Here is a 143145-nt window from a genome sequence, read left to right as displayed (position 1 = left end):
TTGTAACCGTGAGTCCCCTAATTGTAGCACCTTTTCCATTCTGGAGAGGTAAGAATACCTCCAATTTTGTACTTTACCACTAGGCCTGTTGATTCATTTTGAGTTAATTTTTTGTCACTGTAGTACTTCTTTCTCAGTCATAACAAATACAAAAAACATAAGGTCATTCTCTATAAAATTCACAAATGAAACTATTGAACATCCAATCATATAAAATTCAAAACTATAAACTCAATAAATTACAAATGTCAACCAATGATCATGGATGATTTGTTTAACACAACTACGAATTTCTGCCTTAGCCAACAAATTACAGCAATCTCAGTATTTATCTGTAACTGTGTCTCATTCTATAGAAATGGTCAGAGTTAGACTATATTTTTTGTGATTTGGTAGGCCTTAAATCTTGTTGAATAACTTTTCAAGTTGAGAACAAATTCTCCACCAGCAACCAGTATTGACAGAGTTATATATAAACTGAGAGTCAGATAAGGATTTGGAACTGTGTGCAGTATATTAAGTTGCATGATGATGTCCCATCTGTTATTTTTTACTAGGTTCATTAGTCAGTTTCAATTGTAAATTTTTATTTGGTTGTAGTAATTCATTTCTACAGTTTTTCAAAGTATACATGTTATCTGAAACAGAGGATAGCAAACAATGGCTTACAAGCTGAATCTGACCCATCATCTATTTGTGTACAGCACACAAGCTAAAAATGGCTTTTCTATTTTTAAATGATTGGAAAATGTTAAAAGAACAGTATGGATGACATGTAAAAATTTTTCTAAAATTCAAGCTTCAACAGTAATAAATACAATTTTATTGGAACACAGCCATGCTCATTTGATGACACCCTGTCATTGGGGTTATTTTGCACCTGGTTGTTTATACACTACAATGGTAGAGTTTGCCTAAGTTCACTTGCCTTATCAGTCTTACAGTTGAAACTGACCCACTGAAAAATAGACACGTGAGGCAGAAAAATCATCACCCTTCTAAGGATCAGACATCTGATTTCATAAGAGCTCACTAACAGTGTCAGACTTTATTTTCTGGGGGCTCCAAAATCACTGCAGATGTTGATTGCAGCCATGAAATTAAAAGACGCTTACTCCTTGGAAGGAAAGTTATGACCAACCTAGATAGCATATTAAAAAGCAGAGACATTACTTTGCCAACAAAGGTCCGTCTAGTCAAGGCTATGGTTTTTCCAGTGGTCATGTATGGATGTGAGAGTTGGACTATGAGGAAAGCTGAGCGCCGAAGAATTGATGCTTTTGAACTGTGGTGTTGGAGAAGACTCTTGAGAGTCTTGGACTCTCCTTGGACTGCAAGGAGATCCAACCAGTCCATCCTAAAGGAGATCAGTCCTGGGTGTTCATTGGAAGGACTGATGCTGAAGCTGAAACTCCAATACTTTGGCCACCTCATGCGAAGAGTTGACTCATTGGAGAAGACCCTGATGCTGGGAGGGATTGGGGTAGGAGGAGAAGGGGATGACAGAGGATGAGATGGCTGGATGGCATCCCCGACTCGATGGACTCGATGAATTTGGGTAAACTCTGGGAGTTGTTGATGGACAGGGAGGCCTGGCGTGCTGCGATTCATGGGGTCGCAAAGAGTCAGACATGACTGAGCAACTGAACTGAACTGAACAACTGAAAACTTCATTTAAACTCACACACCTATGGTCAATTTATCTACCACAAAGGAGGCAAAAATATACAACGTAGAAAAGACAGTGTCTTCAATATGTGCTTCCAGGGAAAACTGCACAGCTACATATAAAAGAAATACATTAAAACATTCTCTAACATCATACACAAAAATAAACTTGAAATGGACCAAAGACCTAAAGGTAAGATTGGGCACTATAAAACTCTTAGAGAAAAACATTCTATAACATAAATCACAGTAATGTCCTTTTTGATACACTTCCCAGAATAATAAAAATAAAAATAAACAAATAGGACCTAATTAAACTTAACAGCTTCTGCAGGGCAAAGGAAACCATCAAAAAAAAAAAAAAATGAAACAAAAAGACAGACCACAGAAAGGGGGAAAATATTTTCAGATGAGGTGAGCAACAAGATACTAATCTCCAAAATGTACAAACAGCTCATGCAGCTGTATGTCAAAAAAGCAAACAATCAAAGAATGAGCAGATCTAAACTGACATTTCTTCAAACAAGACATATAGATGGCCAAAAAGTGCAAAGCACATGAAAAAATGCTCAACATCACTAATTATCCAATAAATGCAAATCAAAAATACAATGAGGTATCACCTCATACTGGTCAGAATGGCCATCAACAAAAAGTATGCAAACAATAAATGCTGGAGAGAACATAGAGAGAAGAAACCTCCTACACTGTTGGTGGGAATGAAAATTGGTATAGTCACTATGGAGAACAGCATGGAGGTTCCTTAAAAACTTAGGATAGGAACTACCATATGATCCAGCAATCCCACTCATGGGCATGCATTGGAGAAAGCCATAATCCAAAAGGACACATGCACCTCATTGTTCATTGCAGCTGGACATGGAAGCAACCTAATAATCAGGACATGGAAGCAACCATATATCCATTGACAGAAGAATGGATAAAGAAGATGTGGTACATATATACAATGAAATATTGTTGTTGTTTAGTCACTAACTAATATAAGACTCTTTGCGAGATGAGTCTACCCCATGGACTGTAGCCTGCCAAGCCCCTCTATCCATGGGATTTCCCAGGCATGAATCCTGGAGTGGGATGCCATTTCCTTGTTCAGGGGATCTTCTCCACCCAGGGATTAAAACCGTGTCTCCTGCATTGGCAGGCTGATTCTTTAAGGCCGAGTCAACAGGGAAGTCCACAATGAAATATTACTCGGTCAGAAAAAAAAGAACAAAATAATGCCATTTGCAGCAACAAGGATGGACTTGGAGATTATTATACTAAAGTCAGACAGAGAAAGATAAATGTCATATGTTATCATTAATAGGCAGAGTCTTATTTTTTATTTAAAAGGTGCAAATGAACTTATTCACAAAACAGAAAGAGACTTACATATCAAACTTATGGTTACTAAAGGGGAAACGTGGGGGAGAGGGATAAGTCAGGAGCTTGCGATGAACATACACACACTATACTATATGAGATAGATAACCAATAAGGCTCTACTGTATAGTACAGGAAACTCTACTCAATATTCTGTGATAACCTATATGAGAAAATAATCTAAAAGAGAGTGGATATATGTATGTGTATAAATAAATCATTTTGCTCATCACCTGGAACTAACACACCATTGTAAATCAACTATATTTCAATAAAATTAATTTTAAAAAATTAAAAAACTGTATTTAAAAACTCTAAAATTGTATCTCCAGCTGGAGATTGCTTCTCTTTCATGTTGCCTTCCTTTTCCCAGAGATTCAAATAAGCAAAAATCATCACTTATCAAGATGTGTTGTTGTTTAGTCACTAAGTTATGTCCAACTCTTTGTGACCCCATGGACTGTAGCCCGCCAGGCTCCTCTGTCCATGGGATTTCCCAGGTAAGAATACTGGAGCGGGTGGCCATTTCCTTCCTTCCCCAGGGGATAGTCCCAACCCAGGGATCAAACCTGCACATTTCCTGTGTCTCCTGAATTGGTAGGCAGGTTTTTTTTTTTTTTTTTTAAACCACTAAGCCCCTAGGGAAGCCTATGAAGATTTACAGTTTTCAATATTTAAAGAGTTCAAATTCCAATCAGCCCAGCAGTGGCAAACACCAAGGAAAGTGTTTCTGGAGGAAAACTCATAGATATAATACAGAAAACTGAAGAGAATATCATTAAACCTTCAAATACAGAAACGTACTGTAGAAGGAAACAATCAGAGCAGGTCTCCCCAAGACCCTGTTGCGAACGGCTCCGCATGGCAGAAAGTGAGTGTTGGGCACATAAAGCTTCACCTGCATTGACACTCGCTCCTGATCGTTCATATTGCCACCTGGGTGCTACCTCCTGTCACAGCAGTGACATTAGATTCTCAAAGAACAGACCCTACTGTGAACTGTGCCCCTGATGGATCGAGGTTGTGCTTTCCTTAGGATAATCATCCTGAAAACATACTCTCCCTCCAACGGAAAAATTGTCCTCCAGGAAACCAGTCCCAAGTGTCAAAACTGTTGGCGGCTGCTGAATTAGAGAACAAGAAAAAGTTCTTGCAAATTATTATTAATACAAAATAGATGTCAGGGGCTCAGGTCAAAGCATTCCTGCCTCACCCAGGCTTTGATGGAACTTGGACTCAGTGTTCTGGCCCCGCCCACAAGCCCCGCCCACCCGGTGACCTCTTCCTTAAGGGACTCAAAGCGCAGGCGCTCACCCTGCACAGACACCACTTCCGGTCCATCCCAGAGCCCACACCCAGCCACCTGCCCCCGTGGCCCAGAGCCCGCCTCTGGCCGCCATCATGGGCCACCGTGAGAAGACTCCGAGGAGGCGGCCAGCAACCCCGCGCCCGCTGCTGCCCCCCCCGCTGCTGCCCCCGCCGCACCTCCCTCATCCGAGACGCCTTCTGGATGGTCTGGCCGCTGCCCGCCATGTTGCCCGCAGCGGCCTCGCGGGTGCGCTACCACTACCGCCCCGAGTGCGAGGACGCGGTCAACGGCCGCGCGGCCCTGGAGCTCCAGGCCTCCTTCCAGTGCCTGGCCAGGCCCTGCTCCCAGCACCACCACCACGACGTAGCCTTGCAGCGCTTCTCCCGCTTCTTCCTGCTCCGCTCCCAGGAGCACGAGACGATCGAGAGCCTGATGTTCCTGCAGAACCAGCGTGGGGGCCGCGTCTCCTTCCTGGACATCAGGATGCCCGAGAGCCAAGAGTGGGAGCACAGCCTCCAGGCCACGCAGGACGCCCTGCACCTCGAGAAGCGCGTCAGCCGGAGCCTGCTCGACCTGCACCAGCTGGCCACCAAGAGCGGCGACGCCGACCTGCGCCACGTCCTGGAGATGTGCCACGTCCTGGAGATGCGCCACCTGGACCAGCAGCTCGAGTTCATGAAGAAGCTGGGGGACCATCTCACCAACGTGTGCAACATGGGGGCGCCGGAAGGCGGCCTGGCAGAGTACGCCTTTGAAAAGCTCACCCTGGGTGCTGGTGACAAGGACTGAGCCTGGACTGGACTTTCCCCCGATTCCTGGGTGACTGCCCAAGGTCACCTTGTCTGCCATGCAGACCAGAGTGTTGCCCTTGCAGAAAAAGTTCACCTAAGTTTTTTTTCTTCCAGTTTTGCCAGTTCTTCACATAAAGTTATTTGGTTCCTAAATAAATAAAGGTCTGTCTGTTGGATTCTTGTGTGCAACTCTCTCATCTTTTGAACTTTAAAACAGGTATCCAGGAGTCTCTCTCAGCTACCCAGGTGTGGTCCATATACAGCTGAGGATTTCTGCATAGGGATGGAGAAGGGGTTCCTGAGATCCTGGAAAACACAGGACCACCATGAACAAAGTAGGTGGAGAGGGTGGGGTGGGCCATTTGAGGCCCTAGTCTATGTGGGTACCTGTACATGGTAAAATTTTATATATATATATATATATATATATATATATATATATATATATATATATAAACCATAGTATGACATTCAAAATACTGGTTGTCTCTTAGTGAGAAGTCAAGAAAGAGATTAGACAGGGAGTAAAATAAGGGAGTCTTCAACTTTACCTGAAAACCTTTAGCTCAATAGATTATGCAAATATTGAAGTCTATTGCTTCTGAGTAGCATGTACGGTCCTTAACAGGTATGGCAGGCTCCGTCTTTAACAGTATCTCCCTGGACAACACTGATACTGGTAACTAAGCTATAGGCTGACTTCCCTATAGACACAGGAGTGACATCCTAGCTCACCATGCTAGTCATGCATATTGCCGTCAAAAACATCCATCATATATGTTGTTCAGTCTGTAAGTCATGTCCAGCTTTGCAACACCATGGACTGCAGCACATCAGGTTTCCCTGTCCTCCACTATCTCCCAGAGTTTGCTCAACTTCATGTCCACTGAGTTGGTGATGCTAACAATCTCATCACCTGCCACCCTCCTCTCCTCCTGCCTTCAATCTTTCCCAGCATCAGGATCTTTTCTAATGAGTCAGCTCTTCACATCAAGTGATCAAAGTATTAGAGCTTCAGCTTCAGTCCTTCCATTGGATTTTAAGGGTTGATTGCCTTTAGGATTGATTGGTTTGATCATCTTGCAATCCAAGGGACTATCAGGAGTCTTCTCCAGCACCACAGTTCAAAAGCATCAATTCTTTGGCACTCAGCAATTTTTATGGTCCAACTTTCTCTCTCTCTCACACACACATATTTTTCCCCCTTCCATTGTACCCTTTCTTCCATTAAAATAATCATACCAGAAAACTCAAACTACCTCAGGAGAAGGGCTGAAAAATATGTGGTCAGGTTAAGGTCAAATTTTTGTTTCTGAATAAAAAATAAAATAAAACTCCCCTAATGTTAAGCCAGTGATTTCGGCTCCTTTAAAGAAAGTAGGTGAGTGATGGTGAGTTGAGGCTGGGAGACAAATTAGGAGACCTAGTAGCAGGGCAGAGAGACAGTGGTAGCTGGAAATAGAGTGGTTGCTGAGGAAATGAGATCTTCGCATGTTCCAGATGGATTTTTGAGACAAGATTTGCTTATGGGACAGAGGGGAAAAATGGGAAATGGTGGAATATAATCTCCATTCCAGGTTTTGCACTTGATCACCTGGGTTTAAAGTGTTGCTACTTATTAATCTGGGGACGTTAGCAGGGAGACCAGAAGGATGTGGGAAGGCATGTCATGTAAGTCTCAGATGCCTATTAGATTTGGAAGTGGAAATGCCTTGCAGGCAGCCAGAAAACTGCATCTGAAGCTCATGTGGAAATCAAGCACTGCTCTGCGCAGGGCGTTTCTGGGGTGAAACTCTCGTGTGCCCCTCCCACCTCTTGTTCCCAAAAAAGCTTACAGCAAATTTAATCAGAGAAGTGAGAGTGTACAGAAACAAATGAAAACACGCAGCCAAGAACAAATAATGGTTTAGCCATTAAAACTCCTTCAGTTTCTTCTCAAGGGCTTTATATAATATCCTGAGATCTGTCCTTGAGTTGTCTTGCAGTTACTAAAATCCCACCATGTAGAAAGAGTTAACTACATGCTGCCACAAGAATGTATAACCCAGACCTGCTGAAACCAGAAGGTTCATGACTGAGATTCCTGAAAACATCACCCTGTTACCTCGCCATCAATGGATCAGAGAATTGAGCAAAAACTGATCATGCACCCCGAGACCCTTTGCCTCACACTGTTGGTAAAAACCTTCTGGTGAAAGCAATTGGAGAGCTGGGGTCTTCTCAGCATGAGCTGCCGGTTCTCCTTGCTGGCCTGCAATAAAGGCTGTACTTTCCCTTATACAACCTGTGCCAGTAGATGGGGTCCACTGTGTTTTGGGGGAGTGAATCCCAGGGTGGTTGAGTAACAAGCTGAGATAACAGTATTTAAAATAAACATAGGGGAGCCAACATCTTCTTGAGATTGCTGGACTCACAGGACTGGATAAACTAACTATTGGACAAGAAGATAAGCAGAGTCCTGGAAGATTAAGTGAAAGATCACAAGGGTCAGGCCACCTAGTCTTTCTAGTTAGATTTCTTTGGTTCTGAAGTAGTTTATATGGTATCTAATGCATCATGAGCTCATGTAACAAACCTAGGCCTACTGAACCAGTTCACCTGATTACCAAGTGCTCCCCACTGTCTGTGTAGAGGAAGCAGCTTACATGACGCCGGGCTGCATGGGCTGCTCTGGTGTACAGGTCCGTCTAGTCAAGGCTATGGTCTTTCTAGTGGTCATGTATGGATGTGAGAGTTGAACCATAAAGAAGGCTGAGCACTGATGAATTGATGCTTTCAAATTGTTGTGTTAGAGAAGACTCTTGAGAGTCCCTTGGACAGGAAAGAGATCAAACCAGTCAATCCTAAAGGAAATCAGTCCTGAATATTCACTGGAAGGACTAATCCTGAAGCTCCAATACTTCGGTCACCTGATGGGAAGAGCCAATTCATTGGAAAAGCCTCTGATGCTGGGAAAGACTGAAGGCGGGAGGAGAAGGGGACGACAGGGGATGAGATGGTTGGATGGCAGCACTGACTCAATGGACATGAGTTTGAGGAAATTCCGGGAGATAGTGAAGGACAGGGAAGCCTGGCCTGCTGCAGGCCACGGGGTTGCAAAGAGTTGGACATGCCTTAGCGACTGAACACCAATCTCAACAACTTGCCAAGTCGAGAGGAAGGGATGCTACTTGATAGAGATGAAAGTCTTCCACATCTTGCTTGTCTCACCAGGATCCACACCTGTCCTCTCTTCTCAGAGTCCCATCCCTTCCTCATCTCTCCACCTGCTCATCCAGTGGATTCCATGCCAAGGGCTCTAAATTCTTGCTACTCAAAGTAAGCTCCCTGACACCAAGAATACTGGCTTCATTTGGGAGTTTGCTAGAAATGCAGATTCCTAGCTGGACCCCAGACCAAGTGAGTCAGAATCTGTACTTGAATGGAATCCCTAGTGATTCATGTGCCAGGTAAAGTTTGAGAAGCACCGATCTACAGAGTCTGCTTGGGCACTCACCGTGCACAATGGTTGCCATTTCCTGTCCATCCCAGAGCCCGCACCCAGCCACCTGCCCTGCAGCCCAGAGCCCGCCTGTGTCGGCCATCATGTGTCACCATGAGAAGGCTCTGAGGAAGCAGCCAGCATCTCCGCACCTGCTGCTGCCCTTGCCGCGCCTCCCTCATCCGAGACGCCTTCCAGATGCTCTTGCCACTGCCCGCCATGTCGTCCGCAGTTGCCTCGCAGGTGCGCCAGCACTACCACTATAAGTGCAACAGCCACACCGCCCTGGAGCTCCGTGCCTCCTTCCAGTGCCTGGCCAGGGCCTGCTCCCTGCACCACCACAACATGGCCTTGCAGCGCTTCTCCTGCATCTTCCTGCTCTTCTCCCAGGAGCATAGTGAGACGACCGAGGGCCTGATGTTGCTGCAGAACTGGCGTGGGGGTAGCTTCTCCTTCCTGGACATGAGAAAGCTCGAGAACGAAGATTGGGAGAGTGGTCTCCAGGACATGTCGGAAGCCCTGCACCTGGAGAAGAGTGTCAATCAGAGCCTGCTCGACCTGCGCCAGCTGGCCACCGACAGCAGCGACACCCACTGGTGCCACTTCCTGGGGACCGGCTACCTGGACCAGCAGGTCGAGTTCATCAAGGAGCTGGGAGACCAAGTCAGCAACCTGAGCAACAAAGGGTCACTGGAAGGCGGCCTGGTAGAGTACTCTTTGAGAAGCTCACCCTGGGCCACGGTGACAAGGGGGACTTAGCCTGGACTGGACTTTCCCCCGAGACCTGGGTGACTGCCCAAGGTCACCCTGCCTGCCATGAAGTCTGCAGTATTGCCCTTGCAGAATAAGTTCACTTAAGTTTTCCTTCTTTCAGTGTTGCCAGTTCTTCCAGTAAACTAATTGCTTCCTAAAGAAATAAAGGTCTGTTGTTGATTCATGCGTGCAAATCCTTAACCTTTCAAGTTTTAAAACAGGTATCCAGGAGTCTCTTGAGCTACCAATGCTCTGTCCACAGGAAGCTCAGCATCTCCACAGAGGGAGGGAAGAAGGGGTTCCATGGGACCCTGAACAATACAAAATGTACCTTCCCCTAATAAACAGTGTGGTATATGGGGTGGGTGTGGGTGAGGTGAGGCCCTGGTGAATGTGGGTGCCTGTGAATAGATGAGCTATAAAAATATGGCCTGAAAATCATGATTGGGGTTGATCTCCAGAACCTATGAAGCGAAAGGGATTGGGGAGGGAATGAAATAAAGGGGTCTTCATTTTGTTTGAAGCAGAATTCTGGGTAGGAAGATGGGTGTCCGGGATGCTGGCACGGCAGAGTCCCTCGCTGACAAGCTCACCCTGGGCTACAGTGACAATCTAAGGGTAGCAGGGCTGGCTTTCCTAGAGACACATTTCCTGCGGTCACCACTGTTGAGCATGGATGTTGCCCTTACAAAACTTCCACGTGTGATTCTTTACTTGAACTGTACCACCCTGTGATAAAGTAGACTGGTACCACTCAAAATTTACCTCAAGTCTATTCAGGATGATTCTCTATAGCCTTTCTAGGATCAAAAATATAAGCTGATGAAGGAAGGTCAATTTGTGATAGTGAATATCAAGTAAACTGAATGCCCCTGTATAGGAAGTCAATGGTACTGGCTGCACTGAACTATGTAGAGGGGGAAGAGTTGAAGCTGGGAGACCAGTTAATAGGTATCACAGCTGGTCCAGGTGAAAGATGATGGTGGCTGAACTGGAGTGGAGGTTCAAGAAATGAAGAGATGTAGACACACTGCAGATAGATTTGGATACATGAGCAAGGTTTCTTCATGGAGCAGAGAGGAACAGGGAGATATGAAGAAAATAATCTCATTTCGCCTGGGTTGATGGTGGTGCCATTTGATCAATTTGGGGTCTTTTGCCAGGGACACAGCAGAGATGGAAGTTTGGAGAAGGCATGTCATGTCAAAATCTGAGATGCATATTAGACATCCAAGTGGAACTGTCATGCAGGTAGCCAGAAAAATGAATCTGGAGTTCAGAGTGGATATCAGCTTTAGAAGCAGACCTATGGGAGACACCATGATGCCTATATAGGTTGTGTTGTAGTCATGGGAGTGGAAAACCTCAGTGGAGAGCGGACTGGGAGGATGGCAGAGCCCAAGCCCAGGGTAACTAACATGTAGAAGCAGGGCTGAGGTGATGAAACACCCAGAGGGGTGCTGACCTCACCTTGACCTTTAGCTCACTGCAGACTCTGCCCACACCCTGTGGCCCCAAATCAGCCTGTTCGGGACCTCCGTGTGGCCTCCTGGGGTATGCTTTCAGAATGGAGAGAAGACTGCACTTTTTATCCTTTTGTGACTATGCAGAAAGAAATTTTCCAGTTTAAAAAAAAAGGATTTCTTAAGAAAATGATAGCGACTTCCCTGGTGGTCCAATGGTTAAGAAGCTGCCTTCCAACACATGGGATATGGGTTTGATCTCTGGTGTTGGAACTATGATCCCACATGCCTCAGGAGAACTAAGGGCACATGGAGCAACAATGCTCCACATAGCCCCCAAAATTATCAGTTCTTCTTTTCCTCTTCCCCTTTAAAAATTCAGCCTCTTGGTCAACTCTATTTGATCTGATGAAATCTGTACACATGTTTCTGCCTGCTTGGACTTCAGTAGTTGGGGCACATGGGCTCAGCTGTTGTGGTTCCCCGGCTCTAGAGCACAGGTTCAGTAGTTGTAATGCACAGGCTGAGGTGCTCTGCGAAATGTGGGATCTTCCCAGATCAGGGATCAAACCTAGGTCTCCTGCTTTGGCAGTAGGATTCTTTACCACCAAGCCACCAGGGAAGCCTGAAGGTCCTTCTTACTCTCCTGTTTTGGAGAAACAGTTTGGTGTCATGGATTCTTCCCCACAGATGGCCTGGGTTCAAATCCCAGTCTAGCCACTTACTAAATTGAGGGAATTGGGGCATGTTATTTACCTTTTCTGTGCCTCAGTTTTCTCACATGTAAAATAGGCATCATAAAACTATTACTTAAAAGATTAGATGATTTATTATATTTTAAATACTTAGAATAGTGGCTGGCACATAATAAGTACTTTGTGTAACCATCTTTTCTCATCATAACCATCGTCATCAACATACACTAGTTCTAAGTTCCTTTTTGGTATGTATACTTTGGAGAAAATATTTTTTTAATCTTTCCTTTGCTACTGGGGGTCTCTTGCATTTTGACAAATCCTGTCACCCTTCTAATTAAAAGGGAAATATCGTTTGTAACTGCTTGATTGTCAAGTGCTACTAGGAATCAGGAGAACACATTGCTCTTTTCACTGCTGCAGAATCAGGCCCAAGACTGAAGGCAAGTTTCTGGGTGACAAGTTTTCTTGGCAATGCCTCTGCCACATTCTATTTCAACTAGCTTTTCCTTTAAATCGGCCCCCAGAACCCTTTTTGCTTCTTCTGCAACTCAGGTTGCCTGAGCCTCCTCTTTCCATCCTGAGCTATAAGTTCACTCCTCACAGGTGGGAAACATAGGAAGGATGTAGAGGTAACCCCGATCCCATCTATGACGGTGGGAGAGGAGTAAGTTGGGGTGTCTGGAATTGGAAGAGAAGACCACCTTAGGGCTGATAAAATAATTAAACTTGATAAATCACCATGCACTTTGCCATCGAGGGTCACAAGCTTTGCTGTACAGTGGAATCGTTTATAGAGCTTTTAAAATGCTGGCTGCCCCAGATACATCCCAGACCAATTACATGAGTCCCTGGGGCAGGATTCAGACATCCCAGGCAATTAAAGCCAGCACGAGCACCTTGCTCCTCAAACTATGCTGTGGGAACCAGCAGTGGCCACTTTGCCTGACAGCCTGTTAGATACTCGGTAGTCCTAAAGTTTAAGCACTACCCCAGGTGTTGGTCCTTTATTGGACCGGAACCTGGTGGTTCGGAGTCGACGATGAGAGAGTGAAAGAAGGAAAGAGGCTAATATTCCCTGGGTTACACAGCCGGCTTCTGCGCTCCAGGGAATCAACTAGAAACAGAGAGAGACAGAGAGAGAGAGAAAGAAGAAAGAAAGAAAGACACAGGGACCAAAGCTCTGATGGAGCAAAGGTGTTTTAATCAACATGGTGTGTGCATATATACTGTCTTACAAGGTAGTTATTCTCACCAAGATAAAGATTAAAATTCCAGACTTACAAAACACAAGGCGATCCCTATTAAAGAGAGAACAGGGTACTTATCACCATAATGAGAAACTAACAAAGGAAATGCCTGGATTCCTCAGTCCCGGGAAAGGCGAGCCTCTCCTCTTAATTCCTGAATAGGAATTAATAAGGGCCAAAGTTTTCCTGACAGATCCAAAACAGCCCACAGGAAGTCTCCTGTTCAATGCTTCCTGACACCCAGGCTTCCTGAAGCAGAATCAACATTTTAACAAGGTCCCAGGTGATGAATACGCACACTGGATTTTGAGAAGCATTCTTTAGCATCCTAGTTGTCAAACATGGCTCCATCTTGGAATCACGTGCAGCACCAGAAAATAATGCTGACGCCTCGAGATGAACTCAGCATACCCTCCTGTTAGGACTGAAGCAAACACAATAAAAACTTAATGTGTCTTCAAACGCAGTTATGCAAAGGGCCTTGGAAACCTCTTCTTGCACTTCATGTTTCACACACGGTGACACAGACACACCAACAGACACCCGCACATTTTACCCATTGTGTTTTATCACAGCTTCTGCACTTCACTTTTTCCCAGGTGATACAATCACCTCTTTCACCCTCCTCCTCACTGAGTAAGTTCTTCAAGGTGGCAAGTGAGATGGAGCCTGGACTCACAGGCCCCTCAGTGATAGGCAAGCCTGCCACTCAGCACCAGGGGAAAAACGATTAGGAGCCTCTGACCAAATGGGCTCCAGTCTGGGAACTGCTGGGACAGCTTCCTTGGCAGCTGGGTGCCATGGTGGCTGTCAAGCTACCATTTCTGCCAACTATCTCTAAGGGAAGGTGTCTTTTTCGGTATTCCTTAAGTGAACCCTCAAACCCAAGCTGGTCATCCTGGAGATGGTCCATTCTCCTCCATGGCTTTTCCAGGAAATTCTTACAGCCAAACTGTGGATAGTCACTGCCGCCTTTGCTCCAGAAATTAAACTAGGCTCCGGCTTCCTTTCTTATCCCTCTTAGACTGTTTAGGGTGGGGGCAGGGAACGAGAGGAGGTCATTTTTTAAGACAGGACAATCCATAGACTGTTCTCAGCTCTTGGGTTTGAAACCTGGGATACTCACTAAGCCTTTGACTTAGAGGTTGTCTGATCTCTCTCTCTCCTCAAAACATCCATTCTCAGAAGGGCTGGCTAAACTTCAGAACCAGCATGAAAGTGGAGAGTGGTTGAGGGGCAAGTCTCTCGTGTGCCTCGATTTTTCCTACCAAGAAACAAAGTGTACTGTGAGCCCAGACTGGCAAACCCTGCTGCTTCCCTTCAGCACCCAGAAGGGCAATGTTTTTCCAGGTGCCGCCAAATGTCCCACATCACCCAGACCTCGCGTTTCTCAGAAGACTGCAGGTTGAGCCCCATACATGAAGGCTGGGAAGAGGCGGCAGGCATTTCCTACTGGCGCTTGTGCTGGGCCCTTCATGGTTTTGCTGGCATAAAAGTCAACTAGCTTGAGTCATACAGTGGTGGAAACTGATTCGCCAACATCAGAGCTCTGGCTTCAAGAAGGGCCTGTCTTTCTTCAGAGGACATACTCCAAGATAGAGAACTCTTGATGGTCCTCCCATTAGCTCTGCCTGGCACTGACGTTATCAACTCCCCTCAGATCAAGAGGAGGTTCACAATGTCTGACATCAACTGTTTTTTTTTTTTTTTTTAAGTTATTCTGCAGAATACGAATTTGCAGAAGAGAAGGAAAGTATGGTTCAGGGGGAAGACTGAACCTCAGAAAAAGCCTGTCTCGACTGGGTTAGAGACTAATGATGATCCTGACTAAATCCATGTGGCTCTGCCTTCAGTGCATCCCATGCTTCCACACCATAAAAAGTGAGAACCCCTCCACAAAGTTCAGAGCTTCCATCAAAACTTCTCCGAAGGCCACATTTCCACCGGTACCCCTGTACCCTGCCTCACCAGAGAGGCCAAAGGGATTGGTCTCCCCATCCTTGAACCCACCAAGGAACTATATTTGGCACAGGGGGTACACAGCCTCAGGCAGGGCAATAACCAATGAAACAAGTTCCCAAAGCGCGAGATGATAGTGGTCAATCCAGGGCATTCGTACATGTACACTCTCCATTTTCTACCTCAGATCTTACATAATTAGGGGGGGGGGAAGCATACAAAGGGCACAGCTTTCTGTATCTGCCTGAATGCCCTATTCCCTTACGGGGGGAAATCTAACAAAGTTAAACGCCCAAGTGACTTTCTTACCAGAAAACGTAGACGCTAAAGTACTCCTAGGTCAAGCCTGCACCCTCCAAGCTGTGCTATGAAAATGGAGAGACAAACTTAAACCAGAAGTCCCTGGAGAAATTCTACCAAAGGTAAGAGCAGATGCTTGAGTTGAAGGGAGGAGAGGAAGAGCCAAGACTGCTGACCCAGTAGTAGGAAAACGCCAGCTCGGTGCCAAGTATCAGAACTCAAAAAGCAATAGCCTTTCAAGAGGCATGTGAAGTATAAAGCCTCTGATAACCACCTTTATTAAATGCCAAGTAATCCAAAGTTAGTAGTGTACTGCTAGTCACTCAGTCGTGTAAGACTCTGTGCGACCTTATGGACTGTAGCCCACTAGGCTGCTCTGTCCATGGGATTCTCCAGACAAGAATACTGCATTGGGTAGCCATTCTCTTCTCCAGGGGATCCTGCCGACCCAGGGATCAAACCCATGTCGCCCACCTTGCAGGCAAGTTCTTTAGCCTCTGAAGCACCAGGGAAGCCCTTTAAAGGCAATGGGCTCTCTGGAAGCAACAGCCAAACGATACTTGCCCTGCAGTATCAACATCAAATAGGGCTACAAGTCCAGTTGCCCCATGATCGCTCCTACATAAAACCCATCTGGATATGGGGAATGTGCTCCCAGGATCTGTGCAGGGACTGCCCTCATGGCTGTGCCGAAGTAGCATCAATAGATCGCCTCAGGCCTGGGATATAAATGTGCCCAGAATATCCATGTACTTTGGATGAGCTCTTCCAGGAAGGAAAGGACAGTCACTCATTCCACTGCTAAAGATGCCCCTGATGACCCCACAGAGCTCTCAACAGTTTGTTCCACAAGCAGCAGGCATCAGATATGCCCTTCAGCCCTCAAGGAAGCCTCTACGTTATATCAGGCCAGCCTAGGCCCAGCCGATGACCAATACTGCATATCCACATGGGTTCCCACCCCTGGGTGGCCTCCACTCACTCCTCATTCGTGAGTGAGACAGACTCATCACTGGAGATGATACCACTCCCGGGGGCCATATCCCAGGCCAGGAGCTCACCACTGGAGACACCTATGCCTCGTCCACTGGAGATGACATCCCAGAGCCATGGTACCATGTTGGAGATGTAGCTGCTCACCCAGATGGCTTGCTCCCCAGTTCACATTGTGGAACACTGCAACGGGGACTGAGATGTTCCTGAAACAATGGACTAAGTGCACTGCCTGATGGCACCGGAGGACGAGCCACTATGATGTTACCTGGCGGAACTTGCTGGATGTTGCTTGGGTGACCCAACCCTAGACCAAGAGGCCCTTCAGACTGTCAGTCCGTTCTCAGGCCAAAAGGACCACCCAGAAACAGACAGCGGCCCTGCCTACAGCACCTGAAGGCCGTTCATGTCCTCACCTCCTAGCTCTGTTGTCTCAGCATCACAGGCTGCGCTGTACTCTAAGCACCTGAGTTGTTTTGTTTTGTTTGCCTGCACTGGGTCTTAGCTGTGGTATGTGGGATCTGGTTCCCCAACCAGGGACTGAACCCAGGCCCCCTGCACTGGGAGTTTGGAGTTGTAGCCACTGGACTACCAGGGAACAATGACCCTGAGGTTTTTTTTTTTTTTCTGTATGTTTGCTTTTAAATTTTCTTATTGTAACATAAGTGCCTGATCTTAAGCTGTTGATTGCCAAGGCATCCACATCACAGACAGCTGTCTTAAATAAACACAGTGCCAGCTACCAGACTAAATGAAAGCCAGGTTTTCCCATCACAGAAGTTTAAAAAAGAAATCAAAATATCCATAGAAATGAATGAAAATTAAAACATAACAATCCAAACCTATGGGACACTGTAAAAGCAGTGCTAAGGGGAAGGTTCATAGTAATACAGGCTTACCTCAAGAAACAAAAAACAAGTCAAATAAATAACCTAACTCTACAGCTAAAGCAACTTGAAAAGGAAGAAATTATGAACCCCAAGGTTAGCAGAAGGAAAGGAATCTTAAAAATTAGGGCAGAAATAAATGCAAAAGAAGCAAAAGAGACCATAGCAAAAATTAAAACCAAAAGCTGGTTCTTTGAGAAGGTAAATAAAATTGACAAACCATTAGCCTGACTCATCAAGAAACAAAGGGAGAAAAATCAAATCAACAAAAAGAAATGAAAATAAAGAGATCACAACAGATAACACAGAAATACAAACGATCATAAGAGACTATTATCAGCAACTATATGCAAATAAAACAGACCACTTGGAAGCAATGGTCAAATTCTTAGAAAAGTACAACTTTCCAAAATTGAACCAGGAAAAAATAGAAAATCTCAACAGACCCATCTCAAGCATGGAAATTGAAACTGTAATCAGAAATCTTCCAACAAACAAAAGCCCAGGACCAGACAGCTTCACAGCTGAATTCTACCAAAAATTTAGAGAAGAATTAACACCTATCCTACTCAAACTCTTTCAGAAATTTGCAGAGGAAGGTAAACTTCCAAACTCTTTCTATGAGGCCACCATCACCTTAATACCAAAACCTGACAAAGATGCCACGAAAAAAGACAACTATAGGCCAATATCACTGATGAACATAGATGCAAAAATCCTTAACAAAATTCTAGCAAACAGAATCCAACAACATATTAAAAAGATCATACATCATGACCAAGTGGGCTTTACCCCAGTGATGCAAGGATACTTCAATATCCACAGCAATCAATATAATACACCACATTAACAAATTGAAAAATAAAAACCATATGATTATCTCAATAGATGCAGAGAAAGCATTTGACAAAATTCAACATTCATTTATGATAAAAAACCTACAGAAAGCAGGAATAGAAGGAACGTACCTCAACATAATAAAAGCTATAAATGACAAACCCTCAGCAAACATTATCCTCAATGATGAAAAACTGAAACCATTTCCCCTAAAGTCAGGAGAAAGAAAAGGGTGCCCACTCTCATCACTACTACTCAATATAGTTTTGGAAGTTTTGGCCACAGCAATCAGAGCAGAAAAAGAAATAAAAGGAATCCAGATTAGAAAAGAAGTAGTAAAACTCTCACTGTTTGCAGCAGTTTCTTTTGTTTTAGAGATCACTGGATGACTAGGATAACTGACCATCTGACCACTTACTTGTTTTTCCCGGCTGACATTTTAATTCACGCTCATGTTTTAAATTCACCAAGAAAGACTCAATCTGTAACACGCTAGGCATCCCATCCTAGACCCCAATAAAAGCGCCCCAGGCTACACGTGTACTCACTTGCTACCCATGACCCGGCTGTGGAGTCCATGCATGCCGTCCATCCTCCAGGACCTGTGAGTAATGAGCCATATTTTCATTTCAAAGTTCCCTAAGGGTTGTTACTGAGGCACCTCTTGCAATCATAATAAGAACCACCAGGCAGGGGAGGGAGGGTGAAATCACAATGAAAAAAGTGGAAGTGTTAGTCATTCAGCCGTGTCGGACTCTGTGCGACCCCACTGACTATAGCCGCCAGGCTCCTCCGTCCAAGGGATTCTCCAGGCCAGAATACTGGAGTAGGTAGCCATTCCCTTCTCCAGAGGATCTTCCAGATGCACGGATCGAACTTGGGTCCTTTACTCACAAATATGTATGGACAAATGTCTACCAGATATTTGACTGAAGTGAAAGAGATCATGATGAATGAACAAAACTATTTTTGGAGAAAAAAAAATATACTACAGGAAACAGAAGAAACCATTACCAAAAAATTCCAAATTCATATTCTCAGAACTGTAAAGATGACAGTGGGCTTATAAAATGGGAACAGGGTGCTATAAAAGGGAGCAATTAGAGAATAAGAGAAAGTCCTTGGAAGAAAAGTATTACGGCAAATGGAAAACTTTGTAGATGCTAAGTACCCAGCTCAGAGCGGCTTGGCCTCACCCTGGCTTTGATAGACAGTGGTCTCGCCCCACCCACAGATCCCGCCCACTCACGTGACCTCTTCCTTAACCAATCTCAAGCCCAGGCACTGGCCCCGCCCAACGGACGCCATTACCCCTCCATCCCAGAGCCCACACCCAGCCACCTGCCCTCTGGCTTGGAGCTCGCTTCCGGCCGCCCACACCGTCCACCATGGGAAGGTTCCGAGGAGGCCGCTGGCGCCCGCGCCCCCGCCGATGCTGGGCCCACACTCGCCTCGTCCGAGCCGCCATTCCCTCGATATTGGAGTCTCCCGACTTGGTGCCCACACCAACTTCGGAGGTGCGTCAGAACAACCGCCCTGAGTGTGAGGCCGCGGTCAACAGCCACGCCGCCCTGGAGTTCCACACCTCCTTCCAGTGCCTGGCTGTGGCCTTCTACCTCAACCGTGATGACGTGGCCTTGAAGCATTTCTCCCGCTTCTTCCTGCTCCGCTCCCACGAGCACAGCAAGACAGCGGAGAGCCTGATGTTCCTGCAGAAAGAGCGTGGGGGCCATGTCTCTTTCCTCGACATCAGAAAGCCTGAGAGCCAAGAGTGGGAGAGCGGGCTCCAGGCCATGCAAGACACCCTGCACCTGGAGAAGTGCGTCAACCAGAGCCTGCTCGACCTGCACCAGCTGGCCACTGAGAGCTGCGACGCCGACCTGTGCCACTTCCTGGAGACCGGCTACCTGGACCAGCAGGTCAAGTTCATCAAGGACCTGGAGGACCATGTCAGCAACCTGAGCAACGTGGGGTCAGCGGAAGGCGGCCTGGCAGACGACGTCCTTGACAAGCTCACCCTGGGCCACAGCGACAAGGAGGACTGAGCCTGGACTGGACTTTCCCCCAAGTCCTGGGTCACTGCCCACGGTCACCCTGCCTGCCATGAAGTCTGCAGTGTTGCCCTTGCAGAATAAGTTCACTTAAGTTTTCCTTCTTTCAGTGTTGCCAGTTCTTACAATAAATTGCTTCCTAAAGAAATAAAGGTCCCTTGTTGATTCATGCGTGCAAACCCTTAACGTTTCTAGTTGTAAAAAAGTATCCAGGAGTCTCTTGAGCTACCAATGCCCTGTCCACAGGCAGCTCAAGATCTGCACAGAGGAAGGGAGAAGGGGTTCCATGGGACCCTGAAAAATACAAAATGCACCTTCCCCTAATAAACAATGTTGTATATGGGGTGGGTGTGGGTGAGGTGAGGCCCTGGTGAATGTGGGTGCCTGTGAATAGATGAGCTATAAAAATATGGCCTGAAAATCATGACTGGGGTTGATCTCCAGAAATAGTGATGGGAATGGGATTGGGAAGTGAGTGAAATAAAGGGGTCTTCATTTTGTTTGAAGCAGACTTCTGTGTAGCAAGATGTGGGTCCTGGATGCTGGCATAGCAGAGTCCCTCTCTGACAAGCTCACCCTGGGCTACAGTGACAATCAAAGTGTAGCAGGACTGGGTTTCCTAGAGACATAACTTCCTGTGGTCATCACTGTCTAGCATGGATACTACCCTTACAAAATATCCACGTGTGATTTTTTACTTGAACTGCACCACTCTGAGATAAAGTAACATGGTAGCACTCAAAATTTACTTCAGTTCTATTGAGAGTGATTCTATACAGCCCTTGGAGGGTGAAAAATACAAGCTCATGAATGAAGGTAAATTTGTGATATTGAATATAAAGTAAAATGAATCCCCCTGAATATGAAGTCAGTGGTACTGGCTGCATTGAAGAATGTAGAGTGGGAAGGGTTGAAGCTGGGAAACCAGCTAGGAGGTATCACAGCTAGGAGCTGGTCTAGGTAAAAGACAATGGTGGTTGAACTGGAGTGGAGGATGCAGAGATGTAGACACACTGCAGATGGATTTGGATACATCAGCAAAGTTTCTCCGTGGACCAGAGAGGAAGAGGGAGATATGGAGAAAATAATCTCATTTCGCCTGGGTTGATGGTGGTGCCATTTGATCAATTTGGGGTCTTTTGCCAGGGACACAGCTGGGATGGGAGGTTGGAGAAGGCATGTCATGTCAAATCTGCAAGTGGAACTGTCATGCAGGTAGCCAGAAAAATGAATCTGGAGTTGAGAGTGGATGTCAGCTTTAGAAACAAACCTATGGGAGACATCATGATGCCTTATATAGTTTGTGTTGTGGTCATGGGAGTGGAAAACCTCAGTGGAGAGTGGACTGGGAGGATGGCAGAGCCCAAGTCCAGGGTAACTAACATGTAGAAGCAGGGCTGAGGTGATGAAACACCCAGAGGGGTGCTGGCCTCACCTTGACCTTGAGCTCACTGCAGACTGTGCCCACCTGTGCCCACACCCCGTGGCCTGAAATCAGCCTGTTCGTGACCTGTGTGGCCTCCTGGGGTCTGCTTTCAGAATGGGGAGAACACTGAACTTTTTATCCTTTTGTGACTATGCAGAAAGAAAATTTCCAGTTTCAGAAAGAAAAAGATTTCTTGAAAAAATGATAGGGACTTCCCTGGTGGTCTAGTGGTTAAGAAGCTGCCTTCCAACACTCGGGATATGGGTTCCCTCTCTGGTCCGGGAATTATGTTCCCACATGTCTCAGGAGAATTAAGGCCATGTGCAGCAACACAGACCCAGCACAGGCAAAGAAAAAAATCTATATTTTTTTCATCTTCCCCTTTAAAACTTCAGCCTCTGGGTCAACTCTATTTGATCAGATGAAGTCTCTATTTATGTAAACCCTAATCTTGCCATTACCTAACAAAAACACTCAAAATATGTTTCTTCTGTGCCTCAGTATAGTTAATAAAGCAAAAGTTATAATTTTACAGATCTTGCCTGTCTTATGGTCCTTGATAAGACAGGGTCCTCAGATTGACACATGGTCAATCTGAGTCTCCCTAAAGTTTGCAAACTGCTTTGAATATTTACAAATATTCAAATATTTAAAAATATACCTCCCTGTAGCTCAGACGGTAAACAATCTGCCCGCAGTGTGGGAGACCTGGGTCTGATCCCTGGGTCAGAAAAATCCCCTGGAGAAAGGAATGGCAACCCACTCGAGTATTCTTGCCTGGAAAATCCATGGAGAGAGGAGCCTGGTGGGCTACAATCCATGGGATCGCAGAGAGTCGGACATGACTGAGCGACTAAGTCTTGCTTTGAATATTTACAAATATATAAACAAGCTTGGATACAAAGGAATTAACTTTCCCATTTCACCATGACTGCACTTGAAGATTTTTTTTAAATGAGGATTAAGTCTCTCGAGTTAAATTTCCAGAAAATGTGCTTGTTGCTTTGTGCTTAGACAACCGGGGTCTTTTCACTGTTTCTTTCTCCGCTTACATTGAGGATCTCTCCTCTTTCTTTGATGGGCATTCGCTGGTGGCTCAGATGGAAAAGAATCTGCCTGCAATGCAGGAGACCCAGGTTTAGTCCCTGGGTCAGGGAGGTCCCTGGGAGAAGGGAATGTCCACCCACTCCAGTCTTCTTGCCTGGAGAATTCCATGAACAGAGTAGCCTAGCGGGCTACAATTCATGGGGTCACAAAGGGTGGGATGCGACAGAGTAACTAACACTTTTATTTTCCTCTCTTTGACAGTGTCTCAGATCCTACATATGTCATATGTCAATTCACTGTTCTCCTCTAGATAGCAGCAAGCACCAAGTGAGAAGCTGTTCATTTTTATAACTAGAAATTGACTTTTTGGTTGTGCTAGGGCTTCGTTACTGCACAGGCTTTTCACTAGTTGCCGTACATGGGTTTCTTACTGTGGTGGCTTCGCCTTTTGACACCATGGGATCGAGGTGCTTGGACTTCAGTAGTTGGGGCACTTGGGCTCAGCAGTTGTGGTTCCCTGGCTCTAGAGCACAGGTTAAGTAGTTGTGATGCACAGCCTGAGGTGTTCTGCAAAATGTGGGATATTCCTAGATGAGGGATCAAACACAGGTCTCCTGCTTTGGCAGAAGGAGTCTTTACTACTGAACCACCAGGGAAGCCTGAAGGTCCTTCTTACTCTCCTGTTTCGAAGAAAGAGTTTGGTGTCATGGATTCTTCCACATAGGTGGCATGTGTTCAAATCCCATTCTAGCCACTTACTAAATTGAGGGTATTGGGGAATGCTAATTGCCTTCTCTGTGCCTCTGTTTTCTCATTTGTAAAATAAGGAGAAAAAAAACTGCTGCTTAAAAGATAGTTCGTTTATTATATTGTAAATGTTTAACTTTAAACATACTAAAAATTAGTATCTTTTAAATTGCCCTCAGGCAGGGCAGTATCAAATGAAACAAGTGCCCAAAGTGCTAGATGACCAAGGTCAACCCAGGGCATTCGTACATATACAGTCTCCATTTTCTACCGCAGATCTTATATAATAGGGCGGGAAAAAAAGCATATGTAGGGCACAGCTTTCTGTATCTGCCTGAATGCCCTATTCCTTTACTGGGGGAAAATCTAACAAAGTTAAATGCATAAGTGACTTTCTCAGCAGAAACAGTAGATGCTAAAGTACTCCTAGGTCAACCTGCACCCTCCAAGAGGTGCTATGACAATGGAGAGACAAACTTCAACCAGAAGTCCCTGAAGAAATTCTACAAAAGAGAGGATGCTTGAGTTGAGGACAGGCCAGGAAGAGCCAAGACCGCTGACCCAGGAGTAGGAAAACTGCAGCCTGGTGCCAAGTATCGGAACTGAAAAAGCAATAGCCTTTAAAGAGGCAGGTGAAGTATAAATCCTCTGAAAGCTACCTTTCTTATATGCCAATTAATCCAACCTCGGTAGTGTAGTATTAGTCGTTCAGTCGTGTCGGACTCTTTACGACCTAAGGGACTGTAGCCCACCAGCCTCCTCTGTCCATGGGATTCTCCATGCAACGATACTGGAGTGGGTAGACGTTCCCTTCTCCAGAAGATCTTCCTTACCCAGGGATCGAACCTGGGTCTCCTGCATTGCAGGCACATTCTCTACCATCTGAGGTACCAGGGAAGCCCCTTATCAAACTTACCAGTATCAATAAAATACTCCAATAGTGCTGCTATAAAAGCCAGGGGCCAGAGATTATTGTTTGCATGGGATCTGAGACCCATTGACACAAATTGTACACGACATATGTCCCATAGTACCAAATCCTTATACTTTTGCTTACAATCTTATCCAGAGACTTTTGCCGATTTACAATTCTGGACCTAAAAGATACCTTTTACTGTATACCACTCAGTCCTGAGGCCTAGGAGCTGTTGCCTTTGAATGAGATGATCCAGAGACTAATATGAAACAACCCTGTTGTTGGATGGTGCTCCCACAAGGATCGAAGAATGCCCCACCATCTTCTCGGCAAGCCTTAGCCAAGGACTTAAGGGACAGCCAATTAAATGAGGGAGCTGTACTGCAATATATGAATAATATACCTAATGGCTAGTAAAACAAAGGAAGCTTCAAGCCAAAATACAATCCTTACTTTCAACTTTCTGGCAGACTGGGGATATAAAGTCTCCATGGGAAAAGTGAAAACTTCTCAACCAACTGTAAAATATCTATGACAAAGAAACATATTCCAAATGGAAGGTAGGCATTAGAGTGACTGTATCAACCACCAGAAGGCAATCGTGAGAATTCTTAAGAATGGCTGGGCTTTGTTATATTTGGATTCCTAAGTTTGGGATCATGGTAAACCCCTATATTACGCTCTTAAAGGAAAGGACAATGAGCCACTAAGATAGACTGCAGAGTGCCAAAAGGTCTTTTGGTGCAATTCACTCAAGTCCATTCTAGCAGACCTGACCTGAGAATCCAGATACGGATATGCTTACAAATGGGAGAAGCTTCATGGACTGGAGACTCTTTGATATGCAACAGTAACTCATCAGGAAGTCCTAGAAGCAGAAATCCTCCTCCAGGTATGTCTGCCCAGAAGGCAGAGCTAATAACCTGCATGAGATCCCTGCACCTTGGAGCTAGGAACAAGGTAACTCCTTATATTCATTCTAAGTACGCCTTCTCTGTGGTACAGGTATGTGGGGCCATATGAAAAGAGAGGTCTATGAACATCAGGAAGGAAAGAAGGACACAGAGGAGATCCAGGCATTATTGGACTCTGTTAGAATGCTGGAAGAACCAGCCATAGCTCACTGCCCAGGCCACCAAAAGGTGGATAGTTATATAACTAATGGAAGTAATTTGGCCCATCATGCATGCATGCTAAGTCACTCAGTCGTATCCAGCTCTCTGTGACCCCAGGGACTATAGCCTGCTGGGCTCCTCTGTCCATGGGATTTCCCAGGCAAGATACTGGAGTGGGCTGCCATTTCGTCCTCCAGGGATCTTCCCAACCCAGGGATCAAACCCACGTCTTTTGTGTCTCGTGAACTGGCAGGCGGGTTCTTTACCACTAGCGTCACCTGGAGAATAATTTGACCTGTTACACCACAGAAAGTCAGCCAGAACAAAAACCCCAGGTCCTAAAGCCCTAGCACTCATCCCATGTGTGGACCTATTGCTGTTGAAGCCTTAGTATTCAGTAATGGACCTAGAGAGCAGATGGATGGGGATGGTATGCTCAATATCACTAATTAGTAGGGCAGTACAAAAGGAAACTTACCATGAGGGCTTCCCTAGTGACCCAGTAGTTAAGAATAAGCCTTGCAATGCAGGGGACACTGGTTCAATCCCTGGTTTGGGAAGATCTCAGATGCCGCAGAGCAACGATGCCCGTGAGCCACAGCGACTTAAACCCACGAGCCTAGAGCCCATGCTCTGCAGCAAGAGAAGCCTCCAAAATGAGAAACCCACACACCAGAGCTGGAGAGCAGCTCCCACGCAGCACAAATAGAGAAAGCCCTCACACGGCAGGGAAGATCCAGCACAGCCGAAATAGACAAATAAACAGACATTTCTCCAAAGAAGACATACAGACGGGCAAAAAGCTCATGAAAGCATGCTCCATGTTGGTAATAATTAGAAAAATGCAAATCGAAACTACAATGATGTGTCACCTCACACCAGTCAGAATGGCCATCATCAGAAAACTACAAAGAATAAATGCTGGAGAGGGTGTGGTGAAAAGAGAACCCTCTTGCACTGTTGGTAGGAATGTAAATTGGTGCAGCCACAATGGAGAACCGTATGGAGGTTCCTTAAGAAACTAAAACTACAACTACCATATGACACAGAAACCCCACTACTGGGCATATACCCTGAGAAAACCATAATTCTAAAAGAGACAGGGACCCCAATGTTCATAGCTGGACTATTCACAATAGCCAGGACATGGAAGCAGCCTAAATGTCCACTGACACAAAAACAGATAAACAAGATCTACATATATACAATGGAGTATTTCTCAGTCCTAAAAAGAAATAAAATTAGGACATTTGTAGCGATGTGGATGTACCTAGAGTCTGTCATGCAGAGTGAAATGAGTCTGAAAGAGAAAAAACAAACATGGTCTATTAATGCATATATATGCAATTGAGGAAAATGGTATTGATGACCCAATTTGCAGGGCAGAAATAGAAATGCAGACATAAAGAATGGCCATGTGGACATGTGGGGGTAGAGGGAGGGGGCCAGCTGCGAAAGTGGCAATGACATATATACACTGCCAGGTGTGAAATAGCTAGCTAGTGGGAAGCGGCTATGTAGCACAGGGAGCTCAGCTCGGCGCTCTGTGATGACCTAGAGGGGTGGGATGTGGGGGTGGGAGGGAGGCTGAAGAGGGAGGGGATATATGTGTACATATAGCGCATCCACTCTGTTCTATGGCGGAAACAAACACCACATTGTAAAGCAATATACTCCGCCCTCCCAAGAGAAAAGGAAACCATGGCTTCCAGCAGCACGAGTAGTTCATATGGGCTGATTCGAGACTGGCCAATCAGCTGATTCCTCGAACCCCTTAAATTTCTCCTTCAGCCTTGGGGTGAAGAACCAGATTTGACAGCCTTGCCTGCTGTCTCCTTGCCAGCTGACCTCACGATAAAACTCTTCCTTTTCTCAAAAGCCAATCCTATAGTACGGGGTTCTATGCACATCAGGCAGCGAGCCTTTGTCGGTAGTGGACACATGGTTAACCAGACACATCAAGTGACACAGACACTCATTTACCTATTTGTTTCATCACAAATCGCTTTGTTTTATACCATGGGTTGTCAAACTATGGCCTGCAAGCCAAATCCAGCCCACCATCTATTGTGTTACTTTTTAAATTTGTTAAACACTGTGTTTTTTGAGAGTCCCTTCGACTGCAAGGAGATCAGACCAGTCAATTCTAAAGGAAATCAACCCTGGATATTCATTGTAAGGACTATTTCTGAAGCTCCAATATTCTGGCCCCCGGATGCAAAGAACTGACTCACTGGAAAACACTGGGAAATGCTGGGAAAGATGGAAGGCAAAATGAAAAGGGGACGACAGAGGATGAGATGGTTAGATAGCATCACTGACTCAACGGTCATGAATGTTAGCAAACTCTGGGAGACAGTGGATGAAAGAGGAGCCTGACATACTACAATCCACGGGGGTCACAAAGAGTTGGACATGACTTACTGACTAAACACCAACAATTTTAAGAGCAGTTTTAGGCTGATAGCAAAATTCAGAGAAAGAAACTGAGATATTCCCAGGCCATATATTCCCTGGCCCCACATATGCATAATGTATTCCACCATCAACATCCAGCAGCAGAGTGGTTGATTTGTTAGAACTGATGAACCTACAATGATACATCATAATCACACAAACGCCATAGTTTATATTAGGATTCCTTATTGGTGGTGTAGCGTCTATGGGTTTGGACAAATGCAACCCTGATTAGAGTCATGTACAGAGTTTTCAGTGCCCTAAAAAATATCCTCTTCACCTATTCTTTCCTCCTCCCCTCTCAACCACTAATCTTTTTACTGTCTCCATATTTCTTACATTGACATATAATTGACATACACCACTGATTTCAGGAATATAACATAATGCTTAGATATCTGTATATGTTGTGAAATGATCCCAAGTAGTTGGCATCCGTTACCATACAATCATTACAATTTTTTTACTTGTGATAAGAACTTTTTAAATTTACTCTACTAGCAACTTCCAAATAGACGATAGTGTTATTAACTACAGGCACCATGCTATAACATTATAACCCATGACTTATAGCTGGGAGATTGTGTCTTTTGACTCCCTTAACCCATTTTGCTCACCTTCACGCCCTCCACCTCTGCTCTGGCAACTACCAACCTGTCCTCTACGAGTTTGGTTTTCAGTTGTTGTTGCTGTTTTAGATTTCACATGTAAAGGAGATCATATGGTATTTGTCTTTCTTGGTCTGACTTATTCCACTTAGCCTAATGCCCTCCAAGTTCATCCATATTGTTGCACATGCACAATTTCCTTCTTTGTATACCTGAATAATGTTCCATTGTATATATAAACCGCATCTTTCTTCATTCATTCATCAGTGAACACTCAGGTTGCTTCCATGTCTAGTCTATTGTAAATAACGCAGAAGTGAACATGGAAGTACATACATCTTTCTGAGTTCTTGTTTTCATTTCCTTTGCATAAATACCCAGAATGAAATTGCTGGGTCTTATCATAGTTCTATTTTTAACTTTTTGAGGAACTTCCATACCGTTTTCCATAGTGTCTGCAGCAATTTACAATTCTATCAACAGTGCACAAGAGTTTCTTTACTCCACAGTCTCACCAATACGTGTTATTTCTTGTGTTTTGGATAACAGCCATTCTAACAGGAGTGAGGTGATATCTGGGATGGTTCTGATTTGCATTTCTCTGATGATAAGTGATGCTGAATACCTTTTCATGTATTTCTTAGCCATCTGTATGTCTTCTTCACAAAACCATCTATTCAGATCTTCTGTCCATTTGAGTAGTCCAATTTCTTTTTGCTATTGAGTTCTATGAGTTGTTTACATATTTTGGATATTAACCTCGTATGACAGGAGTCCCCATCCTCTAGGCCATGGACTGGTACCTCCCATCAGATCAGTGGCAGCATTAGATTAAAGTGCACAAAGTATGTAATGTGCTTGAATCATCCCAAAACCATCTCCTCACCCCCATTCCATGAAAAACTGTCTTCCACAAAATCGGTTCCTGGTGCCAAAAAGGTTGCGGACTGCTACCTTATCAGTTCTATCATTTACAAATATTTTGCTTTCCTTGTGGTTCAACTGGTAGAGAATCCACCTGCAATGCAGGAGGCCTGGATTCGATCCCTGGGTTTGGAAGATCCCCAGGTGAAAGGAAAGGCTACCCACTCCAGTATTCTGGCCTAGAGAATTCCATGGACTGTATAGTCCATGGGGTCACAAAGAGTCAGACACGACTGAGTGACTTTCACTTTCTTCCATTCAATAGGTTGCCTTTTGATTCTGTTGATAGTTTCCTTTGCTGTGCACAAGTCTTTTCATTTGATGTAGTCCCACCTGTTTATTTTTGCTTTTCTTGCCTTCACTTTGGTGTCAAATACAAAACCTCATCTACAAGACTAATATCAAGGAGTTTACTAATGCCTCTGTTTTCTCCTACACATTTTATGGTTTCAGTCTTATGTTCAAGTCTTTAATACATTTTGAGCTGATTTGTATAAAATAGTGGCCCAGTTTCCTTCCTTTACATGTCGATATCCTGTTTTCCCAACACCATTTACTGCAGAAACTGTCTTTTCCCCACTGTATATTCTTGGCTCCTCTGTCATAAATTGTCATCAATTAATTAATTTGGGTTTATTTCCAGGCTGTTTTGCTTCATTGATCTGTGTGTCTGTTTTCATGCCAATACCATACTCATTTGGTTACTCTTTCCATAGTTCTGTCTTTTCTAGAATGTCATACACTTGAAATCATATGGTATATAGCTTTTTTACATTGGCTTCTTTCACTTAGTAAGATGCATGTATGTCTTCTTCATGTCTTTCTATGGCTTGATAGCTTATTTCTTTTTAGCGCTGATTAGTATTACAATGTCTGGTTGTATCATAATTCATTTATCCATTCACATATGGAAGGACATCCTGGGCATTGTTAATAAAACTGCTACAAACATCTGCACGCAGGTTTTTGTGTTAATGTAAGTTTTCAGCTCCTCTCAGTAAATACCAAGGCGTGTGATTTCTGGATCATATGGTAAGAATAGGTTTACTTTTGTAAGAAACCACCAGAATGTCTTCCAAAGTGCTATACCATTTTGCATTCCCACCAGTAACAAGTGAGCGCTCCTGTCACTTCTCATCCTAGTCAGCATGTAGTGTTGTCCGTGCTCTGCATTTTGGCCATTCTAATAGGTGTGAAGTGATATCTTATTGTTGTTTAAGTTGGCATTTCCCTGATGACATACGATATGGACCATCTTTTCATATGCTTGTTTGCCATCTTTATACTTTCTTTGATGAGCTGTTAAGGTCTTTTTCCCATTTTAAAACTACATTGTTTGTTTTCTTTTTATTTCCATTTATTTTTATTAGTTGGAGGCTAATTACTTTACAATATTGTAGTGGTTTTTGTCATACACTGACATGAATCAGCCATGGATTTGCATGGATTTGCATCCCGATCCCCCCTCACACCTCCCTCTCCACCCGATCCCTCTGGGTCTTCCCAGGGCACCAGACCCGAGCACTTGTCTCATGCATGTTTGTTTTCTTATTGTTAGGTTTTAAGAGTTATTTGTCTACTTTGGATAACAGTCCTTGATCATATGTGTTTTCTGCAAATATTTTCTCCCAGTCTGTGCCTTGTCTTCTCCTTCTTTTAATATTGCCTTTCACAGCGCAGAAGTTTTTAATTTGAACAAAATACAGTTTATCAATTGTTTCTTCCATGGATGATGTCTTTGTTTGTTGTATCTGCAAAGTCATTGACATGCCAAAGGTCATCTAAGGTTTCTCCAATGTTATTTTCTAGGAGTTTTATAACTTGACATTTTACATTTAGGTCGATGATCCATTTGAAGTTAAATTTTGGAAAGGATGTAAACTGTGTGTCATTTCTTTGCACGTGGATGTCCAGTTGTTACAGTATAATTTCTTGAAAATACTATCTTTGCTCCATTGTATTGCATTTTTTCTTTGTTAAACATTACTTGATTGTATTTATATGGTTGTATTTCTGAACTCCCTGGTGGTGGCTTAGTATATCCATTTGGGGGTCCTAACACTACTTGAATATAAAGCATGAATGCTCAGTTGTGTCTGACTCTTTGCAACCCCATGGACTGTAGTCTACCAGGCTCTTCTGTTCATGGAATTCTCCAGCCAAAAATTCTGGAATGGGTTGCCATTCCCTTCTCCAGGGGATCTTCCCAACACAGGGATCCAACTCGTGTCTCCTGCATTGCAGGTAGATTCTCTACTGACTCCCTAGTTTGTTCACTGAACTATTTGACTATTCTTTCACCAATATCATACTGTCTCAACTACCGTTGCTTTATAATAAGTCTTATAAGTATAATGTATAAGTATAATGAGGTCGAGTAATGTCAATTTTCCAATTCTCCTTTAATACCACGTTCACTCTTCTGGTGGTTTTTTTTTTCTTTATTGCCTCTCCATACCAATTTTAGAATAATTTTAGTGATATCCACAAAATAACTTGCTGTGATTTTCACCATCTGCTTTTGTAATAAAATTTTATTGGAACTGAGCCATGACCATTTATTTACATGTAGCCTGTGGCTGGGTTTATGCTACAAAGTCAGCAAGTATGCAAGACAGTATCCATATATTCCACAAGGCCTAAAATATTGACTATCTTATTTTTTCCTGAAATGTTTGCCAATCCTTGTCTATAACAATAGCCCCTAAATTCATATAAAAGTGTCAAATATTTTTAACATGTCAGTTATATATCCAATATGTTCACTGTGGTTCTACCATCAACATCTCTACCATCACCACACTTTAGCAGAAAAGAAAGCCATTGTTTGAATTATATTAAACTAAGATTTTAATGATTTAATCCATCATCTCAACAAAGTCAGCATGGCAGACACTGTTGATTACTAATCCAACAGTCATTCCACCCCCTTCTTACTTATGAAGAGAACACTGAATGTTTGGAAATGACAGTGTGCCCAATTCCTTGGCATAAAATTATAATCATAAAAATTTTCTTCTTATTTCAAGATGTTTCATTTTGCAGTCTTTCCTGTTGCCATGGTTGGTTGACTATGTGACTGAGTTTTGACTGAAGATATAAATAGAAATAGCCTAGACCTTTCATTAAATTTTAATTGCCTGACAAAAGTGATGAGCTGTACGAAAAGAAATCATTTTGTCCCTTTATCATTCTGACTATGATGCTTATATGAGGATGTGATGCCTGGTGCAAGGGCAGTCACTGTGTAACTATGAAGATAATGTCAAGAGCACTGCAGAACTCTTTGTGGAGCTCTGTTATAATTAAGCCAGAGACAAAATATGACATTTTCTTCCCTGTGTCATCCCCTAGATCCTTGGAAAATAAAATTAACATTACTGCTTAAGATCCTTTGTGTACATTCTGTTAGTTATGATTCATCTAACCAATACAAGAAGACTACAAAAAGGCATTTTTCAATCTCACTAAAAATTCAATCCATCTTACCCCCACCCCTGCTGTGTTTAAATACAGGTTTCCCCACTACCCAAAAGTAGAGCATTCCTATGAAACTTTTCATAAGCCAAAGTAGTGTAAAGCCAAGATTATCCCCTGGTTTCCAAAAGTTTTTATTATGCCATTTTGCTTTTACAAAAGACCTATATAAATATCGCTTTCCTGGTGGCTCAGGCAGTAAAAAGTCTGCCTGCAACTTGGGAGACCTGGGTTCAATATCTGGGTTAGGAAGGTATCATGGAGAAGAGAGTGGTAACCCACTCCAGTATTCTTGCCTGGGAAATCCCATTGACAGAGGAGCCTGGCGGGCTACAGTTCATGGGATGGCAAAGTGTCAGACATGACTGAGGGACTAACATGAATGAGAGACTAATACTTTACATTTTATATTAATAGAGGGCTTCCCTCATGGCTCAGACAGTAAAGAATCTGCCTGCAACGCAGCAGACCCAGGTTAGATCCCTAGGTTGGAAAGATCCCCTGGAGAAGGCCATGGCAACCCACTCCAGTATTCTTGCCTGGAGAATCCCATTGACAGATGAGCCTGGTGGGCTACAGCCCATGGGGTTGCAAAGAGTTGGACGTGACTGAGCAACTAACACTTGCTCTACTTTCTATATTAATATGGCAATGGCTTTCTTTTTTTGTAAAATCAAAAATCCTCTTTGGATTTTTCTTTTGTTAATGAAAATCAGTACTAATGCAGTGACAGAGTTTTCATTCCAACCCCAAAGAAAGGCAATGCCAAAGAATACTCCAACTACCACACCATTGCACTCATCTCACACGCTAGTAAAGTAATGCTCAAAATACTCCAAGGCAGGCTTCAGCAATATGTGAACCATGAACTTCCAGATGTTCAAGCTGGTTTTAGAAAAGGCAGAGGAACCAGAGATCAAATTGCCAACACCTGCTGTATCATCAAAAAAGCAAGTGAGTTCAAGAAAAACATCTATTTCTGCTTTATTGACTATGCCAAAGCATTTGAATGTGTGGATCACAATAAACTGTGGAAAATTCTGAAAGAGATGGGAATACCAGACCACCTGAATTGCCTCTTTGAGAAACCTGTATGCAGGTCAGGAAGCAACAGTCAGAAGTGGACATGGAACAACAGACTGGTTCCAAATAGGAAAAGGAGTATGTGAAGTCTATATATTGTCACCCTGCTTATTTAACTTATATGCAGAGTCCATCATGAGAAACGCCGGGCTGGATGAAGTGCAAGCTGGAATCAATATTGCTGAGAGAAGTATCAATAATCTCAGATATGCAGATGACACCACCCTTACGGCAGAAAGTGAAGAGGAGCTAAAAAGCCTCTTGATGAAAGTGAAAGAGGAGAGTGAAAAAGTTGGCTTAAAGCTCAACATTGAGAAAACTAACATCATGGCATCGGGTCCCATCACTTCATGGCAAATAGATGGGGAAACAGTGGCTGACTTTCTTTTTCTGGGCTCCAAAATCATTGCAGATGGTGATTGCAGCCATGAAATTAAAAGACGCTAACTCCTGCAAGGACATCCAACCAGTCCATCCTAAAGGAGATCACTCCTGGGTGTTCATTGCAAGGACTGATGCTGAAGCTGAAACTCCAATACTTTGGCCACATGATACAAAGAGCTGACTCATTTGAAAAGACCCTGATGCTGGGAAATATTGAGGGCTGGAGGAGAAGGGGACAACAGGATGAGATGGTTGGATGGCATCACCGACTCAATGGACATGGGTTGCTGATGGACAAGGAGGCCTGGCGTGATGTGGTTCATGGGGTCACAAAGAGTCAGACATGACTAAGCAATTGAACTGAACTGAACACAAACTTTCAGAAAACCAGGGCGGGAGTGTGGTGGGGGACTTGTACCCAGTATTTGCCAAGTGCATGCAATATGTGACGTACTGCCTGTTTTCTGACAGTGTCTGTATCACTCTTGCAATAGTCCTGTGAGGTATGGATCTTCTTTATTTTACAAGTGAGAAAATAGTTTCAGAGTAATGTTACTGCTCTGAAATTACACAGCTAGTAAGCGAGGGAGTCTGACTCCTAAGAACATAATAATGTCTTAGTATGCTTTCTGCTCTTCTGTCATCTCATTATGGGGGACTATGTGATTTTCCATAGGTGATGGACTATGTATGTCACACTACATAGGTGATTTCATTTAAGCAACAGGCGTGTGAGATGGGTCTCATTATAGTTTTACAAATAATTAGCACATACTCTTGTGGGAAGAGTTTGAATATCCCTTCCAGGTGTTCCTACCCAGAGTCCATGCCCTCCCCTATTGCACCCAGTCCTCAATGACCTATTTTGCCTCTGATATTTACAGAGTGCACAGGTCCCTAAAGCTCACCTCCTTTTTTTTTTCTATTTTTTTCCATTTATTTTTATTCATTGGAGGCTAATTACTTTACAATATTGTAGTGGTTTTTGCCATACATTGACATGAATCAGCCATGGATTTACATGTGTTCCCCATCCCCATCCCCCCTCCCACCTCCCTCTCCATCCCATCCCTCTAGGTCTCATCTCCATCTTAAACTGGCTACTCTCTACTTTAATTCATAGCCAGGCTTCCAGAAAGGGCTACCTACACATGTTCACCTCTCTGAATGTATTCTGTTGATTTAAGTTCTGAGATTACATCCATACACTCAGAAACCAAAATGTATAAAACAATTTATGGTGTAGCCTTTTTCTAAACATAGCTCCTCAGTTTCCCAATGTTCTCTACTTTCTAAAATGTAACCTCCTTGAGAGTTCTCTGCATATCCTCACAAGCACTTGTAGAATGTATATATAAGCATATACAGATGTATAGCACCCTTATCTAAACAGCAGTATAACACATAGGATCCTGTACTTCACTTATTTCCCCCTTTGCAATATGACATGATTAATTTTGAACAGTCCCTTTTACATACTGGTCACTAGAGATACTTTGGCACTTGAGATTCTTCCTGCTGCCTCTTACATCAAGACAGCTACCAATCACTCTGTACTTGATTAGCTTCATTCAAGTGTCCTGAATATGAATTTTAAGTTTTCCAAAAATTACAATCATAAAATAAGTGACAGGAAAGGATGAAGGTCCAGTGATGATCCCCATGGCTCTGTGTTAAGTTTCGACAAGACATCTGCCTGAGTCCATTGCTGGCCATTAAATGCAGCACATGGGTGGTTTTTGACATATCAGCCCCTCTCCAGATTCAAAAATGGGGTGTGAAGAATTATAGTCCAGGGCCTTTCTTGGTTAAGATTCTGCCCTCCCAATCCAGGGGGTATGAGTTCAGTCCCTAGGCAGGGAACTAAGATTCCCCATGACACCTGGTACAGCCTAAAGAAAAAAGAGAATTATGGCTGATATTTGATAAGTCTTGGTTTAGTTACACCAAAGAAGCACACATAACCTCGAAGCAAGTATTTCGGACTTTTGTGCATCAAACTGCTGAGAGATGGAGAAGGGTGGTGATCTTCTTAAGACCACACAAACTATACTCCTGCTGGGAAAAATCATACACAAATATCAATGGGTATTTTGAGAATTGACCAAGGGACAGCAGTTTCTGAGAGAGGTGCTAAATAATTCCCTAGAAAACTTACTTTAGTCCTAGGTGGAAAGGAAACCCAAGCCTCTCGTTTAATCCCAAGGGTGAAATATTGACTACTGTCAATGATAGAGGATGACAGATCATGAACTCTTGAGAAAATGTCACCTACAAATTAGACCAATGGAATATAAATCAAGAACAACTCAGCTGGGGGAGGGAAGGCAGCACATGACAGGACTGATACACCACGTAACCCCTCATCCTGGCTATGGTCAGGGGCTTGGCAGCCTTCTGAGAAAAGGTTTTGTTCCAACTATAAGCCTCTGTGATTTTGAAAATTTACTTTAATTCCTTTCCTAGCAGAAAGTGAGCAAGAAGAGACTGTTGTTGTGTGGTTGGGTAGGGACCTGGCCTGGCTGAAGGTTAGAACGGTGCCAAGACCCAGGGCGGTGGGGTTACTCAGCTGCTACAGAATCAAGAACAGCTATTTGTCTGCACCTTTTTATTCTCAAAACTAGGAGAGACCTGGAGAAACGGCATGAGTCTGTCTGATTCACACCCATTCTATTGAACAGAGGGTTTCCCTGGGCTCCCTGGTGGCTCAGATGGTAAAGACTCTGCCTGCAAAGCAGGAGACCTGGGTTCAATTCCTGGGTTGGGAAGATCCCCTGGAGAAGGGAATGGCAACCCACTCCACTATTCTTGCCTGGAAAATCCCATGGACAGAGGAGCCTGGCGGGCTACAGTCTATGGGGTCACAACAGCCAGAAATGACTGAGCGATGAACACTTTTCACTTTTATGTACTGAACAGGTGACTGAGGTCACAGGGGTGTAGCTCAGAGTCAGATCTGACTTAACTCTACTTTTCACATCATCTTGGAAAAGAACTTTGTATTGAGGACTTTTCAGTTTCCTTCTGTGGGCAAAGATATAAACAAACCTATCTATCTCACGAAATTGTGAGGATGAGCAAAAATGCAGGAGGTCAGCTAGTCTGGTGAGGACACATCAGATCTTACACTGAGACTGGCTTCCTGGTCACCTTGATGCCCAGTGCTCACTGTGGCCAGGCTACCAAACACTGGGATTCATGGAGAGCCCTGCCAGGAAACCCTGCCCCGAGGCCTTTCAAGTCTGTATTTGGGAGGTGAAGCCATTTTCCATGGACACAGATGTTCCAAACAGGGTGTTCCAGGCCTTTCTGAGCCACTGTTGTTGCTCCTTTCTCTATATACTGTTTTATAAAGGTGAAGAAATGCTTGGGGAAGGGGGTGTTAAGCACCCGGCATGATGTGTGCTGTAGGAGACACAGAGGCCTCGGGTTCCCTCCAGTTTACAGACTTCACAATCCAGTTTGGAAGACAAAATGGTACCATCCTTGGACCATCCCTTTAGCTCTGGACAAGCATCCTCCTCTTCTGGGCACCTGCCTCACACAAACACATCCTCCACTGATTGGGTTCCAGGGGGTGCTTTTGTTCCTATATGACCCACATCTCCTTCATCACAGGGGTCAGCCAGTCTCACTCCCACCCTTTATGCCTCCTGTTGTTGGTTGAAAGCTGAGCACCTGAGGACCAGCTTGGGTTTCTTCCCCACCACTGAGGGAAATGGAAAAACTTATTCCTTGTGCTTCATGTGTCCTTGAGGGATTTTTCATTCCACTCGCCATGAGGGGAAAGGGGAGGAGGATTGATATATATTACTGATGAATGTAGCCAAATAATTGGGAGTATGATGATTCAGCTCTATCTAGACTTTTATCTTCTGGATCTGCATTTCCACCAAGAGGAAATGCTGTGGGCTTACAGGAACTTATAACCTGTAGTCATCCAGAACTTCCGTCCCGGCTAACTAATCAGGGTAGGTGAACTGCTACAACAAATATTCTGAGTCTTATTAGCTTAACACAGTACATTTTCACTTTCTGTTCTTACCGAGACCCAGCGCACACTGGTGGGGCAGAGGATGGGGCTAGAGTCCCCACATGTCATTCAAAGACTCAGGAAGAGAAACCATATGAGAAGTTTTGAGGTAACTGTGGACCCACTCTGCAGAAGAGAAAGAAACAAAACAAAAAGACATAATCAATCTAGAAGAGATACAGGAAAGTGTTCCAATCTTGAAACTATCAAGCTTTTGGCACGGGGGATGGTCCTTATCTTACCTGCAAGCTAAAAACCATGTAACCCAAAGACAGAAGACCACTCCCTAACTGATACACTCTGCACTACCATTCAGAGGAGGAGACTAATAGTGGAATGAGTATCATAACTGTAGGTCAGATGCATGGTAAACTTCAAGGTTAAACAAATGAGACCTTTATAACCAAATATGGATGGACAAACGCTTACCACACACTTGAAAGAAGTGGAAGAGATCATGATGAATAAACTGAACTATTTCTGGAGAAAAAAACACATACATTACAAGAAACAGAACACAACATTACCAAAAATTCCAAATTCATATTCTCAGAACTGTAAAGATGACAGTGGGCTTATAAAATGGGAACAGGGTGCTATAAAAGGGAGCAATTAGATAATAAGAGAAAGTCCTTGGGAAAAAAGTATTACGGCAAATGGAAAACTTTGTAGATGCGAAGCACTCAGCTCAAAGCGGCTCTGCCTCACCTTGTCTTTCATAGACAGTGGTCTAGCCCCGCCCACAGATCCCGCCCACGGACCCCGCCCACTCACGGGACCTCTTCCTTAGCCAATCTCAAGCCTAGGCACTGACCCCGCCCAGCGGCCGCCATTACCCCTCCAGCCCAGAGCCCGCACCCAGCCACCTGCCCTCTAGCTCTGAGCTCGCCTCCGGCCGCCCACACCGTCCACCATGGGAACGGTTCGACGAGTCCGCTGGCGCCGGCGCCCGCGCCCGCGCCCGCATCCCGGCCGATTCCAGCCCGGCAGACACCTCATCCGAGCCGCCATTTCCTGGTTCTTGGAGTGGCCCGCCGTGCTGCCCACACCGCCCTCACAGGTGCGTTGCAACTACCGCCCTGAGTGTGAGGCCGCGGTCCACAAGCACGCCGCCCTGGAGTCACACGCCTCCTTCCAGTGCCGGGCCGTGGCCTTCTACCTCGACTGTGATGATGTGGCCCTGAAGAATTTCTCCCGCTTCCTTCTGCTCCGCTCCCACCAGCACAGCAGGACAGCCGAGAGCCTGGCGTTGCTGCAGAACCAGCGTGGGGGCCGCGTCTGCTTCCTCGACATCAGACAGCCCGAGACCCAAAAGTGGGAGAGCGGACGCCAGGCCATGCAAGACACCCTGCACCTGGAGAAGTGCGTCAACCAGAGCCTCCTCGACCTGCACCAGCTGGCCATTGAGAGCTGCGACGCCGACCTGTGCCACTGCCTGGGGACCGGCTACCCGGACCAGCAGGTCAAGTTCATCAAGGAGCTGGAGGACCATGTCAGCAGCCTGAGCAACGCGGGGTCCCCGGAAGGTGCCCTGGCAGAGTACTTCTCTGACAAGCTCACCCTGGGTGATGGCGACAAGGAGGACTGAGGCTGGACTGGACTTTCCCCTGAGTCCTGGGTGAGTGCCCACGGTCACCCTGCCTGCCATGAAGTCTGCAGTATTGCCCCTGCAGAATAAGTTCACTTAAGTTTTCCTTCTTTCAGTGTTGCCAGTTCTTCCAGTAAACTAATTGCTTCCTAAAGAAATAAAGGTCCCTTGTTGATTCACGCGTGCAAACCCTTCACCTTTCAAGTTTTCAAACAGGTATCTGGGAGTCTCTTGAGTTACCAATGCCCTGTCCACAGGAAGCTCAGCATCTCCACAGAGGGAGGGAAGAAGGGGATGCATGGGACCCTGAACAATACAAAATGTACCTTCCCCTAATAAACAGTGTGGTATATGCGGTGGGTGTGGGTGAGGTGGGGCCCTGGTGAATGTGGGTGCCTGTGAATAGATGAGCTATAAAAATATGGCCTGAAAATCATGATTGGGGTTGATCTCCAGAAATAATGAAGCAAACGGGATTGGGGAGGGAATGAAATAAAGGGGTCTTCATTTTGTTTGAAGCAGAATTCTGGGTAGGAAGATGGGTGTCCGGGATGCTGGCACAGCAGAGTCCCTCGCTGACAAGCTCACCCTGGGCTACAGTGACAATCTAAGGGTAGCAGGGCTGGCTTTCCTAGAGACACATTTCCTGCGGTCACCACTGTTGAGCATGGATGTTGCCCTTACAAAACTTCCACGTGTGATTCTTTACTTGAACTGTACCACCCTGTGATAAAGTAGACTGGTACCACTCAAAATTTACCTCAAGTCTATTCAGGATGATTCTCTATAGCCTTTCTAGGATCAAAAATATAAGCTGATGAAGGAAGGTCAATTTGTGATAGTGAATATCAAGTAAACTGAATGCCCCTGTATAGGAAGTCAGTGGTACTGGCTGCATTGAACTATGTAGAGGGGGAAGAGTTGAAGCTGGGAGACCAGTTAATAGGTATCACAGCTGGTCCAGGTGAAAGATAATGGTGGCTGGACTGGAGTGGAGGTTCAAGAAATGAAGAGATGTAGACACACTGCAGATAGATTTGGATACATGAGCAAGGTTTCTTCATGGAGCAGAGAGGAAGAGGGAGATATGAAGAAAATAATCTCATTTCGCCTGGGTTGATGGTGGTGCCATTTGATCAATTTGGGGTCTTTTGCCAGGGACACAGCAGAGATAGAAGTTTGGAGAAGGCATGTCATGTCAAAATCTGAGATGCATATTAGACATCCAAGTGGAACTGTCATGCAGGTAGCCAGAAAAATGAATCTGGAGTTCAGAGTGGATGTCAGCTTTAGAAACAGACCTATGGGAGACATCATGATGCCTATATAGGTTGTGTTGTAGTCAAGGGAGTGGAAAACCTCAGTGGAAAGCGGACTGGGAGGATGGCAGAGCCCAAGCCCAGGGTAACTAACATGTAGAAGCAGGGCTGAGGTGATGAAACACCCAGAGGGGTGCTGACCTCACCTTGACCTTTAGCTCACTGCAGACTCTGCCCACCTGTGCCCACACCCCGTGGCCCCAAATCAGCCTGTTCGGGACCTCAGTGTGGCCTCCTGGGGTCGCCTTTCAGAATGGGGAGAAGACTGTACTTTTTATCCTTTTCTGACTGTGCAGAAAGAAATTTTCCAATTTAAAGAAAAAAATGATCTCTTACGAAAATGATAGGGACTTCCCTGGTGGTCCAGTGGTTAAGAAGCTGGCATCTAACACAGGGGATATGGCTTCGATCTCTGGTCTGGGAATTATGATCCCACATGCCTCAGGAGAACTAAGGCCATGTACAGCAGCAAAGACCCAGCACAGCCAAAAAAAAAAAAAAAAAAAAATCTTTAATTTTTTCCTCTTCCCCTTTAAAAATTCAGCCTCTTGGTCAACTCTATTTGATCAGATGAAGTCTCTACACATGTAAACCCTAATATTGCTTTTGCCTACTAAAAACACTCAAAATATGTTTCTTCCATGACTAGGTGTGGTTAATAAGGCAAAAGTTAATATTTTTACAGACCTTGCCTGTCTTATCAAGGACAGGCAGGTGGTCCTTGATAAGACAGGGTCTTCAGATTGACACAAGGTCAATTTGAGACTCCCTAAAGTTTGCAAACTGCTTTGAATATTTACAAATATTCCTCCCTGTAGCTCAGACAGTAAACAATCTGCCCGCAATGTGGGAGACCTGTGTCTGATCCCTGGGTCAGAAAAATCCCCTGGAGAAAGGAATGGCAACCCACTTCAGTATTCTTCCTGGAGAAAACCATGGACAGAGGAGCCTGGTTAGCTACAGTCCATGGGATCGCAGAGAGTCGGACACGATGGATCGAATAACTCTTATTTTGAATTCTTACAAATATATAAACAAGCTTGGCTACCAAGGAATTAACTTTCCCATTTCACCATGACTGCACTTGAAGATTTTTTTTAAATGAGGATTAAGTCTCCTCACTTAAATTTCCAGAAAATGTGCTTGTTCCTTTGTTCTTAGACAACCGGGGTCTTTTCACTCTGTTTCATTCTCTGCTCACATTGAGGATCACTCCTCTTTCTTTGATGGGCATTCCCTGGTGGCTCAGACGGTAAAGAATCTGCCTGCAATGCAGGAGACCCGGCTTTAGTCCCTGGGTCAGGGAGATCCCTGGGAGAAGGGAATGTCCACCCATTCCAGGCTTCTTGCCTGGAGAATTCCATGAACAGAGTAGCCTAGCCACTACAGTCGATGGGGTTGCAAAGGGTGGGACGCGACTGAGTGACTACCACTTTCGTTTTCCTCTCTCTGACAGTGTCTCAGATCCTACATATGTCATATGTCAATTCACTGTTCTCTTCTAGATAGCAGCAAGCACCAGGTGAGAAGCTGTTGATCTTTATCACTAGAAATTGACTTTTCGGTTGTGCTAGGGCTTCGTTACTGCGCAGGCTTTTCTCTAGTTGCGGTATGTGGGTTTCTTACGGCGGTGGCTTCGCCTCTTGCACACCAAGGCAAGGTGTGCTTACCTTGAGGCTCGAGGCGCTTGGACTTCAGTAGTTGGTGCACATGGGCTCAGCAGCTGTGGTTCCCCAGCTCTAGAGCACCGGTTCAGTAGTTGTGATGCGGAGGCTGAGGTGCTCTGCAAAATGTGGGATCTTCCCAGGTCAGAGATCAAACCCAGGTCTCCTGCTTTGGCAGGCGGAGTCTTTCCCACCGAGCCACCAGGGAAGCCTAAAGGTCCTTCTTACTCCCCTGTTTTAGAGAAACAGTTTGCTGTCGTGGATTCTACCACATAGATGGCCTGGGTTCAAATCCCATTCTAGCCACTTACTAAATTGAGGGCATGGGGGAATGTTAATTTCTTTTTTTTTTTTTTTTAATTAGTTGGAGGCTAATTACTTCACAACATTTCAGTGGGTTTTGTCATACATTGATATGAATCAGCCATAGAGTTACACGTATTCCCCATGCCTCTGTTTTCTCATGTGTAAAATAGGGATCGAAAAACTATTGCTTAAAAGAGTAGATAGAGAAGGCAATGACACCCCACTCCAGTACTCTTGCCTGGAAAAGCCCATGGACAGAGAAGCCTGCTAGGCGGCAGTCCATGGGGTCGCTAAGAGTCGGACGCGACTGAGGAACTTCCCTTTCACTTTTCACTTTCGTGCATTAGAGAAGGAAATCGCAACTCTCTCCAGTGTTCTTGACTGGAACATCCCAGGACAGGGGAGCCTGGTGGGCTGCTGTCTATGGGGTCGCACAGACTTGGACACGACTGAAGTGCCTTAGCAGCAGCAGTAAAAGAGTAGATGGTTTCTTATATTGTAAATGTTTAATTTAAATTTAAACATATTTAAAATTAGTATCTCTTAAATTGCCCTCAGGCAGGGCATTATCCAACAAAACAAGTTCCCAAAGCGCTAGATGACCAAGGTCAACCCAGGGCATTCCTACATGGACACACTCTCCATTTTCCACCTCAGATGTATGCAATTGGGGGAGAAAAAAAAAAGCATATATAGGACGCAGCTTTCTGTATCTGCCTGAATGGACTATTCCCTTCCTGGGGGAACATTTAACAAAGTTAAATGCCCAAGTGACATTGTCACCAGAGAAAGGAGACACTAAAGTACTCCTAGGTCAAGCCTCCACCCTCCAAACTGTGCTATGACAATGGAGAGACAAACTTCAACCAGAAGTCCCTGGAGAAATTCTACCAAAGGTAAGAGTTGCGGGGAGGCCAGCAAGAGCCAAGACCACTGACGTAGTAGTAGGAAAACGCCAGCTCGGTGCCAAGTATCAGAACTCAAAAAGCAATAGCCTTTAAAGAGGCACGTGAAGTATAAAGCCTCTGACAACCACCTTTATTAAATGCCAAGTAATCCAAAGTTAGTAGTGTACTGCTAGTCACTCAGTCGTGTAAGATTCTTTGCAACCTTATGGACTGTAGCCCACTAGGCTGCTCTGTCCATGGGATTCTCCAGACAAGAATACTGCATTGGGTAGCCATTCTCTTCTCCAGGGGATCCTGCCGACCCAGGGATCAAACCCATGTCGCCCACCTTGCAGGCAAGTTCTTTGGCCTCTGAAGCACCAGGGAAGCCCTTTAAAGGCAATGGGCTCTCTGGAAGCAAGAGCCAAACGATACTTGCCCTCCAGTATCAACATCAAATAGGGCTACAAGTCCAGTTGCCCCATGATCGCTCCTACATAAAACCCATCTGGATATGGGGAATGTGCTCCCAGGATCTGTGCAGGGACTGCCCTCATGGCTGTGCCGAAGTAGCATCAATAGATCGCCTCAGGCCTGGGATGTAAATGTGCCCAGAATGTCCATGTGCTTTGGATGAGCTCTTCCAGGAAGGAAAGGACAGTCACTCATTCCACTGCTAAAGATGCCCCTGATGACCCCACAGAGCTCTCAACAGTTTGTTCCACAAGCAGCAGGCATCAGATATACCCTTCAGCCCTCAAGGAAGCCTCTACGTTATATCAGGCCAGCCTGTGCCCAGCCGATGACCAATACTGCATATCCACATGGGTTCCCACCGCTGGGTGGCCTCCACTCCAGAGGACCTCACTCGTGAGTGAGACAGACTCATCGCTGGAGATGATACCACTCCCGGGGGCCATATCCCAGGCCAGGAGCTCACCACTGGAGACACCTATGCCTCGTCCACTGGAGATGACATCCCAGAGCCATGGTACCATGTTGGAGATGTAGCTGCTCACCCAGATGGCTTGCTCCCCAGTTCACATTGTGGAACACTGCAACGGGGACTGAGACGTTCCTGAAACAATGGACTAAGTGCACTGCCCGCTGGCACCGGAGGACGAGCCACTATGATGTTACCTGGCGGAACTTGCTGGATGTTGCCTGGGTGACCCAACCCTAGACCAAGAGGCCCTTCAGACTGTCAGTCCGTTCTCAGGCCAAAAGGACCACCCAGAAACAGACAGCGGCCCTGCCTACAGCACCTGAAGGCCGTTCAGGTCCTCACCTCCTAGATCTGCTGTCTCAGCATCACAGGCTGGGCTGTACTCTTCAGCGCCTGAGTTGTTTTGTTTTGTTTGCCTGCACTGGGTCTTAGCTGTGGTATGTGGGATCTGGTTCCCCAACCAGGGACTGAACCCAGGCCCCCCGCACTGGGAGTTTGGAGTTGTAGCCACTGGAATACCAGGGAAGTCCCCTGAGTTGTCTTTTGTTTGTTTGTTTGATTTTTATTGTAAACTAAGTGCCTGATCTTAAGCTGCTGATTGCCACGGCAGCCACATCACAGACAGCTGTCTAAAATAAACAGTGCCAGCGACCAGACTAGATGAAAGCCAGGCTTCCCCATCACAGAAGTTTCCTTTGTTTTAGACACCACTGGTTGACTAGGACAGCTGACCATCTGACCACTTGTTTTTCCCGTCTGACATTTTAATTCACGCTCATGTTTTCAATTCACCAAGAAAGACTCCATCTGTAACACACTAGGCATCCCATCCTAGCCCCCAGTAAAAGTAGCCCAGGCTGCACGTGTCCTCCCTTTCTACCCATGACCTGGTTGGGCAGCCTGACGCATGCCATGCATCCTCCAGGACCTGTGAGTAATGAGCCATGTTTTCTTTGCAAAGTTCCCTAAGGGTTGTTCCTGAGGCACCTCTTGCAATCATAATAAGAACCACAAGGCGGGGTGGGAGGGGGGCGGTGAAATCACAACGAAAAAAGTGCAAGTGTTAGTCGTTCAGTCGTGTGAGACTCTGTGCGACCCCACTGACTTTAGCCCGCCAGGCTCCTCTGTCCAAGGGATTCTCCAGGCCAGCGTACCGGAGTAAGTAGCCATTCCCTTCTCCAGAGGAACTTCCAGATGCACGGGATCGAACCTGGGTCCTTTACTCACAAATATGTATGGACACATGTTTACCAGATATTTGACAGAAGTGAAAGAGGCCATGATGAATAAACAGAACTATTTCTGGAGAAAAAACAACAACAACAGAAAAAACAACGATACGACAGGAAACAGAAGAGAACATTACCAAAAATTCCAAATTCATATTCTCAGAACTGTAAAGATGACAGTGGGCTTATAAAATGGGAACAGGGTGCTATAAAAGGGAGCAATTAGATAATAAGAGAAAGTCCTTGGGAAAAAAGTATTACGGCAAATGGAAAACTTTGTAGATGCGAAGCACTCAGCTCAAAGCGGCTCTGCCTCACCTTGTCTTTCATAGACAGTGGTCTAGCCCCGCCCACAGATCCCGCCCACGGACCCCGCCCACTCACGGGACCTCTTCCTTAGCCAATCTCAAGCCTAGGCACTGACCCCGCCCAGCGGCCGCCATTACCCCTCCAGCCCAGAGCCCGCACCCAGCCACCTGCCCTCTAGCTCTGAGCTCGCCTCCGGCCGCCCACACCGTCCACCATGGGAACGGTTCGACGAGTCCGCTGGCGCCGGCGCCCGCGCCCGCGCCCGCATCCCGGCCGATTCCAGCCCGGCAGACACCTCATCCGAGCCGCCATTTCCTGGTTCTTGGAGTGGCCCGCCGTGCTGCCCACACCGCCCTCACAGGTGCGTTGCAACTACCGCCCTGAGTGTGAGGCCGCGGTCCACAAGCACGCCGCCCTGGAGTCACACGCCTCCTTCCAGTGCCGGGCCGTGGCCTTCTACCTCGACTGTGATGATGTGGCCCTGAAGAATTTCTCCCGCTTCCTTCTGCTCCGCTCCCACCAGCACAGCAGGACAGCCGAGAGCCTGGCGTTGCTGCAGAACCAGCGTGGGGGCCGCGTCTGCTTCCTCGACATCAGACAGCCCGAGACCCAAAAGTGGGAGAGCGGACGCCAGGCCATGCAAGACACCCTGCACCTGGAGAAGTGCGTCAACCAGAGCCTCCTCGACCTGCACCAGCTGGCCATTGAGAGCTGCGACGCCGACCTGTGCCACTGCCTGGGGACCGGCTACCCGGACCAGCAGGTCAAGTTCATCAAGGAGCTGGAGGACCATGTCAGCAGCCTGAGCAACGCGGGGTCCCCGGAAGGTGCCCTGGCAGAGTACTTCTCTGACAAGCTCACCCTGGGTGATGGCGACAAGGAGGACTGAGGCTGGACTGGACTTTCCCCTGAGTCCTGGGTGAGTGCCCACGGTCACCCTGCCTGCCATGAAGTCTGCAGTATTGCCCCTGCAGAATAAGTTCACTTAAGTTTTCCTTCTTTCAGTGTTGCCAGTTCTTCCAGTAAACTAATTGCTTCCTAAAGAAATAAAGGTCCCTTGTTGATTCACGCGTGCAAACCCTTCACCTTTCAAGTTTTCAAACAGGTATCTGGGAGTCTCTTGAGTTACCAATGCCCTGTCCACAGGAAGCTCAGCATCTCCACAGAGGGAGGGAAGAAGGGGATGCATGGGACCCTGAACAATACAAAATGTACCTTCCCCTAATAAACAGTGTGGTATATGCGGTGGGTGTGGGTGAGGTGGGGCCCTGGTGAATGTGGGTGCCTGTGAATAGATGAGCTATAAAAATATGGCCTGAAAATCATGATTGGGGTTGATCTCCAGAAATAATGAAGCAAACGGGATTGGGGAGGGAATGAAATAAAGGGGTCTTCATTTTGTTTGAAGCAGAATTCTGGGTAGGAAGATGGGTGTCCGGGATGCTGGCACAGCAGAGTCCCTCGCTGACAAGCTCACCCTGGGCTACAGTGACAATCTAAGGGTAGCAGGGCTGGCTTTCCTAGAGACACATTTCCTGCGGTCACCACTGTTGAGCATGGATGTTGCCCTTACAAAACTTCCACGTGTGATTCTTTACTTGAACTGTACCACCCTGTGATAAAGTAGACTGGTACCACTCAAAATTTACCTCAAGTCTATTCAGGATGATTCTCTATAGCCTTTCTAGGATCAAAAATATAAGCTGATGAAGGAAGGTCAATTTGTGATAGTGAATATCAAGTAAACTGAATGCCCCTGTATAGGAAGTCAGTGGTACTGGCTGCATTGAACTATGTAGAGGGGGAAGAGTTGAAGCTGGGAGACCAGTTAATAGGTATCACAGCTGGTCCAGGTGAAAGATAATGGTGGCTGGACTGGAGTGGAGGTTCAAGAAATGAAGAGATGTAGACACACTGCAGATAGATTTGGATACATGAGCAAGGTTTCTTCATGGAGCAGAGAGGAACAGGGAGATATGAAGAAAATAATCTCATTTCACCTGGGTTGATGGTGGTGCCATTTGATCAATTTGGGGTCTTTTGCCAGGGACACAGCAGAGATGGAAGTTTGGAGAAGGCATGTCATGTCAAAATCTGAGATGCATATTAGACATCCAAGTGGAACTGTCATGCAGGTAGCCAGAAAAATGAATCTGGAGTTCAGAGTGGATGTCAGCTTTAGAAACAGACCTATGGGAGACATCATGATGCCTATATAGGTTGTGTTGTAGTCAAGGGAGTGGAAAACCTCAGTGGAAAGCGGACTGGGAGGATGGCAGAGCCCAAGCCCAGGGTAACTAACATGTAGAAGCAGGGCTGAGGTGATGAAACACCCAGAGGGGTGCTGACCTCACCTTGACCTTTAGCTCACTGCAGACTCTGCCCACCTGTGCCCACACCCCGTGGCCCCAAATCAGCCTGTTCGGGACCTCAGTGTGGCCTCCTGGGGTCGCCTTTCAGAATGGGGAGAAGACTGTACTTTTTATCCTTTTCTGACTGTGCAGAAAGAAATTTTCCAATTTAAAGAAAAAAATGATCTCTTACGAAAATGATAGGGACTTCCCTGGTGGTCCAGTGGTTAAGAAGCTGCCATCCAACACAGGGGATATGGCTTCGATCTCTGGTCTGGGAATTATGATCCCACATGCCTCAGGAGAACTAAGGCCATATGAAGCCACAAAGACCCAGCACAGCCAAAAAAAATAAAAAAATCTTTAATTTTTACCTCTTCCCCTTTAAAAATTCAGCCTCTAAGTCAACTCTATTTGATCAGATGAAGTCTCTACACAAGTAACCCTAATATTGCGTTTGCCTAACAAAAACGCTCAAAATTAAAAAAAACAAAAAAAAACTCAAAATGTGCTTCTTTGTGCCTCGGTGTAGTTAATAAGGCAAAAGTTAAAATTTTACAGATCTTGCCTGTAAAAGATGGTCCTTGATAAGACAGGGTCCTCAGATTGACACATGGTCAATCTGAGTCTCCCTAGTTTGCAAACTCCTTTGAATATTTACAAATATTCCTCCCTGTAGCTCAGACCGTAAACAATCTGCCTGCAATGTGGGAGACCTGGTTTTGATCCCTGCGTCAGAAAAATCCCCTGGAGAAAGGAATGGCAACCCACAGGAGTATTCTTGCCTGGAGAATTCCATGGACAGAGGAGCCTGGTTGGCTACAGTCCATGGGAATCACAGAGTTGTACATGACAGATCGAGTAACTCTTACTTTGGATGTCTACAAATATATAAATAAGCTTGGCTAGGAAGGAATTATCTTTCTCATTTCACCATGACTGAATTTGAATATTTACTTTAAATGAGGATTAAGTCTCTTCACTTAAATTTCTAGAAAATGTGCTTGTTACTTTGTTCTTAGACAACCGGGGTCTTTTCACTCTGTTTCATTCTCTGCTCACATTGAGGATCACTCCTCTTTCTTTGATGGGCATTCCCTGGTGGCTCAGAGGGTAAATAATCTGTCAGTAATGCAGGAGACCCAGGTTTAGTCCCTGGGTCAGGGAGATCCCTGGGAGAAGGGAATGTCCACCCATTCCAGGCTTCTTGCCTGGAGAATTCCATGAACAGAGTAGCCTAGCAGCTACAGTGTATGAGGTCGCAAAGGGTAGGACGCGACTCAGTGACTAACACTTTCATTTTCCTCTATCTGACAATGTCTCAGATCCTACACATGTTATACATCAATTCACTGTTCTCCTCCAGATAGCAGCAAGCATCATGTGAGTAGCTGTATATCTTTATCACTAGAAATTGACTTTTCAGTTGTGCTAGGGCTTCATTACTGCACAGGCTTTTCTCTAGTTGTGATACGTGGGTTTCTTACAGTGGTGGCTTCGCCTCTTGCACACCATGGGCTTCAGGTGCTTGGACTTCAGTCATTGGTGCACATGGGCTCAGCAGCTGTGGTTCCCCAGCTCTAGAGCACTGGTTCAGTAGTTGTGATGCACAGGCTGAGGTGCTCTGCGAAATGTGGAATCTTCCCAGATCAGAGATCAAACCCAGGTCTCCTGCTTTGGCAGAAGGAGTCTTTACTACTGAACCACCAAGGAAGTCTGATGGTCTTTCTTACTCTCCTGTTTTGGAGAAACAGTTTGGTGTCATGGATTCTACCACATAGATGGCCTGGGTTCAAATCCCATTCTAGCCACTTACTAAATTGAGGGCATGGGGGAATATTAATTACCTTCACTGTGCCTCTGTTTTCTCATATGTAGAATAGGGATCAAAAAACTATTGCTTAAAAGAGTAGACCGAGAAGGCAGTTGCACCCCACTCCAGTACTCTTGCCTGGAAAACCACATGGACGCAGAAGCTGGTAGGCGGCAGTCCATGGGGTCGCTAAGAGTTGGACACGACTGAGCAACTTCACTTTCACTTTTCACTTTCATGCATTAGAGAAGGAAATTGCAACTCTCTCCAGTGTTCTTTCTGGAAAATCCCAAGACGGGGGAGCCTGGTGGGCTGCTGTCTATTGGGTCTCACAGACTTGGACACAACTGAAGCAACTTAGCAGCAGAAGCAAAAGAGTAGATGGTTTATTATATTGTAAAGGTTTACTTTAACTTTAAACATATTTAAAATTCAGTTCAGTCGCACAGTCGTCTCCGACTCTTTGCGCCCTTATGAATCGCACCACGCCAGGCGAACCTGTCCATCACAAACTCCCAGAGTTTACTCAAACTGATGCCCATCGAGTCAGATCTTTTAAATTCGCCTCAGACAGGGCAGTATCAAACGAAACAAGTTCCCAAAGTGCTAGATGACCAAGGTCAACCCAGGGCATTTGTACATGTACATTCTCCAGTTTCCACCTCACATCTTATATAATTGGTGGAGAAAGAAATGGATATGAAGGACACAGCTTTCTGTATATGCCCAAATGCCCTATTCCCTTACAGAGGGAAGATTTAACAAAGTTAAATGCCCAAGTGACATTCTTACCAGAAAAAGGAGACACTAAAGTACTTCTAGGTCAAACCTGCACCCTCCAAGCTCTGCTATGAAAATGGAGAGACAATCTTCAACCAGAAGTCCCTGGAGAAACTCTACAAAAGGTAAGAGCAGATGCTTGAGTTTAGGGGAAGCCAGGAAGAGCCGAGACCACTGACCCAGTTGTAGGAAAACGCCAGCTCGGTGCCAAGGATCGGAACTCAAAAAGCAATAGCCTTTAAAGAGGCATGTGAAGTATAAAGCCTCTGACAACCACCTTTATTAAATGCCAAGTAATCCAAAGTTAGTAGTGTACTGTTAGTCACTCAGTCGTTTAAGACTCTGTGCGACCTTATGGACTATAGCCCGCCAGGCTGCTCTGTCCATGGGATTCTCCAGACAAGAATACCAGAGTAGGTAGCCATTCCCTTCTCCAGGGGATCCTGCTGACCCAGGGATCAAACCCATGTCTTGCACCTTGCAGGCAGGTTCTTTAGCCTCTGAATCAACAGGGAAACCCTTTAAAGGCAATGGGCCCTCTGGAAGCAACAGCCAAATGATACTTGCCCTCCAGTATCAACATCGAATAGGGCTACAGGCCAACTGGCCCTATGATCGCTCCTACATAAAACCCATCTGGATATGGGGAATGCGCTCCCACGATCTGTGCAGGGATTGCCCTCATGCTTGTGCCTAATTAGCATCCATAAGATCGCCTCAGGCCTGGGATATAAATGTGCCCTGAATATCCAAGTGCTTTGGATGAGCTCTTCCAGGAAGGAAAGGACAGTCACTTATTCCACTGCTAAAGATGCTCCTGATGACCCCACAGAGCTCTCAACAGTTTGTTCCACAAGCAGCAGGCATCAGATATACCCTTCAGCCCTCAAGGAAGCCTCTACGTTATATCAGGCCAGCCTATGCCCAGCCGATGACCAATACTGCATATCCACATGGGTTCCCACCCCTGGGTGGCCTCCACTCCAGAGGACCTCACTCGCGAGACAGACTCACCGCTGGAGATGATACCATCGCAGGTGACATCATCCCAGGCCAGGAGTTCACCACTGGAAACACCTATGCCTCGTCCACTGGAGATGACACCCCAGGGCCATGGTACCATGTTGGAGATGCAGCTGCTCACCCAGATGGCTTGCTCCCCAGTTCACATTGTGGAACACTGCAACGGGGACTGAGACGTTCCTGAAACAACGGACTAAGTGCACTGCCCAATGAACCGGAGGATGAGCCGCTATGATGTTACCTGGCGGAACTTGCTGGGTGCTTGCTGACTGACCCAACCCTAGACCAAGAGGCCCCTCAGACTGTCAGTCCGTTCTCAGCCCAAAAGGACCACCCAGAAACAGACAGCGGCCCTGCCTACAGCACCTGAAGGCCGTTCAGGTCCTCACCTCCTAGATCTGCTGTCTCAGCATCACAGGCTGGGCTGTACTCTAAGCGCCTGAGTTGTTTTGTTTTGTTTGCCTGCACTGGGTCTTAGCTGTAGTATGTGAGGTCTAGTTCCCCAACCAGGGATTGAACCCAGGCCCCCTGCACTGGGAGCTTGGAGTTGTAGCCACTGGAATATCAGGGAAGTCCCCTGAGATGTTGTTTTTTTAAATTTGTTTTGTTGTAAACTAAGTGCCTGATCTTAAGCTGCTGATTCCCACGGCAGCCACATCACAGACAGCTGTCTAAAATAAACAGTGCCAGCGACCAGACTAGATGAAAGCCAGGCTTCCCCATCACAGAAGTTTCCTTTGTTTTAGACATCACTGGTTGACTAGGATAACTGACCATCTGACCACTTGTTTTTCCTGTTTGACATTTTAATTCATGCTCATGTTTTAAATTCACCAAGAAAGACTCAATCTGTAACACACTAGGCATCCCATCCTAGCCCCCAGTAGAAGCACCCCAGGCTGCACGTTTCCTCACTTTCTAACCCTGACCTTGCTGGGCAGCCTGCCGCATGCCATGCATCCTCCAGGACCTGTGAGTAATGAGCCATGTTTTCTTTGCAAAGTTCCCTAAGGGTTGTTCCTGAGGCACCTCTTGCAATCATAATAAGAACCACACCGCTGGGGGAGGGGGGGCGGTGAAATCACAATTAAAAGAGTACAAGTGTTATTCGTTCAGTCGTGTCGGAATCTGTGCAACCCCATTGACTATAGCCCACCAGGCTCCTCTGTCCATGGGATTTTCCAGGCCAGCGTGCCAGAGTAGGTAGCCATTCCCTTCTCCAGAGGATCTTCCAGATGCACGGATCGAACCTGGGTCCTTTACTCCCAAATATGGATGGACACATGTTTACCAGATATTTGACAGAAGTGAAAGAGGCCATGATCAATACAAAGAACTATTTCTGGAGGAAAAAAGAAAAACAAATATACTACAGGAAACAGAAGGGGACATTTCCAAAAATTCCAAATTCATATTCTCAGAACTGTAAAGATGACAGTGGGTTTATTCAATGGGAACATGTTGCTATAAAAGGGAGCAATTAGAAAATAAGAGAAAGTCCTTGGAAAAAAGTATTAGGCAAATGGAAAACTTCCTAGATGCGAAGTACTCAGCTTAAAGCGGCGCTGCCTCACCCTGCCTTTGATAGACAGTGGTCTCGCCCCGCCCACACAACCCGCCCACAGATCCCACCCCCTCACGTGACCTCTTCCTTAACCAATCTCAAGCCCAGGCACTGACCCCGCCCAACGGACGCCATTACCCCTCCACCCCAGAGCCGGAACGCAGCCACCTGCCCTCTGGCCCGGAGGTCGCCGCTGGCCGCCCACACCGTCCACCATGGGAAGGTTCCGACGAGTCTGCTGGCGCCCGCGTACCCGCCGATTCCAGCCCTGCAGACGCTTCATCCGAGCCGCCATTCCCTGGTTCTTGGAGTGGCCCTCCGTGCTGCCCACATCGCCCTCACAGGTGCGTCAGACCTACGGCCCTGAGTGTGAGGCCGCAGTCAACAGCCACGCCGCCCTGGTGTTCCACGCCTCCTTCCAGTGCCTGGCCGTGGCCTTCTACCTCGACCATGATGACGTGGCCCTGAAGCATTTCTCCCGCTTCTTCCTGCTCCGCTGCCACGAGCACAGCAACACAGCTGCGAGCCTGATGTTCCTGCAGAACCGGCGTGGGGGCCGCCTCTGCTTCCTCGACATCAGAAAGCCCGAGACCCAAAAGTGGGAGAGCGGACTCCAGGCCATGCAAGACACGCTGCACCTGGAGAAGTGCCTCAACCAGAGCCTGCTCGACCTGCACCAGCTGGCCACCGAGAGCAGCGACACTGACTTGTACCTCTTCGTGGGGACCGGCTACCTGGACCAGCAGGTCAAGTTCATCAAGGATCTGGAGGACCTCGTCCGCCACCTGAGCAATGCGGGGTACCCGGAAGGGGCCCTGGTAGAGTACTTCTCTGACAAGCTCACCCTGGGTGTCAGCAACAAGAAGGACTGAGTCTGGACTGAACTTTCCCCCGAGTCTGGGGTGACTGCCCAAGGTCACCCTGCCTGCTGTGCAGACCGCAGTATTGCCCTTTGCAGAATAAGTTCACTTAAGTTTTCCTTCTTTCAGTGTTGCCAGTTCTTCCAGTAAACTAATTGCGTCCTAAAGAAATAAAGGTCCCTTGTTGATTCATGCGTGCAAATCCTTAACCTTTCAAGTTTTAAAACAGGTATCCAGGAGTCTCTTGAGCTACCAATGCCCTGTCCACAGGAAGCTCAGCATCTCCACAGAGGGAGGGAAGAAGGGGTTCCATGGGACCCTGAACAATACAAAATGTACCTTCCCCTAATAAACAGTGTGGTATATGGGGTGGGTGTGTGTGAGGTGAGGCCCTGGTGAATGTGGGTGCCTGTGAATAGATGAGCTATAAAAATATGGCCTGAAAATCATGATTGGGGTTGATCTCCAGAACCTATGAAGCGAAAGGGATTGGGGAGGGAATGAAATAAAGGGGTCTTCATTTTGTTTGAAGCAGAATTCTGGGTAGGAAGATGGGTGTCCGGGATGCTGGCACGGCAGAGTCCCTCGCTGACAAGCTCACCCTGGGCTACAGTGACAATCTAAGGGTAGCAGGGCTGGCTTTCCTAGAGACACATTTCCTGCGGTCACCACTGTTGAGCATGGATGTTGCCCTTACAAATTTCCAGGTATGATTCTTTACTTGAACTGTACCACCCTGTGATAAAGTAGACTGGTACCACTCAAAATTTACCTCAAGTCTATTCAGGATGATTCTCTATAGCATTTCTAGGATCAAAAATATAAGCTGATGAAGGAAGGTCAATTTGTGATAGTGAATATCAAGTAAACTGAATCCCCCTGTATAGGAAGTCAGTGGTACTGGCTGCACTGACCTATGTAGAGGGGGAAGAGTTGAAGCTGGGAGACCAGTTAATAGGTATCACAGCTGGTCCAGGTGAAAGATAATGGTGGCTGGACTGGAGTGGAGGTTCAAGAAATGAAGAGATGTAGACACACTGCAGATAGATTTGGATACATGAGCAAGGTTTCTTCATGGAGCAGAGAGGAACAGGGAGATATGAAGAAAATAATCTCATTTCGCCTGGGTTGATGGTGGTGCCATTTGATCAACTTGGGGTCTTTTGCCAGGGACACAGCAGAGATGGAAGTTTGGAGAAGGCATGTCATGTCAAATTCTGAGATGCATATTAGACATCCAAGTGGAACTGTCATGCAGGTAGCCAGAAAAATGAATCTGGAGTTCAGAGTGGATGTCAGCTTTAGAAACAGACCTATGGGAGACATCATGATGCCTATATAGGTTGTGTTGTGGTCAAGGGAGTGGAAAACCTCAGTGGAGAGCAGACTGGGAGGATGGCAGAGCCCAAGCCCAGGGTAACTAACATGTAGAAGCAGGGCTGAGGTGATGAAACACCCAGAGGGGTGCCGACCTCACCTTGACCTTTAGCTCACTGCAGACTCTGCCCACCTGTGCCCACACCCCGTGGCCCCAAATCAGCCTGTTCGGGACCTCAGTGTGGCCTCCTGGGGTCGCCTTTCAGAATGGGGAGAAGACTGTACTTTTTATCCTTTTCTGACTGTGCAGAAAGAAATTTTCCAATTTAAAGAAAAAAATGATCTCTTACGAAAATGATAGGGACTTCCCTGGTGGTCCAGTGGTTAAGAAGCTGCCATCCAACACAGGGGATATGGCTTCGATCTCTGGTCTGGGAATTATGATCCCACATGCCTCAGGAGAACTAAGGCCATGTACAGCAGCAAAGACCCAGCACAGCCAAAAAAAAAAAAAAAAAAAAATCTTTAATTTTTTCCTCTTCCCCTTTAAAAATTCAGCCTCTTGGTCAACTCTATTTGATCAGATGAAGTCTCTACACATGTAAACCCTAATATTGCTTTTGCCTACTAAAAACACTCAAAATATGTTTCTTCCATGACTAGGTGTGGTTAATAAGGCAAAAGTTAATATTTTTACAGACCTTGCCTGTCTTATCAAGGACAGGCAGGTGGTCCTTGATAAGACAGGGTCTTCAGATTGACACAAGGTCAATTTGAGACTCCCTAAAGTTTGCAAACTGCTTTGAATATTTACAAATATTCCTCCCTGTAGCTCAGACAGTAAACAATCTGCCCGCAATGTGGGAGACCTGTGTCTGATCCCTGGGTCAGAAAAATCCCCTGGAGAAAGGAATGGCAACCCACTTCAGTATTCTTCCTGGAGAAAACCATGGACAGAGGAGCCTGGTTAGCTACAGTCCATGGGATCGCAGAGAGTCGGACACGATGGATCGAATAACTCTTATTTTGAATTCTTACAAATATATAAACAAGCTTGGCTACCAAGGAATTAACTTTCCCATTTCACCATGACTGCACTTGAAGATTTTTTTTAAATGAGGATTAAGTCTCCTCACTTAAATTTCCAGAAAATGTGCTTGTTCCTTTGTTCTTAGACAACCGGGGTCTTTTCACTCTGTTTCATTCTCTGCTCACATTGAGGATCACTCCTCTTTCTTTGATGGGCATTCCCTGGTGGCTCAGACGGTAAAGAATCTGCCTGCAATGCAGGAGACCCGGCTTTAGTCCCTGGGTCAGGGAGATCCCTGGGAGAAGGGAATGTCCACCCATTCCAGGCTTCTTGCCTGGAGAATTCCATGAACAGAGTAGCCTAGCCACTACAGTCGATGGGGTTGCAAAGGGTGGGACGCGACTGAGTGACTACCACTTTCGTTTTCCTCTCTCTGACAGTGTCTCAGATCCTACATATGTCATATGTCAATTCACTGTTCTCTTCTAGATAGCAGCAAGCACCAGGTGAGAAGCTGTTGATCTTTATCACTAGAAATTGACTTTTCGGTTGTGCTAGGGCTTCGTTACTGCGCAGGCTTTTCTCTAGTTGCGGTATGTGGGTTTCTTACGGCGGTGGCTTCGCCTCTTGCACACCAAGGCAAGGTGTGCTTACCTTGAGGCTCGAGGCGCTTGGACTTCAGTAGTTGGTGCACATGGGCTCAGCAGCTGTGGTTCCCCAGCTCTAGAGCACCGGTTCAGTAGTTGTGATGCGGAGGCTGAGGTGCTCTGCAAAATGTGGGATCTTCCCAGGTCAGAGATCAAACCCAGGTCTCCTGCTTTGGCAGGCGGAGTCTTTCCCACCGAGCCACCAGGGAAGCCTAAAGGTCCTTCTTACTCCCCTGTTTTAGAGAAACAGTTTGCTGTCGTGGATTCTACCACATAGATGGCCTGGGTTCAAATCCCATTCTAGCCACTTACTAAATTGAGGGCATGGGGGAATGTTAATTTCTTTTTTTTTTTTTTTTAATTAGTTGGAGGCTAATTACTTCACAACATTTCAGTGGGTTTTGTCATACATTGATATGAATCAGCCATAGAGTTACACGTATTCCCCATGCCTCTGTTTTCTCATGTGTAAAATAGGGATCGAAAAACTATTGCTTAAAAGAGTAGATAGAGAAGGCAATGACACCCCACTCCAGTACTCTTGCCTGGAAAAGCCCATGGACAGAGAAGCCTGCTAGGCGGCAGTCCATGGGGTCGCTAAGAGTCGGACGCGACTGAGGAACTTCCCTTTCACTTTTCACTTTCGTGCATTAGAGAAGGAAATCGCAACTCTCTCCAGTGTTCTTGACTGGAACATCCCAGGACAGGGGAGCCTGGTGGGCTGCTGTCTATGGGGTCGCACAGACTTGGACACGACTGAAGTGCCTTAGCAGCAGCAGTAAAAGAGTAGATGGTTTCTTATATTGTAAATGTTTAATTTAAATTTAAACATATTTAAAATTAGTATCTCTTAAATTGCCCTCAGGCAGGGCATTATCCAACAAAACAAGTTCCCAAAGCGCTAGATGACCAAGGTCAACCCAGGGCATTCCTACATGGACACACTCTCCATTTTCCACCTCAGATGTATGCAATTGGGGGAGAAAAAAAAAAGCATATATAGGACGCAGCTTTCTGTATCTGCCTGAATGGACTATTCCCTTCCTGGGGGAACATTTAACAAAGTTAAATGCCCAAGTGACATTGTCACCAGAGAAAGGAGACACTAAAGTACTCCTAGGTCAAGCCTCCACCCTCCAAACTGTGCTATGACAATGGAGAGACAAACTTCAACCAGAAGTCCCTGGAGAAATTCTACCAAAGGTAAGAGTTGCGGGGAGGCCAGCAAGAGCCAAGACCACTGACGTAGTAGTAGGAAAACGCCAGCTCGGTGCCAAGTATCAGAACTCAAAAAGCAATAGCCTTTAAAGAGGCACGTGAAGTATAAAGCCTCTGACAACCACCTTTATTAAATGCCAAGTAATCCAAAGTTAGTAGTGTACTGCTAGTCACTCAGTCGTGTAAGATTCTTTGCAACCTTATGGACTGTAGCCCACTAGGCTGCTCTGTCCATGGGATTCTCCAGACAAGAATACTGCATTGGGTAGCCATTCTCTTCTCCAGGGGATCCTGCCGACCCAGGGATCAAACCCATGTCGCCCACCTTGCAGGCAAGTTCTTTGGCCTCTGAAGCACCAGGGAAGCCCTTTAAAGGCAATGGGCTCTCTGGAAGCAACAGCCAAACGATACTTGCCCTCCAGTATCAACATCAAATAGGGCTACAAGTCCAGTTGCCCCATGATCGCTCCTACATAAAACCCATCTGGATATGGGGAATGTGCTCCCAGGATCTGTGCAGGGACTGCCCTCATGGCTGTGCCGAAGTAGCATCAATAGATCGCCTCAGGCCTGGGATGTAAATGTGCCCAGAATGTCCATGTGCTTTGGATGAGCTCTTCCAGGAAGGAAAGGACAGTCACTCATTCCACTGCTAAAGATGCCCCTGATGACCCCACAGAGCTCTCAACAGTTTGTTCCACAAGCAGCAGGCATCAGATATACCCTTCAGCCCTCAAGGAAGCCTCTACGTTATATCAGGCCAGCCTGTGCCCAGCCGATGACCAATACTGCATATCCACATGGGTTCCCACCGCTGGGTGGCCTCCACTCCAGAGGACCTCACTCGTGAGTGAGACAGACTCATCGCTGGAGATGATACCACTCCCGGGGGCCATATCCCAGGCCAGGAGCTCACCACTGGAGACACCTATGCCTCGTCCACTGGAGATGACATCCCAGAGCCATGGTACCATGTTGGAGATGTAGCTGCTCACCCAGATGGCTTGCTCCCCAGTTCACATTGTGGAACACTGCAACGGGGACTGAGACGTTCCTGAAACAATGGACTAAGTGCACTGCCCGCTGGCACCGGAGGACGAGCCACTATGATGTTACCTGGCGGAACTTGCTGGATGTTGCCTGGGTGACCCAACCCTAGACCAAGAGGCCCTTCAGACTGTCAGTCCGTTCTCAGGCCAAAAGGACCACCCAGAAACAGACAGCGGCCCTGCCTACAGCACCTGAAGGCCGTTCAGGTCCTCACCTCCTAGATCTGCTGTCTCAGCATCACAGGCTGGGCTGTACTCTTCAGCGCCTGAGTTGTTTTGTTTTGTTTGCCTGCACTGGGTCTTAGCTGTGGTATGTGGGATCTGGTTCCCCAACCAGGGACTGAACCCAGGCCCCCCGCACTGGGAGTTTGGAGTTGTAGCCACTGGAATACCAGGGAAGTCCCCTGAGTTGTCTTTTGTTTGTTTGTTTGATTTTTATTGTAAACTAAGTGCCTGATCTTAAGCTGCTGATTGCCACGGCAGCCACATCACAGACAGCTGTCTAAAATAAACAGTGCCAGCGACCAGACTAGATGAAAGCCAGGCTTCCCCATCACAGAAGTTTCCTTTGTTTTAGACACCACTGGTTGACTAGGACAGCTGACCATCTGACCACTTGTTTTTCCCGTCTGACATTTTAATTCACGCTCATGTTTTCAATTCACCAAGAAAGACTCCATCTGTAACACACTAGGCATCCCATCCTAGCCCCCAGTAAAAGTAGCCCAGGCTGCACGTGTCCTCCCTTTCTACCCATGACCTGGTTGGGCAGCCTGACGCATGCCATGCATCCTCCAGGACCTGTGAGTAATGAGCCATGTTTTCTTTGCAAAGTTCCCTAAGGGTTGTTCCTGAGGCACCTCTTGCAATCATAATAAGAACCACAAGGCGGGGTGGGAGGGGGGCGGTGAAATCACAACGAAAAAAGTGCAAGTGTTAGTCGTTCAGTCGTGTGAGACTCTGTGCGACCCCACTGACTTTAGCCCGCCAGGCTCCTCTGTCCAAGGGATTCTCCAGGCCAGCGTACCGGAGTAAGTAGCCATTCCCTTCTCCAGAGGAACTTCCAGATGCACGGGATCGAACCTGGGTCCTTTACTCACAAATATGTATGGACACATGTTTACCAGATATTTGACAGAAGTGAAAGAGGCCATGATGAATAAACAGAACTATTTCTGGAGAAAAAACAACAACAACAGAAAAAACAACGATACGACAGGAAACAGAAGAGAACATTACCAAAAATTCCAAATTCATATTCTCAGAACTGTAAAGATGACAGTGGGCTTATAAAATGGGAACAGGGTGCTATAAAAGGGAGCAATTAGATAATAAGAGAAAGTCCTTGGGAAAAAAGTATTACGGCAAATGGAAAACTTTGTAGATGCGAAGCACTCAGCTCAAAGCGGCTCTGCCTCACCTTGTCTTTCATAGACAGTGGTCTAGCCCCGCCCACAGATCCCGCCCACGGACCCCGCCCACTCACGGGACCTCTTCCTTAGCCAATCTCAAGCCTAGGCACTGACCCCGCCCAGCGGCCGCCATTACCCCTCCAGCCCAGAGCCCGCACCCAGCCACCTGCCCTCTAGCTCTGAGCTCGCCTCCGGCCGCCCACACCGTCCACCATGGGAACGGTTCGACGAGTCCGCTGGCGCCGGCGCCCGCGCCCGCGCCCGCGCCCGCATCCCGGCCGATTCCAGCCCGGCAGACACCTCATCCGAGCCGCCATTTCCTGGTTCTTGGAGTGGCCCGCCGTGCTGCCCACACCGCCCTCACAGGTGCGTTGCAACTACCGCCCTGAGTGTGAGGCCGCGGTCCACAAGCACGCCGCCCTGGAGTCACACGCCTCCTTCCAGTGCCGGGCCGTGGCCTTCTACCTCGACTGTGATGATGTGGCCCTGAAGAATTTCTCCCGCTTCCTTCTGCTCCGCTCCCACCAGCACAGCAGGACAGCCGAGAGCCTGGCGTTGCTGCAGAACCAGCGTGGGGGCCGCGTCTGCTTCCTCGACATCAGACAGCCCGAGACCCAAAAGTGGGAGAGCGGACGCCAGGCCATGCAAGACACCCTGCACCTGGAGAAGTGCGTCAACCAGAGCCTCCTCGACCTGCACCAGCTGGCCATTGAGAGCTGCGACGCCGACCTGTGCCACTGCCTGGGGACCGGCTACCCGGACCAGCAGGTCAAGTTCATCAAGGAGCTGGAGGACCATGTCAGCAGCCTGAGCAACGCGGGGTCCCCGGAAGGTGCCCTGGCAGAGTACTTCTCTGACAAGCTCACCCTGGGAGATGGCGACAAGGAGGACTGAGGCTGGACTGGACTTTCCCCTGAGTCCTGGGTGAGTGCCCACGGTCACCCTGCCTGCCATGAAGTCTGCAGTATTGCCCCTGCAGAATAAGTTCACTTAAGTTTTCCTTCTTTCAGTGTTGCCAGTTCTTCCAGTAAACTAATTGCTTCCTAAAGAAATAAAGGTCCCTTGTTGATTCACGCGTGCAAACCCTTCACCTTTCAAGTTTTCAAACAGGTATCTGGGAGTCTCTTGAGTTACCAATGCCCTGTCCACAGGAAGCTCAGCATCTCCACAGAGGGAGGGAAGAAGGGGATGCATGGGACCCTGAACAATACAAAATGTACCTTCCCCTAATAAACAGTGTGGTATATGCGGTGGGTGTGGGTGAGGTGAGGCCCTGGTGAATGTGGGTGCCTGTGAATAGATGAGCTATAAAAATATGGCCTGAAAATCATGATTGGGGTTGATCTCCAGAAATAATGAAGCAAACGGGATTGGGGAGGGAATGAAATAAAGGGGTCTTCATTTTGTTTGAAGCAGAATTCTGGGTAGGAAGATGGGTGTCCGGGATGCTGGCACAGCAGAGTCCCTCGCTGACAAGCTCACCCTGGGCTACAGTGACAATCTAAGGGTAGCAGGGCTGGCTTTCCTAGAGACACATTTCCTGCGGTCACCACTGTTGAGCATGGATGTTGCCCTTACAAAACTTCCACGTGTGATTCTTTACTTGAACTGTACCACCCTGTGATAAAGTAGACTGGTACCACTCAAAATTTACCTCAAGTCTATTCAGGATGATTCTCTATAGCCTTTCTAGGATCAAAAATATAAGCTGATGAAGGAAGGTCAATTTGTGATAGTGAATATCAAGTAAACTGAATGCCCCTGTATAGGAAGTCAGTGGTACTGGCTGCATTGAACTATGTAGAGGGGGAAGAGTTGAAGCTGGGAGACCAGTTAATAGGTATCACAGCTGGTCCAGGTGAAAGATAATGGTGGCTGGACTGGAGTGGAGGTTCAAGAAATGAAGAGATGTAGACACACTGCAGATAGATTTGGATACATGAGCAAGGTTTCTTCATGGAGCAGAGAGGAACAGGGAGATATGAAGAAAATAATCTCATTTCGCCTGGGTTGATGGTGGTGCCATTTGATCAATTTGGGGTCTTTTGCCAGGGACACAGCAGAGATGGAAGTTTGGAGAAGGCATGTCATGTCAAAATCTGAGATGCATATTAGACATCCAAGTGGAACTGTCATGCAGGTAGCCAGAAAAATGAATCTGGAGTTCAGAGTGGATGTCAGCTTTAGAAACAGACCTATGGGAGACATCATGATGCCTATATAGGTTGTGTTGTAGTCAAGGGAGTGGAAAACCTCAGTGGAAAGCGGACTGGGAGGATGGCAGAGCCCAAGCCCAGGGTAACTAACATGTAGAAGCAGGGCTGAGGTGATGAAACACCCAGAGGGGTGCTGACCTCACCTTGACCTTTAGCTCACTGCAGACTCTGCCCACCTGTGCCCACACCCCGTGGCCCCAAATCAGCCTGTTCGGGACCTCAGTGTGGCCTCCTGGGGTCGCCTTTCAGAATGGGGAGAAGACTGTACTTTTTATCCTTTTCTGACTGTGCAGAAAGAAATTTTCCAATTTAAAGAAAAAAATGATCTCTTACGAAAATGATAGGGACTTCCCTGGTGGTCCAGTGGTTAAGAAGCTGCCATCCAACACAGGGGATATGGCTTCGATCTCTGGTCTGGGAATTATGATCCCACATGCCTCAGGAGAACTAAGGCCATATGAAGCCGCAAAGACCCAGCACAGCCAAAAAAAATAAAAAAATCTTTAATTTTTACCTCTTCCCCTTTAAAAATTCAGCCTCTAAGTCAACTCTATTTGATCAGATGAAGTCTCTACACAAGTAACCCTAATATTGCGTTTGCCTAACAAAAACGCTCAAAATTAAAAAAAACAAAAAAAAACTCAAAATGTGCTTCTTTGTGCCTCGGTGTAGTTAATAAGGCAAAAGTTAAAATTTTACAGATCTTGCCTGTAAAAGATGGTCCTTGATAAGACAGGGTCCTCAGATTGACACATGGTCAATCTGAGTCTCCCTAGTTTGCAAACTCCTTTGAATATTTACAAATATTCCTCCCTGTAGCTCAGACCGTAAACAATCTGCCTGCAATGTGGGAGACCTGGTTTTGATCCCTGCGTCAGAAAAATCCCCTGGAGAAAGGAATGGCAACCCACAGGAGTATTCTTGCCTGGAGAATTCCATGGACAGAGGAGCCTGGTTGGCTACAGTCCATGGGAATCACAGAGTTGTACATGACAGATCGAGTAACTCTTACTTTGGATGTCTACAAATATATAAATAAGCTTGGCTAGGAAGGAATTATCTTTCTCATTTCACCATGACTGAATTTGAATATTTACTTTAAATGAGGATTAAGTCTCTTCACTTAAATTTCTAGAAAATGTGCTTGTTACTTTGTTCTTAGACAACCGGGGTCTTTTCACTCTGTTTCATTCTCTGCTCACATTGAGGATCACTCCTCTTTCTTTGATGGGCATTCCCTGGTGGCTCAGAGGGTAAATAATCTGTCAGTAATGCAGGAGACCCAGGTTTAGTCCCTGGGTCAGGGAGATCCCTGGGAGAAGGGAATGTCCACCCATTCCAGGCTTCTTGCCTGGAGAATTCCATGAACAGAGTAGCCTAGCAGCTACAGTGTATGAGGTCGCAAAGGGTAGGACGCGACTCAGTGACTAACACTTTCATTTTCCTCTATCTGACAATGTCTCAGATCCTACACATGTTATACATCAATTCACTGTTCTCCTCCAGATAGCAGCAAGCATCATGTGAGTAGCTGTATATCTTTATCACTAGAAATTGACTTTTCAGTTGTGCTAGGGCTTCATTACTGCACAGGCTTTTCTCTAGTTGTGATACGTGGGTTTCTTACAGTGGTGGCTTCGCCTCTTGCACACCATGGGCTTCAGGTGCTTGGACTTCAGTCATTGGTGCACATGGGCTCAGCAGCTGTGGTTCCCCAGCTCTAGAGCACTGGTTCAGTAGTTGTGATGCACAGGCTGAGGTGCTCTGCGAAATGTGGAATCTTCCCAGATCAGAGATCAAACCCAGGTCTCCTGCTTTGGCAGAAGGAGTCTTTACTACTGAACCACCAAGGAAGTCTGATGGTCTTTCTTACTCTCCTGTTTTGGAGAAACAGTTTGGTGTCATGGATTCTACCACATAGATGGCCTGGGTTCAAATCCCATTCTAGCCACTTACTAAATTGAGGGCATGGGGGAATATTAATTACCTTCACTGTGCCTCTGTTTTCTCATATGTAGAATAGGGATCAAAAAACTATTGCTTAAAAGAGTAGACCGAGAAGGCAGTTGCACCCCACTCCAGTACTCTTGCCTGGAAAACCACATGGACGCAGAAGCTGGTAGGCGGCAGTCCATGGGGTCGCTAAGAGTTGGACACGACTGAGCAACTTCACTTTCACTTTTCACTTTCATGCATTAGAGAAGGAAATTGCAACTCTCTCCAGTGTTCTTTCTGGAAAATCCCAAGACGGGGGAGCCTGGTGGGCTGCTGTCTATTGGGTCTCACAGACTTGGACACAACTGAAGCAACTTAGCAGCAGAAGCAAAAGAGTAGATGGTTTATTATATTGTAAAGGTTTACTTTAACTTTAAACATATTTAAAATTCAGTTCAGTCGCACAGTCGTCTCCGACTCTTTGCGCCCTTATGAATCGCACCACGCCAGGCGAACCTGTCCATCACAAACTCCCAGAGTTTACTCAAACTGATGCCCATCGAGTCAGATCTTTTAAATTCGCCTCAGACAGGGCAGTATCAAACGAAACAAGTTCCCAAAGTGCTAGATGACCAAGGTCAACCCAGGGCATTTGTACATGTACATTCTCCAGTTTCCACCTCACATCTTATATAATTGGTGGAGAAAGAAATGGATATGAAGGACACAGCTTTCTGTATATGCCCAAATGCCCTATTCCCTTACAGAGGGAAGATTTAACAAAGTTAAATGCCCAAGTGACATTCTTACCAGAAAAAGGAGACACTAAAGTACTTCTAGGTCAAACCTGCACCCTCCAAGCTCTGCTATGAAAATGGAGAGACAATCTTCAACCAGAAGTCCCTGGAGAAACTCTACAAAAGGTAAGAGCAGATGCTTGAGTTTAGGGGAAGCCAGGAAGAGCCGAGACCACTGACCCAGTTGTAGGAAAACGCCAGCTCGGTGCCAAGGATCGGAACTCAAAAAGCAATAGCCTTTAAAGAGGCATGTGAAGTATAAAGCCTCTGACAACCACCTCTATTAAATGCCAAGTAATCCAAAGTTAGTAGTGTACTGTTAGTCACTCAGTCGTTTAAGACTCTGTGCGACCTTATGGACTATAGCCCGCCAGGCTGCTCTGTCCATGGGATTCTCCAGACAAGAATACCAGAGTAGGTAGCCATTCCCTTCTCCAGGGGATCCTGCTGACCCAGGGATCAAACCCATGTCTTGCACCTTGCAGGCAGGTTCTTTAGCCTCTGAATCAACAGGGAAACCCTTTAAAGGCAATGGGCCCTCTGGAAGCAACAGCCAAATGATACTTGCCCTCCAGTATCAACATCGAATAGGGCTACAGGCCAACTGGCCCTATGATCGCTCCTACATAAAACCCATCTGGATATGGGGAATGCGCTCCCACGATCTGTGCAGGGATTGCCCTCATGCTTGTGCCTAATTAGCATCCATAAGATCGCCTCAGGCCTGGGATATAAATGTGCCCTGAATATCCAAGTGCTTTGGATGAGCTCTTCCAGGAAGGAAAGGACAGTCACTTATTCCACTGCTAAAGATGCTCCTGATGACCCCACAGAGCTCTCAACAGTTTGTTCCACAAGCAGCAGGCATCAGATATACCCTTCAGCCCTCAAGGAAGCCTCTACGTTATATCAGGCCAGCCTATGCCCAGCCGATGACCAATACTGCATATCCACATGGGTTCCCACCCCTGGGTGGCCTCCACTCCAGAGGACCTCACTCGCGAGACAGACTCACCGCTGGAGATGATACCATCGCAGGTGACATCATCCCAGGCCAGGAGTTCACCACTGGAAACACCTATGCCTCGTCCACTGGAGATGACACCCCAGGGCCATGGTACCATGTTGGAGATGCAGCTGCTCACCCAGATGGCTTGCTCCCCAGTTCACATTGTGGAACACTGCAACGGGGACTGAGACGTTCCTGAAACAACGGACTAAGTGCACTGCCCAATGAACCGGAGGATGAGCCGCTATGATGTTACCTGGCGGAACTTGCTGGGTGCTTGCTGACTGACCCAACCCTAGACCAAGAGGCCCCTCAGACTGTCAGTCCGTTCTCAGCCCAAAAGGACCACCCAGAAACAGACAGCGGCCCTGCCTACAGCACCTGAAGGCCGTTCAGGTCCTCACCTCCTAGATCTGCTGTCTCAGCATCACAGGCTGGGCTGTACTCTAAGCGCCTGAGTTGTTTTGTTTTGTTTGCCTGCACTGGGTCTTAGCTGTAGTATGTGAGGTCTAGTTCCCCAACCAGGGATTGAACCCAGGCCCCCTGCACTGGGAGCTTGGAGTTGTAGCCACTGGAATATCAGGGAAGTCCCCTGAGATGTTGTTTTTTTAAATTTGTTTTGTTGTAAACTAAGTGCCTGATCTTAAGCTGCTGATTCCCACGGCAGCCACATCACAGACAGCTGTCTAAAATAAACAGTGCCAGCGACCAGACTAGATGAAAGCCAGGCTTCCCCATCACAGAAGTTTCCTTTGTTTTAGACATCACTGGTTGACTAGGATAACTGACCATCTGACCACTTGTTTTTCCTGTTTGACATTTTAATTCATGCTCATGTTTTAAATTCACCAAGAAAGACTCAATCTGTAACACACTAGGCATCCCATCCTAGCCCCCAGTAGAAGCACCCCAGGCTGCACGTTTCCTCACTTTCTAACCCTGACCTTGCTGGGCAGCCTGCCGCATGCCATGCATCCTCCAGGACCTGTGAGTAATGAGCCATGTTTTCTTTGCAAAGTTCCCTAAGGGTTGTTCCTGAGGCACCTCTTGCAATCATAATAAGAACCACACCGCTGGGGGAGGGGGGGCGGTGAAATCACAATTAAAAGAGTACAAGTGTTATTCGTTCAGTCGTGTCGGAATCTGTGCAACCCCATTGACTATAGCCCACCAGGCTCCTCTGTCCATGGGATTTTCCAGGCCAGCGTGCCAGAGTAGGTAGCCATTCCCTTCTCCAGAGGATCTTCCAGATGCACGGATCGAACCTGGGTCCTTTACTCCCAAATATGGATGGACACATGTTTACCAGATATTTGACAGAAGTGAAAGAGGCCATGATCAATACAAAGAACTATTTCTGGAGGAAAAAAGAAAAACAAATATACTACAGGAAACAGAAGGGGACATTTCCAAAAATTCCAAATTCATATTCTCAGAACTGTAAAGATGACAGTGGGTTTATTCAATGGGAACATGTTGCTATAAAAGGGAGCAATTAGAAAATAAGAGAAAGTCCTTGGAAAAAAGTATTAGGCAAATGGAAAACTTCCTAGATGCGAAGTACTCAGCTTAAAGCGGCGCTGCCTCACCCTGCCTTTGATAGACAGTGGTCTCGCCCCGCCCACACAACCCGCCCACAGATCCCACCCCCTCACGTGACCTCTTCCTTAACCAATCTCAAGCCCAGGCACTGACCCCGCCCAACGGACGCCATTACCCCTCCACCCCAGAGCCGGAACGCAGCCACCTGCCCTCTGGCCCGGAGGTCGCCGCTGGCCGCCCACACCGTCCACCATGGGAAGGTTCCGACGAGTCTGCTGGCGCCCGCGTACCCGCCGATTCCAGCCCTGCAGACGCTTCATCCGAGCCGCCATTCCCTGGTTCTTGGAGTGGCCCTCCGTGCTGCCCACATCGCCCTCACAGGTGCGTCAGACCTACGGCCCTGAGTGTGAGGCCGCAGTCAACAGCCACGCCGCCCTGGTGTTCCACGCCTCCTTCCAGTGCCTGGCCGTGGCCTTCTACCTCGACCATGATGACGTGGCCCTGAAGCATTTCTCCCGCTTCTTCCTGCTCCGCTGCCACGAGCACAGCAACACAGCTGCGAGCCTGATGTTCCTGCAGAACCGGCGTGGGGGCCGCCTCTGCTTCCTCGACATCAGAAAGCCCGAGACCCAAAAGTGGGAGAGCGGACTCCAGGCCATGCAAGACACGCTGCACCTGGAGAAGTGCCTCAACCAGAGCCTGCTCGACCTGCACCAGCTGGCCACCGAGAGCAGCGACACTGACTTGTACCTCTTCGTGGGGACCGGCTACCTGGACCAGCAGGTCAAGTTCATCAAGGATCTGGAGGACCTCGTCCGCCACCTGAGCAATGCGGGGTACCCGGAAGGGGCCCTGGTAGAGTACTTCTCTGACAAGCTCACCCTGGGTGTCAGCAACAAGAAGGACTGAGTCTGGACTGAACTTTCCCCCGAGTCTGGGGTGACTGCCCAAGGTCACCCTGCCTGCTGTGCAGACCGCAGTATTGCCCTTTGCAGAATAAGTTCACTTAAGTTTTCCTTCTTTCAGTGTTGCCAGTTCTTCCAGTAAACTAATTGCGTCCTAAAGAAATAAAGGTCCCTTGTTGATTCATGCGTGCAAATCCTTAACCTTTCAAGTTTTAAAACAGGTATCCAGGAGTCTCTTGAGCTACCAATGCCCTGTCCACAGGAAGCTCAGCATCTCCACAGAGGGAAAGAAGTAGGGGTTCCATGGGACCCTGAACAATACAAAATGTACCTTCCCCTAATAAACAGTGTGGTATATGGGGTGGGTGTGTGTGAGGTGAGGCCCTGGTGAATGTGGGTGCCTGTGAATAGATGAGCTATAAAAATATGGCCTGAAAATCATGATTGGGGTTGATCTCCAGAACCTATGAAGCGAAAGGGATTGGGGAGGGAATGAAATAAAGGGGTCTTCATTTTGTTTGAAGCAGAATTCTGGGTAGGAAGATGGGTGTCCGGGATGCTGGCACGGCAGAGTCCCTCGCTGACAAGCTCACCCTGGGCTACAGTGACAATCTAAGGGTAGCAGGGCTGGCTTTCCTAGAGACACATTTCCTGCGGTCACCACTGTTGAGCATGGATGTTGCCCTTACAAATTTCCAGGTATGATTCTTTACTTGAACTGTACCACCCTGTGATAAAGTAGACTGGTACCACTCAAAATTTACCTCAAGTCTATTCAGGATGATTCTCTATAGCATTTCTAGGATCAAAAATATAAGCTGATGAAGGAAGGTCAATTTGTGATAGTGAATATCAAGTAAACTGAATCCCCCTGTATAGGAAGTCAGTGGTACTGGCTGCACTGACCTATGTAGAGGGGGAAGAGTTGAAGCTGGGAGACCAGTTAATAGGTATCACAGCTGGTCCAGGTGAAAGATAATGGTGGCTGGACTGGAGTGGAGGTTCAAGAAATGAAGAGATGTAGACACACTGCAGATAGATTTGGATACATGAGCAAGGTTTCTTCATGGAGCAGAGAGGAACAGGGAGATATGAAGAAAATAATCTCATTTCGCCTGGGTTGATGGTGGTGCCATTTGATCAACTTGGGGTCTTTTGCCAGGGACACAGCAGAGATGGAAGTTTGGAGAAGGCATGTCATGTCAAATTCTGAGATGCATATTAGACATCCAAGTGGAACTGTCATGCAGGTAGCCAGAAAAATGAATCTGGAGTTCAGAGTGGATGTCAGCTTTAGAAACAGACCTATGGGAGACATCATGATGCCTATATAGGTTGTGTTGTAGTCAAGGGAGTGGAAAACCTCAGTGGAGAGCAGACTGGGAGGATGGCAGAGCCCAAGCCCAGGGTAACTAACATGTAGAAGCAGGGCTGAGGTGATGAAACACCCAGAGGGGTGCCGACCTCACCTTGACCTTTAGCTCACTGCAGACTCTGCCCACCTGTGCCCACACCCCGTGGCCCCAAATCAGCCTGTTCGGGACCTCAGTGTGGCCTCCTGGGGTCGCCTTTCAGAATGGGGAGAAGACTGTACTTTTTATCCTTTTCTGACTGTGCAGAAAGAAATTTTCCAATTTAAAGAAAAAAATGATCTCTTACGAAAATGATAGGGACTTCCCTGGTGGTCCAGTGGTTAAGAAGCTGCCATCCAACACAGGGGATATGGCTTCGATCTCTGGTCTGGGAATTATGATCCCACATGCCTCAGGAGAACTAAGGCCATGTACAGCAGCAAAGACCCAGCACAGCCAAAAAAAAAAAAAAAAAAAAATCTTTAATTTTTTCCTCTTCCCCTTTAAAAATTCAGCCTCTTGGTCAACTCTATTTGATCAGATGAAGTCTCTACACATGTAAACCCTAATATTGCTTTTGCCTACTAAAAACACTCAAAATATGTTTCTTCCATGACTAGGTGTGGTTAATAAGGCAAAAGTTAATATTTTTACAGACCTTGCCTGTCTTATCAAGGACAGGCAGGTGGTCCTTGATAAGACAGGGTCTTCAGATTGACACAAGGTCAATTTGAGACTCCCTAAAGTTTGCAAACTGCTTTGAATATTTACAAATATTCCTCCCTGTAGCTCAGACAGTAAACAATCTGCCCGCAATGTGGGAGACCTGTGTCTGATCCCTGGGTCAGAAAAATCCCCTGGAGAAAGGAATGGCAACCCACTTCAGTATTCTTCCTGGAGAAAACCATGGACAGAGGAGCCTGGTTAGCTACAGTCCATGGGATCGCAGAGAGTCGGACACGATGGATCGAATAACTCTTATTTTGAATTCTTACAAATATATAAACAAGCTTGGCTACCAAGGAATTAACTTTCCCATTTCACCATGACTGCACTTGAAGATTTTTTTTAAATGAGGATTAAGTCTCCTCACTTAAATTTCCAGAAAATGTGCTTGTTCCTTTGTTCTTAGACAACCGGGGTCTTTTCACTCTGTTTCATTCTCTGCTCACATTGAGGATCACTCCTCTTTCTTTGATGGGCATTCCCTGGTGGCTCAGACGGTAAAGAATCTGCCTGCAATGCAGGAGACCCGGCTTTAGTCCCTGGGTCAGGGAGATCCCTGGGAGAAGGGAATGTCCACCCATTCCAGGCTTCTTGCCTGGAGAATTCCATGAACAGAGTAGCCTAGCCACTACAGTCGATGGGGTTGCAAAGGGTGGGACGCGACTGAGTGACTACCACTTTCGTTTTCCTCTCTCTGACAGTGTCTCAGATCCTACATATGTCATATGTCAATTCACTGTTCTCTTCTAGATAGCAGCAAGCACCAGGTGAGAAGCTGTTGATCTTTATCACTAGAAATTGACTTTTCGGTTGTGCTAGGGCTTCGTTACTGCGCAGGCTTTTCTCTAGTTGCGGTATGTGGGTTTCTTACGGCGGTGGCTTCGCCTCTTGCACACCAAGGCAAGGTGTGCTTACCTTGAGGCTCGAGGCGCTTGGACTTCAGTAGTTGGTGCACATGGGCTCAGCAGCTGTGGTTCCCCAGCTCTAGAGCACCGGTTCAGTAGTTGTGATGCGGAGGCTGAGGTGCTCTGCAAAATGTGGGATCTTCCCAGGTCAGAGATCAAACCCAGGTCTCCTGCTTTGGCAGGCGGAGTCTTTCCCACCGAGCCACCAGGGAAGCCTAAAGGTCCTTCTTACTCCCCTGTTTTGAGAAACAGTTTGCTGTCGTGGATTCTACCACATAGATGGCCTGGGTTCAAATCCCATTCTAGCCACTTACTAAATTGAGGGCATGGGGGAATGTTAATTTCTTTTTTTTTTTTTTTTAATTAGTTGGAGGCTAATTACTTCACAACATTTCAGTGGGTTTTGTCATACATTGATATGAATCAGCCATAGAGTTACACGTATTCCCCATGCCTCTGTTTTCTCATGTGTAAAATAGGGATCGAAAAACTATTGCTTAAAAGAGTAGATAGAGAAGGCAATGACACCCCACTCCAGTACTCTTGCCTGGAAAAGCCCATGGACAGAGAAGCCTGCTAGGCGGCAGTCCATGGGGTCGCTAAGAGTCGGACGCGACTGAGGAACTTCCCTTTCACTTTTCACTTTCGTGCATTAGAGAAGGAAATCGCAACTCTCTCCAGTGTTCTTGACTGGAACATCCCAGGACAGGGGAGCCTGGTGGGCTGCTGTCTATGGGGTCGCACAGACTTGGACACGACTGAAGTGCCTTAGCAGCAGCAGTAAAAGAGTAGATGGTTTCTTATATTGTAAATGTTTAATTTAAATTTAAACATATTTAAAATTAGTATCTCTTAAATTGCCCTCAGGCAGGGCATTATCCAACAAAACAAGTTCCCAAAGCGCTAGATGACCAAGGTCAACCCAGGGCATTCCTACATGGACACACTCTCCATTTTCCACCTCAGATGTATGCAATTGGGGGAGAAAAAAAAAAGCATATATAGGACGCAGCTTTCTGTATCTGCCTGAATGGACTATTCCCTTCCTGGGGGAACATTTAACAAAGTTAAATGCCCAAGTGACATTGTCACCAGAGAAAGGAGACACTAAAGTACTCCTAGGTCAAGCCTCCACCCTCCAAACTGTGCTATGACAATGGAGAGACAAACTTCAACCAGAAGTCCCTGGAGAAATTCTACCAAAGGTAAGAGTTGCGGGGAGGCCAGCAAGAGCCAAGACCACTGACGTAGTAGTAGGAAAACGCCAGCTCGGTGCCAAGTATCAGAACTCAAAAAGCAATAGCCTTTAAAGAGGCACGTGAAGTATAAAGCCTCTGACAACCACCTTTATTAAATGCCAAGTAATCCAAAGTTAGTAGTGTACTGCTAGTCACTCAGTCGTGTAAGATTCTTTGCAACCTTATGGACTGTAGCCCACTAGGCTGCTCTGTCCATGGGATTCTCCAGACAAGAATACTGCATTGGGTAGCCATTCTCTTCTCCAGGGGATCCTGCCGACCCAGGGATCAAACCCATGTCGCCCACCTTGCAGGCAAGTTCTTTGGCCTCTGAAGCACCAGGGAAGCCCTTTAAAGGCAATGGGCTCTCTGGAAGCAACAGCCAAACGATACTTGCCCTCCAGTATCAACATCAAATAGGGCTACAAGTCCAGTTGCCCCATGATCGCTCCTACATAAAACCCATCTGGATATGGGGAATGTGCTCCCAGGATCTGTGCAGGGACTGCCCTCATGGCTGTGCCGAAGTAGCATCAATAGATCGCCTCAGGCCTGGGATGTAAATGTGCCCAGAATGTCCATGTGCTTTGGATGAGCTCTTCCAGGAAGGAAAGGACAGTCACTCATTCCACTGCTAAAGATGCCCCTGATGACCCCACAGAGCTCTCAACAGTTTGTTCCACAAGCAGCAGGCATCAGATATACCCTTCAGCCCTCAAGGAAGCCTCTACGTTATATCAGGCCAGCCTGTGCCCAGCCGATGACCAATACTGCATATCCACATGGGTTCCCACCGCTGGGTGGCCTCCACTCCAGAGGACCTCACTCGTGAGTGAGACAGACTCATCGCTGGAGATGATACCACTCCCGGGGGCCATATCCCAGGCCAGGAGCTCACCACTGGAGACACCTATGCCTCGTCCACTGGAGATGACATCCCAGAGCCATGGTACCATGTTGGAGATGTAGCTGCTCACCCAGATGGCTTGCTCCCCAGTTCACATTGTGGAACACTGCAACGGGGACTGAGACGTTCCTGAAACAATGGACTAAGTGCACTGCCCGCTGGCACCGGAGGACGAGCCACTATGATGTTACCTGGCGGAACTTGCTGGATGTTGCCTGGGTGACCCAACCCTAGACCAAGAGGCCCTTCAGACTGTCAGTCCGTTCTCAGGCCAAAAGGACCACCCAGAAACAGACAGCGGCCCTGCCTACAGCACCTGAAGGCCGTTCAGGTCCTCACCTCCTAGATCTGCTGTCTCAGCATCACAGGCTGGGCTGTACTCTTCAGCGCCTGAGTTGTTTTGTTTTGTTTGCCTGCACTGGGTCTTAGCTGTGGTATGTGGGATCTGGTTCCCCAACCAGGGACTGAACCCAGGCCCCCCGCACTGGGAGTTTGGAGTTGTAGCCACTGGAATACCAGGGAAGTCCCCTGAGTTGTCTTTTGTTTGTTTGTTTGATTTTTATTGTAAACTAAGTGCCTGATCTTAAGCTGCTGATTGCCACGGCAGCCACATCACAGACAGCTGTCTAAAATAAACAGTGCCAGCGACCAGACTAGATGAAAGCCAGGCTTCCCCATCACAGAAGTTTCCTTTGTTTTAGACACCACTGGTTGACTAGGACAGCTGACCATCTGACCACTTGTTTTTCCCGTCTGACATTTTAATTCACGCTCATGTTTTCAATTCACCAAGAAAGACTCCATCTGTAACACACTAGGCATCCCATCCTAGCCCCCAGTAAAAGTAGCCCAGGCTGCACGTGTCCTCCCTTTCTACCCATGACCTGGTTGGGCAGCCTGACGCATGCCATGCATCCTCCAGGACCTGTGAGTAATGAGCCATGTTTTCTTTGCAAAGTTCCCTAAGGGTTGTTCCTGAGGCACCTCTTGCAATCATAATAAGAACCACAAGGCGGGGTGGGAGGGGGGCGGTGAAATCACAACGAAAAAAGTGCAAGTGTTAGTCGTTCAGTCGTGTGAGACTCTGTGCGACCCCACTGACTTTAGCCCGCCAGGCTCCTCTGTCCAAGGGATTCTCCAGGCCAGCGTACCGGAGTAAGTAGCCATTCCCTTCTCCAGAGGAACTTCCAGATGCACGGGATCGAACCTGGGTCCTTTACTCACAAATATGTATGGACACATGTTTACCAGATATTTGACAGAAGTGAAAGAGGCCATGATGAATAAACAGAACTATTTCTGGAGAAAAAACAACAACAACAGAAAAAACAACGATACGACAGGAAACAGAAGAGAACATTACCAAAAATTCCAAATTCATATTCTCAGAACTGTAAAGATGACAGTGGGCTTATAAAATGGGAACAGGGTGCTATAAAAGGGAGCAATTAGATAATAAGAGAAAGTCCTTGGGAAAAAAGTATTACGGCAAATGGAAAACTTTGTAGATGCGAAGCACTCAGCTCAAAGCGGCTCTGCCTCACCTTGTCTTTCATAGACAGTGGTCTAGCCCCGCCCACAGATCCCGCCCACGGACCCCGCCCACTCACGGGACCTCTTCCTTAGCCAATCTCAAGCCTAGGCACTGACCCCGCCCAGCGGCCGCCATTACCCCTCCAGCCCAGAGCCCGCACCCAGCCACCTGCCCTCTAGCTCTGAGCTCGCCTCCGGCCGCCCACACCGTCCACCATGGGAACGGTTCGACGAGTCCGCTGGCGCCGGCGCCCGCGCCCGCGCCCGCATCCCGGCCGATTCCAGCCCGGCAGACACCTCATCCGAGCCGCCATTTCCTGGTTCTTGGAGTGGCCCGCCGTGCTGCCCACACCGCCCTCACAGGTGCGTTGCAACTACCGCCCTGAGTGTGAGGCCGCGGTCCACAAGCACGCCGCCCTGGAGTCACACGCCTCCTTCCAGTGCCGGGCCGTGGCCTTCTACCTCGACTGTGATGATGTGGCCCTGAAGAATTTCTCCCGCTTCCTTCTGCTCCGCTCCCACCAGCACAGCAGGACAGCCGAGAGCCTGGCGTTGCTGCAGAACCAGCGTGGGGGCCGCGTCTGCTTCCTCGACATCAGACAGCCCGAGACCCAAAAGTGGGAGAGCGGACGCCAGGCCATGCAAGACACCCTGCACCTGGAGAAGTGCGTCAACCAGAGCCTCCTCGACCTGCACCAGCTGGCCATTGAGAGCTGCGACGCCGACCTGTGCCACTGCCTGGGGACCGGCTACCCGGACCAGCAGGTCAAGTTCATCAAGGAGCTGGAGGACCATGTCAGCAGCCTGAGCAACGCGGGGTCCCCGGAAGGTGCCCTGGCAGAGTACTTCTCTGACAAGCTCACCCTGGGAGATGGCGACAAGGAGGACTGAGGCTGGACTGGACTTTCCCCTGAGTCCTGGGTGAGTGCCCACGGTCACCCTGCCTGCCATGAAGTCTGCAGTATTGCCCCTGCAGAATAAGTTCACTTAAGTTTTCCTTCTTTCAGTGTTGCCAGTTCTTCCAGTAAACTAATTGCTTCCTAAAGAAATAAAGGTCCCTTGTTGATTCACGCGTGCAAACCCTTCACCTTTCAAGTTTTCAAACAGGTATCTGGGAGTCTCTTGAGTTACCAATGCCCTGTCCACAGGAAGCTCAGCATCTCCACAGAGGGAGGGAAGAAGGGGATGCATGGGACCCTGAACAATACAAAATGTACCTTCCCCTAATAAACAGTGTGGTATATGCGGTGGGTGTGGGTGAGGTGAGGCCCTGGTGAATGTGGGTGCCTGTGAATAGATGAGCTATAAAAATATGGCCTGAAAATCATGATTGGGGTTGATCTCCAGAAATAATGAAGCAAACGGGATTGGGGAGGGAATGAAATAAAGGGGTCTTCATTTTGTTTGAAGCAGAATTCTGGGTAGGAAGATGGGTGTCCGGGATGCTGGCACAGCAGAGTCCCTCGCTGACAAGCTCACCCTGGGCTACAGTGACAATCTAAGGGTAGCAGGGCTGGCTTTCCTAGAGACACATTTCCTGCGGTCACCACTGTTGAGCATGGATGTTGCCCTTACAAAACTTCCACGTGTGATTCTTTACTTGAACTGTACCACCCTGTGATAAAGTAGACTGGTACCACTCAAAATTTACCTCAAGTCTATTCAGGATGATTCTCTATAGCCTTTCTAGGATCAAAAATATAAGCTGATGAAGGAAGGTCAATTTGTGATAGTGAATATCAAGTAAACTGAATGCCCCTGTATAGGAAGTCAGTGGTACTGGCTGCATTGAACTATGTAGAGGGGGAAGAGTTGAAGCTGGGAGACCAGTTAATAGGTATCACAGCTGGTCCAGGTGAAAGATAATGGTGGCTGGACTGGAGTGGAGGTTCAAGAAATGAAGAGATGTAGACACACTGCAGATAGATTTGGATACATGAGCAAGGTTTCTTCATGGAGCAGAGAGGAACAGGGAGATATGAAGAAAATAATCTCATTTCGCCTGGGTTGATGGTGGTGCCATTTGATCAATTTGGGGTCTTTTGCCAGGGACACAGCAGAGATGGAAGTTTGGAGAAGGCATGTCATGTCAAAATCTGAGATGCATATTAGACATCCAAGTGGAACTGTCATGCAGGTAGCCAGAAAAATGAATCTGGAGTTCAGAGTGGATGTCAGCTTTAGAAACAGACCTATGGGAGACATCATGATGCCTATATAGGTTGTGTTGTAGTCAAGGGAGTGGAAAACCTCAGTGGAAAGCGGACTGGGAGGATGGCAGAGCCCAAGCCCAGGGTAACTAACATGTAGAAGCAGGGCTGAGGTGATGAAACACCCAGAGGGGTGCTGACCTCACCTTGACCTTTAGCTCACTGCAGACTCTGCCCACCTGTGCCCACACCCCGTGGCCCCAAATCAGCCTGTTCGGGACCTCAGTGTGGCCTCCTGGGGTCGCCTTTCAGAATGGGGAGAAGACTGTACTTTTTATCCTTTTCTGACTGTGCAGAAAGAAATTTTCCAATTTAAAGAAAAAAATGATCTCTTACGAAAATGATAGGGACTTCCCTGGTGGTCCAGTGGTTAAGAAGCTGCCATCCAACACAGGGGATATGGCTTCGATCTCTGGTCTGGGAATTATGATCCCACATGCCTCAGGAGAACTAAGGCCATATGAAGCCGCAAAGACCCAGCACAGCCAAAAAAAATAAAAAAATCTTTAATTTTTACCTCTTCCCCTTTAAAAATTCAGCCTCTAAGTCAACTCTATTTGATCAGATGAAGTCTCTACACAAGTAACCCTAATATTGCGTTTGCCTAACAAAAACGCTCAAAATTAAAAAAAACAAAAAAAAACTCAAAATGTGCTTCTTTGTGCCTCGGTGTAGTTAATAAGGCAAAAGTTAAAATTTTACAGATCTTGCCTGTAAAAGATGGTCCTTGATAAGACAGGGTCCTCAGATTGACACATGGTCAATCTGAGTCTCCCTAGTTTGCAAACTCCTTTGAATATTTACAAATATTCCTCCCTGTAGCTCAGACCGTAAACAATCTGCCTGCAATGTGGGAGACCTGGTTTTGATCCCTGCGTCAGAAAAATCCCCTGGAGAAAGGAATGGCAACCCACAGGAGTATTCTTGCCTGGAGAATTCCATGGACAGAGGAGCCTGGTTGGCTACAGTCCATGGGAATCACAGAGTTGTACATGACAGATCGAGTAACTCTTACTTTGGATGTCTACAAATATATAAATAAGCTTGGCTAGGAAGGAATTATCTTTCTCATTTCACCATGACTGAATTTGAATATTTACTTTAAATGAGGATTAAGTCTCTTCACTTAAATTTCTAGAAAATGTGCTTGTTACTTTGTTCTTAGACAACCGGGGTCTTTTCACTCTGTTTCATTCTCTGCTCACATTGAGGATCACTCCTCTTTCTTTGATGGGCATTCCCTGGTGGCTCAGAGGGTAAATAATCTGTCAGTAATGCAGGAGACCCAGGTTTAGTCCCTGGGTCAGGGAGATCCCTGGGAGAAGGGAATGTCCACCCATTCCAGGCTTCTTGCCTGGAGAATTCCATGAACAGAGTAGCCTAGCAGCTACAGTGTATGAGGTCGCAAAGGGTAGGACGCGACTCAGTGACTAACACTTTCATTTTCCTCTATCTGACAATGTCTCAGATCCTACACATGTTATACATCAATTCACTGTTCTCCTCCAGATAGCAGCAAGCATCATGTGAGTAGCTGTATATCTTTATCACTAGAAATTGACTTTTCAGTTGTGCTAGGGCTTCATTACTGCACAGGCTTTTCTCTAGTTGTGATACGTGGGTTTCTTACAGTGGTGGCTTCGCCTCTTGCACACCATGGGCTTCAGGTGCTTGGACTTCAGTCATTGGTGCACATGGGCTCAGCAGCTGTGGTTCCCCAGCTCTAGAGCACTGGTTCAGTAGTTGTGATGCACAGGCTGAGGTGCTCTGCGAAATGTGGAATCTTCCCAGATCAGAGATCAAACCCAGGTCTCCTGCTTTGGCAGAAGGAGTCTTTACTACTGAACCACCAAGGAAGTCTGATGGTCTTTCTTACTCTCCCGTTTTGGAGAAACAGTTTGGTGTCATGGATTCTACCACATAGATGGCCTGGGTTCAAATCCCATTCTAGCCACTTACTAAATTGAGGGCATGGGGGAATATTAATTACCTTCACTGTGCCTCTGTTTTCTCATATGTAGAATAGGGATCAAAAAACTATTGCTTAAAAGAGTAGACCGAGAAGGCAGTTGCACCCCACTCCAGTACTCTTGCCTGGAAAACCACATGGACGCAGAAGCTGGTAGGCGGCAGTCCATGGGGTCGCTAAGAGTTGGACACGACTGAGCAACTTCACTTTCACTTTTCACTTTCATGCATTAGAGAAGGAAATTGCAACTCTCTCCAGTGTTCTTTCTGGAAAATCCCAAGACGGGGGAGCCTGGTGGGCTGCTGTCTATTGGGTCTCACAGACTTGGACACAACTGAAGCAACTTAGCAGCAGAAGCAAAAGAGTAGATGGTTTATTATATTGTAAAGGTTTACTTTAACTTTAAACATATTTAAAATTCAGTTCAGTCGCACAGTCGTCTCCGACTCTTTGCGCCCTTATGAATCGCACCACGCCAGGCGAACCTGTCCATCACAAACTCCCAGAGTTTACTCAAACTGATGCCCATCGAGTCAGATCTTTTAAATTCGCCTCAGACAGGGCAGTATCAAACGAAACAAGTTCCCAAAGTGCTAGATGACCAAGGTCAACCCAGGGCATTTGTACATGTACATTCTCCAGTTTCCACCTCACATCTTATATAATTGGTGGAGAAAGAAATGGATATGAAGGACACAGCTTTCTGTATATGCCCAAATGCCCTATTCCCTTACAGAGGGAAGATTTAACAAAGTTAAATGCCCAAGTGACATTCTTACCAGAAAAAGGAGACACTAAAGTACTTCTAGGTCAAACCTGCACCCTCCAAGCTCTGCTATGAAAATGGAGAGACAATCTTCAACCAGAAGTCCCTGGAGAAACTCTACAAAAGGTAAGAGCAGATGCTTGAGTTTAGGGGAAGCCAGGAAGAGCCGAGACCACTGACCCAGTTGTAGGAAAACGCCAGCTCGGTGCCAAGGATCGGAACTCAAAAAGCAATAGCCTTTAAAGAGGCATGTGAAGTATAAAGCCTCTGACAACCACCTCTATTAAATGCCAAGTAATCCAAAGTTAGTAGTGTACTGTTAGTCACTCAGTCGTTTAAGACTCTGTGCGACCTTATGGACTATAGCCCGCCAGGCTGCTCTGTCCATGGGATTCTCCAGACAAGAATACCAGAGTAGGTAGCCATTCCCTTCTCCAGGGGATCCTGCTGACCCAGGGATCAAACCCATGTCTTGCACCTTGCAGGCAGGTTCTTTAGCCTCTGAATCAACAGGGAAACCCTTTAAAGGCAATGGGCCCTCTGGAAGCAACAGCCAAATGATACTTGCCCTCCAGTATCAACATCGAATAGGGCTACAGGCCAACTGGCCCTATGATCGCTCCTACATAAAACCCATCTGGATATGGGGAATGCGCTCCCACGATCTGTGCAGGGATTGCCCTCATGCTTGTGCCTAATTAGCATCCATAAGATCGCCTCAGGCCTGGGATATAAATGTGCCCTGAATATCCAAGTGCTTTGGATGAGCTCTTCCAGGAAGGAAAGGACAGTCACTTATTCCACTGCTAAAGATGCTCCTGATGACCCCACAGAGCTCTCAACAGTTTGTTCCACAAGCAGCAGGCATCAGATATACCCTTCAGCCCTCAAGGAAGCCTCTACGTTATATCAGGCCAGCCTATGCCCAGCCGATGACCAATACTGCATATCCACATGGGTTCCCACCCCTGGGTGGCCTCCACTCCAGAGGACCTCACTCGCGAGACAGACTCACCGCTGGAGATGATACCATCGCAGGTGACATCATCCCAGGCCAGGAGTTCACCACTGGAAACACCTATGCCTCGTCCACTGGAGATGACACCCCAGGGCCATGGTACCATGTTGGAGATGCAGCTGCTCACCCAGATGGCTTGCTCCCCAGTTCACATTGTGGAACACTGCAACGGGGACTGAGACGTTCCTGAAACAACGGACTAAGTGCACTGCCCAATGAACCGGAGGATGAGCCGCTATGATGTTACCTGGCGGAACTTGCTGGGTGCTTGCTGACTGACCCAACCCTAGACCAAGAGGCCCCTCAGACTGTCAGTCCGTTCTCAGCCCAAAAGGACCACCCAGAAACAGACAGCGGCCCTGCCTACAGCACCTGAAGGCCGTTCAGGTCCTCACCTCCTAGATCTGCTGTCTCAGCATCACAGGCTGGGCTGTACTCTAAGCGCCTGAGTTGTTTTGTTTTGTTTGCCTGCACTGGGTCTTAGCTGTAGTATGTGAGGTCTAGTTCCCCAACCAGGGATTGAACCCAGGCCCCCTGCACTGGGAGCTTGGAGTTGTAGCCACTGGAATATCAGGGAAGTCCCCTGAGATGTTGTTTTTTTAAATTTGTTTTGTTGTAAACTAAGTGCCTGATCTTAAGCTGCTGATTCCCACGGCAGCCACATCACAGACAGCTGTCTAAAATAAACAGTGCCAGCGACCAGACTAGATGAAAGCCAGGCTTCCCCATCACAGAAGTTTCCTTTGTTTTAGACATCACTGGTTGACTAGGATAACTGACCATCTGACCACTTGTTTTTCCTGTTTGACATTTTAATTCACGCTCATGTTTTAAATTCACCAAGAAAGACTCAATCTGTAACACACTAGGCATCCCATCCTAGCCCCCAGTAGAAGCACCCCAGGCTGCACGTTTCCTCACTTTCTAACCCTGACCTTGCTGGGCAGCCTGCCGCATGCCATGCATCCTCCAGGACCTGTGAGTAATGAGCCATGTTTTCTTTGCAAAGTTCCCTAAGGGTTGTTCCTGAGGCACCTCTTGCAATCATAATAAGAACCACACCGCTGGGGGAGGGGGGGCGGTGAAATCACAATTAAAAGAGTACAAGTGTTATTCGTTCAGTCGTGTCGGAATCTGTGCAACCCCATTGACTATAGCCCACCAGGCTCCTCTGTCCATGGGATTTTCCAGGCCAGCGTGCCAGAGTAGGTAGCCATTCCCTTCTCCAGAGGATCTTCCAGATGCACGGATCGAACCTGGGTCCTTTACTCCCAAATATGGATGGACACATGTTTACCAGATATTTGACAGAAGTGAAAGAGGCCATGATCAATACAAAGAACTATTTCTGGAGGAAAAAAGAAAAACAAATATACTACAGGAAACAGAAGGGGACATTTCCAAAAATTCCAAATTCATATTCTCAGAACTGTAAAGATGACAGTGGGTTTATTCAATGGGAACATGTTGCTATAAAAGGGAGCAATTAGAAAATAAGAGAAAGTCCTTGGAAAAAAGTATTAGGCAAATGGAAAACTTCCTAGATGCGAAGTACTCAGCTTAAAGCGGCGCTGCCTCACCCTGCCTTTGATAGACAGTGGTCTCGCCCCGCCCACACAACCCGCCCACAGATCCCACCCCCTCACGTGACCTCTTCCTTAACCAATCTCAAGCCCAGGCACTGACCCCGCCCAACGGACGCCATTACCCCTCCACCCCAGAGCCGGAACGCAGCCACCTGCCCTCTGGCCCGGAGGTCGCCGCTGGCCGCCCACACCGTCCACCATGGGAAGGTTCCGACGAGTCTGCTGGCGCCCGCGTACCCGCCGATTCCAGCCCTGCAGACGCTTCATCCGAGCCGCCATTCCCTGGTTCTTGGAGTGGCCCTCCGTGCTGCCCACATCGCCCTCACAGGTGCGTCAGACCTACGGCCCTGAGTGTGAGGCCGCAGTCAACAGCCACGCCGCCCTGGTGTTCCACGCCTCCTTCCAGTGCCTGGCCGTGGCCTTCTACCTTGACCATGATGACGTGGCCCTGAAGCATTTCTCCCGCTTCTTCCTGCTCCGCTGCCACGAGCACAGCAACACAGCTGCGAGCCTGATGTTCCTGCAGAACCGGCGTGGGGGCCGCCTCTGCTTCCTCGACATCAGAAAGCCCGAGACCCAAAAGTGGGAGAGCGGACTCCAGGCCATGCAAGACACGCTGCACCTGGAGAAGTGCCTCAACCAGAGCCTGCTCGACCTGCACCAGCTGGCCACCGAGAGCAGCGACACTGACTTGTACCTCTTCGTGGGGACCGGCTACCTGGACCAGCAGGTCAAGTTCATCAAGGATCTGGAGGACCTCGTCCGCCACCTGAGCAATGCGGGGTACCCGGAAGGGGCCCTGGTAGAGTACTTCTCTGACAAGCTCACCCTGGGTGTCAGCAACAAGAAGGACTGAGTCTGGACTGAACTTTCCCCCGAGTCTGGGGTGACTGCCCAAGGTCACCCTGCCTGCTGTGCAGACCGCAGTATTGCCCTTTGCAGAATAAGTTCACTTAAGTTTTCCTTCTTTCAGTGTTGCCAGTTCTTCCAGTAAACTAATTGCGTCCTAAAGAAATAAAGGTCCCTTGTTGATTCATGCGTGCAAATCCTTAACCTTTCAAGTTTTAAAACAGGTATCCAGGAGTCTCTTGAGCTACCAATGCCCTGTCCACAGGAAGCTCAGCATCTCCACAGAGGGAAAGAAGTAGGGGTTCCATGGGACCCTGAACAATACAAAATGTACCTTCCCCTAATAAACAGTGTGGTATATGGGGTGGGTGTGTGTGAGGTGAGGCCCTGGTGAATGTGGGTGCCTGTGAATAGATGAGCTATAAAAATATGGCCTGAAAATCATGATTGGGGTTGATCTCCAGAACCTATGAAGCGAAAGGGATTGGGGAGGGAATGAAATAAAGGGGTCTTCATTTTGTTTGAAGCAGAATTCTGGGTAGGAAGATGGGTGTCCGGGATGCTGGCACGGCAGAGTCCCTCGCTGACAAGCTCACCCTGGGCTACAGTGACAATCTAAGGGTAGCAGGGCTGGCTTTCCTAGAGACACATTTCCTGCGGTCACCACTGTTGAGCATGGATGTTGCCCTTACAAATTTCCAGGTATGATTCTTTACTTGAACTGTACCACCCTGTGATAAAGTAGACTGGTACCACTCAAAATTTACCTCAAGTCTATTCAGGATGATTCTCTATAGCATTTCTAGGATCAAAAATATAAGCTGATGAAGGAAGGTCAATTTGTGATAGTGAATATCAAGTAAACTGAATCCCCCTGTATAGGAAGTCAGTGGTACTGGCTGCACTGACCTATGTAGAGGGGGAAGAGTTGAAGCTGGGAGACCAGTTAATAGGTATCACAGCTGGTCCAGGTGAAAGATAATGGTGGCTGGACTGGAGTGGAGGTTCAAGAAATGAAGAGATGTAGACACACTGCAGATAGATTTGGATACATGAGCAAGGTTTCTTCATGGAGCAGAGAGGAACAGGGAGATATGAAGAAAATAATCTCATTTCGCCTGGGTTGATGGTGGTGCCATTTGATCAACTTGGGGTCTTTTGCCAGGGACACAGCAGAGATGGAAGTTTGGAGAAGGCATGTCATGTCAAATTCTGAGATGCATATTAGACATCCAAGTGGAACTGTCATGCAGGTAGCCAGAAAAATGAATCTGGAGTTCAGAGTGGATGTCAGCTTTAGAAACAGACCTATGGGAGACATCATGATGCCTATATAGGTTGTGTTGTGGTCAAGGGAGTGGAAAACCTCAGTGGAGAGCAGACTGGGAGGATGGCAGAGCCCAAGCCCAGGGTAACTAACATGTAGAAGCAGGGCTGAGGTGATGAAACACCCAGAGGGGTGCTGACCTCACCTTGACCTTTAGCTCACTGCAGACTTTGCCCACCTGTGCCCACACCCCGTGGCCCCAAATCAGCCTGTTCGGGACCTCAGTGTGGCCTCCTGGGGTCGCCTTTCAGAATGGGGGGAAGACTGTACTTTTTATCCTTTTCTGACTGTGCAGAAAGAAATTTTCCAATTTAAAGAAAAAAATGATCTCTTACGAAAATGATAGGGACTTCCCTGGTGGTCCAGTGGTTAAGAAGCTGCCATCCAACACAGGGGATATGGCTTCGATCTCTGGTCTGGGAATTATGATCCCACATGCCTCAGGAGAACTAAGGCCATGTACAGCAGCAAAGACCCAGCACAGCCAAAAAAAAAAAAAAAAATCTTTAATTTTTTCCTCTTCCCCTTTAAAAATTCAGCCTCTTGGTCAACTCTATTTGATCAGATGAAGTCTCTACACATGTAAACCCTAATATTGCTTTTGCCTACTAAAAACACTCAAAATATGTTTCTTCCATGACTAGGTGTGGTTAATAAGGCAAAAGTTAATATTTTTACAGACCTTGCCTGTCTTATCAAGGACAGGCAGGTGGTCCTTGATAAGACAGGGTCTTCAGATTGACACAAGGTCAATTTGAGACTCCCTAAAGTTTGCAAACTGCTTTGAATATTTACAAATATTCCTCCCTGTAGCTCAGACAGTAAACAATCTGCCCGCAATGTGGGAGACCTGTGTCTGATCCCTGGGTCAGAAAAATCCCCTGGAGAAAGGAATGGCAACCCACTTCAGTATTCTTCCTGGAGAAAACCATGGACAGAGGAGCCTGGTTAGCTACAGTCCATGGGATCGCAGAGAGTCGGACACGATGGATCGAATAACTCTTATTTTGAATTCTTACAAATATATAAACAAGCTTGGCTACCAAGGAATTAACTTTCCCATTTCACCATGACTGCACTTGAAGATTTTTTTTAAATGAGGATTAAGTCTCCTCACTTAAATTTCCAGAAAATGTGCTTGTTCCTTTGTTCTTAGACAACCGGGGTCTTTTCACTCTGTTTCATTCTCTGCTCACATTGAGGATCACTCCTCTTTCTTTGATGGGCATTCCCTGGTGGCTCAGACGGTAAAGAATCTGCCTGCAATGCAGGAGACCCGGCTTTAGTCCCTGGGTCAGGGAGATCCCTGGGAGAAGGGAATGTCCACCCATTCCAGGCTTCTTGCCTGGAGAATTCCATGAACAGAGTAGCCTAGCCACTACAGTCGATGGGGTTGCAAAGGGTGGGACGCGACTGAGTGACTACCACTTTCGTTTTCCTCTCTCTGACAGTGTCTCAGATCCTACATATGTCATATGTCAATTCACTGTTCTCTTCTAGATAGCAGCAAGCACCAGGTGAGAAGCTGTTGATCTTTATCACTAGAAATTGACTTTTCGGTTGTGCTAGGGCTTCGTTACTGCGCAGGCTTTTCTCTAGTTGCGGTATGTGGGTTTCTTACGGCGGTGGCTTCGCCTCTTGCACACCAAGGCAAGGTGTGCTTACCTTGAGGCTCGAGGCGCTTGGACTTCAGTAGTTGGTGCACATGGGCTCAGCAGCTGTGGTTCCCCAGCTCTAGAGCACCGGTTCAGTAGTTGTGATGCGGAGGCTGAGGTGCTCTGCAAAATGTGGGATCTTCCCAGGTCAGAGATCAAACCCAGGTCTCCTGCTTTGGCAGGCGGAGTCTTTCCCACCGAGCCACCAGGGAAGCCTAAAGGTCCTTCTTACTCCCCTGTTTTAGAGAAACAGTTTGCTGTCGTGGATTCTACCACATAGATGGCCTGGGTTCAAATCCCATTCTAGCCACTTACTAAATTGAGGGCATGGGGGAATGTTAATTTCTTTTTTTTTTTTTTTTAATTAGTTGGAGGCTAATTACTTCACAACATTTCAGTGGGTTTTGTCATACATTGATATGAATCAGCCATAGAGTTACACGTATTCCCCATGCCTCTGTTTTCTCATGTGTAAAATAGGGATCGAAAAACTATTGCTTAAAAGAGTAGATAGAGAAGGCAATGACACCCCACTCCAGTACTCTTGCCTGGAAAAGCCCATGGACAGAGAAGCCTGCTAGGCGGCAGTCCATGGGGTCGCTAAGAGTCGGACGCGACTGAGGAACTTCCCTTTCACTTTTCACTTTCGTGCATTAGAGAAGGAAATCGCAACTCTCTCCAGTGTTCTTGACTGGAACATCCCAGGACAGGGGAGCCTGGTGGGCTGCTGTCTATGGGGTCGCACAGACTTGGACACGACTGAAGTGCCTTAGCAGCAGCAGTAAAAGAGTAGATGGTTTCTTATATTGTAAATGTTTAATTTAAATTTAAACATATTTAAAATTAGTATCTCTTAAATTGCCCTCAGGCAGGGCATTATCCAACAAAACAAGTTCCCAAAGCGCTAGATGACCAAGGTCAACCCAGGGCATTCCTACATGGACACACTCTCCATTTTCCACCTCAGATGTATGCAATTGGGGGAGAAAAAAAAAGCATATATAGGACGCAGCTTTCTGTATCTGCCTGAATGGACTATTCCCTTCCTGGGGGAACATTTAACAAACTTAAATGCCCAAGTGACATTGTCACCAGAGAAAGGAGACACTAAAGTACACCTAGGTCAAGCCTCCACCCTCCAAACTGTGCTATGACAATGGAGAGACAAACTTCAACCAGAAGTCCCTGGAGAAATTCTACCAAAGGTAAGAGTTGCGGGGAGGCCAGCAAGAGCCAAGACCACTGACGTAGTAGTAGGAAAACGCCAGCTCGGTGCCAAGTATCAGAACTCAAAAAGCAATAGCCTTTAAAGAGGCACGTGAAGTATAAAGCCTCTGACAACCACCTTTATTAAATGCCAAGTAATCCAAAGTTAGTAGTGTACTGCTAGTCACTCAGTCGTGTAAGATTCTTTGCAACCTTATGGACTGTAGCCCACTAGGCTGCTCTGTCCATGGGATTCTCCAGACAAGAATACTGCATTGGGTAGCCATTCTCTTCTCCAGGGGATCCTGCCGACCCAGGGATCAAACCCATGTCGCCCACCTTGCAGGCAAGTTCTTTGGCCTCTGAAGCACCAGGGAAGCCCTTTAAAGGCAATGGGCTCTCTGGAAGCAACAGCCAAACGATACTTGCCCTCCAGTATCAACATCAAATAGGGCTACAAGTCCAGTTGCCCCATGATCGCTCCTACATAAAACCCATCTGGATATGGGGAATGTGCTCCCAGGATCTGTGCAGGGACTGCCCTCATGGCTGTGCCGAAGTAGCATCAATAGATCGCCTCAGGCCTGGGATGTAAATGTGCCCAGAATGTCCATGTGCTTTGGATGAGCTCTTCCAGGAAGGAAAGGACAGTCACTCATTCCACTGCTAAAGATGCCCCTGATGACCCCACAGAGCTCTCAACAGTTTGTTCCACAAGCAGCAGGCATCAGATATACCCTTCAGCCCTCAAGGAAGCCTCTACGTTATATCAGGCCAGCCTGTGCCCAGCCGATGACCAATACTGCATATCCACATGGGTTCCCACCGCTGGGTGGCCTCCACTCCAGAGGACCTCACTCGTGAGTGAGACAGACTCATCGCTGGAGATGATACCACTCCCGGGGGCCATATCCCAGGCCAGGAGCTCACCACTGGAGACACCTATGCCTCGTCCACTGGAGATGACATCCCAGAGCCATGGTACCATGTTGGAGATGTAGCTGCTCACCCAGATGGCTTGCTCCCCAGTTCACATTGTGGAACACTGCAACGGGGACTGAGACGTTCCTGAAACAATGGACTAAGTGCACTGCCCGCTGGCACCGGAGGACGAGCCACTATGATGTTACCTGGCGGAACTTGCTGGATGTTGCCTGGGTGACCCAACCCTAGACCAAGAGGCCCTTCAGACTGTCAGTCCGTTCTCAGGCCAAAAGGACCACCCAGAAACAGACAGCGGCCCTGCCTACAGCACCTGAAGGCCGTTCAGGTCCTCACCTCCTAGATCTGCTGTCTCAGCATCACAGGCTGGGCTGTACTCTTCAGCGCCTGAGTTGTTTTGTTTTGTTTGCCTGCACTGGGTCTTAGCTGTGGTATGTGGGATCTGGTTCCCCAACCAGGGACTGAACCCAGGCCCCCCGCACTGGGAGTTTGGAGTTGTAGCCACTGGAATACCAGGGAAGTCCCCTGAGTTGTCTTTTGTTTGTTTGTTTGATTTTTATTGTAAACTAAGTGCCTGATCTTAAGCTGCTGATTGCCACGGCAGCCACATCACAGACAGCTGTCTAAAATAAACAGTGCCAGCGACCAGACTAGATGAAAGCCAGGCTTCCCCATCACAGAAGTTTCCTTTGTTTTAGACACCACTGGTTGACTAGGACAGCTGACCATCTGACCACTTGTTTTTCCCGTCTGACATTTTAATTCACGCTCATGTTTTCAATTCACCAAGAAAGACTCCATCTGTAACACACTAGGCATCCCATCCTAGCCCCCAGTAAAAGTAGCCCAGGCTGCACGTGTCCTCCCTTTCTACCCATGACCTGGTTGGGCAGCCTGACGCATGCCATGCATCCTCCAGGACCTGTGAGTAATGAGCCATGTTTTCTTTGCAAAGTTCCCTAAGGGTTGTTCCTGAGGCACCTCTTGCAATCATAATAAGAACCACAAGGCGGGGTGGGAGGGGGGCGGTGAAATCACAACGAAAAAAGTGCAAGTGTTAGTCGTTCAGTCGTGTGAGACTCTGTGCGACCCCACTGACTTTAGCCCGCCAGGCTCCTCTGTCCAAGGGATTCTCCAGGCCAGCGTACCGGAGTAAGTAGCCATTCCCTTCTCCAGAGGAACTTCCAGATGCACGGGATCGAACCTGGGTCCTTTACTCACAAATATGTATGGACACATGTTTACCAGATATTTGACAGAAGTGAAAGAGGCCATGATGAATAAACAGAACTATTTCTGGAGAAAAAACAACAACAACAGAAAAAACAACGATACGACAGGAAACAGAAGAGAACATTACCAAAAATTCCAAATTCATATTCTCAGAACTGTAAAGATGACAGTGGGCTTATAAAATGGGAACAGGGTGCTATAAAAGGGAGCAATTAGATAATAAGAGAAAGTCCTTGGGAAAAAAGTATTACGGCAAATGGAAAACTTTGTAGATGCGAAGCACTCAGCTCAAAGCGGCTCTGCCTCACCTTGTCTTTCATAGACAGTGGTCTAGCCCCGCCCACAGATCCCGCCCACGGACCCCGCCCACTCACGGGACCTCTTCCTTAGCCAATCTCAAGCCTAGGCACTGACCCCGCCCAGCGGCCGCCATTACCCCTCCAGCCCAGAGCCCGCACCCAGCCACCTGCCCTCTAGCTCTGAGCTCGCCTCCGGCCGCCCACACCGTCCACCATGGGAACGGTTCGACGAGTCCGCTGGCGCCGGCGCCCGCGCCCGCGCCCGCGCCCGCATCCCGGCCGATTCCAGCCCGGCAGACACCTCATCCGAGCCGCCATTTCCTGGTTCTTGGAGTGGCCCGCCGTGCTGCCCACACCGCCCTCACAGGTGCGTTGCAACTACCGCCCTGAGTGTGAGGCCGCGGTCCACAAGCACGCCGCCCTGGAGTCACACGCCTCCTTCCAGTGCCGGGCCGTGGCCTTCTACCTCGACTGTGATGATGTGGCCCTGAAGAATTTCTCCCGCTTCCTTCTGCTCCGCTCCCACCAGCACAGCAGGACAGCCGAGAGCCTGGCGTTGCTGCAGAACCAGCGTGGGGGCCGCGTCTGCTTCCTCGACATCAGACAGCCCGAGACCCAAAAGTGGGAGAGCGGACGCCAGGCCATGCAAGACACCCTGCACCTGGAGAAGTGCGTCAACCAGAGCCTCCTCGACCTGCACCAGCTGGCCATTGAGAGCTGCGACGCCGACCTGTGCCACTGCCTGGGGACCGGCTACCCGGACCAGCAGGTCAAGTTCATCAAGGAGCTGGAGGACCATGTCAGCAGCCTGAGCAACGCGGGGTCCCCGGAAGGTGCCCTGGCAGAGTACTTCTCTGACAAGCTCACCCTGGGTGATGGCGACAAGGAGGACTGAGGCTGGACTGGACTTTCCCCTGAGTCCTGGGTGAGTGCCCACGGTCACCCTGCCTGCCATGAAGTCTGCAGTATTGCCCCTGCAGAATAAGTTCACTTAAGTTTTCCTTCTTTCAGTGTTGCCAGTTCTTCCAGTAAACTAATTGCTTCCTAAAGAAATAAAGGTCCCTTGTTGATTCACGCGTGCAAACCCTTCACCTTTCAAGTTTTCAAACAGGTATCTGGGAGTCTCTTGAGTTACCAATGCCCTGTCCACAGGAAGCTCAGCATCTCCACAGAGGGAGAGAAGAAGGGGATGCATGGGACCCTGAACAATACAAAATGTACCTTCCCCTAATAAACAGTGTGGTATATGCGGTGGGTGTGGGTGAGGTGAGGCCCTGGTGAATGTGGGTGCCTGTGAATAGATGAGCTATAAAAATATGGCCTGAAAATCATGATTGGGGTTGATCTCCAGAAATAATGAAGCAAACGGGATTGGGGAGGGAATGAAATAAAGGGGTCTTCATTTTGTTTGAAGCAGAATTCTGGGTAGGAAGATGGGTGTCCGGGATGCTGGCACAGCAGAGTCCCTCGCTGACAAGCTCACCCTGGGCTACAGTGACAATCTAAGGGTAGCAGGGCTGGCTTTCCTAGAGACACATTTCCTGCGGTCACCACTGTTGAGCATGGATGTTGCCCTTACAAAACTTCCACGTGTGATTCTTTACTTGAACTGTACCACCCTGTGATAAAGTAGACTGGTACCACTCAAAATTTACCTCAAGTCTATTCAGGATGATTCTCTATAGCATTTCTAGGATCAAAAATATAAGCTGATGAAGGAAGGTCAATTTGTGATAGTGAATATCAAGTAAACTGAATCCCCCTGTATAGGAAGTCAGTGGTACTGGCTGCACTGACCTATGTAGAGGGGGAAGAGTTGAAGCTGGGAGACCAGTTAATAGGTATCACAGCTGGTCCAGGTGAAAGATAATGGTGGCTGGACTGGAGTGGAGGTTCAAGAAATGAAGAGATGTAGACACACTGCAGATAGATTTGGATACATGAGCAAGGTTTCTTCATGGAGCAGAGAGGAACAGGGAGATATGAAGAAAATAATCTCATTTCGCCTGGGTTGATGGTGGTGCCATTTGATCAACTTGGGGTCTTTTGCCAGGGACACAGCAGAGATGGAAGTTTGGAGAAGGCATGTCATGTCAAATTCTGAGATGCATATTAGACATCCAAGTGGAACTGTCATGCAGGTAGCCAGAAAAATGAATCTGGAGTTCAGAGTGGATGTCAGCTTTAGAAACAGACCTATGGGAGACATCATGATGCCTATATAGGTTGTGTTGTGGTCAAGGGAGTGGAAAACCTCAGTGGAGAGCAGACTGGGAGGATGGCAGAGCCCAAGCCCAGGGTAACTAACATGTAGAAGCAGGGCTGAGGTGATGAAACACCCAGAGGGGTGCTGACCTCACCTTGACCTTTAGCTCACTGCAGACTTTGCCCACCTGTGCCCACACCCCGTGGCCCCAAATCAGCCTGTTCGGGACCTCAGTGTGGCCTCCTGGGGTCGCCTTTCAGAATGGGGGGAAGACTGTACTTTTTATCCTTTTCTGACTGTGCAGAAAGAAATTTTCCAATTTAAAGAAAAAAATGATCTCTTACGAAAATGATAGGGACTTCCCTGGTGGTCCAGTGGTTAAGAAGCTGCCATCCAACACAGGGGATATGGCTTCGATCTCTGGTCTGGGAATTATGATCCCACATGCCTCAGGAGAACTAAGGCCATGTACAGCAGCAAAGACCCAGCACAGCCAAAAAAAAAAAAAAAAATCTTTAATTTTTTCCTCTTCCCCTTTAAAAATTCAGCCTCTTGGTCAACTCTATTTGATCAGATGAAGTCTCTACACATGTAAACCCTAATATTGCTTTTGCCTACTAAAAACACTCAAAATATGTTTCTTCCATGACTAGGTGTGGTTAATAAGGCAAAAGTTAATATTTTTACAGACCTTGCCTGTCTTATCAAGGACAGGCAGGTGGTCCTTGATAAGACAGGGTCTTCAGATTGACACAAGGTCAATTTGAGACTCCCTAAAGTTTGCAAACTGCTTTGAATATTTACAAATATTCCTCCCTGTAGCTCAGACAGTAAACAATCTGCCCGCAATGTGGGAGACCTGTGTCTGATCCCTGGGTCAGAAAAATCCCCTGGAGAAAGGAATGGCAACCCACTTCAGTATTCTTCCTGGAGAAAACCATGGACAGAGGAGCCTGGTTAGCTACAGTCCATGGGATCGCAGAGAGTCGGACACGATGGATCGAATAACTCTTATTTTGAATTCTTACAAATATATAAACAAGCTTGGCTACCAAGGAATTAACTTTCCCATTTCACCATGACTGCACTTGAAGATTTTTTTTAAATGAGGATTAAGTCTCCTCACTTAAATTTCCAGAAAATGTGCTTGTTCCTTTGTTCTTAGACAACCGGGGTCTTTTCACTCTGTTTCATTCTCTGCTCACATTGAGGATCACTCCTCTTTCTTTGATGGGCATTCCCTGGTGGCTCAGACGGTAAAGAATCTGCCTGCAATGCAGGAGACCCGGCTTTAGTCCCTGGGTCAGGGAGATCCCTGGGAGAAGGGAATGTCCACCCATTCCAGGCTTCTTGCCTGGAGAATTCCATGAACAGAGTAGCCTAGCCACTACAGTCGATGGGGTTGCAAAGGGTGGGACGCGACTGAGTGACTACCACTTTCGTTTTCCTCTCTCTGACAGTGTCTCAGATCCTACATATGTCATATGTCAATTCACTGTTCTCTTCTAGATAGCAGCAAGCACCAGGTGAGAAGCTGTTGATCTTTATCACTAGAAATTGACTTTTCGGTTGTGCTAGGGCTTCGTTACTGCGCAGGCTTTTCTCTAGTTGCGGTATGTGGGTTTCTTACGGCGGTGGCTTCGCCTCTTGCACACCAAGGCAAGGTGTGCTTACCTTGAGGCTCGAGGCGCTTGGACTTCAGTAGTTGGTGCACATGGGCTCAGCAGCTGTGGTTCCCCAGCTCTAGAGCACCGGTTCAGTAGTTGTGATGCGGAGGCTGAGGTGCTCTGCAAAATGTGGGATCTTCCCAGGTCAGAGATCAAACCCAGGTCTCCTGCTTTGGCAGGCGGAGTCTTTCCCACCGAGCCACCAGGGAAGCCTAAAGGTCCTTCTTACTCCCCTGTTTTAGAGAAACAGTTTGCTGTCGTGGATTCTACCACATAGATGGCCTGGGTTCAAATCCCATTCTAGCCACTTACTAAATTGAGGGCATGGGGGAATGTTAATTTCTTTTTTTTTTTTTTTTAATTAGTTGGAGGCTAATTACTTCACAACATTTCAGTGGGTTTTGTCATACATTGATATGAATCAGCCATAGAGTTACACGTATTCCCCATGCCTCTGTTTTCTCATGTGTAAAATAGGGATCGAAAAACTATTGCTTAAAAGAGTAGATAGAGAAGGCAATGACACCCCACTCCAGTACTCTTGCCTGGAAAAGCCCATGGACAGAGAAGCCTGCTAGGCGGCAGTCCATGGGGTCGCTAAGAGTCGGACGCGACTGAGGAACTTCCCTTTCACTTTTCACTTTCGTGCATTAGAGAAGGAAATCGCAACTCTCTCCAGTGTTCTTGACTGGAACATCCCAGGACAGGGGAGCCTGGTGGGCTGCTGTCTATGGGGTCGCACAGACTTGGACACGACTGAAGTGCCTTAGCAGCAGCAGTAAAAGAGTAGATGGTTTCTTATATTGTAAATGTTTAATTTAAATTTAAACATATTTAAAATTAGTATCTCTTAAATTGCCCTCAGGCAGGGCATTATCCAACAAAACAAGTTCCCAAAGCGCTAGATGACCAAGGTCAACCCAGGGCATTCCTACATGGACACACTCTCCATTTTCCACCTCAGATGTATGCAATTGGGGGAGAAAAAAAAAGCATATATAGGACGCAGCTTTCTGTATCTGCCTGAATGGACTATTCCCTTCCTGGGGGAACATTTAACAAACTTAAATGCCCAAGTGACATTGTCACCAGAGAAAGGAGACACTAAAGTACACCTAGGTCAAGCCTCCACCCTCCAAACTGTGCTATGACAATGGAGAGACAAACTTCAACCAGAAGTCCCTGGAGAAATTCTACCAAAGGTAAGAGTTGCGGGGAGGCCAGCAAGAGCCAAGACCACTGACGTAGTAGTAGGAAAACGCCAGCTCGGTGCCAAGTATCAGAACTCAAAAAGCAATAGCCTTTAAAGAGGCACGTGAAGTATAAAGCCTCTGACAACCACCTTTATTAAATGCCAAGTAATCCAAAGTTAGTAGTGTACTGCTAGTCACTCAGTCGTGTAAGATTCTTTGCAACCTTATGGACTGTAGCCCACTAGGCTGCTCTGTCCATGGGATTCTCCAGACAAGAATACTGCATTGGGTAGCCATTCTCTTCTCCAGGGGATCCTGCCGACCCAGGGATCAAACCCATGTCGCCCACCTTGCAGGCAAGTTCTTTGGCCTCTGAAGCACCAGGGAAGCCCTTTAAAGGCAATGGGCTCTCTGGAAGCAACAGCCAAACGATACTTGCCCTCCAGTATCAACATCAAATAGGGCTACAAGTCCAGTTGCCCCATGATCGCTCCTACATAAAACCCATCTGGATATGGGGAATGTGCTCCCAGGATCTGTGCAGGGACTGCCCTCATGGCTGTGCCGAAGTAGCATCAATAGATCGCCTCAGGCCTGGGATGTAAATGTGCCCAGAATGTCCATGTGCTTTGGATGAGCTCTTCCAGGAAGGAAAGGACAGTCACTCATTCCACTGCTAAAGATGCCCCTGATGACCCCACAGAGCTCTCAACAGTTTGTTCCACAAGCAGCAGGCATCAGATATACCCTTCAGCCCTCAAGGAAGCCTCTACGTTATATCAGGCCAGCCTGTGCCCAGCCGATGACCAATACTGCATATCCACATGGGTTCCCACCGCTGGGTGGCCTCCACTCCAGAGGACCTCACTCGTGAGTGAGACAGACTCATCGCTGGAGATGATACCACTCCCGGGGGCCATATCCCAGGCCAGGAGCTCACCACTGGAGACACCTATGCCTCGTCCACTGGAGATGACATCCCAGAGCCATGGTACCATGTTGGAGATGTAGCTGCTCACCCAGATGGCTTGCTCCCCAGTTCACATTGTGGAACACTGCAACGGGGACTGAGACGTTCCTGAAACAATGGACTAAGTGCACTGCCCGCTGGCACCGGAGGACGAGCCACTATGATGTTACCTGGCGGAACTTGCTGGATGTTGCCTGGGTGACCCAACCCTAGACCAAGAGGCCCTTCAGACTGTCAGTCCGTTCTCAGGCCAAAAGGACCACCCAGAAACAGACAGCGGCCCTGCCTACAGCACCTGAAGGCCGTTCAGGTCCTCACCTCCTAGATCTGCTGTCTCAGCATCACAGGCTGGGCTGTACTCTTCAGCGCCTGAGTTGTTTTGTTTTGTTTGCCTGCACTGGGTCTTAGCTGTGGTATGTGGGATCTGGTTCCCCAACCAGGGACTGAACCCAGGCCCCCCGCACTGGGAGTTTGGAGTTGTAGCCACTGGAATACCAGGGAAGTCCCCTGAGTTGTCTTTTGTTTGTTTGTTTGATTTTTATTGTAAACTAAGTGCCTGATCTTAAGCTGCTGATTGCCACGGCAGCCACATCACAGACAGCTGTCTAAAATAAACAGTGCCAGCGACCAGACTAGATGAAAGCCAGGCTTCCCCATCACAGAAGTTTCCTTTGTTTTAGACACCACTGGTTGACTAGGACAGCTGACCATCTGACCACTTGTTTTTCCCGTCTGACATTTTAATTCACGCTCATGTTTTCAATTCACCAAGAAAGACTCCATCTGTAACACACTAGGCATCCCATCCTAGCCCCCAGTAAAAGTAGCCCAGGCTGCACGTGTCCTCCCTTTCTACCCATGACCTGGTTGGGCAGCCTGACGCATGCCATGCATCCTCCAGGACCTGTGAGTAATGAGCCATGTTTTCTTTGCAAAGTTCCCTAAGGGTTGTTCCTGAGGCACCTCTTGCAATCATAATAAGAACCACAAGGCGGGGTGGGAGGGGGGCGGTGAAATCACAACGAAAAAAGTGCAAGTGTTAGTCGTTCAGTCGTGTGAGACTCTGTGCGACCCCACTGACTTTAGCCCGCCAGGCTCCTCTGTCCAAGGGATTCTCCAGGCCAGCGTACCGGAGTAAGTAGCCATTCCCTTCTCCAGAGGAACTTCCAGATGCACGGGATCGAACCTGGGTCCTTTACTCACAAATATGTATGGACACATGTTTACCAGATATTTGACAGAAGTGAAAGAGGCCATGATGAATAAACAGAACTATTTCTGGAGAAAAAACAACAACAACAGAAAAAACAACGATACGACAGGAAACAGAAGAGAACATTACCAAAAATTCCAAATTCATATTCTCAGAACTGTAAAGATGACAGTGGGCTTATAAAATGGGAACAGGGTGCTATAAAAGGGAGCAATTAGATAATAAGAGAAAGTCCTTGGGAAAAAAGTATTACGGCAAATGGAAAACTTTGTAGATGCGAAGCACTCAGCTCAAAGCGGCTCTGCCTCACCTTGTCTTTCATAGACAGTGGTCTAGCCCCGCCCACAGATCCCGCCCACGGACCCCGCCCACTCACGGGACCTCTTCCTTAGCCAATCTCAAGCCTAGGCACTGACCCCGCCCAGCGGCCGCCATTACCCCTCCAGCCCAGAGCCCGCACCCAGCCACCTGCCCTCTAGCTCTGAGCTCGCCTCCGGCCGCCCACACCGTCCACCATGGGAACGGTTCGACGAGTCCGCTGGCGCCGGCGCCCGCGCCCGCGCCCGCGCCCGCATCCCGGCCGATTCCAGCCCGGCAGACACCTCATCCGAGCCGCCATTTCCTGGTTCTTGGAGTGGCCCGCCGTGCTGCCCACACCGCCCTCACAGGTGCGTTGCAACTACCGCCCTGAGTGTGAGGCCGCGGTCCACAAGCACGCCGCCCTGGAGTCACACGCCTCCTTCCAGTGCCGGGCCGTGGCCTTCTACCTCGACTGTGATGATGTGGCCCTGAAGAATTTCTCCCGCTTCCTTCTGCTCCGCTCCCACCAGCACAGCAGGACAGCCGAGAGCCTGGCGTTGCTGCAGAACCAGCGTGGGGGCCGCGTCTGCTTCCTCGACATCAGACAGCCCGAGACCCAAAAGTGGGAGAGCGGACGCCAGGCCATGCAAGACACCCTGCACCTGGAGAAGTGCGTCAACCAGAGCCTCCTCGACCTGCACCAGCTGGCCATTGAGAGCTGCGACGCCGACCTGTGCCACTGCCTGGGGACCGGCTACCCGGACCAGCAGGTCAAGTTCATCAAGGAGCTGGAGGACCATGTCAGCAGCCTGAGCAACGCGGGGTCCCCGGAAGGTGCCCTGGCAGAGTACTTCTCTGACAAGCTCACCCTGGGTGATGGCGACAAGGAGGACTGAGGCTGGACTGGACTTTCCCCTGAGTCCTGGGTGAGTGCCCACGGTCACCCTGCCTGCCATGAAGTCTGCAGTATTGCCCCTGCAGAATAAGTTCACTTAAGTTTTCCTTCTTTCAGTGTTGCCAGTTCTTCCAGTAAACTAATTGCTTCCTAAAGAAATAAAGGTCCCTTGTTGATTCACGCGTGCAAACCCTTCACCTTTCAAGTTTTCAAACAGGTATCTGGGAGTCTCTTGAGTTACCAATGCCCTGTCCACAGGAAGCTCAGCATCTCCACAGAGGGAGAGAAGAAGGGGATGCATGGGACCCTGAACAATACAAAATGTACCTTCCCCTAATAAACAGTGTGGTATATGCGGTGGGTGTGGGTGAGGTGAGGCCCTGGTGAATGTGGGTGCCTGTGAATAGATGAGCTATAAAAATATGGCCTGAAAATCATGATTGGGGTTGATCTCCAGAAATAATGAAGCAAACGGGATTGGGGAGGGAATGAAATAAAGGGGTCTTCATTTTGTTTGAAGCAGAATTCTGGGTAGGAAGATGGGTGTCCGGGATGCTGGCACAGCAGAGTCCCTCGCTGACAAGCTCACCCTGGGCTACAGTGACAATCTAAGGGTAGCAGGGCTGGCTTTCCTAGAGACACATTTCCTGCGGTCACCACTGTTGAGCATGGATGTTGCCCTTACAAAACTTCCACGTGTGATTCTTTACTTGAACTGTACCACCCTGTGATAAAGTAGACTGGTACCACTCAAAATTTACCTCAAGTCTATTCAGGATGATTCTCTATAGCCTTTCTAGGATCAAAAATATAAGCTGATGAAGGAAGGTCAATTTGTGATAGTGAATATCAAGTAAACTGAATCCCCCTGTATAGGAAGTCAGTGGTACTGGCTGCATTGAACTATGTAGAGGGGGAAGAGTTGAAGCTGGGAGACCAGTTAATAGGTATCACAGCTGGTCCAGGTGAAAGATAATGGTGGCTGGACTGGAGTGGAGGTTCAAGAAATGAAGAGATATAGACACACTGCAGATAGATTTGGATACATGAGCAAGGTTTCTTCATGGAGCAGAGAGGAAGAGGGAGATATGAAGAAAATAATCTCATTTCGCCTGGGTTGATGGTGGTGCCATTTGATCAATTTGGGGTCTTTTGCCAGGGACACAGCAGAGATAGAAGTTTGGAGAAGGCATGTCATGTCAAAATCTGAGATGCATATTAGACATCCAAGTGGAACTGTCATGCAGGTAGCCAGAAAAATGAATCTGGAGTTCAGAGTGGATGTCAGCTTTAGAAACAGACCTATGGGAGACATCATGATGCCTATATAGGTTGTGTTGTAGTCAAGGGAGTGGAAAACCTCAGTGGAAAGCGGACTGGGAGGATGGCAGAGCCCAAGCCCAGGGTAACTAACATGTAGAAGCAGGGCTGAGGTGATGAAACACCCAGAGGGGTGCTGACCTCACCTTGACCTTTAGCTCACTGCAGACTCTGCCCACCTGTGCCCACACCCCGTGGCCCCAAATCAGCCTATTCAGGACCTCAGTGTGGCCTCCTGGGGTCGCCTTTCAGAATGGGGAGAAGACTGTACTTTTTATCCTTTTCTGACTGTGCAGAAAGAAATTTTCCAATTTAAAGAAAAAAATGATCTCTTACGAAAATGATAGGGACTTCCCTGGTGGTCCAGTGGTTAAGAAGCTGCCATCCAACACAGGGGATATGGCTTCGATCTCTGGTCTGGGGATTATGATCCCACATGCCTCAGGAGAACTAAGGCCATGTACAGCAGCAAAGACCCAGCACAGCCAAAAAAAAAAAAAAAAATCTTTAATTTTTTCCTCTTCCCCTTTAAAAATTCAGCCTCTTGGTCAACTCTATTTGATCAGATGAAGTCTCTACACATGTAAACCCTAATATTGCTTTTGCCTACTAAAAACACTCAAAATATGTTTCTTCCATGACTAGGTGTGGTTAATAAGGCAAAAGTTAATATTTTTACAGACCTTGCCTGTCTTATCAAGGACAGGCAGGTGGTCCTTGATAAGACAGGGTCTTCAGATTGACACAAGGTCAATTTGAGACTCCCTAAAGTTTGCAAACTGCTTTGAATATTTACAAATATTCCTCCCTGTAGCTCAGACAGTAAACAATCTGCCCGCAATGTGGGAGACCTGTGTCTGATCCCTGGGTCAGAAAAATCCCCTGGAGAAAGGAATGGCAACCCACTTCAGTATTCTTCCTGGAGAAAACCATGGACAGAGGAGCCTGGTTAGCTACAGTCCATGGGATCGCAGAGAGTCGGACACGATGGATCGAATAACTCTTATTTTGAATTCTTACAAATATATAAACAAGCTTGGCTACCAAGGAATTAACTTTCCCATTTCACCATGACTGCACTTGAAGATTTTTTTTAAATGAGGATTAAGTCTCCTCACTTAAATTTCCAGAAAATGTGCTTGTTCCTTTGTTCTTAGACAACCGGGGTCTTTTCACTCTGTTTCATTCTCTGCTCACATTGAGGATCACTCCTCTTTCTTTGATGGGCATTCCCTGGTGGCTCAGACGGTAAAGAATCTGCCTGCAATGCAGGAGACCCGGCTTTAGTCCCTGGGTCAGGGAGATCCCTGGGAGAAGGGAATGTCCACCCATTCCAGGCTTCTTGCCTGGAGAATTCCATGAACAGAGTAGCCTAGCCACTACAGTCGATGGGGTTGCAAAGGGTGGGACGCGACTGAGTGACTACCACTTTCGTTTTCCTCTCTCTGACAGTGTCTCAGATCCTACATATGTCATATGTCAATTCACTGTTCTCTTCTAGATAGCAGCAAGCACCAGGTGAGAAGCTGTTGATCTTTATCACTAGAAATTGACTTTTCGGTTGTGCTAGGGCTTCGTTACTGCGCAGGCTTTTCTCTAGTTGCGGTATGTGGGTTTCTTACGGCGGTGGCTTCGCCTCTTGCACACCAAGGCAAGGTGTGCTTACCTTGAGGCTCGAGGCGCTTGGACTTCAGTAGTTGGTGCACATGGGCTCAGCAGCTGTGGTTCCCCAGCTCTAGAGCACCGGTTCAGTAGTTGTGATGCGGAGGCTGAGGTGCTCTGCAAAATGTGGGATCTTCCCAGGTCAGAGATCAAACCCAGGTCTCCTGCTTTGGCAGGCGGAGTCTTTCCCACCGAGCCACCAGGGAAGCCTAAAGGTCCTTCTTACTCCCCTGTTTTAGAGAAACAGTTTGCTGTCGTGGATTCTACCACATAGATGGCCTGGGTTCAAATCCCATTCTAGCCACTTACTAAATTGAGGGCATGGGGGAATGTTAATTTCTTTTTTTTTTTTTTTTAATTAGTTGGAGGCTAATTACTTCACAACATTTCAGTGGGTTTTGTCATACATTGATATGAATCAGCCATAGAGTTACACGTATTCCCCATGCCTCTGTTTTCTCATGTGTAAAATAGGGATCGAAAAACTATTGCTTAAAAGAGTAGATAGAGAAGGCAATGACACCCCACTCCAGTACTCTTGCCTGGAAAAGCCCATGGACAGAGAAGCCTGCTAGGCGGCAGTCCATGGGGTCGCTAAGAGTCGGACGCGACTGAGGAACTTCCCTTTCACTTTTCACTTTCGTGCATTAGAGAAGGAAATCGCAACTCTCTCCAGTGTTCTTGACTGGAACATCCCAGGACAGGGGAGCCTGGTGGGCTGCTGTCTATGGGGTCGCACAGACTTGGACACGACTGAAGTGCCTTAGCAGCAGCAGTAAAAGAGTAGATGGTTTCTTATATTGTAAATGTTTAATTTAAATTTAAACATATTTAAAATTAGTATCTCTTAAATTGCCCTCAGGCAGGGCATTATCCAACAAAACAAGTTCCCAAAGCGCTAGATGACCAAGGTCAACCCAGGGCATTCCTACATGGACACACTCTCCATTTTCCACCTCAGATGTATGCAATTGGGGGAGAAAAAAAAAAGCATATATAGGACGCAGCTTTCTGTATCTGCCTGAATGGACTATTCCCTTCCTGGGGGAACATTTAACAAAGTTAAATGCCCAAGTGACATTGTCACCAGAGAAAGGAGACACTAAAGTACTCCTAGGTCAAGCCTCCACCCTCCAAACTGTGCTATGACAATGGAGAGACAAACTTCAACCAGAAGTCCCTGGAGAAATTCTACCAAAGGTAAGAGTTGCGGGGAGGCCAGCAAGAGCCAAGACCACTGACGTAGTAGTAGGAAAACGCCAGCTCGGTGCCAAGTATCAGAACTCAAAAAGCAATAGCCTTTAAAGAGGCACGTGAAGTATAAAGCCTCTGACAACCACCTTTATTAAATGCCAAGTAATCCAAAGTTAGTAGTGTACTGCTAGTCACTCAGTCGTGTAAGATTCTTTGCAACCTTATGGACTGTAGCCCACTAGGCTGCTCTGTCCATGGGATTCTCCAGACAAGAATACTGCATTGGGTAGCCATTCTCTTCTCCAGGGGATCCTGCCGACCCAGGGATCAAACCCATGTCGCCCACCTTGCAGGCAAGTTCTTTGGCCTCTGAAGCACCAGGGAAGCCCTTTAAAGGCAATGGGCTCTCTGGAAGCAACAGCCAAACGATACTTGCCCTCCAGTATCAACATCAAATAGGGCTACAAGTCCAGTTGCCCCATGATCGCTCCTACATAAAACCCATCTGGATATGGGGAATGTGCTCCCAGGATCTGTGCAGGGACTGCCCTCATGGCTGTGCCGAAGTAGCATCAATAGATCGCCTCAGGCCTGGGATGTAAATGTGCCCAGAATGTCCATGTGCTTTGGATGAGCTCTTCCAGGAAGGAAAGGACAGTCACTCATTCCACTGCTAAAGATGCCCCTGATGACCCCACAGAGCTCTCAACAGTTTGTTCCACAAGCAGCAGGCATCAGATATACCCTTCAGCCCTCAAGGAAGCCTCTACGTTATATCAGGCCAGCCTATGCCCAGCCGATGACCAATACTGCATATCCACATGGGTTCCCACCGCTGGGTGGCCTCCACTCCAGAGGACCTCACTCGTGAGTGAGACAGACTCATCGCTGGAGATGATACCACTCCCGGGGGCCATATCCCAGGCCAGGAGCTCACCACTGGAGACACCTATGCCTCGTCCACTGGAGATGACATCCCAGAGCCATGGTACCATGTTGGAGATGTAGCTGCTCACCCAGATGGCTTGCTCCCCAGTTCACATTGTGGAACACTGCAACGGGGACTGAGACGTTCCTGAAACAATGGACTAAGTGCACTGCCCGCTGGCACCGGAGGACGAGCCACTATGATGTTACCTGGCGGAACTTGCTGGATGTTGCCTGGGTGACCCAACCCTAGACCAAGAGGCCCTTCAGACTGTCAGTCCGTTCTCAGGCCAAAAGGACCACCCAGAAACAGACAGCGGCCCTGCCTACAGCACCTGAAGGCCGTTCAGGTCCTCACCTCCTAGATCTGCTGTCTCAGCATCACAGGCTGGGCTGTACTCTTCAGCGCCTGAGTTGTTTTGTTTTGTTTGCCTGCACTGGGTCTTAGCTGTGGTATGTGGGATCTGGTTCCCCAACCAGGGACTGAACCCAGGCCCCCCGCACTGGGAGTTTGGAGTTGTAGCCACTGGAATACCAGGGAAGTCCCCTGAGTTGTCTTTTGTTTGTTTGTTTGATTTTTATTGTAAACTAAGTGCCTGATCTTAAGCTGCTGATTGCCACGGCAGCCACATCACAGACAGCTGTCTAAAATAAACAGTGCCAGCGACCAGACTAGATGAAAGCCAGGCTTCCCCATCACAGAAGTTTCCTTTGTTTTAGACACCACTGGTTGACTAGGACAGCTGACCATCTGACCACTTGTTTTTCCCGTCTGACATTTTAATTCACGCTCATGTTTTCAATTCACCAAGAAAGACTCCATCTGTAACACACTAGGCATCCCATCCTAGCCCCCAGTAAAAGTAGCCCAGGCTGCACGTGTCCTCCCTTTCTACCCATGACCTGGTTGGGCAGCCTGACGCATGCCATGCATCCTCCAGGACCTGTGAGTAATGAGCCATGTTTTCTTTGCAAAGTTCCCTAAGGGTTGTTCCTGAGGCACCTCTTGCAATCATAATAAGAACCACAAGGCGGGGTGGGAGGGGGGCGGTGAAATCACAACGAAAAAAGTGCAAGTGTTAGTCGTTCAGTCGTGTGAGACTCTGTGCGACCCCACTGACTTTAGCCCGCCAGGCTCCTCTGTCCAAGGGATTCTCCAGGCCAGCGTACCGGAGTAAGTAGCCATTCCCTTCTCCAGAGGAACTTCCAGATGCACGGGATCGAACCTGGGTCCTTTACTCACAAATATGTATGGACACATGTTTACCAGATATTTGACAGAAGTGAAAGAGGCCATGATGAATAAACAGAACTATTTCTGGAGAAAAAACAACAACAACAGAAAAAACAACGATACGACAGGAAACAGAAGAGAACATTACCAAAAATTCCAAATTCATATTCTCAGAACTGTAAAGATGACAGTGGGCTTATAAAATGGGAACAGGGTGCTATAAAAGGGAGCAATTAGATAATAAGAGAAAGTCCTTGGGAAAAAAGTATTACGGCAAATGGAAAACTTTGTAGATGCGAAGCACTCAGCTCAAAGCGGCTCTGCCTCACCTTGTCTTTCATAGACAGTGGTCTAGCCCCGCCCACAGATCCCGCCCACGGACCCCGCCCACTCACGGGACCTCTTCCTTAGCCAATCTCAAGCCTAGGCACTGACCCCGCCCAGCGGCCGCCATTACCCCTCCAGCCCAGAGCCCGCACCCAGCCACCTGCCCTCTAGCTCTGAGCTCGCCTCCGGCCGCCCACACCGTCCACCATGGGAACGGTTCGACGAGTCCGCTGGCGCCGGCGCCCGCGCCCGCGCCCGCATCCCGGCCGATTCCAGCCCGGCAGACACCTCATCCGAGCCGCCATTTCCTGGTTCTTGGAGTGGCCCGCCGTGCTGCCCACACCGCCCTCACAGGTGCGTTGCAACTACCGCCCTGAGTGTGAGGCCGCGGTCCACAAGCACGCCGCCCTGGAGTCACACGCCTCCTTCCAGTGCCGGGCCGTGGCCTTCTACCTCGACTGTGATGATGTGGCCCTGAAGAATTTCTCCCGCTTCCTTCTGCTCCGCTCCCACCAGCACAGCAGGACAGCCGAGAGCCTGGCGTTGCTGCAGAACCAGCGTGGGGGCCGCGTCTGCTTCCTCGACATCAGACAGCCCGAGACCCAAAAGTGGGAGAGCGGACGCCAGGCCATGCAAGACACCCTGCACCTGGAGAAGTGCGTCAACCAGAGCCTCCTCGACCTGCACCAGCTGGCCATTGAGAGCTGCGACGCCGACCTGTGCCACTGCCTGGGGACCGGCTACCCGGACCAGCAGGTCAAGTTCATCAAGGAGCTGGAGGACCATGTCAGCAGCCTGAGCAACGCGGGGTCCCCGGAAGGTGCCCTGGCAGAGTACTTCTCTGACAAGCTCACCCTGGGAGATGGCGACAAGGAGGACTGAGGCTGGACTGGACTTTCCCCTGAGTCCTGGGTGAGTGCCCACGGTCACCCTGCCTGCCATGAAGTCTGCAGTATTGCCCCTGCAGAATAAGTTCACTTAAGTTTTCCTTCTTTCAGTGTTGCCAGTTCTTCCAGTAAACTAATTGCTTCCTAAAGAAATAAAGGTCCCTTGTTGATTCACGCGTGCAAACCCTTCACCTTTCAAGTTTTCAAACAGGTATCTGGGAGTCTCTTGAGTTACCAATGCCCTGTCCACAGGAAGCTCAGCATCTCCACAGAGGGAGGGAAGAAGGGGATGCATGGGACCCTGAACAATACAAAATGTACCTTCCCCTAATAAACAGTGTGGTATATGCGGTGGGTGTGGGTGAGGTGAGGCCCTGGTGAATGTGGGTGCCTGTGAATAGATGAGCTATAAAAATATGGCCTGAAAATCATGATTGGGGTTGATCTCCAGAAATAATGAAGCAAACGGGATTGGGGAGGGAATGAAATAAAGGGGTCTTCATTTTGTTTGAAGCAGAATTCTGGGTAGGAAGATGGGTGTCCGGGATGCTGGCACAGCAGAGTCCCTCGCTGACAAGCTCACCCTGGGCTACAGTGACAATCTAAGGGTAGCAGGGCTGGCTTTCCTAGAGACACATTTCCTGCGGTCACCACTGTTGAGCATGGATGTTGCCCTTACAAAACTTCCACGTGTGATTCTTTACTTGAACTGTACCACCCTGTGATAAAGTAGACTGGTACCACTCAAAATTTACCTCAAGTCTATTCAGGATGATTCTCTATAGCCTTTCTAGGATCAAAAATATAAGCTGATGAAGGAAGGTCAATTTGTGATAGTGAATATCAAGTAAACTGAATGCCCCTGTATAGGAAGTCAGTGGTACTGGCTGCATTGAACTATGTAGAGGGGGAAGAGTTGAAGCTGGGAGACCAGTTAATAGGTATCACAGCTGGTCCAGGTGAAAGATAATGGTGGCTGGACTGGAGTGGAGGTTCAAGAAATGAAGAGATGTAGACACACTGCAGATAGATTTGGATACATGAGCAAGGTTTCTTCATGGAGCAGAGAGGAAGAGGGAGATATGAAGAAAATAATCTCATTTCGCCTGGGTTGATGGTGGTGCCATTTGATCAATTTGGGGTCTTTTGCCAGGGACACAGCAGAGATAGAAGTTTGGAGAAGGCATGTCATGTCAAAATCTGAGATGCATATTAGACATCCAAGTGGAACTGTCATGCAGGTAGCCAGAAAAATGAATCTGGAGTTCAGAGTGGATGTCAGCTTTAGAAACAGACCTATGGGAGACATCATGATGCCTATATAGGTTGTGTTGTGGTCAAGGGAGTGGAAAACCTCAGTGGAGAGCAGACTGGGAGGATGGCAGAGCCCAAGCCCAGGGTAACTAACATGTAGAAGCAGGGCTGAGGTGATGAAACACCCAGAGGGGTGCTGACCTCACCTTGACCTTTAGCTCACTGCAGACTCTGCCCACCTGTGCCCACACCCCGTGGCCCCAAATCAGCCTGTTCGGGACCTCAGTGTGGCCTCCTGGGGTCGCCTTTCAGAATGGGGAGAAGACTGTACTTTTTATCCTTTTCTGACTGTGCAGAAAGAAATTTTCCAATTTAAAGAAAAAAATGATCTCTTACGAAAATGATAGGGACTTCCCTGGTGGTCCAGTGGTTAAGAAGCTGCCATCCAACACAGGGGATATGGCTTCGATCTCTGGTCTGGGGATTATGATCCCACATGCCTCAGGAGAACTAAGGCCATGTACAGCAGCAAAGACCCAGCACAGCCAAAAAAAAAAAAAAAATAATCTTTAATTTTTTCCTCTTCCCCTTTAAAAATTCAGCCTCTAAGTCAACTCTATTTGATCAGATGAAGTCTCTACACATGTAAACCCTAATATTGCTTTTGCCTACTAAAAACACTCAAAATATGTTTCTTCCATGACTAGGTGTGGTTAATAAGGCAAAAGTTAATATTTTTACAGACCTTGCCTGTCTTATCAAGGACAGGCACGTGGTCCTTGATAAGACAGGGTCTTCAGATTGACACAAGGTCAATTTGAGACTCCCTAAAGTTTGCAAACTGCTTTGAATATTTACAAATATTCCTCCCTGTAGCTCAGACAGTAAACAATCTGCCCGCAATGTGGGAGACCTGTGTCTGATCCCTGGGTCAGAAAAATCCCCTGGAGAAAGGAATGGCAACCCACTTCAGTATTCTTCCTGGAGAAAACCATGGACAGAGGAGCCTGGTTAGCTACAGTCCATGGGATCGCAGAGAGTCGGACACGATGGATCGAATAACTCTTATTTTGAATTCTTACAAATATATAAACAAGCTTGGCTACCAAGGAATTAACTTTCCCATTTCACCATGACTGCACTTGAAGATTTTTTTTAAATGAGGATTAAGTCTCCTCACTTAAATTTCCAGAAAATGTGCTTGTTCCTTTGTTCTTAGACAACCGGGGTCTTTTCACTCTGTTTCATTCTCTGCTCACATTGAGGATCACTCCTCTTTCTTTGATGGGCATTCCCTGGTGGCTCAGACGGTAAAGAATCTGCCTGCAATGCAGGAGACCCGGCTTTAGTCCCTGGGTCAGGGAGATCCCTGGGAGAAGGGAATGTCCACCCATTCCAGGCTTCTTGCCTGGAGAATTCCATGAACAGAGTAGCCTAGCCACTACAGTCGATGGGGTTGCAAAGGGTGGGACGCGACTGAGTGACTACCACTTTCGTTTTCCTCTCTCTGACAGTGTCTCAGATCCTACATATGTCATATGTCAATTCACTGTTCTCTTCTAGATAGCAGCAAGCACCAGGTGAGAAGCTGTTGATCTTTATCACTAGAAATTGACTTTTCGGTTGTGCTAGGGCTTCGTTACTGCGCAGGCTTTTCTCTAGTTGCGGTATGTGGGTTTCTTACGGCGGTGGCTTCGCCTCTTGCACACCAAGGCAAGGTGTGCTTACCTTGAGGCTCGAGGCGCTTGGACTTCAGTAGTTGGTGCACATGGGCTCAGCAGCTGTGGTTCCCCAGCTCTAGAGCACCGGTTCAGTAGTTGTGATGCGGAGGCTGAGGTGCTCTGCAAAATGTGGGATCTTCCCAGGTCAGAGATCAAACCCAGGTCTCCTGCTTTGGCAGGCGGAGTCTTTCCCACCGAGCCACCAGGGAAGCCTAAAGGTCCTTCTTACTCCCCTGTTTTAGAGAAACAGTTTGCTGTCGTGGATTCTACCACATAGATGGCCTGGGTTCAAATCCCATTCTAGCCACTTACTAAATTGAGGGCATGGGGGAATGTTAATTTCTTTTTTTTTTTTTTTTAATTAGTTGGAGGCTAATTACTTCACAACATTTCAGTGGGTTTTGTCATACATTGATATGAATCAGCCATAGAGTTACACGTATTCCCCATGCCTCTGTTTTCTCATGTGTAAAATAGGGATCGAAAAACTATTGCTTAAAAGAGTAGATAGAGAAGGCAATGACACCCCACTCCAGTACTCTTGCCTGGAAAAGCCCATGGACAGAGAAGCCTGCTAGGCGGCAGTCCATGGGGTCGCTAAGAGTCGGACGCGACTGAGGAACTTCCCTTTCACTTTTCACTTTCGTGCATTAGAGAAGGAAATCGCAACTCTCTCCAGTGTTCTTGACTGGAACATCCCAGGACAGGGGAGCCTGGTGGGCTGCTGTCTATGGGGTCGCACAGACTTGGACACGACTGAAGTGCCTTAGCAGCAGCAGTAAAAGAGTAGATGGTTTCTTATATTGTAAATGTTTAATTTAAATTTAAACATATTTAAAATTAGTATCTCTTAAATTGCCCTCAGGCAGGGCATTATCCAACAAAACAAGTTCCCAAAGCGCTAGATGACCAAGGTCAACCCAGGGCATTCCTACATGGACACACTCTCCATTTTCCACCTCAGATGTATGCAATTGGGGGAGAAAAAAAAAGCATATATAGGACGCAGCTTTCTGTATCTGCCTGAATGGACTATTCCCTTCCTGGGGGAACATTTAACAAAGTTAAATGCCCAAGTGACATTGTCACCAGAGAAAGGAGACACTAAAGTACTCCTAGGTCAAGCCTCCACCCTCCAAACTGTGCTATGACAATGGAGAGACAAACTTCAACCAGAAGTCCCTGGAGAAATTCTACCAAAGGTAAGAGTTGCGGGGAGGCCAGCAAGAGCCAAGACCACTGACGTAGTAGTAGGAAAACGCCAGCTCGGTGCCAAGTATCAGAACTCAAAAAGCAATAGCCTTTAAAGAGGCACGTGAAGTATAAAGCCTCTGACAACCACCTTTATTAAATGCCAAGTAATCCAAAGTTAGTAGTGTACTGCTAGTCACTCAGTCGTGTAAGATTCTTTGCAACCTTATGGACTGTAGCCCACTAGGCTGCTCTGTCCATGGGATTCTCCAGACAAGAATACTGCATTGGGTAGCCATTCTCTTCTCCAGGGGATCCTGCCGACCCAGGGATCAAACCCATGTCGCCCACCTTGCAGGCAAGTTCTTTGGCCTCTGAAGCACCAGGGAAGCCCTTTAAAGGCAATGGGCTCTCTGGAAGCAACAGCCAAACGATACTTGCCCTCCAGTATCAACATCAAATAGGGCTACAAGTCCAGTTGCCCCATGATCGCTCCTACATAAAACCCATCTGGATATGGGGAATGTGCTCCCAGGATCTGTGCAGGGACTGCCCTCATGGCTGTGCCGAAGTAGCATCAATAGATCGCCTCAGGCCTGGGATGTAAATGTGCCCAGAATGTCCATGTGCTTTGGATGAGCTCTTCCAGGAAGGAAAGGACAGTCACTCATTCCACTGCTAAAGATGCCCCTGATGACCCCACAGAGCTCTCAACAGTTTGTTCCACAAGCAGCAGGCATCAGATATACCCTTCAGCCCTCAAGGAAGCCTCTACGTTATATCAGGCCAGCCTATGCCCAGCCGATGACCAATACTGCATATCCACATGGGTTCCCACCCCTGGGTGGCCTCCACTCCAGAGGACCTCACTCGTGAGTGAGACAGACTCATCGCTGGAGATGATACCACTCCCGGGGGCCATATCCCAGGCCAGGAGCTCACCACTGGAGACACCTATGCCTCGTCCACTGGAGATGACATCCCAGAGCCATGGTACCATGTTGGAGATGTAGCTGCTCACCCAGATGGCTTGCTCCCCAGTTCACATTGTGGAACACTGCAACGGGGACTGAGACGTTCCTGAAACAATGGACTAAGTGCACTGCCCGCTGGCACCGGAGGACGAGCCACTATGATGTTACCTGGCGGAACTTGCTGGATGTTGCCTGGGTGACCCAACCCTAGACCAAGAGGCCCTTCAGACTGTCAGTCCGTTCTCAGGCCAAAAGGACCACCCAGAAACAGACAGCGGCCCTGCCTACAGCACCTGAAGGCCGTTCAGGTCCTCACCTCCTAGATCTGCTGTCTCAGCATCACAGGCTGGGCTGTACTCTTCAGCGCCTGAGTTGTTTTGTTTTGTTTGCCTGCACTGGGTCTTAGCTGTGGTATGTGGGATCTGGTTCCCCAACCAGGGACTGAACCCAGGCCCCCCGCACTGGGAGTTTGGAGTTGTAGCCACTGGAATACCAGGGAAGTCCCCTGAGTTGTCTTTTGTTTGTTTGTTTGATTTTTATTGTAAACTAAGTGCCTGATCTTAAGCTGCTGATTGCCACGGCAGCCACATCACAGACAGCTGTCTAAAATAAACAGTGCCAGCGACCAGACTAGATGAAAGCCAGGCTTCCCCATCACAGAAGTTTCCTTTGTTTTAGACATCACTGGTTGACTAGGATAACTGACCATCTGACCACTTGTTTTTCCTGTTTGACATTTTAATTCACGCTCATGTTTTAAATTCACCAAGAAAGACTCAATCTGTAACACACTAGGCATCCCATCCTAGCCCCCAGTAGAAGCACCCCAGGCTGCACGTTTCCTCACTTTCTAACCCTGACCTTGCTGGGCAGCCTGCCGCATGCCATGCATCCTCCAGGACCTGTGAGTAATGAGCCATGTTTTCTTTGCAAAGTTCCCTAAGGGTTGTTCCTGAGGCACCTCTTGCAATCATAATAAGAACCACACCGCTGGGGGAGGGGGGGCGGTGAAATCACAATTAAAAGAGTACAAGTGTTATTCGTTCAGTCGTGTCGGAATCTGTGCAACCCCATTGACTATAGCCCACCAGGCTCCTCTGTCCATGGGATTTTCCAGGCCAGCGTGCCAGAGTAGGTAGCCATTCCCTTCTCCAGAGGATCTTCCAGATGCACGGATCGAACCTGGGTCCTTTACTCCCAAATATGGATGGACACATGTTTACCAGATATTTGACAGAAGTGAAAGAGGCCATGATCAATACAAAGAACTATTTCTGGAGGAAAAAAGAAAAACAAATATACTACAGGAAACAGAAGGGGACATTTCCAAAAATTCCAAATTCATATTCTCAGAACTGTAAAGATGACAGTGGGTTTATTCAATGGGAACATGTTGCTATAAAAGGGAGCAATTAGAAAATAAGAGAAAGTCCTTGGAAAAAAGTATTAGGCAAATGGAAAACTTCCTAGATGCGAAGTACTCAGCTTAAAGCGGCGCTGCCTCACCCTGCCTTTGATAGACAGTGGTCTCGCCCCGCCCACACAACCCGCCCACAGATCCCACCCCCTCACGTGACCTCTTCCTTAACCAATCTCAAGCCCAGGCACTGACCCCGCCCAACGGACGCCATTACCCCTCCACCCCAGAGCCGGAACGCAGCCACCTGCCCTCTGGCCCGGAGGTCGCCGCTGGCCGCCCACACCGTCCACCATGGGAAGGTTCCGACGAGTCTGCTGGCGCCCGCGTACCCGCCGATTCCAGCCCTGCAGACGCTTCATCCGAGCCGCCATTCCCTGGTTCTTGGAGTGGCCCTCCGTGCTGCCCACATCGCCCTCACAGGTGCGTCAGACCTACGGCCCTGAGTGTGAGGCCGCAGTCAACAGCCACGCCGCCCTGGTGTTCCACGCCTCCTTCCAGTGCCTGGCCGTGGCCTTCTACCTCGACCATGATGACGTGGCCCTGAAGCATTTCTCCCGCTTCTTCCTGCTCCGCTGCCACGAGCACAGCAACACAGCTGTGAGCCTGATGTTCCTGCAGAACCGGCGTGGGGGCCGCCTCTGCTTCCTCGACATCAGAAAGCCTGAGACCCAAAAGTGGGAGAGCGGACTCCAGGCCATGCAAGACACCCTGCACCTGGAGAAGTGCGTCAACCAGAGCCTGCTCGACCTGCACCAGCTGGCCACCGAGAGCAGCGACACTGACTTGTACCTCTTCGTGGGGACCGGCTACCTGGACCAGCAGGTCAAGTTCATCAAGGATCTGGAGGACCTCGTCAGCCACCTGAGCAACGCGGGGTACCCGGAAGGGGCCCTGGTAGAGTACTTCTCTGACAAGCTCACCCTGGGTGTCAGCAACAAGAAGGACTGAGTCTGGACTGAACTTTCCCCCGAGACTGGGGTGACTGCCCAAGGTCACCCTGCCTGCTGTGCAGACCGCAGTATTGCCCTTTGCAGAATAAGTTCACTTAAGTTTTCCTTCTTTCAGTGTTGCCAGTTCTTCCAGTAAACTAATTGCTTCCTAAAGAAATAAAGGTCTGTTGTTGATTCATGCGTGCAAATCCTTAACCTTTCAAGTTTTAAAACAGGTATCCGGGAGTCTCTTGAGCTACCAATGCCCTGTCCACAGGAAGCTCAGCATCTCCACAGAGGGAGGGAAGAAGGGGTTCCATGGGACCCTGAACAATACAAAATGTACCTTCCCCTAATAAACAGTGTGGTATATGGGGTGGGTGTGTGTGAGGTGAGGCCCTGGTGAATGTGGGTGCCTGTGAATAGATGAGCTATAAAAATATGGCCTGAAAATCATGATTGGGGTTGATCTCCAGAACCTATGAAGCGAAAGTGATTGGGGAGGGAATGAAATAAAGGGGTCTTCATTTTGTTTGAAGCAGAATTCTGGGTAGGAAGATGGGTGTCCGGGATGCTGGCACGGCAGAGTCCCTCGCTGACAAGCTCACCCTGGGCTACAGTGACAATCTAAGGGTAGCAGGGCTGGCTTTCCAAGAGACACATTTCCTGTGGTCACCACTGTCGAGCATGGATGCTACCCTTACAAAACATCCACGTGTCATTTTTTACTTGAATTGTACCACCCTGCAATAAAGTAGCATCATTCAACTCAAAATTTACTTCAATAGAAGGGCTGAAAAATATGGTATTAAAAATATCAGGTTTATTGATATGGCAGGAAACAGTCCTTTCTCAACATATTCATATACATTACATAGAGTATGTCAGATACCTAAGGATAATTTTGATAGCATAGCAGATCATCATACTTTATGCATGATCATCTCAAGAAAAATAAAGAACTGACTTCTTCACAGTACATTTTTCACAAACCACAAACTGTTAAGAATCACTCATATACCTCTAGTGCACCTGGGCTGGAAATATGAAACTTTTAAAACCAGTCTTCCCATGTTATATTCATGACTGGAGCAGGAATGCAATATGACTTCTTAATAATACAAAGGAGACCAACAAGTTGCTTTATTTTTTCTTCTAACGCAGTAAACATAAGACTTGAGAAAGCACTTCAGTACCCCCATATTTGCTGGTATGTAATTCTCCAGCTTTATTTCTCCAGTCAGATGGAGAAAGCATATGACCTTTTTTTGACTGGAGTGCACTGTTCTTCAGAGCTATAGCTCACATAACTGCCAATTTACATGAAATGTTCCCTTGGCAACATTCACTCCTACAATGCAAGACACTCTGAGAGCAAAGTTCTCATCTTTGAAACTGTTTTGCCTTTCCAGTTATAAATACGAAACTTTTCAAGGCACATTTAAAGGTAGTGTGGTATTATTTAACAAAGAGTTCTGTTATATAAATGCATACTGAAATATTTATGCATAAAATATCTTAGCATTTTTTCAAAATAATAATAGGTGAGGTAATATTGCCAGGAGTCAGTAACTGTTGAAGGTGGGGGATGGTATAACTGATAAGGACACTGTGGGTCCTTTCTAGGAGAGACCCCTCCCCCACATCCTCTGCCTTGGCTCCTCTCTGAAGTACCTAAATAATAATAATACCTTTATGTACATTTCATGAGTTGTTTTACAGATGTTAAAACCATCACCAGAGAATTCTCTGGCAGTCCAGTGGTTAGGACTTGGGGCTTTTATTGCCAAGGGCCCAGGTTCAAGCCCTGGTCACCTGGTCAGAGAACTAAGATCCCTCAAGCCACGTGGCACAGTCAAAATAATGTTTTTTTAAATTAAACACCACCAAATGGAAGAAATTTAACTACTTGATGATCTGAGCATGTACCTCCCTCCAGACTTACTGGTGCCTAAGGACTGATAATGTTGACACCATCCTGGTACCTTACCATCAATCAATCAACTATGCACAAACTGATCACATACCCTGAGATGCCCCTTCCTCAACTTGCCTTTCAAAATGCTCTTGAAACCCATCAGGGAGTTTGGTTGTTTTGGGCATTAGCTATCCTGAATTCCTTGCTTGGTTCCCTGCAGTAAATGCTGCATTTCTTTGCACCAAAACTCAGAGTCAATTGATTGGCTTTACTGCATGAGGGCAAGTGGACCCAAGTTTGGTTTGGTAACAATGAGAATATTGTATTATTAATTAATAATTGTATTGTATTATATTTATTGTAATATTGTCTACTTTTGTATACATTTGAAGCTGACTACAATCTAGAGATAACTCATACCTTCCAAAGCACACCAGGATAGTTTTGTTACAAAGTATTGCAAAAACAGTAATTTTAATGGTTTAATGTGAAATTTACAGCACTGTTTTAAGGTAAATCTTGTTTATAATAATAACCAAAATAACTTGAGAATAAAATCTAGTTAGTTCTCCTTCACATTCATATATCTCATAAGAGATGAGTTTCTGGTATTTATTCCATTTTTATAATATATTCTAGAATCTTTCATGGTAACAATTTTTAGTATTTATATACCAATATTCTTGGATAACTTAACCTTGAGAAAATATTTTTCATTCCTCACAAAACCAATGCATAAATCTTTCACTGCACGCAAAGAGATATGAAGAAAATAGGAGAATGTGTAGTTTTGTTTTTACATATAAGAAACACATGGTTATGTTTTTGAAATTGTTGATTGAAAATATGAAAAATTATTTATATTTAACTTCCAAAATTAACTTTACTCAAAAAAAATTCCCTTTGGCAATTAAAATTTCAAAAGCAGATGAAAGGCAAAGATTTCATGTCCCACTTACAAAATGCAGCTTTACAAGTTATTACATTGAACAACTAATCTAATGTGTAGGTCATGGCCACTTAAACTATTTCCCAGTTTGACAAAGCAACAATTTTATTCAGCACCACTGATTAAAAGGATTAGCACTGATTTTGGAAACATTGAAATATGATTTGAAACTTGTTTCCTAACATGGAGTCTACAAAATGTGTTGTTTCTAAACTGTAAACATGATTAAGGGATCCAAATAATAAAATGTGAATCATGACTTCAGACCCTAAACAGTTTTCCTCCCACGTAAGTATCTCTTCTCTCCTCAGAGACAGTATTACTCAGGGCCCTCAACCACCACCGCTACCATCTCCTCCATCCCTTCCTCTCCCCCAGCAGACGCACTCATGTGACATTTTCTCACATAATCCCAGACCAGAAGTTTGGATTCTACAGCATAGTTTGATGGTGATGACTGAAGAGAGCGGGGGCAGTTAACACCAAGGCTTTGGTATGTGATCCACTAGTGTGGCTCACTTCCAGCACATGGGCCCACAGATTTACAGCTACTTTCACACAAGCCCTTAATTATCTCATTCTTTGCATACTGTCCCTTATTGTGCCCATCTTTGCATGAACTGTTTCCTTGGTATCTCTAATTTTCTTGAAGAGAGCTCTAGTCTTTCCCATTCTATTGTTTTCCTCTATTTCTTTGCACTGATCACTGAGGAAGGCTTTCTTATCTCTCCTTCCTCTTCTTTGGAACTCTGCATTCAGATGGGTATATCTTTCCTTTTCTCCTTTGCCTTTAGCTTCTCTTCTTTTGTCAGCTATTTGTAAGACGTCCTCAGACAGCCATTTTGTGTTTTTGCATTTCTTTTTCTTGGGGATGGTCTTGATCACTACCTCCTGTACAATGTCATGAACCTCCGTCCATAGTTCTTCAGGCACTCTGTCAGATATAATCCCTTGAATCTATTTCTCACTTCTATTGTATAATCGTAAGGGATTTGACTTAGGTCATACCTGGATGGTCTAGTGGCTTTCCCTCCTTTTTTCAACTTAAGTCTGAATTTTGCAGTAAGGAGTCATGATCTGAGCCACAGTCAGCTCCTGGTCTTGTTTTTGCTGACTGTATAGAGCTTTTCCATCTTTGGGTGCAAAGAATATAATCAATCTGATTTCACTATTGACCATCTGGTGACGTCCATGTGTAGTTCTTCTTTCGTGTTGTTGGAAGAGGGTGTTTGCTATGACCAGTGTGTTCTCTTGGCAAAACTCTATTAGCCTTTGCCCTGCTTCATTTGTACTCCAAGGCCAAATTTGCCTGTTACTCCAAGTAGCTCTTGACTTCCTACTTTTGCATTCCAGTCCCCTATAGTGAAGAGGACATCTTTTTTTGGGTGTTCATTCTAGAAGGTCTTGTAGGTCTTCATAGAACTATTCAACTTCAGCTACTTCACCATTACTGGTTGTGGCACAGACTTGGATTACTGTGATATTGAATGGTTTGCCTTGGAAACAAACAGAGATCATTCTGTCATTTTTGAGATTGCATCCAAGTACTGCATTTCAGACTCTTTTGTTGACTATGATGGCTACTCCATTTCTTCTAAGGGATTCTTGCCCACAGTAGTAGCTATAATGGTCATCTGAGTTAAATTCACCCATTCCAGTCCATTTTAGTTTGCTGACTCCTAAAATGTTGATGTTCACTCTTGCCATCTCCTGTTTGACCACTTCCAATTTGCCTTGATTCATGGACCTAACATTCCAGGTTCCTATGCAATATTGTGCTTTATAGCATCAGACTTTACCTCCATCACCAGTCACATCCACAACTGGGTGTTGCTTTTGCTTTGACTCCATCCCTTCATTCTTTCTGGAGTTATTTCTCCACTGTTCTCCAGTAGCATATTGGGCACCTACTGACCTTGGGAGTTCATCTTTCAGTGTCCTATCTTTTTGGCTTTTCATACCTTTCATGGGGTTCTCAAGGCAAAAATACTGAAGTGGTTTGCCATTCCCTTCTCCAGGGGACCACATTTTGTTAGAACTCTCCGCCATGACCCGTCTGTCTTAGGTGGCCCTACATGGCATGGCTCATAGTTTCACTGAGTTAGACAAGGCTGTGGTACATGTGATCAGTTTGATTAGTTTTCTGTGACTGTGGTTTTCTGTCTGTCTGCCCTCTGATGGATAAGGATAAGAGGCTTATGGAAGCTTCCTGATGGGAGAGACTGACTGGCAGGGAAACTGGGTCTTGTTCTGATGGGCAGGGCCATGCTCAGTAAATCTTTAATCGAATTTTCTGTTGATGGGCGGGGCTGTGTTCCCTCCCTGTTGTTTGACCTGAGACCAAACTATGGTGGAGGTAATGAAGATAATGGCAACCTCCTTCAAAAGGTCCCCTGCACTGCTGCACTCATACACTACATCTTCTTTATCCATTCATCTGTTGATGGGCACTTGAGTTGCTTTGATATCTTGGCTATCATAAATAATGCTGCTATGAACAATGGGGTACATATATCTCTTCAAAGTGGCGTTTTTGGTTTTTTTTCCCTGATAGACACTTAAAAGTGGAATTGCTAGGCCATATGGTAGCTCTATTTTTAGTTTTCTGAGAAACCTCCATACTGTTTTCCATAGTGGCTTCACCAATTTCCATTCCAACCAACAGTGTAAAAAAGGGTCTTCTTTCCTCCACATCCTCTCCAACATTTATTATTTGTGTTCTTTTTGATGTCAGGGGTGAGGTGATGTCTCATTGTGGTTTTGATCTGCATCTCCCTGATGATTAATGATGTTGAGCATCTTTTTATGTACTTGTCAGCCATCTCCACCATATGCTACTTTATAAAAGAAACTTATCATACCTACTCTGTAAAGAACCAAAGCCAAATAACTGGCACCTAGGAAATACTTTTTTCTTTGCATGTAGAATACAGGGTCATGCTGCTCCTTGAGCTTACTGGTTTTCATGGTAACTGAGTCTTAAGACACTACATAAAGGTAAACTTTTCCTCTTCAACAGATTTGTATCCAAGCACTTGCTGAAGTGAATTAGGACATGAAAGGTGATTTTAACGGGTACCAATTTGCAATGGCTAACAGCCACTATATTTATAACTAACAGTAACCAAATTCTGGCTGCTATCATTCCATATAGGGGAACCACATTAGTAAAATACCTAGGTATGAAACTCTTGCATAGGGAGTTGCCTTAGGCAATTTTGCTGCAGTAAAGCTGTCTAACAAGCAACCTCAAAATCACATTCTCAGGTCTGCAGAATGACATTTGCAGGAGTCAGCTTCTACCTGCTAGGTTTGGCTATGGGTTGAGTTTGGTTGAGGAGATTCCCTTCTGTTCTACATGTCTCATTTTTCTGCAACCTGCCTAGGACATGTTCTTCAAATGGTGGATGGAAGAAACATAAGAGGCCATGCCCAACCATGCAAGCACATTTACATCTTTTGGTCAAACTTGACAAACCTTAGGTTTTTTCATGTATCACTGACTAAAACAATTGACTTGGAACACCCTAACTCAGAGAAGAGAGGAGTATTTACCACCATCAATGAAGCCATGATTAGGACAGGGAGGGAAGAAAGAATTGTGAGGAAATAATGCAATCTACCACAAGAAAAGGGAATTCTTGGAGTGGCAGGGAGAAGGTGAATGGTAAGAGTCCAATCTCAGTCCATCTTGGATCTCCAAACAGGTGGCAGGACTAGATTGGCTTATGGTTTGGATGATTGTAATGACTGACAGCAACATCAATAAATTACTCAGACTGGGAAATTATGCAATAAACACGGATGACAATTCAGACTTGAAAAACCAATGACAGCTTAAAAAAAAAAATCTGGTGACAGCTTTTGTTCATGCCACAAATCTAGTTTGAATAAATCAAGTGATCGCAAAAAAACAAGCATTTGAAAATGTAGATGTTGTTAGGCTTCCATCTAGTGGCCACTAAGAGCATCTGCTCAAGATGGATGCTGAATAAACCATGTTAAAGGCAGAACAAAAGCGAAAACAAACAAAAATGCCCTATACATTTAGTACGGGTGAGGCTGAAAAGTCAAATTCAATGTGTGTTAAAAGACAGGGTATTTATAGGCCAGGAACTTGTTTCTCAAGGATTTCTTTCTTCTGTAGTATACCTAGAACAGAGTTTCACACTCAGAAATTAACAAGTAATTATTGATGGATTCAATAATAGGGCTTAGTATTTGCCAGGGGCTGGAGGGAAGGGGATTGGCAAGTGACTGCTAATGCGTATGAATGGGTACATGGATTCCCTGGTGGCTCAGATAGTAAAGCATCTGTCTACAATGTGGGAGACCTGGGTTCGATCCCTGGGTTGGGAAGATCCCCTGGAGAAGGGAAACGGCAGCCCACTCCAGTACTCTTGCCTGGAAAATCCCACAGGTGCAGGAACCTGGTAGGCTACAGTCCATGGGGTCGCAAAGAGTCAGACATGACTGAGCGACTTCACTTCACTTCACTTCACTGATGGATTCAGTTTTACCAGTTTCCTTTTCCCATAAGGAGTATTAAATCCTTTTATTCTGAATGTTTTATTCATCTTATTATACTGCTGGGTGGTAGAAAAAAAGCCATCATTAACATGAAAATTTGCTTCTTCAATATTGCCAAATGATGAAAGTAGTAACATTTCATGACAAATGAGCTGCACAGCCTACTCTGAATTTCATCTCCATTGTACAGCCTGATCTTTGGCTGACACACTGTTCCTTTTTTAAAAAAATAACAGCCTTATCAAGATATGATTGAAAAAAAAGAAAGATATCATTGCATACCATATGATTCCAAATTATCACTCAATGTTTTTTAGTACCTTCAAAGAGTAATGCAACAATCACACGACTACATCATTTCAAGGCATTTTCATTATCCCCCAAAGAAGCCATGTACCCATTCATACCCATTAGCAGTCACTCCCCATTCCCCTTCCCTCCAGCCCCTGGCAAATACTAATCTACATTTTTTTCTCTATAGGTTTGTCCATTCTAGACATTTCACATAAATGGAACCATGCCACATACAGCCTTTTGATATAGATTAAAATAAAAATTTTAAAACGTATCAAGGAAAATCTAGAAAGGAGATGTATCAGTCTTTAAGAGCAATCTTAGCATGAAGGTTGGATTTCCATCTTTTTCCCTAGGGGCAGGAAGTTAGATAACTGACAAGAAGGATACATGATTCTGAATTGGCTCTTTTTGTCCTGTCACTTGCTTCCAGGCACACAGGTCATTCAAAGGACCAAGCCTTGGGTGGTCACCTCAATTTGCCTTGGCCCAGAGCCTAAAAGGAACTCTCAGTCTATCCCAGGTCTTTGTTTCAGTATCTTTCATCATCACACAGTAGAAAGAGTTATTTAGACTTCTATTCCAAATGGCCAGTTCAACCACAGACCCTAAAGTTGACCCACTGGTCTCTCCCTGGGGCCAGTCCCCAACAATAGTAGACATGCTCCTCAACATCTTAGCTTTGTCCCAGGTTATAAGATACTGCTTGGCTTGCAACAAACTCTTCCCTCTGGTTGATTTAGATTTCTTTTGTTCCTCATTCTTTCCATTTCTTAAGGTGGGAAGTTCAATAATTTGAGACTTTTCTTGTTTTTTAATATAGGTATTTGGTTCTTATACATTTCCATCTAAGCACTGATTTAGCCACATCTCACAAAAGTTGATATGCTGTATTTTACTTACTACCTGCCAAGTCACTCCAGTCGTGTCTGACTCTTTGTGACCCTATGGACTGTAGCCCTCCAGGCTCCTCTGCCCATGGGTCCATTCCAAATAATTTTAATACACTCCTTATTCTTCGACTTTTGGATTGTTTAGAAGTATATTGTATTATTAGCTTTCAAATATTTGGGGATTTATCAAATATCTTTCTGTTAATGACTTCTAGTTTAATCCCACTGTGGTCAGAGAACATATCTTGCATGACTTAAATCTGTTAAAATTTACAGAGACCTGTTGTGTGGCCCAGTATTTAGTTTGTATTGGTAAATGCTCCATGTATACTCAAAAATGACATTCTAAAGAATAAGTTTCTAAAGATTCCTCTCTTATGTGTCTATGATTTTTCTTCATATGAGTATTATTTCTTTTTCTTCCTCTTTCTTCTTATTTTAATAAGTAATACTCCATTGATTGACTACAGAGAGAAAACTAAGTGGTTTTTAAGCCATGCAAATGTATTAACTTTTTTTAAAAAAACAAGCATTTTCAAATAGTAAAAAGTGATAATTGACTCATACTGGCAGACTAGAAACAAAAACAATTATCTAAATGAGAAAGGATATAGTTAGCAAACCAGAGATTTTGAGGCATGCCTGAAAGATAAAACCATGATATGCTTTTACAATTATAAAACCAGAGAATTGAAAGTAACTGCAGCAGACTACTGGGAGATCAAGACAGCAAAGTAGGAGGACGCTGAGCTTACCTCCCCTCATGAACAGATCAAAAATACATCTACACGTGGAGTAATTTATCACTGAAAACAAAATGGAGACTGACAGAAAGGCTCTTCTATTCTACAGTGAAGACTGGAATAAAGATACACATAGGAAGGAAGGAAGGGTGGAGAAGCAATAGGATTGGGACCTGTGCTCCTAGCAGGGAACACAGACGAGGGAGATCACATGTCCTTGGGATCTTCCCTGGGGAGTGAGTGGTTCAAACCACATACTGGGCACCCCAGACCTGGGATCTGATCCGAGGAAGATGAGTCCCCTTGGCTGGTTTGAAGACCAATAGCACTGGCAAGGGAGCTGTGAGAAACCTAGACACCACTCATGTACACACCTGCTGGCTGTTAAAACAAGGCAGAGGAAGCAGATCGAGGCTGACTGGGGCTCTAGCCAGTTTGCCACAACCCCGAGTGCATACCCCAGTCCACTCCAAGTGCATGCTCTGGCCCATCTTGCTCCATGACACAGCTCCCCACTAAGGCAAAGTCTGCCATTGCGGAAGAGAGTGCACAGTTGTGGGGTATGGAGCTGGCTCAGACCCAGCACTACATCTAAATGGGGCAAGGGCAGCCAATGCTGGCACTCTAGGGAGGCAGCAGATCAGGAATATCTGGAACTCAGACTGGGTGCTGGGACCAACCAAGCACAAGCCCAGACCCACACGAGCAACCCACTCTGGCCCCTCTTGCTCCAACGCTGCTCCCTTGGGAGAAGGGAGAACATACATTTACAGGAAACATAACCAGCTTAGACCCAACCCTCTTGGCTTCTGCTCCAGCACTTTGGGACCCAATTCCACCCCTGATAGAATGGCACTTGCCACTCAGCATAGGAGAAGCCCCATCTCATACCGGGCTCTGACTCTAGCTCCTCCATCTCCAGCCCTACTGCCCACCAAGGTGATAGTTGCCAGGAAATCCTTGGGGAAGATATGATTCATGCTCACTTCAGATTCAGCTCTACCACCAAAGCTACTGGGCACACACAAATTGTATCGGGATGCTCCCACAAAAGGACACCCCTTCAAGAATGGGATTGCTAACTGTTTTACCTAATTTCATAGAGACAGACAAAGTTAAACAAAATGAGAAGATGAAGGAATTTATTTCACACACACACATGAGAAAAAACTCTGAAAAATACTGAAACAGATAAGTAATTTACCAGATAAAGAGCTCAAATAATTAGTAATAAGAACGCTAAGTGAACTAGGGGAAAGAATAGATGAATATAGCAAGAATTTTAACAAAGAATAAGAAAATATAAAAAAGAACCAGTCAGAGCTGAAGAATACAATAAGTTAAATGGGGAAAAAAAAAAAAAAACACCACGAGGGATTAACAGCAGACTAAGTGATACAGAAGCATGCATAAGTGATCTGAAAGATAAAATAATGAAAACCATTCAATCAGAACAGCAAAAAAAAATCAAGTTCAAAAAAATGAGAAAAGCTGAAGGGACATCTAGGACAACATCAAATAATACTAACATTTGTATTATAGAAGTCATTAAGGAGTATAGTTAAAAAAAAAAGAGGTCAAAAATAAATTGGATAGATTTATGGATGAAAAATCCCCAAACCTGAAGGAAATTGTTATCCAGGCATAGGAAGCACAGAAAGTCCAAAATAAAATGAAAGCAAAAAGACCTACACCAGAACGTATCATAATTAAAATGGCAAAAATTAAACAGAATTCTAAAAGCAACAGGAGAAAAATAGAATCATATACAAGGGAACACCCATAATACTATCAGCTGACTGACAGCAGAAACTTTGCAAACCACAACAGAGAGGCATGGCATTTTTAAAGTGATTAAAGGGAAAAACCTATAACCTAAGATACCCTACCCAGAAAAATTATCATTCAGAATTGAAAAAGAGATAAGGAACTCTACAGAGAAGCAAAAACTAAGAGTCCATCAATACTAAATCAATCCTAAAGAAAATGTTAAAGAATCTCCTCTGCATAGAAAATCAAAGACTACAAGAACTAAGAATCTACAGAAAAGGAAAAACCTCTCTAGTAAAGGCAAATGTATAGTAAAAGCTATGGAGTAACCACTTAAATAAGCTAGTATAGATATTAAAAGACAAAAAAATTAAAAAAGACAAAAAAATGAAAAATCAACTATAAATACAATAACAGTTAAGGCATAAATATGAAAATGTAAAATATGACATCAAAAACACAAAATGTGAAGGAGGGGAGCTAAAATAATGAAGACCTTTTACAATATGTTTGAATTTAAATGACTACCAGTTTAAAACAATTATAGTTTTAAGTCACCATATCTGAATCCCAAGGTAACCACAAATCAAAAACCTACAACAAATTGACAAAAACTACAGAGAAGGGAACACAACTATGCCACTAAAGAAAATCATCCAATCATCAGGGAAGAAATTAAAAGAAAAGAACAGAGGGTCACTACAAAAACAACCAGAAAACAAATAACAAACTGGTAATAAGTACATACACATCAATAACCACTTTAAAGGTCAATGGATTTAATGATCCAATCTAAAGAAAAAGGGTGGATGACTGGATAGAGAAAAAAAAAAAAAACAAGACCATCTATATGCCACCTACAAGAGACTTACTTAAGAGCTAAAGACTAGCATAGGCTTAAAGTGAAAGGATGGAAAAAGATTTCTCATGCAAATGGAAATGACAAAAAAGCAGAGGTGGCAATACTCGTATTAGACAAAATAGACCTTAAAACAAAGTCTATAACAAAAGACAAAGAAGGGAATCATATAATGATAAAGGGATCAATACCAGAAGAGGATATAACATTTGTTAACATATATGCATCTATTATGGGAACATCTAAATATATAAAGCAAATATTATCAGACATAATGGGAGAAACAGACAATAATACAATAATAGTAGGGAACATTAACACCTCACTTATATCAATGGACAGATCATCCAGACAGAAAATCAAATAAGGGAACAGTAGTCTTAAATGACATAATACACCAAGTTGGACTTCATAGATATCTATAAGACATTCTAGCCCAAAACAGCAGGATACATATTCAAGTGTACATGGAATATTCTCCAGGTTGGATCACATACTAAGGCCAAAAAACCAATCTCAACAAAGTTAAGAGGATAGAAAGTGTATCAAGTGTTTTCTCAGACCACAATGGTATAAAACCAGAAATTAATTACAGGAAGAAAAATGGGAAAACACTAAAAAACCAGTAGGTCAATGAAGAAATCAAAGAGGATATTAGAAAATACCTCAAGACAAATGACAATGGAAACACAACTTTCCAAAATCTATGAGATAAGGGAACTTCTATGGAAGTTCAGTGGCTAAGACTCTGCACTTCCAATGCAGGAGGTGTGGGATCAAATCTGGTTGGGGAACTATTAATAAGATCTCACATGCTGTATGGTATGGTCCCCTCTCCAAACCACCACCACCACCACCACCACCACCAAAAAAAAAAAAAAAAAGAAACACCCACAGAATAAACCCAAAATCTATGGGTTGCAACAATAGCAGTTCTAAGAGGGAACATTATAGTGATACAAGCATACTTCAAGAAACAAAAATCTCAAATAAACAACCTAACCTACTATCTATGGGAATTAGAAAAATAAGAACAAAGTTAGTAGAAAGAAGGAAATGATAAACAGCAAAGAGAAAATAAGAGACTCAAAAACCAATAGAAAAGATCAATGAAACCAAGAGCTTTTTTTTGAAAAGATAAAACCACAATATTGATTCTTCCAGTCCAAGAATATGGTATACCTCTCCATCTGTTTGTGTCGTCTTTAATTTATTTCATCAGTGTCTTATAGTTTTTTGCATACAGGTCTTTTGTCTCTTTATGTAAACTTATTCCTAAGTATTTTATTATTTTTGTTGCAATGGTGAATGGGATTGTTTTCTTAATTTCACTTTCTGACTTTTCTTTGTTAGTGTATAGGGTGCAAAGGATTTCCATGTATTAATTTTATACTCTGCCACTCTGCTATACTCAATGATTAGGGCTAGTAATTTTCTGGTGTCATCTTTAGGGTTTTCTATGAAAGAATCATGTTACCTGCCAACAGGGAGAGTTTTACTACTTCTTTTCCAATCTGGATTCCTTTTATTTCTTTTTCTTCTCTGATTGCTATGGATAGGACTTTGTCTTAAATGACCATATTACTCAAAGCAATCTATAGATTCAATGCAATCCCTATCAAACTACTAATGGTATTCTTCACAGAACTAGAACAAATAACTTCAAAATTTGTATGGAAACACAAAAGCCCCCAAACAGTCAAAGCAATCTTAAGAAGAATGGAGTTGGAGGAATCAACTTCCCTGACTTCAGATCATATAAAGTTACAGGCATTAAGACACTATGGATTTGGGCTGCTATAACACAGTACCAGAGGCTGTGTGGCTTAGGAAAAGCAGAATCTTATTTCTCACAGTTCAGGAGGCTGGGAAGTCCAAAATCAACATCCTGGAAGATTCAGTGTCTGGTAAGAACCTACTTCTTCCTTGGTGGCCAACTTTTCTGTGTTTTCACATTGTGGAAAAGGTAAAAGAGCTTTCACTGGTGGCTCTTTTTTCAAGTCTTATTTTTAAATTTTTGATCATACAGTGCAACATGCAGAACTTCGCCAACCAGGGATCAAACTCATGCCCCTGCAGTGGATGCTAGAAGTCAAAATGCTGGACCAACAGGGAAGTCCACTGGTGGCTTTTATAAGATCACTGATTTTATTCATGAGGGCTCCACACTCATAACCTCGTCACCTCTGAGTGACCTACCTCATAATACCATCACTTTGGGGGCTAGGTTTCAACATTTGAGTTTGAGGGGACACAGACATGGGGATCATAGCACCTCAACATCACTGAGACTCAAGTTTCCTTGGTCTTGGTTGTTGAAGTGGTAGGAAGATTCCTGGACCAGCTTCCCCTTGGCTCCAGTTGCCGCCCTTGTCTCCAGGCTTAAACCTCCTCCTGCCCTACTGCCCCATCTCCCCTACCTTTTCCTCCAGAACTTTTGCACCCTATTGGCTGCTTCTTGGTCTCAGGTACACCTGCATCTGTATCCTTCTTGCATTACTCAGGTATTCATGCCCTTGGTGTGTGTGAAATATCCCCACTAATGTTCCCACCTCTCTGCATTGCTGCACTTCATTCTCTTATGCAGGTGACAATCATTTATTCATTCATTCTTCATTCAACACATGCCTTGTTTATTTTTGTTTGTTTGCTTGGTCTATTTTTTCTGTTTTTTTTCTTTTTTTTTTTTTTGTCTTAAAGAGGTTCTCCTGCCACTCTGCATATTCCCTTTTATATGGTGCAGGTTCTCAACATTTTATCCACAATTCTGAAATCCAACTTGTTCTGAAAATTTAGATTTCTTTGTTGATTGATTGGTTGAGATTGGTTTTACCTTCTTACCAGCAAAACTCTCCTGACCTAAATTTATTTAGGAGCAGAACCTAGCCTGAATAGACAAAGGCTTCTTAGAGGATATTTCTCCAACTGTAGGCAGATTAGATAGAGGGTTTCTGAGAGGAAAAGATCCAGGTACAGCTTTCTTATCATGTGATCTAAGCTTGGCCACAATGCTTTGTTGTGCAGAACAGGTCTCAGTTGTTAATGAGTTTAATAGAATAAAAAATGTAGGAACAACAACAAAAAAAAAAGACACTATGGTACTGGCACAAAAACAGCAATATGAACCAATGTGTTCCATTGGTCTACATTTCTATAGATAGAAAGCCCAGAGATAAATCCATGCACCTATGGGCACCTTATCCTCAACAAAAGAGGCAAAAACATACACCAGAGAAAAGATGGTCTCTTCAATTTGGGCACCTACATGTAAAATAATGGAATTAGGACATTTCCTAACACCATAAACACACACAAAAAAACTTAAAATGGATTAAAGACCTAAATGTAAGACCAGAAACTATAAAACTCTAAGAGGAAAACATAGGCAGAACACTCTTTGACATAAATCACAGCAAGATCTTCTATAACCTATCTCCTAAAGAAAATAAAAACAAAAATAAACAAGTGGAACCTAATTAAACTTAAAAGCTTTTGCACAATGAAGGAAACTAGAAGTAAGATGAAAAGACAACTCTCAGAATGGGAGAGAAAATAATAGCAAATGAAACAACTGACAAAGGATTAATCTCCAAAATATACAAGCAGCTCATTCAGCTCAATACCAGAAAAACAAACAACCCAATCAAAAAGTAGGCAGACCTAAACAGACATTTCTACAAAGAAGACATACAGATGGCTAATAAACACAAGAAAAGATGTTGAACATCACTTCACCCATTATTAGAGACATGCAAATAAGAACTACAATGAGGCATTACCTTACACTGGTCAGAATCACCATTGTCAAAAAGTCTACAAACAATAAATGCTAGAGAAGGTGTGGAGAAAAGGGAAGCCTCCTGCACTTTTGGTAGGAATGCAAATTGATAAAGCCACTATGGAGAACAGTATGGAGAGTCCTTAAAAAAAGAATAGGATTAAGACTACCATATGACCCAGCAATTTCACCACTGGGCATATATCCTGAGGAAAGCATAATTGAAAAAGACACACATACCCCAGTGTTCATTGCAACACTATGTACAATAGCTAGGACATGGAAGCAACATAGATGTCTATGGGAAGATGAATGGATAAAGAAATTGTGGTATATGTAAGCAATGGAATATCACTCAGCCATAAAAAGGAACACAATTTAAAAAAAAAAAAAAAAAGGAACGCAACTGAATCAGTCCTAATGAGGTAGATGAACCTAGAGCCTATTACACAAGGTGAAGCTAAATTAAAAAGAGAAGACAAATATTGTATATTAACACATATATATAGAATCTAGAAAGATGGTACTGATGATCCTATTTGCAGGGCAGCAAAGGAGATACAGACATAAAGAACAGACTTAGGGTCACAGTGGGGGAGGGAGAGGGTGAGATGACTTGAGAAAGTAGTATTGAAACATATACATTACCACATGTAAAATAGATATCCAATGGGAATTTGCTGTATGATGCAGGGAACCCAAAGCCAGTGCTCTGTGACAACCTAGGGGGTGGGATGGGAGGTTTGAGAGGGAGGGGACATATGTATACCTATGGCTGATTCATGTTAATGTATGGCAGAAACTATCACAATATTGCAATTATCATCCAACTAAAAATTACAAGAAAAAAATTTTAAGATAAACAAAACCAAAAGCCTAAAGAAAAAAAGAGAGAGGACCAAAGTAAACCAAATAAGAAATGAAAGAGGAGAAATTATAATTAATATGACAAAGGTACAAAAATCATAAAAGAATATTACAAATAGTTATATGCCAACAAATTGGACAACCTAGAAAAAATGGATAAATTTCGATCAATACAAAAATTTCCAAGACTGAATCTGGAAGAAACAAAAAATCTGAACAGACTGTTTACTAGCAGTAAAGTTCAACTGAAGTAATAAATGAACTATCAGAAAGGGAAAGCAAGAAAACAACCTCATTTAAAATCACATCAAAAAATATATAGGAATAAACTTAACCAAGGAGGTGAAAGACTTATACTCTGAAAACTATAAGACACTGATGCAGGAAACTGAAGATGATACAAAGAAGGGGAAAGCTATGGCACCTTCATGGATGAAAAGAATACTGTTAAAATGTCCATATTGTCCAAAGCAATCTACAGATTTAATGCAATCCCTCTCAAAATACCCATGACATTTTCCACAAAACTTAGAACAAATAATCCTAAAATTCATATGGAACCACAAAAACAAAGCAATCTTAAGAAAAAAAGAACAAAGCTGGAGCTATCATGCACCCTGATTTCAGACTATGCTACAAAGCTACAGTATCAAAACAGTAGCTTAAAAAGGCACAAAACAGATGCATAGATCAGTGGAACAGAATAGAGTGCCCAGAAATAAAGCCATGTACATTATGGTCAACTAATCTACCATAAGGGAAAGCAATAATATACAATAGACAAAAGACAGTCTCTTCAATAAGTGGTGCTAGGAAAACTGGACAGCTACATGTAAAGGAATGAGATTAGAACATTTCCTCACACCTTATACAAAAACAAACTAAAACTGGATTAAAGACCTACATGTTAGACCAGAAACCATAGAACTCCTAGAAGAAAAAACATTATTTGACATAAAAGGTAGCAGTGTTTTGGACCTGTCTCCTAAGCAAAGGAAATAAAAGAAAAAATAAACAAATGGGACATAACTGAATTTAAAACTTTTGCACATCAAAGGAAGCCATCAATGAAACAAAAAGACAACCAACTGAATGGGAGAAAATATTTTCAAATGATATGAATGATAAGGGGTTAATATGAAAAATATGTAACCAGCTCATACAACTCAAAAAAAAAAAAAAAAAACCCAAACAACCCAACTGAAAAATGGGCAGAACACATGAGTGGACATTTTTCCAGGGAGGACAACATACAGATGGCCAACAGGCACATGAAAAGATATTCAACATCACTGATTAGAGATATGCAAATCAAAAACACTTAAGAAATCTCCTCATACCTGTCAGAATGGCTATCATCAAGAAAAGCACAAATAGCAAGTGTTGGCAAGGATATGAAGAAAAGAGAACCTTAGTACTCTGTTGGTGGGAATGTAAATTGGCGCAGCTACTGTAGAAAACAGTATGGAGAATTCTCAAAAAATGAAAAATAGGACTACCATATGACCCAGCAATTCCACTCCTGGGCATATATCCAAAGCAAATAAAAACACAATTTGAAAAGATGCATGTAACTCAATGTTCATAGCAACATTATTTACAATAGCCTAAGTATCCATCAACCGATGAATGGATAAAGATGTGGTGTACAGAATACTATAGTGGAATACTATTCAGTCATAAAAAGACAAAAGTCTGTCACTTGCCACAACATGAATGGACCTGGACGATATTATGCTTCACGAAATAAGTCAGACAGAGAAAGACATATACTGTATGTTATCACTTATATTTAGAATCTAAAAAATGAAGCAAATGAATGTAACAAAACAGAAATAGATTTACAGATTTAGATAATAAACTAGTGGTTAACAGGTTACACTAGCAGGGAAGGGGAGACAGGGAGAAGGGAGAAGGAGAAAGAAAGGAAGAGGTACAAGACAGGAGTAGGGGATTAAGAGGTACAAACTACTCTGTATAAAATAAGCTACAAGGATATGTTATATAGCACAGGGAATAGAACCAGTTATTTTTATAGTAACTTTGAACAGAGTATAGTCTATAGAAATATTGAAAGAATAAGTTGTACACCTGAAACTAACATAATATAAATCAACCATACTTCACTTAAAAAAAAAGAGAAAGAAAATAATATACCTGTAGTAGAAAGCCAAGCACATTCAGAGAGAGTTCAAGAACAGAGTTGATGAAATCCAAGCAGCGCAGAAGGTCGAAGAGCTCCTCTCTGAACAACAGTTCTGTTTGCCACACCCGAGCTCTGACCCTACCCCAATCTTCCTTTCATTGAACAAAGCCAAAGTGGCATTTGATCAGCTTAATCTCCCAAAACTACCCTCCAAAGACAGTGAATTACTTGACCAGGAAAGGAACCCAAATTAGAACAGACATGAGGCAACACAGACCTGCAAAACAGGACACATCTATCTGAAGAGAGATCCACTTAAGTTTCCTGATGTCAGAGAAATGCCATGCTTTCAGCATTTGGAAGGGTCCCTATACTCCCTTAAAAGTGTTATGCCACATACACCCAAAGGAGAAGACTACCCCCTAACTGACACACTCCACCCTACCATACAAAGGAGGGGCATGTTGATGAAATGGACGTCATAACTGTACATCAGATCCATGCTAATTTCTGAGGCTAATCAAATGAATCCTTTACTCCCAAATGTGAATGGATAAATGCCTGCCAGATATTTGAGGGAAACGAAAGAGAGGATCATGATGAACAAACAGAACTATTTCTGGAGGAAAAAAACAAATATAATACAGGAAAAGAAGAGAACATCACCAAAAAAAAATGCAAATTCATATCGTCTAAGGAAGCCAGTGGGTTTATAAAATGAGAATAGGGTGCTGTCAAAGTGAGCAATTAGAGAACAAGAGAAAGTCCTTGAAAAACAAAATCTTACAGCAAAATTTAAAATGTTAATAGATGCCAGTCGCTCAGCTCTGTCTCTGCCCCACCCAGGCTCTGATGGAACCTGGAACGTGGGGCTCGAGCCCCGCGCACCAGCACGCTCCCTCCCTAACAGAAATGGAACCTCCTTCCCGCTCGTCAACCTGGTAACGGAATCCTCTTCCAGTCCATCCCAGAGCTGCCGCCCTGATCTGAGCCGCCTGTCTCAGGCGGCCTTCATAGTCCACCCTGGGTACTCTCCCAGGCTACGCGTACCGGCCCCGCCGCTTCTCCGTCACTGTGGCCTTCTCACCTGCCACACGTGCGGTGCCAGTGAGACTGCCAGCACCGCCCTCGCAGGTGCGCCAGAACTACCACCCAGAGTGTGAAGCCGCGGTCAACAGCCACGCCGCCCTGGAGCTCCACGCCTCCTTCCAGTGCCTGGCCGTGGCCTTCTACCTCGACCGTGATGATGTGGCCCTGAAGCACTTCCACCGCTTCTTCCTGCTCCGCTCCCATGAGCACGACAGGAGAGCTGAGAGCCTGATGTTCCTGCAGAACCGGCGTGGGGGCCGCGTCTCCCTCCAGAACATCAGGAAGGCGGAGACCCAAGAGTGGGAGAGTGGGCTCAAAGCCATGCAGAATGCTCTGCACGTGGAGGAGCACATCAACCAGAGCCTCCTCGACCTGCACCAGCTGGCCACCGAAAAGCGCGACCCCCACCTGTGCCACATCCTGGAGACCGGCTTCCTGAACCAGCAGGTGGAGTTCATCAAGGAGCTGGCGGGCCATGTCAGCACCCTGAGTAAGATGGGGCCCCCGGAAGGTGGCCTGGCAGAGTACCTCTTTGACAAGCTTACCCTGGGTGATGGTGACAAGAAAGACTGATACCTGGGCTCTAAATCCAAAAGTGGACTTTTCCCAGAGGCAGGGGTGATTGCCCACTGCTATGCAGTCCCCAGTATTGCCCTTGCAAAAAGTTCACTCGAGTTTTTCTTCTTTCAATTTTGCCATTCCTTGCAATAAAGTTATTGGTTCCTAAAGAAATAAAGGTCTCTGGTTGATGTGTGTGTGCAAACTCCTAACTTTTCCAGTTTTAAATCAGGCATCCAGGAGTCTCTCCAGCTACCAATGCCCTGGCCACAGGCAGGTGGGGATTTCCACAGAGGGAGGGAGAAGGGGTTCCCTGGCACCCTGGAAAATACAAAATCCATTCTCCCCTAATAAGCAATGTGGTATATGGGGTGGGGGGGGGGTGAGGAGAGGCTCTGGTGAATGTGGGTGCCTGTGAATAGTAGAAGTATGAAAATCACAATAATGGTGCCTCTGGAGGAAGAATGAAGGGAATGGGATGGGACATGGATTAAAATAAAGGGTTCCTAAATTTTACGTGAAAACTCTGAGTTTACTAAAATATGTAAACATTACTGTTTGTTGATTCTGGGAAGCAGGATGGAGATCACAGAAGCCAGACTGGTGGAGTCCCTCTGACAAGTTCACCCTGGGCGATGGTGACAAAGGTAACTGAGCCTTAGGCTGGACTGTCCACAGACAAAGGGGTGACTCCCTAGGTCACCATGCTGGACACACATGTTGTCCTTACAAAACATACAAAAGTATTTTTATTGTGCACTTCCTTCCATTAAGGTTACATGGCACCCCAAGCCCCAAATTACCTCAATAGAAGGACTGAAGAACATAAGGCCAAGATTGAAGGGCAATTTGTAGTATCGAATATCAAGCAGCATAAGTCTCTCTGAATGTTAAGATTCTGACTCTGACTCTGGCTGCTTTGAAGAATGCAGAGAGTGAGGAGACATGCAAGACCAATTTAGAGACTCTGTAGCAGACCTAGGGTAACAATGGTGGCTTGAACTGTGGCATTGGCAGAGGAAGAGATGTAGACAAATTTCAGATGAATTGCATGACTCTATAATGTTTACTTTATGGACCAGAGGTGACGGATGGGAAATGGTGAAAATAACCTAGGATCCAGTTTGGATTTGAACACCCTGGCTGATGGTCATGCTATTTATGAAGCTGGGGGTGTCTGCAGGGGGACTCAAGGAGCTGGGAAAACATGTCATGTGAAATCTGAGATGCCTATTAGATACCCAAGTGGAACTGTCATGCAGGTAGCCAGAAAAATGAATCTGAAGCTTCAGGTGGGAGATCAGGTTTGGAAATACACATATGGGATATATTAGCATATACATAGATGGGTTGAGGTCATGGAGTAGATTAAGCTGACCAGAAAGGAAGTAGGGAGATTATGGCATAGGCAGCCCCAAACCCAGGGCAGCCAACCTTCAGAGGATGGGATGAGGTGCTGAACACCTAGAGGGCTGCTGGGCCCACCTGGACGGTTACCTCATTCCAGACTGTGGCCACCTATGTCTACTCAGTTGATCTCAAAATCAGCTTCTTCCTCAGTTTGGCCTCTGGCTCTTCCTCTGTAGATGTGGAGAGGCATGACCCTATTACCTTATCTTCTTGATGATGGGTAGACATTATTTCCCAGCAAAACGGTTTCCCAAGGAAACAATAGACCTGCTTTTCTTTTTTTCTGTTCTCCTTTTAAAACTCTTCCTTTCTTTCAATTTGTTCTTTATTTACCAGATAAAATCTGGTCCCATGTAAACCCTAAGGCTGTCTGTGTCTGAGAAAAAATATTCAGAACATACAGTATTATTTCTTCTGTGTCATGTATGGTGTACAAAGATCAAAGTTAGAAATTTGCAGACTTTGTATCCTATTTTCAAAGACACATAGATATCTTGAGCCATTTTTGAGATAATAGATTGCTTTTAACATTCACTAAAATATGAACAAGTTTAACTAAACAGTAATTTCTTTCTATATTTCCTCATAATTGTGCTTTAATAAAAATGAAGATTATAGCCCTTTGAGTTTAGTTTCCAGAAAATGGTAGTGAATGGTATTGTCCTTTTACTCTTTTCAGTCAAACTTGTTCAAACAAATATGTTTAGTCAAACATATATATATACATACATATATTTGAGACTAATATATATACACACACACACACATATATATAGCTGTTGTTTAGTCACTAAGTCATGTCCAACTATTTTCAACTCCATGGACTGTAGCTCGCCAGGCTCCTCTGTCCATAGGATTCTCCAGGCAAGAATACTGGAGTGGGTTGCCAATTCCTCCTCCAGGGGATCTTCCAGGCCCAGGGGTTGAACCCAGGTCTCCTGCACTGGCAGGCAAATTCTTTACCACGAGTCATCTGGGAAGCCTATATATATTCATGCTCTCCTCTAGATATGAAGAAGCACAGGATAAGCAGCTGTTTGCCTGTAACTATAATAAAAATCCTTCTTCTCTTATTTTGGAGAAGCAGTTTAGTGTCATAGATTGTTCAACACAGATGCCCTGAGTTCAAATCCCAGTTAAACCACTTACAAAATTGGGGGAGCTTGGGAAAGTTATTTTATTTCTCTGAGCCTTGAGTGTTAAATAGGGATAATAAAAGCATCAGTCCCACCGGAGAAAATATTTGTAAATGACGCAAACAATAAGGGCTTAATTTCCAAAATACACAGTTTATATGCATGAATAACAACAACAACAACAAAACCCAATCAAAAAATGGGCAGAAGACCTAAATAGACATTTCTCCAAAGAAGACATACAGGTGGCCAAAAAGTATAAGATGCTCAAGATCACTAATTAGAGAAATGCAAATCAAAACTACAATGAGGTATCACCTCACATTGATCAGAATGGCCATCATCAAAAAATCTACAAATAATAAGTGCTAGAGAGGGTGCAGAAAACAGGGAACCCTCCTACACTGTTAGTGGGAATGTAAATTGGTATAGCCACTATGGAGAACAGTATGGGAGGTTCCTTAAAACACTAAAAACAGAACTACCACATGATCTAGCCATCCCACTCCCTGGTATATATCCAAACAAAACTAAAATTCAAAAAGATACATGCACCTCAATGCTCACAGCAACACTGTTTACAAAAGCCAAGACACAGAAGCAACCTAAGCATCCGTTCCATTCATCCATAGATGAATGGATAAAGAATATGGGGGATACACATACACACAAAGTGGACTATTAGTCATAAAAAGAGTGAAAGAATGCCATTTGTAGCCACATGGATGGATCTAGAGATTATCATACTAAGTGAAGTGAATCAGAGAAAAATAAACATCATATGATATCATATGTGGAATCTAAAATATGACACAAATGAACTTATTTACAAAACAGAAAAAGGCTCAAAGAGAAAACAAATTTATGGTTACCAAAGGTAAAGGGAAGTGAGGAAGGGAACAGATTAGGAGTTTGGGCTCGGTGGATACATACCACTAGAAAGAGAAGAGATAAACAACATTGTGCTGTATGGTACAGCTATATTTAATATCTTGTAATAAATAATAAGAAAAAAAAGCATGAAAAAGAACACATTTACTTATAAATGAATTGCTTTGCTGGGTACCAGAAACTAACACATTGTAAATCAACTATACTTCAATTTAAAAGAAGCGTCAACCCCACTGGGTTGCCAAGAAGAATAAATGAGTTAGTATTTTTAAATGCTCACAACAGTGCCTGGCACATACAGTACATATATCACTTGTAAACCATCATTTATCATCATTATCATCATCATCATTCACTTAATTTCTAAGTCCCTCTGAGGTGTTTATGATTTGTTTATGAAAGGATTTCACATCTCTACTTTGCCACTGGGGGTCTCTCTTGCATTTCTACCAACTGTGTCACTCTGTGTATCAAGAAGGAGAAAGCCTCCCTAACTGTTTGGGTGTCAATTGCTGTCAGACTTCAGGAGAGTAGATTGCTATTTCCAGTGCCCCAAACTCGGGCCCAAGCCTGGAGGTGAGTTTTGCTGTGACAACTCTCTCTGGTAATGCCCCACTTGTCTCAATCAGCTTCCCCTTTAAATCAGCCCCTAGAACAATTTTTTGCTTCTCCTTCCCCAACTCAGGTTCCCCGAGCCTCCTCTTTCCTTCCTGAACTACATTCCACTCCTCAGAGGTGGGGAAGAAGGAAAGAATGACGAGTTAAGCCTGAACCCACTGTTTTCTGGATGTTTGGGTCTGAAAAGGAGAGGAATGGATGGAGTGAAAGGGGAGATGGGCAAAAGGACTCCTGATAACACAGTAAGTGAAACTGAGAGTCACCACACACGTGACCTAGCACAGAGGTTCTCAAGCTGCGCTGCACCTCAGCATCACCTATGGAGCTTTTATTGTTCTCAGTGCCCAGGCCACCTCCCAGACCAATTACATCAGTGTTGGGGGCAGGCCCTAGACATCCCAGGCATTGAAAACCAGTGAAAGCATCTTGCTACGCAAAATGTGGTCCATGGACCAACAGGTCAGTGCCATCTGACAGCTGGTTAGAAATGCCAAATCCCAAGCTCAACCTCAGACCTACTGAATCAGAATCTGCATTTTAACAAGATCCTAGGTGATACATATGCACACTGAATTTTGAGTAGCATTCTTTTAATAAACTTATTTATTTTTAATTCGAGGATAATTGCTTTACAGTATTGTGTTGGTTTCTGCCATACATCAACATGAATCAGCCATAAGTATACATTTGTCCCCTCCCTCTTGAACCTCCCTCCACCTCCCACCCCATCCCACTCTTCTAGGTTGTCACAGAACACCGGATTTAAGTTCCCCACCTCACACAGCAAATTCTATTTTACATGTGATAATATATATGTTTCAATGTTGAGTAGCAGTTTTTAGCATCCTATTTGTCAAACATGGCGGCACCTTGGAATCCCCTGGGGCGCTGGAAAATAATACCAATGGTTCAATTTAACCAACTCACTCAGTCATACTCTCATGTAAGTACTGGACCAAGAACAATAAAAACATACCAAGCACAATAAAAACTCCAACAACAACAAGTGAACCAACAATTATTGATCACACACATATATTTAACATAGTGGCTTTTGCACAATCTGCTGTTTTGTCTCCAAATGGTGTTTTTCGAGTATGGGTTGGCAAACTACAGTCTGCAAGCCAAGTCTGGCCCCAGCTGGTTTTGAAACAAAGTTTTACTGGAACACAGCCACACCCATTCAATTACCTATTGTCTGAGGCTGCATTCACCTACAACAGCAGTTAGTCACTGCAACAAAGACTGTATGGCCTGCAAAGCCTAGAACATTTACAGGAAATCTCTGCCAACCCATGTTTTACAGTAATTGGCCACAAGCCCTGAAGTCATCTCGAGCTGTCACATATCTTAAACTTTTTACCAGTCTTTGTGCAGCTCTTTGGCTTTTCCTGTTTCATTTTTCCTCACTTTCAATGACTATACTAGAATGGCTTAGCTGTTTATAATATTTTTTACACATCCCTAACCCTCACACTGCCCAGAACTGTCATGGCCACCTTCCAGACTGACATCTTTGTGTATTTCAGCAAGTCAACCTGTTGACTTTCTCTGTGTCTTCCGTTTCCCTAGGCCCATAATGTAGCTTTGTTAATGGAGGGCCATCAGTCATCTCTCTTCTGGGAGCATTAGAGTGGGACTAGCCTTTTTGACTGATTCTCTGTAATCACACATTCATCACAGATGCTGTTTAAAGTGCACTCATTTTTAAGTTATTGCAATCTATTCCAATCATTTTTCTTACTGTGAGACATTTAAATTTCATTAATATGCAAAGCTACTGCTCTGCCTGAGGAAGAATAGACTTCTCCCCTTTAATGTGTATTTTAACGTTTATTTTTTGGTCACATTTCTTCTGGTTTGCAATGCATTATGTCTGATATTAACTATTCTATGTGCAAGAAAGAGATTTATTTTTTTTCCTGTGGAATAATTCCCTGGGCATGATTTTTTTCTCCCCAAAGTTTAGTTTTCCCATAAAGTTCATGGAGAAGTAAAAGTTGCAACTTAAAATATTTTCAGAATCATAATTCAAGAAATAAAGCTAAAATAAAGCATTCTAGGAAGGAGCATTCATGCAGCTTGGGAAATTTGTAACCAAGTAGCCAGTTCTTTCAACAAATAATCCTGGATTCTGTGAAGTATTCTTCGCTATGCTTGGCACTAAGAATATCCGATGGCTAGGGTACAGTTACTGCTCCCAAGTGAGGTGGGAAAGATGGACATGTAGGTAGATACCTCAAGTCTATCTGAGTAGGATCTAAAAGAGGCTTGGGACGTCCCTGGTGGTCCAGTGGCTAAGACTTCACGCTCCCAATGCAGTGGGCCCAGGTTCAATCCCTGGTCAGGGAATTAGATCTTACATGCCGCAACTAAGGGTTCATATGTCACAACTAAAGATTCCACATGCTGCAACTACAACCCGGTGCAGCCAAATCAATAGAAAAAAAATATTAAAAAATAAATAAATAAAAGAGGAGGCTTACAAGGTACAAAGTGAATGTATGAGAGGAAAAAGGTCTGAATCTTACCTGGCTCGTAGGATACATCCACTATAGAGGTGACATTGGGTCTTCAAAAAGGAACTGGAGCCCTACAAGTAGAAAAGAGAGAGAAGGATATTTTAATGATGTTTATTTGCTACAGAAGATTCAAAAGAAAGGGAAAGGTTACAAATTCAGGAGTGGTCTGGGATACAGTTAACAAAAGAAGATCCAGAGAAGAGAGGGGAGGTGAAGGATTTACATGACACAGGAGATGGGGGAGTTTTTCCCTTAAAGGAACTCTACCAAAACTCTTCTCTCAAAGGTAACCACTGACTTTCTACTTCATATTACCAAGGGTCTCTCTTCAGCACCTGTCCTGCTTGATCATTCTGTAGTTCTTAATAGTGTCCTTCTTTCCTTACCTCCCTTGTCTTTTCATGGTTTATGTAAGGTTTGTTTATAGAGAAGTATATAGACCTAACCATCCCCTGGATTCTGCTGTTGGCCTCAACTCTTGTTCTATACATATTTCCCCTCCAATTCAGACACATCCATGAGCTGATCTTTGTCTGTCTGTCTCTTTTTCCTCCCAGACACTCCTCTTGACCATGAAATTTGCACAGTCATCTGTGAAACGTCTCCTTCTGACTGCCCCCAGAAAACTCAGACTCAACAAGTCCCCAAATGAACTCACTGTCCCTTCTCCGAACTCCTTCTAGTTGTGCCACGCCTTCTCATAGTCTTGCAAGTAAAAAAATTCAGAGTCATCCCTAGACTTCTGGCTCTTACTCAGTCTGAACGTCTCTCCTCTCCTTGGGCTCTTCTCTTACCAGATACCCCCATCTTTTTCAGGCTTCAATCATCTAGGACTTAACAATTTCCATCATCCCTGAACCTGTCAGGGTTCTTGGTGATAAAACATAATGTCAGACTCTGGCTAATCAAAACAGAAAAGGCATTTTTAGAAGGATGTCTAGTGGCCTCTGGGGAAGGATAGAGAACTTTGCTGAGAAAATGTGAAGCATCATAAGGAGTGGAGCCCTGTCTTTCATCTGTCTTGACATTTCTCCCTCAACAGGAAGGGTACTCAGATGTTGGGCTGCCCAAAGTGATAAACGTATCATCTAGCTTTTTCTAACCCACTTTTAGCAGATGCTATTGGTGCTCTGCCCATATCAACTTGACCAGCCAGGACAGCTAAAGCCCCAGTTGCTTGTGAGCACTGCAGCTGACAGCTTATGTCTGTGATGTT

General features: G+C 46.0%; 13 protein-coding genes across 13 annotated transcripts; all 13 read left to right on the top strand.

Moving 5' to 3' along the window:
• The first annotated feature begins 4582 nt into the window (after nt 1-4582).
• LOC133052828 (ferritin heavy chain-like) lies at nt 4583-5149 on the top strand. The gene has a single exon (XM_061137665.1). It carries the CDS (start codon nt 4583-4585, stop codon nt 5147-5149), a length of 567 nt encoding a protein of 188 aa, XP_060993648.1.
• Nucleotides 5150-38950: 33801 nt separating this feature from the next.
• LOC133052827 (ferritin heavy chain-like) lies at nt 38951-39625 on the top strand. The gene has a single exon (XM_061137664.1). The coding sequence runs from the start codon at nt 38951-38953 to the stop codon at nt 39623-39625; it is 675 nt and encodes a 224-aa protein (XP_060993647.1).
• A 6874-nt stretch (nt 39626-46499) lies between these two features.
• LOC133052826 (ferritin heavy chain-like) lies at nt 46500-47174 on the top strand. Its single transcript, XM_061137663.1, has one exon. The coding sequence runs from the start codon at nt 46500-46502 to the stop codon at nt 47172-47174; it is 675 nt and encodes a 224-aa protein (XP_060993646.1).
• Nucleotides 47175-54031: 6857 nt separating this feature from the next.
• On the top strand, nt 54032-54688 carry LOC133052825 (ferritin heavy chain-like). Its single transcript, XM_061137662.1, has one exon. The coding sequence runs from the start codon at nt 54032-54034 to the stop codon at nt 54686-54688; it is 657 nt and encodes a 218-aa protein (XP_060993645.1).
• A 6874-nt stretch (nt 54689-61562) lies between these two features.
• On the top strand, nt 61563-62243 carry LOC133052823 (ferritin heavy chain-like). Its single transcript, XM_061137661.1, has one exon. The coding sequence runs from the start codon at nt 61563-61565 to the stop codon at nt 62241-62243; it is 681 nt and encodes a 226-aa protein (XP_060993644.1).
• A 6857-nt stretch (nt 62244-69100) lies between these two features.
• On the top strand, nt 69101-69757 carry LOC133052822 (ferritin heavy chain-like). Its single transcript, XM_061137660.1, has one exon. It carries the CDS (start codon nt 69101-69103, stop codon nt 69755-69757), a length of 657 nt encoding a protein of 218 aa, XP_060993643.1.
• A 6873-nt stretch (nt 69758-76630) lies between these two features.
• Nucleotides 76631-77305, top strand: LOC133052821 (ferritin heavy chain-like). Its single transcript, XM_061137659.1, has one exon. The coding sequence runs from the start codon at nt 76631-76633 to the stop codon at nt 77303-77305; it is 675 nt and encodes a 224-aa protein (XP_060993642.1).
• A 6857-nt stretch (nt 77306-84162) lies between these two features.
• LOC133052820 (ferritin heavy chain-like) lies at nt 84163-84819 on the top strand. The gene has a single exon (XM_061137658.1). It carries the CDS (start codon nt 84163-84165, stop codon nt 84817-84819), a length of 657 nt encoding a protein of 218 aa, XP_060993641.1.
• Nucleotides 84820-91688: 6869 nt separating this feature from the next.
• Nucleotides 91689-92369, top strand: LOC133052819 (ferritin heavy chain-like). The gene has a single exon (XM_061137657.1). It carries the CDS (start codon nt 91689-91691, stop codon nt 92367-92369), a length of 681 nt encoding a protein of 226 aa, XP_060993640.1.
• Nucleotides 92370-99238: 6869 nt separating this feature from the next.
• On the top strand, nt 99239-99919 carry LOC133052818 (ferritin heavy chain-like). The gene has a single exon (XM_061137656.1). It carries the CDS (start codon nt 99239-99241, stop codon nt 99917-99919), a length of 681 nt encoding a protein of 226 aa, XP_060993639.1.
• A 6870-nt stretch (nt 99920-106789) lies between these two features.
• LOC133052817 (ferritin heavy chain-like) lies at nt 106790-107464 on the top strand. Its single transcript, XM_061137655.1, has one exon. The coding sequence runs from the start codon at nt 106790-106792 to the stop codon at nt 107462-107464; it is 675 nt and encodes a 224-aa protein (XP_060993638.1).
• A 6856-nt stretch (nt 107465-114320) lies between these two features.
• LOC133052816 (ferritin heavy chain-like) lies at nt 114321-114977 on the top strand. The gene has a single exon (XM_061137653.1). It carries the CDS (start codon nt 114321-114323, stop codon nt 114975-114977), a length of 657 nt encoding a protein of 218 aa, XP_060993636.1.
• A 539-nt stretch (nt 114978-115516) lies between these two features.
• Nucleotides 115517-135367, top strand: LOC133052815 (ferritin heavy chain-like). The gene is made up of 2 exons (XM_061137652.1): nt 115517-115591; nt 134723-135367. The coding sequence occupies exons 1-2, from the start codon at nt 115517-115519 to the stop codon at nt 135365-135367; spliced, it is 720 nt and encodes a 239-aa protein (XP_060993635.1).
• Nucleotides 135368-143145: the final 7778 nt, after the last annotated feature.

Source organism: Dama dama, chromosome X (genome assembly GCF_033118175.1).
Source record: "Dama dama isolate Ldn47 chromosome X, ASM3311817v1, whole genome shotgun sequence".
Lineage (NCBI taxonomy): Eukaryota > Metazoa > Chordata > Mammalia > Artiodactyla > Cervidae > Dama > Dama dama.
This window is presented reverse-complemented; position numbering and strand designations above follow the sequence as displayed.

Bases quoted from the DNA above. Each gene is read 5' to 3' on its own strand.
- LOC133052828 (XM_061137665.1), top strand. From the start codon at position 4,583: ATGTTGCCCGCAGCGGCCTCGCGGGTGCGCTACCACTACCGCCCCGAG.
- LOC133052827 (XM_061137664.1), top strand. From the start codon at position 38,951: ATGGGAACGGTTCGACGAGTCCGCTGGCGCCGGCGCCCGCGCCCGCGC.
- LOC133052826 (XM_061137663.1), top strand. From the start codon at position 46,500: ATGGGAACGGTTCGACGAGTCCGCTGGCGCCGGCGCCCGCGCCCGCGC.
- LOC133052825 (XM_061137662.1), top strand. From the start codon at position 54,032: ATGGGAAGGTTCCGACGAGTCTGCTGGCGCCCGCGTACCCGCCGATTC.
- LOC133052823 (XM_061137661.1), top strand. From the start codon at position 61,563: ATGGGAACGGTTCGACGAGTCCGCTGGCGCCGGCGCCCGCGCCCGCGC.
- LOC133052822 (XM_061137660.1), top strand. From the start codon at position 69,101: ATGGGAAGGTTCCGACGAGTCTGCTGGCGCCCGCGTACCCGCCGATTC.
- LOC133052821 (XM_061137659.1), top strand. From the start codon at position 76,631: ATGGGAACGGTTCGACGAGTCCGCTGGCGCCGGCGCCCGCGCCCGCGC.
- LOC133052820 (XM_061137658.1), top strand. From the start codon at position 84,163: ATGGGAAGGTTCCGACGAGTCTGCTGGCGCCCGCGTACCCGCCGATTC.
- LOC133052819 (XM_061137657.1), top strand. From the start codon at position 91,689: ATGGGAACGGTTCGACGAGTCCGCTGGCGCCGGCGCCCGCGCCCGCGC.
- LOC133052818 (XM_061137656.1), top strand. From the start codon at position 99,239: ATGGGAACGGTTCGACGAGTCCGCTGGCGCCGGCGCCCGCGCCCGCGC.
- LOC133052817 (XM_061137655.1), top strand. From the start codon at position 106,790: ATGGGAACGGTTCGACGAGTCCGCTGGCGCCGGCGCCCGCGCCCGCGC.
- LOC133052816 (XM_061137653.1), top strand. From the start codon at position 114,321: ATGGGAAGGTTCCGACGAGTCTGCTGGCGCCCGCGTACCCGCCGATTC.
- LOC133052815 (XM_061137652.1), top strand. From the start codon at position 115,517: ATGGGTGTCCGGGATGCTGGCACGGCAGAGTCCCTCGCTGACAAGCTC. The intron at 115,592-134,722 runs GTAGCAGGGCTG...CGGCCTTCATAG, and splicing joins GCTACAGTGACAATCTAAGG to TCCACCCTGGGTACTCTCCC.